Genomic DNA, 144,179 nt, shown 5'->3' on the forward strand with positions numbered 1-144,179 from the left:
TATGTGTTAACCAACAATAATATTCTTTCCAAATCCACCCACATATATAAATATATTAAAATACAAATATAAAGTATATCATTGTGCAATGTAATTCCCAAGTTTATATCTGCATGTATTAAAGTGCATAGTGCAGAATAAAAAGACGACTGATAACCTTAAAATCAGCTCCATTTACTAAATGGGAATTTACTAATTCCATAGTGATGTAAGTAACGGTTGTAACTCAAAGTGACTATTCATTCCCTCAGGTATTACAGTCAATTTAAATATCCATTATGAATCCAATCTTAATTTAGTTGTTAAGTTGCCTCCACTTTTCTCATCCACTACATCAATCCCAAACATTTTTAAAACCTGTGTGGACCCTCCATGAACTGCTTCAAAATGTTTAATGATTGGACTGTCTTCTTTTTTGTTAATACTCATATGTTCTCCTAATCTGAACCGTAATTGCCAAATGGTACATCCCACACATTGATTTGAACAATATATCCTACAAATTTAGTAGCACATGTTAACACTTTCCTGCTATCAAAATCCTGACTCCTAAAAAGAGAGAGGCTGCTCTGATGTTCTTCTGCTTAGGAAAAATTAGAAACCTTTCCTAAGCAGAAGAACATCAGAGCAGCCTCTTTCTTTCTCCTGACAACTTCCTTGACTACTTGGTGGTCAGAAACTGACCAGCAGGTGCCGCTGTTGTAACAGAATTCATTCATGTTAACAGTACATGTATCCTTTAATATCTTGGAATTAAAGAAATATAAATGATGAATGTACATGGCAAAAGTGCTTAGAATAGCACCCTCGTCAATTTTACATTCACTTATTTTAAAGGTTTACTAATCCTTTAAAGTGCTGCTGCTATTAAGAGTTTTACATACCGTACACCATTTGCAGGAAAAGAAACCTTTCATACTCACCAGCCATGTCGTTTATTTGGCTTTGGGCAATTTTGCTTGCCAAAGATTTAGCTTTTCTGCTTACCACCATCGGGGTTAAATTAAGAAATTTTAAGATTCATCATGTTCTAATTTTTCAAAATACATTTCTTTACTGCTCCATATTGTACACCAACATCTAAAATACACCTTACTTCTTTATCTTTCTCCTTTTTCTTGTTTATTTCTTTTTTTTGATTTTCTATTGGTTTTCTTCTTGAATTCTTAAATTTTCATCATAGCTTCTCTTAAATCTCTTTTTTTATAACCTCTAGAGCTTAATCTTACATATTCTTCTTCAGCCTGTTCATAAAAAACATTGTTATCCGTGCAATTCCGATACATTCTGACTAACTGGGCATAAGGGGAGACTGTGTGTGTGTGGGAGGGATGGAAGGAATTGTTTCTCAAAACTGTTTTTTCAGCTATTTCTTTCCTATGTAATTTAGACATCGGCTTCATAGCCATCGCAACACTTCGCCAGGCGAAAATTCGCTCAGACAACGCTAATTAGCTAAAATCGATGTTGTGTCCAGAGCGCCAAACGCTGGTGAATTTTCGCTAGCGTTACTTTGGCAATGCTAGCAAATCAAAACGAAGATGCACTAGTGTTCAATTCTGCATGGAGCAACTTCGTTAGAGGTCTTCACTCAGGCTAATTTGCATATGGCGGGAAATTTAAAGTTGAATGGACATATACGTTACAGCAAATACATTACATTACTCAAGTCCAGGGAACCTTAATAAAGACAATAGAGTTGTTATAATGCCCTACACATGAGCCCACTGTATAGTTTATGTTCCATATGTTATAAAATGTATGGGGGAACCTGGTTACCCAAAAAAAAGTTTAAGGACTTTTGCAGGTATCACTCTGAATAAAGGAAAAGACGCCAGCGTATTTTGGACTCTCCCACTTTTCCACTAAAAAATATGATGCAAGTAACAAGAATGAGGAAGATCTATGCACTCCAATGCACTTCGTCTGGTCTGAGCTGGAGAAGGCAAGTCTGGCGAAAGAGGTAACGTTCAGTAAAATCCACATCTTAGTCAATTCACGAGAGAGAAAATTCCCCCGTACTAAAAAAAACCCTTAACTGCCTTGCATTGCCCCCCTCTCCCTCCCCGCACTGTACATTAGTAAACAAAACAACATAAAATCTGACCCTAAAATGCGGAAAATGAGAGCTGAAAAGCAGGAAGTAGTGTTCTGGCTATTATGTTAGACATCCAGTCACTCCAGCCTTTATACATTACATTTTTGGCTAACTAACTATATTAGATACATTTTTTATTTTTGCACATCCTATCTATTTACCCAGTTTTTATTTTTACTCTGAACTGTTCCTTTAAGACCAAGTAATCTCTCAGCCGTTTCTCTCAATGCCAGTCACTGTGATGCACAATCACCCACCATGTCACTTCAAGTCACTGTTCATCTTCCCACCAAGTCACTAGCTGTAGTCCCTTTCATTCATACCCAGTTACACACACACAGGCTGTCCATAAGATTTATATTTCAATAGGAGCTGGAGGATCTCAGACTGGACATCCCGCGGGTTTGGGCAACCTCCCACTCCCATTTGCGGGTGGCATGCAGGTCCGGGTTGAGCTTTTCTTCCTGCTCTCCTCGCCCGCCACCTTGCATTGCCGACTTCCAGCTTCCGTTTTTATAGATGGGCACCTGCTCGGCCCGTTACTTTTATGATGTCATCGGTAGGGCGCAGATCTATAAAAGCAACCTGGAAGTCAGGAGAGAGCTGAGGGAGGGCAGGTTAGGGTTGGTTGCAGGTCGAATTCTTCCCAACCCACACATCACTAATCCCTAAATCCCATTCATTTTTACTTTTGAACTGGCTTCCCAGGCTTTCTAAAAATGCTTGGGGCAATATGCACGAGGCCTCATCATTACATATAAAATGTAGCCAAATGGCATACTGCAGACCTTTAGTTTATCCTGGTACCTCCACATTGAATCACCAGCTAAATCCTAGCAAATTCATTGCTCGTGTCCCATTTCTCCTATTGGTTTTACCGTTGTCCCTCACCTATGATCTGGCCAACATTAAGAAACAACACCTGGACTTGTGATTCATTTTCTTTGTTTTGTTAGTAGCTGAAATCACAGGTTTGCTGACTTTCTTTAACTTATCAGTACAATTTATGGTTTTCTTTACTCATTTACCCAGCTTTAGCAATTTGCACCAAGTACTTGGGTGGTGAGTTTGTCATAACTAGTGATGGGTGAATTTATTCGCCAGGCATGGATTTGCGGCAAATTTCCAGATTTCACAGACGACAAATGTTTTCACGAAACTGCTGCGTAAATTCGATGCGGGAAAATTCGCTGTGACAAAAAAAATTGGCGCTTGTCAAAATTGACGCACGTTAAAATTATTCGGAAGCCCGTTGACTTTGATGCAGTTGGACAAAAGAGTCAAGTGAAATGGGACAGATTCGCCCATCACTTGTCATAATGGTTAGGCTGTTGAAACTGGAGGCAACCACAGTTCCATATGCTTTATGGCAGGGAATGTAAAAAGCACCCTGGCTGTAGCACAAGACGGGATCGGTTATTTGATAACTGCAATGCTGCTTGAAATGTCTTGGGAACATCTTGCGGCAATGATGGAGATACTTGGGTCTTATTTATAAAGCAAGTGAAATGCATAAGCATTCAAATGTGACCCACCATAGAGGCTTCTACATCTACTCGTGGCTGAGATCACCCTTTCCACCTCAACTTGGTGGACCTTTTTAGTCTCTGATGGCATTACTTATTTAGAGATGCCAACCCCAGGCTGGAAATGGTCTGGGTTCATCTTCTACCTGCCATGACCATGGTCAAACAGGGATTTTTATGTCCATATATTGCAATATATTCAAGCTGGCCAACTAGGTCAAAGTCATCCCATGGTCTGGCCAGTCCTACACTAAACCATTAGTCTGTGTGTCATCGCATCTTCCATGCATCATCCTCTTGTTTTTGCTTTTTTTCTTTCATTATTAAACTGACCCAAAAAAAATGTCTTGTGAGACGCATGACTATTAATACGGGATTAGTATCATGTATGTTATGTGCATCTATGATCTGTTTACAGGGAAGGGCAGCTATTTGCTATTATTACTATTTATTATTGCATAGGATGGTCTCCTATAGTACCTTATTTACATTAAAATATAGACTCATAAATATGTATTTCCAGGCATCAAGTATGGCTTTAACACTGGCTATGAATCATACTTAAAATTCTTCCATGTGTAAAGTTGTTCCGTTCTGAAGAAATTAGCCCTTCTAGAAATGCATGTCCTACCTGACTGTATGGATTAGTTAGTTTCACTAAAAAAACATGAATTATTCGAGATTTCTACCTGATTGAATGGATTCCTAGCCTGATTTCCTTCTTTCACAAGTATCTTCATGGGGGTCCAACCCTAATTCCCCAGAAAGCAAATATGAAAAGCTTGGGTCTTTTCAAAATGTATTTATACAAAGACAATAGATTCTCTGTACTCAACCCACCATTAATACTCTAAGGACATTAAAGGAGAACTAAACCCTAAAGTGAAATATGGGTAGAAATGCCCTAAATTATATACTGAACTTATTGAACCACCATAAAGGCTGAGCATCTCTACAGTAGTAATGATCCAGGACTTCAACGTGGTCACAGGAATTCCCCATCTTGATTTTGTTAGGAGTGACACTCACATACTCATGTGGTTAGTTTCACTAAAAAACATTTGTTTTTCAAGAGTTGATATGCCCCGAAGCTGCTAAAAGGTCATTATGGTAATAGTGACCATAAAGTTATATCATTTAATGTCTGGTGCAAAAAACAAATATACACTAGGGCAACAAAAAACATGAATTACAGAAAAGCTAATTTTAGTGCCTTCAGGGCTGCCCTTCAGAGCATTGATTGGGGAATTAAGTTTTCAGCTAAAAACACAGAACAGAAATGGTTGTCATTCAAAATGATATTAAATCATTACTGTTCTCAATTTATTCCCTTATGGAGTAAATGTAAAAGCTCTAAGAATCACCCTGTGTGGCTTAATATAGAAGTAAAGAAGTTAATAGGAAAAAAGAGGCATTTGAAAACTACAAGTCTGTTGGGACAGAAGCTGCATTTAATGAATATAAACACTATAATAAATGTTGTAAATCAGCAATCCTGAAGGTAAAGAAAGGAAATGAATAGTGCATTGCGGCAGAGGCTAAGACTAACCCCAAAAAGTTTTTTAAATACATTAGTAGTAAAAATATGCAGGTCGAGAGTGCTCCATTAAATAATGGTACCAGTAATCTGGGCGGCTAAGTGGCAAATGAGATTCAATGTTGATAAATGTAAAGTCATGCACCTGGGATGTAAAAATATCCACTTATACCCTTAATGGGACTGCACTAGGCAAATCCATTATGGAAAAGGACCTTGTAGATGATAAACTTGGCTGTAGCAAGCAATGCCAGTCAGCAGCATCAAGGGCAAATAAGGTCTTGAGCTGTATTAAATGGGGCATAGAGTCACGGGAGGAGGGGGTTATTCTTCCACTGTATAGAGCACAGGTAAGGCCCCATCTAGAATATGCCGTACAGTTTTGGTCTCCATCACTCAAACAGGACATTATTGTATTAGAGAGGGTACAGAGAAGGGCAACTAAGCTGGTAAAAGGTATTGAAAATCTTAGCTATGAGGAAAGACTGGCCAAATTGGGGATGAAGAGGCGCTTAAGGGGTGATATGATAACTATGTATAAATATATAAGGGGATCATACAATAATCTCTCTAATGCTTTATTTACCAGTAGGTCTTTCCAGCTGACACAAGGTCACCCATTCCGATTAGAAGAAAAGAGGTTCCGCCTAAATATTGGGAAGGGTTTTGTTACAGTGAGAGTTGTGAAGATGTGGAATTCTCTCCCTGAATCAGTGGTACAGGCTGATACATTAGATAGCTTTAAAGGAATTGTTCAGTGTAAAAATAAAAACTGGGTAAATAGACAGGCTGTGCAAAATAAAAAATGTTTCTAATATAGTTAGTTAGCCAAAAATGTAATGTATAAAGGCTGGAGTGATTTGATGTAAAACTTGTCAGTCAGAACCCAACTTCCTGCTTTTCAGCTCTCTTGGTTTACACTGACTGGTTACACTGGCTACCAGGCAGTAACCAATCAGAGACTTGAGGGGGGGGGGCACATGGGTCATATCTGTTGCATATCTCTGGATCAATTGGCAGTTACGTAATAATTAATCCAGCACACGAAGTTTGCTCAAGGGTTATTACCCGTGTTTAATGTCAAGCCAAACAGGTTACAACGTTTCGGGGGCGTACCCCTTCGTCAGGTGATCTGTGCCTCCCACTTCCACCATTAAATAGGTAAAACATTTTAAACAACACCCCCATATAGGGGGGTGTAATTTATTGTTTAAAATGCCCATGTGGTTTGGCATATATCGGCCAAACGAGTAGACAGGTTAAAATAAGGTTAAACGAACATAAGGCTGCTATAAGAAATTTTAAACCACAAAAGGATGACATTAAGGGAGTTGGTGATAAAAAGAAAAAGCAGGAAACTTTTTTTATACCAACATTTTTTTGAAGCAGGCCATAGGACATCACAACTACGATGGCAGGTGCTAGAAAAAATATATTCATCGAACCAAAATCTAAAGATAAGATTAGCACAACGTGAGGCTTATTGGATATGGCTGCTGCAAACTCAGACACCGAGGGGGTTAAATGAGGAATTCAGCCTGGGATCTTACTTGTAACAATGTACCATGTGGTTTGAGTTTATGTTGCTAATTTGTTTCTATCTTTCTACAGATTCTCCTAAGTTGATCATTTTTTTCGTTAGAAAAGGAAAGGTATGATTAATTCTTTCCTATATTGTTTAAAGAATTCTTTTGAGTATTTTTTTCTTTTTTGGATATGATCTTCTTATAACAAAATAATGTGTGAACAAATGTTTTCAAACTTTTCAGGGGTTTGGACTTTATTGTGGATAATGGATATCTTTAATATTGGATGGACTCTGGACTTTTACTATAAATCCAAGGATTCCTGTTGATTGTTCTTGATTGATATGTAAATTTTTTCTTAATATGGGGGTGTTGTTTAAAATTTTTTACCTATTTAATGGTGGAAGTGGGAGGCACAGATCACCTGACGAAGGGGTACGCCCCCGAAACGTTGTAACCTGTTTGGCTTGACATTAAACACGGGTAATAACCCTTGAGCAAACTTCGTGTGCTGGATTAATTATTACGTACCTTTCGTTGGGGGTGCCGTCCTCCTATGATCCATGCACCGTGAACGTTGAAAGAGGGACCAGGTGTGCATCTGCATTTCGTTTGGCTGAAGTTCAATTGGCAGTTAGGCAGGGTAAAAAAGTGAAAAGGTCGACATGTGTCTTTTTTCAACCTATCTTACTATGTTGCTCCAGCTAAGGAAAGTTAAAATAAAGGAGTAGCTAGAAATGTTGTGCATTGGGCATGTTGTTAGAGAAGTAAAACAATTGGAAACAATTTCGCAGGGGGGATACACATCTTGTTCCCAACAATATGTCCAAGGTTGAATTACAAACACTGAATCATTTGGTTTTTTTCAAAAAACTTTTTTTTTTCAAAAAAAAATTTCCAAAAACTTTTTGTTTTTTCAAAAAAGAAAACAAAACTTTTTTCAAAAAACTGTTTTTCAAAAAACTTTGTTTTTCAAAAAAACCTTTGTTTTTTCAAAAAACTTTCCAAAAAACTTTATTTAAAAAAACTTTTCTTTCCAAAAAACTTTGTTTTTCCAAAAAACTTTGTTTTTTCCAAAAAACTTTTCTTTCCAAAAAACTTTTTGGTTTTTTTTCAAAAAACTTTTTATTTTTCAAAAAACTTTTTGTTTTTTCAAAAAAGAAAAAACTTTTTTTTCAAAAAACTTTGTTTTTCAAAAAACTTTTTATTTTTCAAAAAACTTTTTGTTTTTTCAAAAAAGAAAAAACTTTTTTTCAAAAAACTTTGTTTTTCAAAAAAACCTTTGTTTTTCAAAAAAACCTTTGTTTTTTCAAAAAACTTTCCAAAAAACTTTTTTATTTCAAAAAACTTTTCTTTCCATAAAACTTTGTTTTTCCAAAAAACTTTTCTTTCCAAAAAACTTTTTGTTTTTCAAAAAACTTTGTTTTTCAAAAAACTTTGTTTTTCAAAAAAACCTTTGTTTTTTCAAAAAACTTTCCAAAAAACTTTTTTTCAAAAAACTTTTTTTTCAAAAAACTTTTTTTTCAAAACTTTTTTTTCAAAAAACTTTTTTTTCAAAAAACTTTTTTTTCAAAAAACTTTTTTTCAAAAAACTTTTTTTCAAAAAACTTTTTTTCAAAAAACTTTTTTTCAAAAAACCTTTTGTTTTTCAAAAAACTTTTTGTTTTTTCAAAAAACTTTTTGTTTTTTCAAAAAAGAAAACCTTTTTTTTCAAAAAAACTTTTTGTTTTTCAAAAAAACTGTTTTTTCAAAAAACTTTTTTATTTCAAAAAACTTTTCTTTCCAAAAAACTTTGTTTTTCCAAAAAACTTTTTGGTTTTTTTTTCCAAAAAACTTTTTGGTTTTTTTTTCAAAAAATACTTTGTTTTTCAAAAAACTTTGTTTTTTCAAAAAAACTTTTTTCCCCAAAAAACTTTTTTTCAAAAAACTTTTTTTCAAAAAACCTTTTGTTTTTCAAAAAACTTTTTGTTTTTTCAAAAAAGAAAACCTTTTTTTTCAAAAAAACTTTTTGTTTTTCAAAAAAACTTTTTTCAAAAAACTTTTTTATTTCAAAAAACTTTTCTTTCCAAAAAACTTTGTTTTTCCAAAAAACTTTTCTTTCCAAAAAACTTTGTTTTTCCAAAAAACTTTTTGTTTTTTTTTCAAAAAACTTTTTGTTTTTTTTTCCAAAAAACTTTTTGGTTTTTTTTTTTCAAAAAACTTTTTGGGTTTTTTTTTTTCAAAAAACTTTTTGTTTTTCAAAAAACTTTGTTTTTTCAAAAAACTTTTTTCCCCAAAAAACTTTTTTTTCCCAAAAAACTTTTTCCCCCAAAAAACTTTTTTCCCCAAAAAAGTTTTTTCCCCAAAAAACTTTGTTTTTCCAAAAAACTTTTTGGTTTTTTTTTCAAAAAACTTTTTGGTTTTTTTTTCAAAAAACTTTTTGGTTTTTTTTTCAAAAAACTTTTTGGTTTTCAAAAAACTTTGTTTTTTCAAAAAACTTTTTTTCCCAAAAAACTTTTTTTTCCCTAAAAACTTTTTTTTCCCCAAAAAACTTTTTTCCCCAAAAAACTTTTTTCCCCAAAAAACTTTTTTTCCCAAAAAACTTTTTTTCAAAAAACTTTTTTCCCCAAAAAACTTTTTTCCCAAAAAACTTTTTTCCCCAAAAAACTTTTTTTTTCTAAAAAACTTTTCTTTCCAAAAAACTTTTTGGTTTTTTTTCAAAAAACTTTTTGGTTTTCAAAAAACTTTGTTTTTTCAAAAAACTTTTTTCCCAAAAAACTTTTTTTTCCCTAAAAACTTTTTTTTCCCCAAAAAACTTTTTTCCCCAAAAAACTTTTTTCCCCAAAAACTTTTTTTTCCCAAAAAAAATTTTTTCAAAAAACTTTTTTCCCCAAAAAACTTTTTTTTCCCAAAAAACTTTTTTCCCCAAAAAACTTTTTTCCCCAAAAAACTTTGTTTTTCCAAAAAACTTTTTGGTTTTTTTTCCAAAAAACTTTTTGGTTTTTTTTTCAAAAAACTTTTTGGTTTTCAAAAAACTTTGTTTTTTCAAAAAACTTTTTTGTTTTTCCAAAAAACTTTTTGTTTTTCCAAAAAACTTTTTTTTCCCCCAAAAAACTTTTTTTCCCCCAAAAAACTTTTTTTTCCAAAAAACTTTTTTTTCCAAAAAACTTTTTTTCCCAAAAAACTTTTTTCCAAAAAAACTTTTTTCCAAAAAAACTTTTTTCCCAAAAAACTTTTTTCCCAAAAACTTTTTTTTTCCAAAAAACTTTTTTTTTCCCAAAAAACTTTTGAGCTTGGTCGTCAGTGTGGGCGGGGCCCAGGGGGCCCCAGAAATTTTGTTGTACGGGGCCCCGTGATTTCTAATGGCGGCCCTGAGGGTGTATAAAAAACAGGGCATTGCCTAAGTCCCAACTAATGAGAGTGAAACGCATAGTTTCCCCTGATGAGGTTGCAGAAGTAAGATTGACAGAAATGTGTGACAAATTTCAGGCAAGGGGATATCCAGAAGGTCTTTTGCACAGGCAGAGCAATGAATTGAGAACAAAAGAAAGAGCCATGTTATTGGAGAAAAAAGAGAAAAAAACTGGTGAACATGTCATCTTTGTTACCCAATATAATGTTTTAAGTAAACACTTTTCAAAAATATTGAAAGGACATTGGGCTCTGATAAAAGATAATTTACTGCATATAAAAGCATTTGAAAGACCCCCCATGATTGCCTACAAAAAGGGTTAAACTATTGGTTCAACTTTAGTGAAGACAGATATAGGGGAAAATAGTGTAGGATTGAAAGAAAAAGGTAAAAATTGTACTTTTCCTTGTTTTAACTACAACTGCTGCTCCAATATCCAACAGGGTGAATTTTTATATCATCCCCAGAAAAGGGACCCCTATACGGATCATCAAATGCCCTTGTGGCTTAGCATATGTGGGACAGACTTCGAGAACCATCCGAGAACGTATCCGTGAACACAAGTCAGCTATTAAAGCTGGTAAGAAGGAACAAGCAATTGCAGGTCATTTTATTGAAGCAGGACATAATGTCAATCAGTTGAGGTTTCAAGTTATTGAAGTGGTCTCCCCGAAACACCGAGGGGGAAACAGAATCAAAACACTTTTATACAGAGAGGCCTTCTGGATTAGGAGACTGGAGACATTGATTCCATTGGGTCTGAATAAAGAGTATGATCTCAAACCGATTTTTAGATAAAAGTATTTCCCTTTTTTTTTTTTTTTTTTTTAAAAAAAATGTTCTTATATACTGTTTTTATCTTGTATTTTTTGCAGGTTTTCTGCATTACTATTACAAATGAACTTTGTTTACCCACACGTTTTGCACCACTCACCACTCAGTTTTTTGAAAACTGTTACTTTTTCTATTTGATGTAATAATGTGTTTCACATGATTGTAATTTGTTACTAATTTTCCACTAGGTGGCACTAAAAGTTTAAATAATGGTGTAATGGTTGTCAGTTTAGCTTGAAAAAGGGCCAAATGAGGCCTGAAACGTTGCGGTAATGCCTGACACTTGAGCAATAAAGGCATTTTAACTTTTACAAGATTTGTGGTGCTGTTCATATCGTACTTTGTCTGTATTTGCTGGTGGGAAGTGGCCACTGCAGAACCTGCACCCACATAAAGAAAGTAAGAAGATTTAACAAGGTTGTGTTGACTATTTTGACTACACACAGGGTTTAGTTCTCCTTTAAGCCAATGCTGCTTTCAATATCAAATGTTTTTACAAATAACTTTAAAAGCACAGATATCGGAAAGTTGCTTAGAATTGTTTTCTTTTTTTTAGGCAATTTTTTATTTTGAGGTTGACTTGTCCTTTAAAAACAACTGTGCTGTTATAATGACTAATCTAACATGCCATTTATGGTAGGACCATTAGAATCTACTGACTCAGCAGCTTATTGGCCCAAGCATGGTGCCCATCCAAAGGCTGGTCCAACTGATATCTGGACAAACATTGGGCAGAAATCTATCGGACAGATTTGGAAATCCTGTTGGCCAAGGATTGCATAGTCGATTTGATATGGTCTTCTTCAAAGGGGTCTCCATAGGCCCACAGTATGCTCTCAGTGATGGTCTGAAGGCCAAATGATCAGCCCACTGTGGCCCAGTTTTGAAAAGATCCAACTGTCAGGAGCGCACGATGGTGCTCTGCTCCTCTTTGGCGCCACATCCAAGATGGCGGCGCCCATGACCCTATATAACGCCGGCACGATGACGTTACGCGCCCGGCGCGAAATTTGAATACTTAAGGACTTCCAGGTCAGGGGTTCGATGCCCGATTGTAGGATTTGTTTGGAACATTCCTGGGTGTTTGATAATTCTTCCTGTATTGATTTCTGGATTTTGACCCTGCCTGAACCTCGACTTTGATATTTTCTGCCTGCATTTTGGACGTTTGCCTGGACTTTGATCACAAATTTGCCTGTTCCCATTTGTACCACGAACTGGGACTTTAACCCCTAAAAGCTTCCTCCTTGGTCCTGACTACTCCCTCTGGGAGCCGATAGGCCCCCTGACACCAACCCCATCAAACAAGAAGCTCTTTAGGTGTATGGTCTTTAGATAAATGTGCCTTGCTTCCTGCATTGCCAAGGGTTTCCACAATATCTTGGACAATTATTTATGCAGATATGGTCAGTTTAAGGGGCAGATTTATAAAAGGTCTGATTTTTGATTTTTTTTATGGTCAAAACTGTCAAATTTGACTAGGGTGTTATCCAAATTCAATTCCAGTTTTTAAAAAAATTCTCCCACCATCCACTAGATCACAAACTGGGGGTCATCAAAACTCTACATCACAGAGCAGACAAGATCCCCACCAGCACAGAGGCTAAGCTGAAAGAGATAAAACATCTCAGAGGGGCCCTGAAGACGTCTGAGTATCCAGATTTGGCCTTTGTAAAAACCGGTGGAAAAAGAAGCAATAACACCAAGACTACCGGTGAAGGTGGAAAACAGGACAAGAGAAGGAACTTGGTCCTCCCATATGTAGCTGGGGTGTTGGAAAAACTTAATAAACACCACATCCCTATCTGCTTTAAACCCAGCAACACACTGAGTTCACAAACTAGTTCACCTTAAAGTCCCAACCCCAAAGCACAAGAAGAGTAACATTGTGTATTCAGTGCAGTGAGAAGTGCTCTGATTTGTATGTGGGAGAAACCAAACAACAGTTACACCAGCGTATGGCTGCAGCACAGAAGAGTCAGCTCCTCTGGTCAGAACTCAGCTAGGTACCTACATCTAAAAGAAAAAGGACGCACGTTTGAAGACTGTCAAGTCCAGATTCTAGACCGGGAGAGTGACTGGTTCAAAACAAGTGTTAAAGAAGCCATATATGTAAAAACTGAAAAACCAAGTTTGAATAGAGCCGGGAGGGTGCGACATCTATTGTCTGCCACATACAATGCTGTTTTGGCACCTCTCCCTGGAAGGTATAATAACACATTAAAGATCCAATCTTCCTAACACAATCAACCTAATTTAAAGGAGAAGGAAAGGATAAAATTAAGTAAGCTTTATCAGAAAGGTCTATATAAATACACCAGTAAACCCTCAAAGTAATGCTGCTCTGAGTCCTCTGTCAAAAGAAACACCACATTTCTTTCCTTCTATTGTGTACACATGGGCTTCTGTATCAGACTTCCTATTTTCAGCATAAACTCCAGGGCAGGGCTTGAGCATGCTCAGTTTGCTCCTCTCTCCCTCCCTCCTCCCATCCCTGCTGTAATCTGAGCTCAGAGCTGTAAGTCAGCAGGGAGAGACTCAGGCAGGAAGTGATGTCACACCAAGCTTATATGGCAACTTCTATTCTAAACAAACAGAGACAGTGTCTAGAGCAGTTTACTCAGGTATGGTAAAGAATTCTGCAGAATAAATATAGCTTGCACTATTGTGGCTAATCTGTTGGCAATAAACTGTTTTGGAGCTTTCCTTCTCCTTTAATGACGTCATTGTGGATTATGATAAACAGATCATGCTGATTGGAGTAACATTCCAGAGGATATATATTCTCGAAGGAAGATTTACAAGTTTTTATAAATTGAGAAAGCCAGTTGGATGACTGGTGAAACGTCTTCAAGGAAAAAACACAGCCAGTCCATTTGATTTGACTTATTTCTATAGATATACCATGACGTGGATGAATGAGAATCTTCACAAACACCAGTAGAGTGAATTATTTGCAGTGTAAACAGTGTAATTTAGAAATAAAAACAACATCATAAAAATCACGACAGAATTCCCTTAAGGGCTGTGGAACGTAGACTGGATCTGCAAAAACTTTCCTCTTTGCTGTGATAGGTAAGTAACACTATTCACTAGGGATGCACCGAATCCAGGATTCGGTTTAGGATTAGCCTTTTTTAGCAGGATTCAGATTTGGCATATGCAAATTAGGTGTGGTAAGGGAAATCATGTGACTCTTTGTCACAAAACAAGGAAGTAAAAAATGTTCTCCCCTTCCCATCACTAATTTGCATATGGATTTGGTTTGGTATTTAGCCGAATTATTCGCAAAGGATTCAGGGGTTTGGCCAAATCCAAAATAGTGGATTTGGCGCATCCCTTCTATTCACATAGTAGAGAATAGAGGACATTGCATTGCATGATTCCATGTGTTGATTTGTGTGAGAGTAGAATCTTCATGCTCATGCTTAGATACAGCAGCAAAACTTAAATTCCCTGCCTCTTCTGCGACTGGGGCCAGAGCTAGGGGTAAGGCAAAAAAAAGGCACCCGTGTATACCTCCTCTTACTCTGACCCTACTTATTGGGGTTTGGGGGAGAGATGATGTGTAGAGTGGGAAAAAACCACCACAATAGTCATAATTGAGATTTTCTGGTCCCCCTCTCGCCCATTGCTTGTTCCTCTGAATGTTACTCCACTGCAAGTATATTATGTTATTGTTCCTTCAATATTAAACAATACCTTCTGAATATATCTGACTGATAGTTAGTGATGGGCGAACTTCTCCCGTTTTCAATTCACCAAAAAAATTCACGAATTTCCCGCAAAACGGCGAAAAATTTGCAAAAAACAGTGAAATCAGAAAAATCGTGAAATTTGGCAGTTTTCGCGGAAAAAAACGTGATATTTGGAAATTTTCACTCAAAAATCCTGAAATTTGATGGTTTTCACAAAAAAATCGTAAAAATCAGACATTTTCACTAAAAATCGTGAAAATCAGACATTTTCCAAATTTATTCATTACTGATAGTATTAATACATCATATTGTAGGCAAACTAGTAGACTCCCATCAGGTGTATGTGTGAAAAGTAGAGCTTGTACATACCTTTAAATGTTAAAGGGGTGGTATGTTATAGAATGTCCTATTCCTAGTAACTTTGCAACTATTTTACAGTTTTTTTTTAATTATTTGCCTTCTTCTTCTACCGCAGCAGCCAAAAAACGACTGCTCTGTAAGCTTACAAGTTTATTTTTATTATTGTTACTTTTGATTCTTTATCATTCTAAACAGTCCCTCTCCTGTTCATCTTTCATTCAAATCCCTGCTTCGGTGCTAAGGTAAACCAGACCCTAGTAACCAGATAGTTGTTAAAATTCTGTTTAAATTTATTTAACTGCTGAACAAAAAGCTAAATAACCCAAAAACCACAAAAAATAAAAAATGAAAACCAATTGCAACTTGTCTTTGAATAGCACTGACTATATCATATTAAACATTAACTTAACGGTGAACAACCCCTTTACCCTGGATACAGCAGTAATGTTTGCTCCAGGTCTGGTAACCTCACAGCAACCAATCAGATATTTCCTTTCATATATTAAATGCTACCTGGATGCCAGGTTGGATTCGAATTCTGTGGCATTATTTGGAGCTTGGTTATGGTTATCCATAGCAACCAATAAGATCTTTGTTTTTAAACACGTGACCAGTAAAGCCGTACTGCTAATTGGTTGCTATGGGTTACTGCACCTGGGCAAGTTTAATGCCTTTCATTAGATAACCCCCACTGGTCTGCTTCCAACATCTGCATTAGCACTAATGCACTATAAAGGGCAAGTAAACACGTTTCCAACAGAAAAACAAAACAGATATCATTTTTTACAAACATATGTTTTTTATTAAATAAAGACATTTTGGTTTTTTTTATCAAATTGTCCTGTAAGTACTCAGTACCAGTATGGGGACCATGTGTTTTCCAAAAAACAAATCACATGAGCGGAAAACCTTTACATGGCTCTAATTGGCAGCAATGGGGACTGGTTTGGGTATTTTGATAGCATGGAAAAAACAACAGGCAAAATACCCCAAAAGTCACAACATGAGCCATAGACTTTAAGTTAGGGCCCCCCTCCCCTTTATTTTCCAGTGAGCCACATTGAAATGTAAAAAAAAGTTGAGGGGCAACAAAAGCATGAAAAAAAATTCCTAGGGTGGCAAATAAGTGCTGCGATTGGCTATTTGGTAGCCCCTATATGGACCGGCAGCCTACAGGAGACTCTATTTGGCAGTACAACTGGTTTTTATGTAACTAAAACTTGTCGCTAAGCCTGGAATTCAAAAATAATCACCTGCTTCAAGGCCACTTGTTGGTGAGCAACATGTTACTCAAGAACCACTGGTTGGGGGATCACTAACTTAAAGGAAAACTATAACCCTGAACAATGTAGGTCTCTATAAAAAGATATTGCATAAAACAGCTCACATGTAAAACTCTGCTTCATGTAAATAAACCATTTTCATAATAATATACTTTTTTAGTAATATGTGCCATTGGGTAATCATAAATAGAAAACTGCCATTTTAAAAAATAAGGGATCGTAGGATTCACGGTGCACACAAACAAACCATACATGTTAGGTCACATGAGCCAATAAACAGACAGAGTTCAGTCTTTTGCTTCCACACTGCTTCCTGTTACAGTTAGAGTTGTAGTATTTCTGGTCAGGTGATCTCTGAGGCAGCACACAGACCATCACAAAAGGGGGGTTCAAGGCAAAATATATAGACCAGTTTAGTAAGATTCTTTAAAATGCTACTTAATATGATATGAACTGTTCCTTAAATATTCATTTTGCGGGTAAAGTTTCCCTTTAAGGGGATTACAGAGAGTAAGGCTGGGGGTTCTTCTGCTTTATTTGCTGACCGACCTGGGTCAATTCCACTTGCAGAGCTGATCTATAGGAAATTAAAGCCCACACAAGTTCCAAGAATGCCAAATAGTTTTGGAAGTCAGGAACATCTGCCTCAGAGAGAACACAATCCAAGTGCAACTGTGCAGGGAGAAGAGAAATCTAAAGGAGCACCATCACCCTGAAGACACACCAGACTGGAAGAAACCAGAAGTTATGTGTGTGTGGGGGGGGGGCAGCATTGTAAGCTCTTGGCTCTAGGAAGTGATACAGCAGCTCTTTTCTAGATACAGATGGAACTTTGAGCAAACATGCGGGGTCTGATCACAACTAATGAGGTCTCTGCTGGTTGCATCCAATTCACTGAAGAGAAAACACAAATGACCCTCAAGCTGGGATTGTTGTACACATACACAATATAAACATAAAACACATGGAAAATATACTGTATTATTCCCAGAGGAGCCAAAGAACAAGAGTGTCAGATGTTTATGAAGGTCTTCATTCATCCAGGTCATGGTATATCTAGTAGAAGTAAATTGAGAGCAACTGGACTTGTTGAGTAACCATTGAAGGACTTGTTGAGTAATTATTGAAGGATTTGTTGAGTAATCATCGAAAATGTTTCACTACTCATCTGAGCAGCTTCTTCAGTTCAACATTTCAATAAGTAGTGAAACGTCTTTGATGATTACTCAACAAGTCCTTCAATAATTACTCAACAAGTTCAGTTGCTCTAGATTTACTTCTACTAGATACGAGTGTCAGCTATTGACTTAAGGAGGAACCCAATACAAGTCCATTCCCGTTGGCTGCCATATTGTTTATAAAGACCATTAGACGCACAGATTTAACTCTATGGCTCCTAAAAATTCACTCACGGCAAGGAATGCAGTGAATATAAACAATATGAGTAAGATAATTTGCCTCTGGCACTGTAACCCATAGCAACCAATCAGAATTTGGCTGTATTAGTGTTATTGCATTAGATCAATAAGACATACGTAGCTGCTGATTTTAGTCCCAGATTAAAGTTCATTCCCAGATTGGAGTTCATTCAAGTAAGGCAATGACCATTCTTATATCCAAAACAACCTACACAAAATAGCGGCTTTGTAATATAGTACTACAGGTAGGAGACCTGTTATCCAGAATGCTCGGGACCTGGGGTTTTCCAGATAATGGATCTTTCTGTAATGTGGATCTTCATACTTCATCTACTAAAAAATAATTGAATCATTAAATAGACCCAATAGGCTGGTTTTGCTTCCAATAAGGACTAATTATATCTTAGTTGGGATCAAGTACAAGGGGCTGTTTTATTATTACAGATAAAAAGGAAATCATTTTCAAAAATGTGAATTATTTTATTAAAATTAAAATGATTAATTCAGAGCTTTCTGGATAACAGGTCCTTTACACGTAACAGGAATTTCTCTACACACAAGTAATACTAAAGCAGTTAAATCTTTTACTGTACATACATAAAAACAATGCTATTTGCCCTCACACAAGAACAAGCTTTAGTAGCTTTGTAATATTTCCAGTGCATTTATGAGAATAACCTGGTTACCAATAGGAATGCTGAACCGCAGGTCCCAAAAGTCCTCAGGTTGACCAATCATACTTCAGTAAGTCCCTGATTGAATGAAATAGTGCAAGCAGTTCCCTGTTTACCAAATGTCCTGGCCTTAAAGGGATACTGTCATGGGAAAAAATTTTTTTTCAAAATGAATCAGTTAATAGTGCAGCTCCAGCAGAATTCTGCACTGAAATCCATTTCTCAAAAGAGCAAACAGATTTTTTTATATTCAATTTTGAAATCTGACATGCTAGACATATTGTCTAGACATATTGTCAATTTCCCAGTTGCCCCAAGTCATGTGACTTGTGCTCTGATAAACTTCAATCACTCTTTACTGCTGTACTGCAAGTTGGAGTGATATCACCCCTCCCTTTCCCCCCCAGCAGCCAAACAAAAGAACAATGGGAAGGTAACCAGATAACAGCTCCCTAACACACGATAACAGCTCCCTGGTAGATCTAAGAACAACACTCAATAGTAAAAACCCATGTCCCACTGAGACACATTCAGTTACATTGAGAAGGAAAAACAGCAGCCTGCCAGAAAGCATTTCTCTCCCACATTTCTCTCTCACATGACCTGGGGCAGCTGGGAAATTGACAAAATGTCTAGCCCCATGTCAGATTTCAAAAGTGAATATAAAAATATCTGTTTGCTCTTTTGAGAAATGGATTTCAGTGCAGAATTCTGCTGGAGTAGCACTATTAACTGATGCATTTTGAAAAAAACATGTTTTCTGATGACAGGATCCCTTTAATAACAGGTACAGGTATGGGATGGTTATTCAGAATGTTTTGGACCTGGGGCTTTCCGGATAACAGATCTTTCTGTTATTTGGTTCTTCATACCTTAAGTCTACTAGAAAATCATTTAAACATTAAATAAATCCAATAGGCTGGTTTTGCTTCCAATAAAGATTAATTATATCTTATTCAGGATTAAGTGCAAGATACTGATTTATTATTACAGAGAACAAAGAAATCAGTCTTAAAAATTTGGATTATTTGGATAAAATGGAGTCTATGGGAGATGGCCTTTCCGTAATTCAGAGCTTTTCGGATAACGGATGTCCGGATAACAGATCCCATACCTGTAGTATGAAATTCATATTTAATAAACCGGCCATTTCCTGCTCCATAACTTAAAGGGGTACTTTCAGTAAAAGTCGAAGCAATCCTTGCAATTGGTCTGTACTTTTGCATAGCATATCTACCCTTAATTGCTTTTTCGGCTTTAAAGATTTTCAAGTGTACCTCCTGATGCCTGACAAATATCTGGCTAAGAAGTGGCTATATATATATATATATATATATATTTAAAAGGTCCATCATGCAAGGACAACATTGATGCTTCCATAGGGTCTCCATAAACCTATATTAGGATATGATCATAGACTCAGCCTGGTTTAGCACATAGAGGGCCTCATTAAGATCGTTAGGGCTCGTTAGATGACCTTGACAAATGAGCAGATCTATTAGTATATGGTCAGCTCCAAGTTAGTGTCCTCAACAACCACAAAGTAGACTGATTGGGGCTCATTTATAAACACTGGGCAAATTTGCACCTGGGCAGTGAGCAGCCAATCAGTGAGTGTCTTTTTTCAGCCAGCTGCTGGTTGAACAATGAAAGCAGGCCTCTGATTGGGTTGCCATGGGTTACTTACTGCCCAGTGTTTATAAATGAGCCCCATTGGCTACGAGCCATTTCTGGATGCATTCAGGCCCTCTCCTATTCATCTACCAGTCTGTCATTCTAGCCGCAGTTTGTTGGCAATGCTACTGATTAGGTAGATGTCTAAATGCCAAAAGAAAGGGCTGCAGAACAGACAAGATCATCTAAAAAGAAAAAAAACTAAACAATAAATGATGAAAAACATTGGAAGAATATCTTTCAGTAGAATGACTTCCACCTCCACCACGGCCAACAATGCATTTTAGTGCTAGTATGTATTTTTTATCTAAACTCCCCCCTATACACTGTTACACAGTCAATGTCATATAAGGGAAGTCTTACTATGTTTACTATGTTTTAGGAATGGAGGGTTATTCTCAAACAACCCAGAAAAGGGCACTTAGTGCCAAGTCCTGCAAACATCAGTATTTTAATAATGGTATCCTTTTGGAATGGCATGCAGGGTTGTCTTTACAACAGACTTTGTTAAGATGTTGGACTCTGTGTCTTTTAGGGCCCACCATAGAACTTGACTCTGTGTCTCACAACAACAGTGTAGTGATGGGCGAATTTGCGTCGTTTCGCTGAAAAATTAGCGAATTTCGCCGGCGAAAAATTCGCGAAACGGCGCCGGCGTCTCGTTTTTGATGCCGGCGCCTGTTTATGACGCCGGCGCCCATTTTTTCGGCGCCGGTGCCCGTTTTTGACGCCGGCGCCCGTTTTTGACGCTGGCGCCCGTTTTTTCGGAAAATGTTTTTTTGCCGCTGGCGAATTTTTTCCGAGATTTTTCACGGGTGTTTCGCGAATTTATTCGCTGGCGGCGAATCGCGCAAATTCGCCGCTAATTCGCGTCTGGCGAATAAATTCGCCCATCACTACAACAGTGTTAAATAGTGTCATATAGACTCATGGAGGAAATAAGTAACAGCTGAAGGTGTCCACTAGGGCTTGACCTACCAGGAGATCCTCTTACTTGATAGAGCAGTCCAACCTGAGCTACATCTGCCAGTTCTCTCTATCAACCTTTATGTGTTACTTTTATTATAGGCACCATCCCTCCCTACTATACCTGCTATCCCACAGTCACACTCCCTTCCCAGAGACTATTATCCCACTGTTACTATAGGCACCATCTCTCCCTACTATACCTGCTATCCCACAGTCAAACGTCCTTCCCAGAGACTATTATCCCACTGTTACTATAGGCACCATCTCTCCCTACTATACCTGCTATCCCACAGTCACACTCCCTTCCCAGAGACTATTATCCCACTGTTACTATAGGCACCATCTCTCCCTACTATATCTGCTATCCCACAGTCACACTCCCTTCCCAGAGACTATTATCCACTGTTACTATAGGCACCATCTCTCCCTACTATACCTGCTATCCCACAGTCACACTCCCTTCCCAGAGACTATTATCCCACTGTTACTATAGGCACCATCTCTCCCTACTATACCTGCTATCCCACAGTCACACTCCCTTCCCAGAGACTATTATCCCACTGTTACTATAGCCACCATCTCTCCCTACTATACCTGCTATCCCACAGTCACACTCCCTTCCCAGAGACTATTATCCCACTGTTACTATAGGCACCATCTCTATATGTCCATACATTCAGCTGCTCCTAAACTCAGGTCAATAGACCCTTCTTCATCAGGTATCTATTTAATGATGGACCCTATGAGACTACTTTCTACTATTTGTGGGTTTAATATACTATCAGTTTCTTTTTGTTTTTTAACCAAAGGAAGAACAACCAGAGACACATACATTCTGTAAACGGAATTATATCTTCTCGTCAAGTAATTCAACAAAGTGCAGTTCTGCCTGCCACCCTTGGTGGTCTTACAATAAACATTGTTATCATCATTTAGCAGAAAACTTGTAAATAAATAAGTCACAATTCTTCACAGTTGGACACAAATCAACATCAGTTCAAATGGTTTTCCCTCCAGGGTAAACATGTACAGTTTAACATTTACAGGCACCGCTCCACGGCACGGCAAATTTGGCATTGCCTATTATAAATTACTGAGAGGCGAAAGATCTGCAGGAATCCCTTTCCACTCAGGCAGGAAAGCCGCATCATAGTGAAACAGTTTGAGGAATTCCGATTCCGGCAAGGTGAAATTGGTGAGGTATATGGTTTCTCCCCCAACTAAGTAACTTACCCAGAAGCCAAAAGTGCCAATAGTCATTATTGTGTGGTTACAGCTGGCCAAGAGAGCAAAGTCTTTGCCTGGAGTTGACTCATTTCCATCCCCTGAGAAATACACATCCCCCTTGGAATTGTCTATATTTTCTTTGCACCAATCCATCCCATTGCTGGCCACCACAAAGACAGACTCTGGGTACTTCTTACGGAAATAATCCATGGCCTTGTCCAAGTAAGCCTTGTCTCCAATCACACCTTTCCAAACTTTGGGCATGACATTGACATAATCTCCTCTCCGCACATGGATCGCTATGAAGGTTGTTTTTTTCCGTTGACCTTTAATGCTGTGTAATATTTGGTTGGCCTCATTTTTCAGGTGGTTGTGAATAGTGAACTCTCTGAGGATCTCATCATGCAGGTGGTGATAAAATGTCCATGAGCAGGGGTACCCAGTAAATTTCAAAAACTTCTCATCAATATGATTGTACTCTTCGGACATCCAGTCATGGATCCAGTACTCTTTAAAAGGCACATAACTGGCCACATGACTGTGTAAAACAGGGAGTGTGATTTTAAATATAGATGCCAAGTTATCATGCATTTCAGTGAGGATGTAGGGCTGGTAGCCATTGGCTTTGGCCAGAGCATACAAGGTGGCATACTCTCCCATCTGATTGCCCAGTCTCCCATCAGGTTTAATAGTCCATATCCCTTCCTCAACACATTTACTATCCTGTTCTGTATCGCTCGATGCACTCAGACCCTCTTTCTTGGCTCGATTAGACTTATCAAGGCACATGAAGGGTAAAGGAAACTCAGGTGAGAACGACAAAAACTGGATTTGAAACTGCAGTTTATAGAGTGCCAAGAAGACAACAAGGGATAAGATGGTTACAGTCAGAAAAAGCATCATCCTTTTTTTGTTGGCCATTTCCATGCTTCATCAAGATCTTGATTATGAGTCTTAGGGTTGATTAGATGAAGCAATGCCACCTGCCATGAAACAGAAACGTGAGGTTAATTTGCACATACTGAATAGACATAGCATTCCATATTCAAACAACATGAGGAGGAATGAGGAAAATGAGACTTATGTGCTGCAGTGTACCACAGCCAGTAAAAGGTTTCTCCTTATCATTCTTGAATACGGGTCTGGGCATGGGAACAGAAGCAAAAGGGAGCTGCATGGGCATGGGAACAGAAGCAAGAGGGAGATGCATGGGCATGGAAAGAGAAGCAAGAGGGAGATGCATGGGCATGGAAACAGAAGCAAGAGGGAGATGCATGGGCATGGAAAGAGAAGCAAGAGGGAGATGCATGGGCATGGAAACAGAAGCAAGAGGGAGATGCATGGGCATGGAAACAGAAGCAAGAGGGAGATGCATGGGCATGGAAAGAGAAGCAAGAGGAAGATGCATGGGCATGGAAACAGAAGCAAGAGGGAGATGCATGGGCATGGAAACAGAAGCAAGAGGGAGATGCATGGGAAAAGAAAACAGTTCTGCCATTCAGTTCCTAATACAGAACATAGGATCACATACTAAGTAAAAATGAAGCAAAACCGGGAAGATTTGATGATTTGGTATGGTTTTAGTAAACACAAAATATTGAGTTTTCACCCAGAGCAAAAACAAGCGATTGTCATGCACTGATTGCACTTCTAGAAGTTTCCCTAAGTTCATATCTGCAACTCAACTTGGCTCCATCTGGAAGCCTTAAAGAAACAGTAAAACCCAAAAAAGTGTCTTAAAGTAATGAAAATATAATGTACTGTTTAATGCACTGGTACAACTGGTGGGTTTGCTTTATAAACACTACTATAGTTTATATAAACAAGCTGCTGTGTAGCCATTCAAAGCACAGGTTACGTAGTAGATACCAGATGCACACCGTAGAATCCCATTGTATTCTATTACAGCGCATATCTGTTATCTGCTAAGTATCCTGTGCCTGTTCTCCTTTTTAGCTTAAATGGCTATTTACATCAACTGTAGTTGTTTTTCTAAAGCATCCACATACCTTTTACCAATGCATAGTAATAGTACATTATATTTGAATTACTTTAAAATGTTTTTATTTTTTTGATGTTGCTATTCCTTTGAAGAAACATAACCCATACAGATCAGTATATTACAATGCAAGCTGTATGTGCTATTAGAAACCTACACTAAGGGGCAGATTTATCAAAGGTCAAGATGAATTTTCAAATGAAAAAAAATTCAAATTTCAAGCTATTTTTTGTGTACTTCGACTAGGGAATAGTCCAAATTTGATTCAAATTTGAAATTTAAAAAAAAAATTTGAATATCGAAATGTATCATGTACTGTCCCTTTAAACATTCAACTTCAACCATTCGCCATCTAAAACCTGCCGAATTTGGAGTCAATGGGTGGATTTTGAAAAATTGAAGGTTTTTTTGGAAAAACTTTGAATCTAATTTGATCGAATGCGCTATTCCTTCGATTAGTACGATTCAAATTCGGCCGAATACTGACAGAGTTGATCGGAAACTGACCTATTCGACCAAAAAAAACTTTGACTTAATTTCGGTTGGTCTTTTTGAATTTGAATTTCGTAGTTTTTTAAATTCGAAATTCAACCCTTGATAAATATGCCCCCTAATCATCCTTACTGTAAATGCCAGATTTGGAAGCCACCTTCAACAATATTATGGCCCCCAATACCAGAGGTTTTCCAGATAAGGGGTCTGTTCATAATTTGGATCTCCGTACCTTAAGTCTACTAAAAAATTATTTAAACATTAATTAAACCCAGTAAGATTGTTTTGCCTCTAATAATTATTACACAGAAAAAGGAAATAAGAATAAAAATTTTGATTATTTGATTATAATGGAGTCTATGGTGGTGATGGGCAAATAAATTTGCCTGACGCGAATTCCAGCGTTTCGCCGCCGGTGAATAAATTCGTTAATCTCCCGCAAAAATTCACTGGTGTCAAAGAATTTCGATTGCGTCAAAATCGCCACACGTCAACACTATTCGGACGCCCATTGACTTTAACGCCATCGTCAAAATTGACGCGAGCGACTTTTCAGAATTGCGTCGTAAATGTTTTGATTTTATGATTTTTCCATACATTTTTCGCCGTTTTGCAGGAAATTCACACATTTTTTTTGCAAAACAGGAGAAATTCGCCAATCGCTAGTCTATGGGAGACAACTTTGCCATAATTTGGAGCTTTCTGGACAATGGGTTTTTAAAACAACAGATTCCAGACTGGTCCTAGGGAAGGAAATCATTAAATACATTTTTTTTTAATTATTTGATTAAAATATAGTCTATGGGATGTGGTCTTCCTGTAATTTGGAGCTTTCTAGATAAGGGTTTTCTGGATAACTAATCCCATACCTGTATTGGTATAAGTATATATCCAGTGTTTAAATCTGGGCTGATAGGTGGCCAATGTTACCAGAACACACAGTTAGTGATGGGCAAATTTATTCGCCAGGCACGAATTCGCTGCGAATTTGCCCGTTTCATCGCCAGCTAATAAATTCACGTTGGAAAAATTTTGAAGCTGGTGATGGTTTCAACACCAGCATCAACGTTTTTTCAACGCCATCAACGGCGCCCATTTTGACGCCGGCGAATTGATGCCGGTGTCAAAATCACAGTTTCGTGTAACGGGACAAATTCGCTCATCACTACACACAGAATATCTGGATTTTTTTTTTATTAGGAGTTGTACGAAAAACTCCAAATTTTTATAGTTTTTAGATAAATTCATATTTTTTTTTTGATTGTTCAGCACTTTTTTCCCTCATACTTTTTATATTTATATAACGTTCATGGCATTTGTGGTTTTAAAGAAAATGAGTTCAAAAAGTTCCCATATCACTAAAATTCAACCTTTAAAAAAATGGGCCTTTTAGTTTAGAAATCCCACTGGGAGTTTTTCTCTGCAACTTCAACCGCTTTTGTGTTTTTCTGTTATTTTGTAAATGTGATTCTATTTTGTCAACACCATTTCTGTAGCGGCAAAACACCCCCCCTCCCTGAGTTCAAAGGAAGTGATGTTGGGCATTGGTTGTTCTGCAGATCAAGTAGATATTCATGTAAATACTCGCCAATACTTTCTTTATAATTCACTCACTGGGGCAGTTTCAGTGGGGAAAATAAGTCATTATTCCCTGTAATAAACAGAGTTGTAGAGTGTAGATAAATAAGGCTTTGTAAGCAAAACAATCCATGCCTAGAATTAACTAGAACATTACATTTAACATAACAGAAAGCAACTAAACATTTTTGAAATGAGTTTATTTTAGAAAGCTGCTTTTCTTTCATTACAGTTTTGGGTGGTGATCCCCTTTAAACCACAAAATATTTGGGAATACTTTTAAAAAAAAACTCTCTTTCTTCAGTGTAGCTTTCAAACCTCCATCTGTGTTTTACATGTGCAACTTATTTATATTACAGTCCCAATATGGGCCAAATTGTACAGCTTTATGTTACCATCAACATGTGTTTTATTTTCAATAAATGACTAACCAATGAGATGTGATGTTACAGACAGGAAGAATGAACAGGAAGTTCATGTCCTTAAAAATAAAAAAAAACAAGGTTTCTGTAAATTGCATGGAGAGTAGTTAGTCAATAATTGGACAGCAGATGGGGATTAGTTGGGCAGTAATCGGGGGTTAATCAATAATTGGGCAGTAGTTGGGGATTCGTTAGTCAATAATTGAGCAGTAGTTGGTGATTAGTTAGTCAATAATTGGGCAGTAGTTGGTGATTAGTTAGTCAATAATTGGGCAGTAGTTGGTGATTAGTTAGTCAATAATTGGGCAGTAGTTCAGGATTAGTTGGGCAGTAGTTGGGGATTAGTTAGTCAGTAGTTGGGCAGCAGTTGGGGATTAGTTGGGCAGTAGCTGGGTTAGTCAATAATTGGGCAGTAGTTGGGGATTGATTAGTCAATAGTTGGGTAGCAGTTGTGGGATTAGTTGGGCAGTAGTTGGGGGATTAGTTTGTCAGTAGTTGTGGATTAGTTAGTCCAAAATTGCCCAGTGGGACATTAGCCGGAGATTAGTTAGTCAGTAGTTAGTCAGTAGTGGGACAGTAGTTAGGCAGGTTCTGCTGGTGCAGAACTAATGAACAAGAATGTTGCTTATATGATGCAGACATTTAGGGGCACATTTACCTAGGGTTGAATATCGAGGGTTAATTAACCCTCGATATTCGACTGCCGAATTAAAATCCTTCAACGTCGAATATCTAAGTCGAAGGATTTTGCGCAATTCGTTCGATCGAACGATTAAATCCTTCGAATCGAATGATTCGAAGGATTTCAATCCATTGATCGAAGGATTATACTGCGATCAGAAAAGTGTTAGCAAGCCTATGGGGACCTTCCCCATAGGCTAACATTGGCCTCGGTAGGTTTTAGGTGGCGAACTAGGGGGTTGAAGAAATTTTTAAAGAGACAGTACTTCGATTATCGAATAGTCAAATATTCGAACGATTTTTAGTTCGAATCGTTCGATTCGAAGTCGAACGTCGTAGTCGAAGGTTGAAGTAGCCAATTCGATGGTCAAAGTAGCCAAAAAAAACATTCGAAATCGAACTATTTCATTTGCGGACCCAGGATCTCATTTGCGGACACCCATTATCCAGAAATCTCCAAATTAGAGGAAGGCCATCTCCTATAGACTCCATCATAAGCTAATACACAGAGAGCCAAATTACAAAAGAATCCCTTATCCAGAAAACCACATGTCCCGAGCATTCTGCATAATAGATCCTAGAACTGAATTTATTTTTAGAATGCTATAGATAGACCCATTTTAAGCAACTTTTAATTTGGTCTTCATTTCTAATTTCTTTCTCTTCTGCCTGTACCTTGCCTGCAACTGAAATTTCCAGGGGTCACCGACCCCAGCAACCACAGAATATAAATCGATTTTAACCGTTACTACTATTTTTTTAATGTTGCTTATTACTATTGTTCAGCCCTGCTACGGCTCATCTCCCATTGTAACTGTAATTAAAGCCAAGCAACCAGGTGGCAGTTTCAAGACTGACCGCTGGGCAACTTTTTTTTTATGAATAATTAAAAAGACACAGGAACGAAGACCAACTGCATATTGTTTTATGATCTCACACAATTTAATGGCAAACTATCCCCATTATATTGCAGTTACCAGAGTATATAAGGCAGCAACAATCCACAGCACGTTAGTTTTATGTTTTATTGCTCTTTAAGAATGTTTGAATAAAACAAATCTACATCTATTAGATTTACTTGGGGCTCCAGGCTATCTCTGCATGGGTAATAAATAGTGGCAATTACACTAGGGTGTATATTGTGCCAGGGAATACCTTGAGAGAGACTCGTGAGTCATGACTTGTACTGGATTATTCTCATAGCTCTCATGTAATGCTGAGGTGTGACTGAACATTACCTCCCACTGATTCTGGGTACAGGGAAAACTACGGTTTGTCTACTTTTTTTTTTTATCAGTGCAGAAACTTTTTGTTTTAAATAAAACAGGTTTGGGATACAGGTGCCTTGTACTTGATCCCAACTAAGATATAATTAATTCTTATTGGAAGAAAACCAGCCTAATTTGCTTTATTTAATATTTAGATGATTTTCTAGTAGACTTAAAGGCTAAAAGGTTCAACTTTAGGCTAAATTCTAATATGCAGTGACGGAACTAGGTGGGGGCGGGCCCTGGTGCAGGCCGTGCAACCGGGCCCCGCCCCCCACCCTCGTCCGTGCGGCGCTGCAGCCGACTCCAGCCAGCGTAACTGCCGGGGGGCCCTGCGGGGGTGCGGGCCCTGGCCCAATTGCACCCCCTGCTCCCCCGGTAGTTTTTTAATTATTTTGTTTTTTTTCTTCTGACACTTTCCAGCTTTCAAAAAGGGGGTCATTGACTAGATATTAGGATATTAGGATTCAATTTTCTTTACCGACAATAGCATAGCTAACTCTAACACACAGGATCCCTTATCTACAAACCAGAATTAAATGGCACCTGATGACAACCAGATGTATATATACATACATACACATACATACAGGTATGGGATCAGTTATCTGTAAGCCCATTATCCAGAAGGCTCCGAAATCCAGACTATTTTATCCAAATTATCCATAAAATGATTTCTCTGTAATAATAAAACAGTAGCTTGTACTTGATCCCAACGAAGATATAATTAATCCTTATTGGAGGCAAAACTATCCTTTTGGGCTTATTTATTTTTTAATAGCAGATTTAAGGTGTGGAGACTCAAATTATGGAAAGATCCTTATCCAGAAAATCCCAGGTCCCAAACATTCCGGAAAATAGACCCCATACCTGTGCTTAAAAATGAAAAACTGGCACAGAAGGCCACGTTGATGATCATTACAGGATCATACTCCACTCCAGACACACCCTAATATACCCCAAACCTTCAATACTTTCATGTAAATTCCGCCCATTTTTGGGTGCAGACTTTGGGATTGAGCAGGCTGGAAGTGTACTGAGGAGGTTATTTACTAAAATCCAAATGTATCATATTTTATTAAAAGAAACAACGATCAAACTCCCATGCTCGATTTGACCTTATTTATTAATAAAATAACCCAAAATTAATCGGATCTCAGAAAAACTCAATAAAATCAAGGGAAAACCTGAATAGCTCAGGCTTTTTCCCCCCAACCAGTAGATTTCGAGTTTTTGCCCAAAAACACAGATGAAGTTGGATTTTCGGGCTAAACCCAGCACAGACCACAATAACTTCAAATTGAAGTTATACAGAACCTCAACAGGTGAGAGATGGTGGATTTTCAGATTTAGGCTTTTTTGCAGTATAATAAATCTCTAAATGTTTCTGTCCCAATAAAAAAAAACAGATAAATTTGAGTTTTAGTAAATAACCCCCTGAGAGTCATAGTTTTAGCACAGTCGAAATGCACAAGGTTTATAAATACCAGCACTAGGATCAAGTTAAGTGGTCTTGGACTGCTAATTTTTGTGGAGCCAAAGATGATGATCCTTAAGATTCCTGATTAGATATTATATTCCCTGTCCCTAAACCACCCTATCCATGCACCACTTCACCTACATTTGGCTAAACCTCGCCCCCATTTCAGGTCCATGAATTGGAGAATATAACAACATTTCATTCTGGCACTAGTGATGTGCTGTTTGGGATTTCCCAAAACCCTAACCCGCCCTCCGTAAACCCGTGCCTGCCCGCATCCGCGATTCCGGTTTGCTTTTATAGACCCGCGCCGACCCATCCCGTGACGATGTCACAAAAGGGGCAGGGCATTTGACGGTGGTGGGCGGGGAGAGCAGGAGAAGCGCTCAACCTGCACCCACCACCCGTGAAGAAGCATGCAAGGTTGGCTCGGCCCGTACATCACTATCTGGCATCCACTTCCAACCTGTTTAAGCTCATCCAAGAACCCCAAACTCACACCACATTAAAGGGGTTGCTCACCTTCCAAACACTTTTTTTTTCAGTTCAGTTGGTTTCAGATTATTCACCAGAAATAAAGACTTTTTTTCATTTTCTTTCCATCTTTTAGTTTTTACTGTTTTTTTTTACAAAAGTGAAAAAGTTTAATGTTCGTGTCTCTAGTTTTTTCAGTCTGGCAGCTCAGTGATCCAGGAGCATCTGAACTGTTACAATTGGAGACATTCGTTGATACAATTAGTTGATCCATTTCTCAGCAGTAGCTTTGGACTATTAGCAACTATTGTATCAATTCTAACAGCTGCTCAGCAGGGACAAAGTTTACAAATGGATCAACTAAATGTATCAATTTAGAACAGGTAAAGGGTCGGCGACCCCTCTCCGGAGCTGCTTTAGAAGGTGAAAAATTGAATTTTACACTTCGGTATTAGAAAAACGATCACAATTAGAAAGTAGAAAGTCATTGCAAAAAGTCTTTATTTCTGGTGAACAATCTGAAAACAACTGAACTGGAAAAAGTGTTGGAAGGTGAACGACCCCTTTAAGTTAAACTGCAGCAACTCTCTATAATAAGGAGGTATTCAACGCATACAGCTCATGGTTTCTACACAAAGCGTGAGATGAGCATTACCAGCAGTTCCCATGGGCAACAAAGGCTGTATTTTATATGTTATACTTAGAAAAAGGGAGGGGAATGCACTGCAACAGAACTCTGATTTGTTGTCCTTCACTTATTATCCTTTATTTACATTGCACAGATGGAAACTGTGTGTGTGTATCTATCTATCTATCTATATATATATACAGTATATCTATCTATCTATCTATCTATCTATCTATATATATATATATATATATATATATATATATATATATATATATATATATAGGCATGGGATCAGTTATCTGTAAGCCCATTATCCAGAAGGCTCCGAAATACAGACTATTTTATCCAAATAATCCATGAAATGATTTCCTTTTTCTCTGTAATAATAAAACAGTAGCTTGTACTTGATCCCAACTAAGATATAATTAATCCTTATTGGAAGCAAAATCTGCCTATTGGGTTTATTTAATGTTTACATGATTTTCTATTAGACTTAAGGTATGAAGAGCCAAATTATGGAAAGATCTGTTCTCTGGAAAAACCCAGGTCCCGATCATTCTGGATAACAGGTCCCATAGCTGTGCATATGTACGTATATAGAAACAGTTTCTCTGAGTCAGGAAAGCTTTCAACGAACCTTTTCAAGGTATTTCCTGCTGAAAGGCGGTCAAAACTCTGTTCTTTGCTAAGGGGAAATATTTACAATGCAAGTTTCATTTTTACTATCAATCGGAACTGACATGTAAAAAATTATTGCAACATAAATCTGGCCCTTTTATATTTTGAAGCAACACAAAAAAAAGCTATTTTCAAGCTCTAACCCACTTCTAAAGCAAAATGAGTAACAGGCTTTATGATAAACAAGAGAAGCTCCAGTGCTCCGTCTGCTGATGAGCTGCAAATTACTCTCATTAGCAGTAAGACACACCGGAGAAATAAACAAGATCCTAATTGCAACGTCTTAGGGTTCCAAAACCATTTGTGTGCTCCTCGTGGTAAGCTGAAAATCATTTTGCAAACTAGCAATTACTTTCTGAAACTGGATAATGAAGACTCTATGAGGAAGTAGAATAGGGAACACTGTCGGGGTTCCTGGTGAGTTTTCAATGTAATTCACAAAAGTGGAATAAACCGAAATTGGAATAAGAAATATTATTGGAGTAAAGAACTATAGATTCACGACACCGTTCATCTGTTTCACTTGTGTCCACTTTGGAATTGAACTGAGTTTCCAGATTGCCACTGCAGTGCTTCTGATGTACAGGTATGGGACCTGCTATCCAGAATTCACGGCACCTGCTATCCAGAATGCACGGGACCTGCTATCCAGAATGCACAGGACCTGCTATCCAGAATGCACGGGGCCTGCTATGCAGAATGCACGGGACCTGCTATCCAGAATGCGCGGGACCTGCTATGCAGAATGAGCGGGACCTGCTATGCAGAATGTGCGGGACCTGCTATGCAGAATGTGCGGGACCTGCTATGCAGAATGCGCAGGACCTGCTATGCAGAAGGCGCGAGACCTGCTATGCAGAATGCGCGGAACCTTCTATCCAGAATGTGCGGGGCCTGCTATCCAGAATGCACGGGGCCTGCTATGCAGAATGCACCGGACCTGGAGTTTTCCTGATAACGGTAATTCAGATCTTCATACCTTCTAGAAAACCATGTAAACATTAAATAAACCCAATAGGCTGGTTTTGTTTCCAATAAAGATGAATTCTATCTTAGTTGGCATCAAGTACAATCTACTTTTTTTATTATTACAGCGAAAAAGGAAATTATTTTGAAAAATTTGGATTATTTGGATAAAATTGAGTCTATGGGAGACGGCCTTTCCATAATTTGGAGCTTTCTGCATAACGGATCACATACCTGTACCGACTGTCTCCATTTAAATTTAGAGTACAATGAACACCAATTTGGAACTTAATTTAAATTAAAACATCGCCACCAAATCTCTGGAAGTTTCAGGCCTTACTTGGCCCTTTATCAACCTATTCATCAAATTATTTATTGATCTATTCAGGAAAGACGGCGTTGGGTGAAATTGCTTTACGATAAACAGCTTAAAAAGAACTGGTGTTGTTCAGACAAGGTGCATCTGGAGGTGAATGGTTTTCTGGTGGAGGTGAACATTTTACTCCAATTAAAGTTACAATTTGTTGCTGACAGGGAATGCTGGTATTTGTAGTTTATTTGGTCGCAAAGCTGAGGACCTTTCCCTCTATCCCCCCTCCAGATCCAGCTCAGAATTGCAGTAACAATGCCACATGCAAATAAATAAACACAATTAGGCACTTGATCATTATCATTGTATAATTGCCTTTTAATTTCTTGCGTTTTTTTTGTTGTTAGAATTATATGATCTTCCAGTTGTAGCTACCCAACGGCTCTACCATTATTCACAAGAATATCTTAAAAACTCACTTGGAAGTGATGTTGGCGGCAGAGGTCTCTGAGTCTGGATGTAGTGGAGACAAGGCCGGGCCCATGAAGTTGAGCATTTGGCATTCAATTTAATTGGAGTCTTTACAATGGAGTCAGGATCACACTGGGGAGGGGAGGGTGAAAGTCAGTGTCTTTCTGGTTTCTCTAGTTTTTTTGTTTGTCATAGGTGGTTTCTTCTGTGAAAATTGTTTTTTTATTATGTATCAGAAAACATTGACTTTTTATTATGTATCAGAAAACATTGATTTTTTATTATGTACGACAACATCTTCTGTACAGTAACTGCAGCTTTGTGCCTCTCTTCTCGGCACATTTACATACTGAATTGGTTTTGGTTTGAACCAATTCCGTTCTCTTTTTTTTTTTTTTTCTTAACTGATGGATAAATATCTGCTGGCCACTTTCTCATCAAATAAATGTAAATATTATTATGTATGGTGACATGATTTTGGAATTTAAAGCTATGTGGGGGCAGGGGATAAAATGCAAAAAAAAAACCTTTGCTCTTTGAATATTTTATCTTAAATAGAATTAATTAGGAGGCTGATTGTGATAAGGTGAAACTCCAATCGCAAAGAAAATTCAATTGGTCTTCCTTTTTTAGGACTCACACGGCCGTTTTTGCCTGCACTACCCTACGTTTCGCTTTCTTCTGTTCAGCCACAGGGGAGCGCAGGAGTAGACGCACTCAATAATTCTTAAGGGGGCTGTATTCACACAGACGCATGTAATTGTCAAATGCAGGTTGAGACGCAGCATGTCGCATTTCCCCTGCGTTCGGTGCATACATGTGTCTGTGTGAGTACAGCCCCTTCACAATAATTGAGTGCGTCTACTCCTGTGCAGGCAAAAACGGCCGTGTGTAAGGGCCTTTGCTTTCTTTTATAGTTTTATTGTATTTGATTCCCTCTTTTCTGTGTTCAAATGGGGGTCGCTGACCCCATCAACCAAAAACAAAAAGATTTCTCTGTAAGGCTACAACTTTACTGTTATTGCTAATTGTTATAATGTTTGCTTTTATGATGTTCTCTCCTATTCATCTTCCCATCTCCCATTCACACCACTGCCTGGTTGCTTAGGAAAGTTGGACCCTAGTAACCAGATAGCTACCCCCAGTGGCGGAACTACCGGGGGAGCAGGGGTGCGAGCGGGCCAGGGCCCGCACCCCCCCAGGGCCCCCCCGCAGTCCGCGCAGCGATGCGCGGCGCACATTACCGGACAGTTTCCGGGTGTACGGAGGGGGGCGGGGGCCCGACTGCGCGTCCTGCGCCAGGGCCCGCCCCCCTCTAGTTACGCTTCTGGCAACCCCCCTCCAAAAAGGGTATACATAAATAACACAAAGGTATAACACCTATTAGTTAATTTTTTGTATGTTTTAGAATGTAACTTTTTTGTAAGTAACTTTTTATTTGGTCTTCATTATTTATTTTTTACGGTTTTTTAATTATTTGCTTTTTTTTCTAAATCTTTCCTTCTCCCAAATGTGGGTCACTGACCCCATCTAAAAAAACAATGCTCTGTAAAGGTGGCCATAGAAGTAGAGATCGCCAAACTAGTGGATCTCTCCCGGATATGCCCACATTGAAGTGGGCGATATTGGGTTGATCCGATCGTGGGCCCTGGCCGGTATTTTACCGGCCTGAGCGGTAAAAATGATGGTTGATCCCAATGTTAATAATAGGGAAAAAAAGATAAATATATTGGAAGGCGGGTATTTTGTTCCAGAAAAGGTGGCAACCCTAGGGCCCAACGATCGGATCATAATGCATCCGCATAAACACACAGATGCGTTTTTTAACCTGCCCGATCAAGATCTGGATGACTTTCGGTCTGTCGGCAGCTTTTATCAGCCGTGTATGGTGGCCTTAAGGCTACAAATGTATAGTTATTGTTACTTTTTATTAGCAACTTTTCAATTGGACTTTTTTTTTAATTTTGTATAGTTTTTTCAATTATTTGCCTTCTTATTATGAGTCTTTCTAACTTTCAAATGGGGTGTGACTGACCCCGGCAGTCAAAAAACATTTGTTATTGTTATTTTTTAATACTTTTCTTTGTATTCAGGTCAGGCCATCTCTTATTCATATTCCAGTCTCTCATTCAAACCACTGCCTGGTTGCTATGGTCATTAAGACCCTAGCAACCAGATAGCTGCTAAAATTCCTAACTGGAGAGTTGAACAAGAAGATAAATAATTCAAAAAACAAAATAAAAAATAAAGAACAATTGCAAATTGTCTCAGAATATAACCCTCTACGTTACATTAAGGGGGTTATTTATCAAACTATGAATCTAGCTCAATGTTTTCCGCTACATGCTCCGATCAAAATCTGCTCGGGTTTTTTTACGCTTATTTATTATTACATTTTCCCGAAAATTAGCTTTGCAGTAAAAAAAGATTTTCACGATTTTTCAGGATTTTTTCATCTGATTTCCACAAATTTCATGATTTTTTTGGAATTTTCACCCCTGAAAACTTTGGGGTATTGCACAAAACCCAGGCACATCAAAAAATCATTGGGACTTTTCCCATTGACTTATATGCAACCTCGACAGGTCTGAGATGCCGGATTTTCAGATTCAGACTTTTCCTTCCATGGGGTTTAATAAATTCCAAAAAATTTGTGATTTTTTAAAAGTCTGATTTTATAATAAAAAAAAAATCATTCATGATTTTTGCATTGGAAGTTTAGTTCCAGAGGTAGGTTAACTAGATTCCCATCACTGTCCTTACTCTTATAATTAATTCTTGGTTAATTATTGGTTACAAAGAAGTACAGTAAAGCAATGTCACTACAGGAATAAAGAAGTTCAGGAAAAAAAAACGACATTTTAGTATGATGTAGAGAGTGATATTCTGAGACAATTTGCAATTGGTTGTAATTTTTTTATTATTTTGTGTTTTTTGAGTTATTTAGCTTTTTATTCAGCAGCTCTCTGGTTTGAAATGTTAGCAATCTGGTTGCTAGGGTCCAAATTACCCTAGCAACCATGCATTGATTTAAATGAGAGACTGGAATATGAATAGGAGAGGCCTGAATAGAAAGATGAGTAATAAAAAATAGCGGTAACAATATATTTGTAGCCTTTCAGATCATTCGATGCTTAAATGGGGTCAGTGACCCCCATTGGAAAACTGGAAATAGTCAGAAGGCAATTAATTCAAAACTCGATACTCGAATTCGTTAAAAAAAAAAAACAATTAAAAAGTTGGTTAGAATTGTCCATTCTATAACATACTAAAAGTGAACTTGAAGGTGAACAACCCCTTTAATGCAGTGAAAATGTAATTCCGTGAAAAGGTGCTGGGAGTTGTAGTTCTACAAAGTTTCTCTGATCTAGCATTATAGCTAGTTTGTCTTCTGATTGAAGCCTATTACAATAGTATACCCAATGTGAGGCCTATAATTATATAAATAAAAGCAATGCAGAAGAGCGGCACTCACAGGACTTGCTGAATCAATCTTCCAAAAGTTTATTTTGCTCAACGTTTCGGTTCCCAACAGGGACCTTAGTCAGGAATCAAACAGGCACTTTTTTTACATTTATTTGCCTCCCTTTATTTAGCCCACTATTTCTCTTCCAACATCCTATATATACACCTTTAAAGGGTAAATCTGCCTTAAAAATAAGCTTTCAGTATTTTACAGCTTCCCAGTTGTGCCCCTTTTCCCCTTAAAAATTATTTTGTTCCCTTAAACTGCTCCTTTTGTTTTAATAGTTGCTCCATAAGAAGCTAATGACCTGTGTCCTCATTCAGTGTAATTTACTGTGAAATTAAGACATTTGAACCAATGTATAAATCATAAATTCATGCAGACAAGCCCTTGATCTCCACTCATATTTTCCACAACAAAACACATTTGCTTTAGCTCCAGGACATCAAAACATGCCTTATTCTCAAGCTGCTATCCCTGCAAGGTGAGGCTGGATGAAAGATTAATAACTGGAGAACCAGAAGGAAAAAGCAGTAGTAGGAACTCATTCAATATTTGGTTGATGCCCCTTTGTTCTACACAGGATATTTACACAACTAATACATTTAGAAATCAAAGTCTAAGCCCCTATTCCAAAGACATATGTCACGTAAGAGAAGTGCAAATATTGGTTCAACAAGGACAGAATGGGCAAAGCTTGAGTAAGGAGGGAAATCCCAAGGTTACAGGTCCATTGAATATTCTAGCAAGATATCACCATGCTACAGGGCATTCATACTTTAAGGGGGTTCTTTACTAAACTACAAATGCAAAAATCTAGAAAAAAATTGTTTTTTGTTTTTTTTTGTTTTTTTTTATAAAATCGCACTTTTAAAAAAATCAAGAATTTTTTCGGAATTTATTAAACCCCAAGGATGGAAAATTCAGAATTCAGACAATCCGACAACTCAGACCTGTCAAGTCAATGGAAAAAATCTGAATGATTTTTTGATGTACGAAGGGTTTCGTGCAATACCCCAAAGTTTTATGAGTTTTTGGGCAAAAAAGCATAAGAAATCAGAGTTTTCAGGTGAAAAATCCGAAAAAATCGTGAAAATCTGATTTTTTTCCCCCCCGCAAAGCAATGTTCCGGAAAATGTAATAATAAATAAGCGTAAAGAAACCCGAGCGGATTTGATCGGAGTTAGTAGCACGTAAATGTTGAGATAAAATAGGATTTTGATAGCTCCCTAAAGGAGAACTAAAACCTAACTAAGAAGTAGCTAGAAATGTTGTACATTATGTTTTGGGCTTCTGTACCAGCCCAAAGCAACCACAGCCCTTTAGCAGTAAAGATCTGTGTCTCCAAAGATGCCCCAGTAGCTCCCCATCTTCTTTTCTGCTGATTCACTGCACACGCTCTGTGCTGCTGTCACTTACTGAGCTTAGGGACCCACTCACAATATACAGTACACATAGAATAGAAATGTCACAATATAAGGCTGATTAGTAATTAATACAGATAATTACTACATGGCAGCACAGAAACCAGTGCAATTAGCATCAGAATTTAATAATCAGCCCTGTAGCATCAGCTTATATTACAGGGGAAGCTCATTTTCTGCTTGATAATTAGTGACGACCCCTAAGCTTAGCTTCTCAACAGCCAATCAGAGCCCACTGAGCATGTGAGTGTCACAGACACTTTCCAAGATGGTGACCCCCTGTGACAAGTTTGAAGTCCTGGATCATTGCTGCTATTGACAAGCTGAAACTTTAGGCTGGTGCGGCAAGTTCAGTATATAAAATATGGCATTTTTACCCATATTCCTTTTCACGGTTTAGTGCTCCTTTAAATCTAATATGTAGCAGCCATTCTGAAGGGCAATATGTCTTCTTATGGCTGTGGTTGGATACAAAGGGGTGCACCGTAGTAGCAAGAGGCAAAAAATGTAGTAGTCACCTCTCCTACTGAGAGATCTGTAGACGTCTCCTGTACCTGTGGTTTCCCATTAGGTCAGTCGGCCTTGCCATGGCTGTTCCCAAAAAGAGCTTCTCTCAGCCAGTTCCGCTGTTGTCTACCTCGCTGTGCCAAGCTTGAACTGTCTTATTAAGATGCAGCCTGCACTTCTTAAAAAATCGAGCCCTGTCTTGTTCCTGGATGGAATCCAGTCTGGCTTGTTTCACAATCATTGTTCATGTTCCACCCCAGGCTATCCCACTATCCTGCTGTCCCAATCAAGTTTACAAAAAAACAAGGGTTTAGGCATACCTGTTATTTCCTTGTAGTAATGGGCGAATTTATTCGCCAGGCACGAATTTGCAGCGAATTTGCGTGATTCGCTGCCAGCGAATAAATTCGCGAAACGACCGCAAAAAAGACGTCGGCGCCATTTCGCGAATTTTACGCCATTTTGCGAATTTCGCTTGAAATTGGCAAATTTTTCGGTGAAGCGAAACGTCGCAAATTCGCCCATCACTATTTCCCTGCATTAATGTGACACCCTAAGAACAGGAACATCTAATTATACAGTAGCTGCTGTTTACAACACAGGTGAAATGCAAATAGACAACGACTCAAAACAAAGATAACTTTTTTTTTTTTTTGTTTGGTTTTTAGGACGCTGGTCATAAAGCAAGGATACTAATGACCTGACGTGACCAGTCCCCCTAATGAACAATATCTGTGCCACCCCAAGTGAGAGGTAAAAAAAATTCACATTAGTGCAAATAGAAATAAATGAACCTGAAATAGATATATTTGGCAAATTTACATTGACGGGTCTGAAGGTTTCTGTTTGGGGAATTAAAGGGGAACTATCGCAAAAATGAAAATTTAATATAAGCGTCCTTCTACTGAAAAAAAGAAACTTTCTAAATACAAACATTTAAAAATCCTGCATTGTTTATGAAATAATCATTTTATCTTCACTATCCCTCTCTCAGCATCTGTTTTCTTTCATTCTATCTTCATGCAGCAGTTGGGTGTCAAATAGTCATTGACAGATTTATAGGGGGGCTTCCTTTTGCCTAGAAGATGCATTAGAGCTCACTCTATTAACTGATTCCAGTACAAACAAAATAACTGCCTTTTGTACAAATTCTGCATGTAGAGAGACATGATGTCTGGTCATTTTAATAGAGTGAGCTCTAATACATCTTCTAGGCAAAAGGAGCCCCCCTATAAGATACTGTATATTGGATCTAACTGCCAATCAATATCTGACACCCAACTCTGCATGAACGGGGCAAATTCACTAACCTCCAGAAATTCGCCAGGGACGGCTTCGATCACATTGTACACTTCGCCAGGCGAAAATTCACCAGGACAACGAAAATTCACTAAAATGCTAAATTGCATCCAGGGCGCCGAGCGATGGGGACGTTTCGCTAGCGTTAATTCAGCAAGCAAATCCAAGTTGCGCTAGCGTTGCCTAATTTGTATACGGTGGGAAGTTAAAGTTGAAGGGACGTATCTGTTGCAGCCAATACATTACACTACACAAGCCCAGAGAAACTTAATAAAAGAAAATAAGAGTTGTTATATTGCAGGAAATGAAATGAGGGGCTGTGAACACAGTGTTACTAAGGCAATCACACTGCAAGTTTGTGTAGATTAAACTACTAATCACAAGAGAAGAAAAAGAAGAAGTGAAATCAATACACCGTTAGTCCATAAACACTCACTTCCAAGAAAACTAGTTCAGTGTGGCGCCTATATAGTATAACTGGCAAAACTGCCTTATATAAAACGTAACCTTTAATAAAATTAGGCTAAAAAGAGGAGCGCCCACAAATGACAACCCACTGCTAAAAGCCCATGAGGCCGCAGTGCAGGAACAATGTCCTTAAAAAACATTCATTTGCTCACCTTATGAGCCTTCATATCTCTACTGTTATCATGTAAGATTTTAAGGTCACGTGTACAACCCTCAATGAAAGTCTCTACTTTGGTACAGATAGAGTTGGGGGGAGTGAAGGTACTTTTTGGTCTAAGATTAGTGAATGGCCCTTTCATTTCGCTCCTAACCGTTATATTGTCCTCCAAAAGTTCACACGTGTCGCGTAAAGCCCGTTTCTCTTCAGCCGACCACTGTTCTTGTGTGTCCGCTTTGTAGAAATGCTTTTGTAATAGATGCTTTCTACCAAAGAGATGCAAATCCTTAATCCAATTCAATATATTAAATGAGCACGTAGGTGCAAAGGACAGGCCCGTTTCAAGGGCAGATGTTTGATGTTTAGTGAGTAGCAGTTTGGATAGATTAAAGATTTGCAGTGCACCAACTTGTTTTACCGGTTGTACCGGCGACTGTACCCCCACCTCTTCCTGTCCCTCAATCTGTTTTTCGCAGGGCCCTCCATGTGGCGCTGCTCTTAAAAAGAGGAAGAAGTGGAGGAGGTGGGGCTAATCAGAGAAGTGGAAGGAAGCGGCTGTGTAGCCAAATTATTGTTCTTATTCTGATAGAAAGGTGCCCTGTTGCTCTTGAAGGAATCCCTATCGGATTGACCTACACCGTCATTAAGATCACTGTCAGAAGTGGGATCTATAGAGAAAGAGTGGCCCCCAAAATGACGCTGAATAGATCGTGGTTTGCGTTCAGTGGAATACACATGCCCCGTGGCAAAGTCAGTTCTATCCCGATTACATTTTTTCCATTTACGTGCTTTCAACTCAGACGCAAGTTTATCTATATTCCCTTGTAATTCTGACTCAAATCGGGTAAATGCCTCGTTTTCCCTGTGTTCTTGGACGAGTTTCAAATGGTTGTCAACCTCAATATTAATTAAACCCAATTCCCCCTCCTCTGTTTCGTTAATTAGACGCATCAAATTTAACGAACAATTGGTAAGTATGTTATGCCATTTTTCCAAGAACCCTTCCTTAATAAGGTGCTCCTGCCGGGCTGAGTTTGATCCTAAGACCTCTAGGTACAATTGAGTGTCCTAGATATTTATCTAGGGTGGTGACTTCCCACCAGAGCTTTGTTTGTTTAAGTTGAGTCCATTGCTAGACTGGTATCAGACACCTTAGCTGGTTCAATAGTTGTTCAGCTTCTGCCTGCCATTTGCTGAAATAACCGGGATTGGAAAGAAAACTCGCCATACTTTATATAAAATATGTGCTTAACTAAGCAAATGCTCCAGAAAGAGAATAAACTCAGAATAAAGCTGTGAACACAGTGTTACTAAGGCAATCACACTGCAAGTTTGTGTTTGCACGCCAGCGAAAGGGCGCACTAACGTCTCTACCACCTTTTTTGATGATGTCATGCGCAATACCCGGAAATCGCGCCCAGCGTAATCTCGCACGACTAGCATGAACAAGCGGCGCGAATGCCTATTTAAACTTCGAAAAGATGAGCGCCCACCACTTATGCCCCTGAGGAAGCTGAAGAAGTCAGCGAAACGCGTTGGGCGGCATAGGTGGACGTGGCAGCTTAGCTCCCACTTTGTCCCTACGTAGACAGGCAGTTTTTGCTGGCAAACTTGGGGCACATATGGAAGTGTGGGAGCGGGTAGTGTTTGCACTGTAACCAATGGTTAATACTACTACCGGCGAAGTGGGTTTGTTGGCTGATTAAGATACCACCTTGCTGGTTTTTAAATGAATGTTTTTTAAGGACATTGTTCCTGCACTGCGTCTAATGGGCTTTTAGCAGTGGGTTGTCATTTGTGGGCGTTCCTCTTTTTAGCCTAATTTTATTAAAGGTTACGTTTTATATAAGGCAGTTTTGGCAATTATACTATATAGGCGTTAGTAAATCGGAAAAGTCCCGAAATGACGTCACGATGGCGAGAACGCTCTTTAGTAAAGGGAGAGAACGAAGAGAGACAGATGCAGAGAGAAATATAGTGAAGATGAATTTGATTATTTCAGAAACGCACATAATTTGTAATTGATTGTATTTAGAAAGTTTCTTATTTCAGTAGGCTGAAGCCTACTGAAATCATTTTCTATCATTTTCACGATAGTTCCCCTTTAAGTATGGGCGAGGCAGTTAGCCCCGTGGGGGAAAGGATTAAGGACTAAGAAAACACAAAAGACGTTTGATACCAAAGAAGGGAGGCCTCGAGTGCATTGACTTGCGGTGAGACACTGAATACCTATGGCGTAGGTTGTAAATTAGAAGCTTTGGGGAATACAATGTCATATCTTGTTCATTCCGGAGTTTCTTATCTACCCAGGAAGTTGGGTTACGAAAACAAAAGAAACAACGTGGAGAATAATATTCATTTCATAAAAGAAATAGGTGGCTGAATAATGAATGCCTTAGGGGGACAAGGGGTTCCGAGGAGGTGAGCACTGTATCTAAGCATTCAGAGTTAGGTGACACCATCAGTTAACACACAGCAATTGTGGTATAGATACACAGGGGTATATTTATCAAAGAGTGAAGTTAAAGGAAAACTATACCCCCCAAACAATGTAGGTCTCTATTAAAAGATACTGAGTAAAACAGCTCATGTGTAAAAACCCTGCTTCATGTAAATGAACCATTATCATAATAATATACTTTTCTAGTAGTATGTGCCATTGGGTAATCATAAATAGAAAATTGCCATTTTAAAAAATAAGGGCCGCCCCCTGGGATCGTAAGATTCACTGTGTACACATACAAACCACATGTAAGGTCACATGAGCCAATTAACAGACAGAGGTGTGCCTTTTGCTTCCTCACTTCTTCCTGTTACAGTTAGTGTTGTAGTATTTCTGGTCAGGTGATCTCTGAGGCAGCACAGATAGAGTCACGAAATGGTGGTTCAAGGCAAGAGATGTAAAAGGGCAATATTTATGTAAATATATATTCCAGTTTGGTAAGATTCTTTAATATGTCATTCAATTTGAGATAAACTATCTGTTGCTTAAGTATTCATTTTGGGGGTATAGTTTTCCTTTAATAGTGAAGTTCCGCCAGTAGAGTGAAATTCCGCCACTTCCCATTAATTTCTATGGGGTTTTTAAAGGCGTATTTATCAAAGGGTGAAATTTCACTTTCACCCATTGACAAATACGCCTTTCAAAATCCCATAGAAATGAATTGAGAGCTGCGGAATTTCACTCTAGTGGCGGAACTTCACTCTTTCATAAATTTACCCCGGAGGGTCAATATTTATGGAGGAGTGTGAACACTTCTATCCGGAGGGGGTTAACTATAAGAGTTTCTTTAGAGGACCTTGTATGGGGTCCATTATCCGGAAACCCCTTATGCATAAAAATCAGAATTCCGGAAAGGTTGTCTCCATTTTATCCAAATAATTCAGATTTTTAAAAATGATTTCCTTTTTCTCTGTAATAAACAGCACCTTGTACTTGATACCAACTAAGATATAATTAATCCTTATTGGAAGCAAAACCAGCCTATTGGGTTTATTCAATGTTTACACGATCTTCTAGTAGACTTTTAGACTTTTTAACTTTTAGTATGTTATAGAATTATTATTATTATTATTATTATTATTATTAAAATGTATTTATATAGCGCCAACATATTGCGTAGCACTGTAAAGTAAATGTGATTATACAACTAAATCACATGAATTACATACATAGAAAATATGGAGTAACAAACATCACAATCAATACAGGTACAAAAAGGTGAGGGAGGCCCTATGCATAGGCATACAGTCTAAAGGGAAGGGAGTAATACACAAGGTGTGGGAGTGGGCAAGATCGAATTAAGTGGGTGAGAAATGTGGTACTGTATGTGGTGTTGCGTTTGGTAGTTTAGCAGAGTGAGGGGCTTCTCGAAAGAAGTGCGTTTTCAGAGATTTTTTGAAAGCAGAAAGGTTGGGAGAAAGTTGGACAGACCGTGGGATAGAGTTCCAGAGGAGGGGTGCAACCCTTGCAAAGTCTTGAATGCGAGCATGTGAGGAGGTAATGAGAGAAGAGTTGAGTAGCAGGTCAGTAGAGGAGCGTAGCAAGCGAGTGGGTGAGTATATAGAGATGAGTTCAGAGATGTAGAGTGGGGCAGAGTTATGAAGTGCTTTGAAAGTCAGTGTCATTAATTTGAATTTGATTCTGAAAGGTAATGGAAGCCAGTGCAGGGATCGACAGAATGGCGAGGCAGAGGAGGAGCGGTTGCTGAGGTGTATGAGCCTCGCAACAGTGTTCATTATGGACTGGAGAGGTGACAGTCTCTGGAGGGGGAGGCCAATTAAAAGAGAGTTACAGTAGTCTAGACGCGATATGATGAGAGAGTGAATAAGAATTTTGGCAGCGTCTTGGGTGATAAATGATCGTATTTTGGATATATTCCTTAGGTGGAAGTGACATGATTTAATAAGTGACTGGATATGAGGAGTGAATGACAGGGCAGAATCTAGGATAACCCCAAGGCACCGGGCCTGGGGAGAGGGGGTGATAGTGGAATTGTTAACTATGATGGATACTTCGGGGATGCTACTGGTGTTAGTTGGCGGAAAGAGAACCATTTCAGTTTTAGAGAGGTTTAATTTAAGGTAGCGTTGCGACATCCAGGTAGAGATAGCGGACAGGCAGGAGTAGACGTAAATTAGGAGTTCTGGGTTGAGATCAGGAGATGAGAGATAGATCTGAGTATCGTCAGCATAGAGGTGGTAGTGGAAACCATACGAATTTATTAATTTGCCAAGGGAGGAAGTATAGAGGGAGAATAGTAATGGTCCCAGGACAGAGCCTTGAGGAACTCCAACAGAAAGAGGTAGGGGAGAAGATGATACTCCATTGTAGGAGACACTGAAGGAACGATTGGTGATGTAAGAAGAGAACCAGGACAGGGCTGTGTCACGAAGGCCAATTGTAAGCAATGTTTCAATTGCCCTTCATTTTTTTCTTTTTTAAAGTTTTTGAATTATTTGCCTTCTTTTTCTAACTCTTTTCAGCTTTCAAATGGGGGGGGTCACTGACCCCTTCTAAAAAAAACGAATGCTCTGTAAGCCTACACATTTATTATTATTAATACATTCTGTTGCTGATCTTTTTATTCAGGACCTCTCCTATTCATATTCCAGTCTCTTATTCAAATCAGTGAATGGTTGCTAGGGTCATTTGGACACTAGCAACCAGACTGCTGAAATTGCAAACTGGAGAGCTGCTGAATAAAAAGCTAAATAACTCAAAACATTTTAACCAAATGCAAATTTTCTCTACATCATACTAAAATGACATCCAAACGTAAACAACCCCTTTGAGGCATAAAAGATCCAAATTACAGAAAGATCAGTTATCCGGAAAACCCCAGGTCCCGAGCATTGTGGATAATAGATCTCATACCTGTATTTATATACCGGACATTGCATTTTTTATATGACTATACTGATTTACTATTTGGCCACTAATAGCTCACCCATGGGGTTTACACAGAGACTCATTCTGAAGATCCAACATGGAGTAAAAATGCAAAATAAAGGCTATGAAACACACATTAACCTGCAGTTATTCCCAGAGAACTATCTGCTGTCACCTACGACGCGTTTAAACATTTTTTCGTGATATGTTGGTGCCCTATAAATAATAAAAGGGCGATAAAAACTGAGACTATATTTACATATTTTTACATTTTACATATTTTTACATTATAGATAGACAAACAGTATGAATCCTAAGCAGGGTCAGATCAGGTAACACTCAATTACTGACAGCACGCCTTCACACTGGAAAAACCCTCACTGACCATAGGGTTGCGGACACTCTGAAAGAGAGCTGCTGAGCTTGAACGCCTGGTACTAGCAGTCTAAAACTGCTATTATCTCATAAAGCTCTAAAAACTGAAATTATATATAAATTACCTAACGGAGCACTCTAAGTTTACATCAGTTTCTATTTGGGTTTAGACCCCATTCCAGACATACAGTATGGCACACCGACACTATTAGAATCTGCCATAGGGAGAACATTTCCCATTTATTTGAATTGAAAGCAAGTACAATTGGGGAAGGGGGGTTTTGCCTGCAACTAGCGATGTGCCAGTTAAAATAGTTTGTATGCTATAGGCGGTGGCATAAGTAGATGTTACTGGACCTCACAGCAAATTCATTTTAGGGCCCTCAACATATGCAGAAGTTGTCCCGTTTTACCAATATACGTTGAAATTACTCATTAATTAGGGCCTCATGGGCCCCTATACTTCCTGGGCCCCCCTGCAGCCGCAGGGTCTGCTTCATCTGTAGTTATGCCCCTCGCTATAGGCCCAAGGCTTTCTTATATGGTTCAGTAGATGAAATATAAATACAAAATGCAGTAAATTGGAGCAGTTTCATATGGGAATATTTATTGTGAGTGCTATTTACTGTGCACTGAATGCAAGAACAAATAAGAACAAATCTGTACCCATAAGGAGGTAGTGATATCTCGATGTAGACAGAACCCAGAGACACATGACTATAAAATAGAGCAGAATATAGCAAAATGGAACCAATGGTTGTGGTTGAATCATCTATGTACAACAGTTAGTTCCCCAAATGGTTTGGGTAATATTGCTGAGAAGATGATTTATAGGAGAACATCACCGTAAAAACAAATACAAATGCTGTATTTTATAGGGATGCACCAAATCCAGGATTCGGTTCGGGATTCGGCCAGGATCCGGCCTTTTTTTAGTAGGATTCGGCTGAATCCTTCTGCCTGGCCGAACTGAATCCTAATTAGCATATGCAAATTGGGACGGGGAGGGAAATCGTGTGACTTTAATTAGGATTCGGATCGGTATTCGGCCGAATCTTTCGCGAAGGATTCGGGGGTTTGGCCGAATACAAAATAGTGGATTTTGTGCATCCCTAATATTTTATATACTGAACTTATTGCACCAGCCTGTCAGCTTGTCAATAGCAGTAATGATCCAGGACTTCAAACTTGTCACAGGGGGTCACCATCTTGGAAAGTGTCTGTGACACTCACATGCTCAGTGGGCTCTGAGCAGCTGTTGAGAAGTTAAGCTTAGGGGTTGTCAAAAATTATCCAGCAGTAAATGAGGTTTGTCTGTAATATAAACTGATGCTACAGGGCTGATTATTAAATTCTGATGCTAATTGCACTGGTTTCTGTGCTGCCATGTAGTAATTATCTGTATTAATTACTAATCAGCCTTATATTGTGACATTTCTATTCTATTTGTACTGTATATTGTGAGTGGGTCCCTAGGCTCAGTAAGTGACAGCAGCACAGAGCATGTGCAGTGAATCACCAGAAAAGAAGATGGGGAGCTACTGGGGCATCTTTGGAGACACAGATCTTCATTCCTAAATGTCTGTAGTTGCCTTGGGCTGGTACAGAATCTCAGAACATAATTTGCAATATTTCTTCCCTACTTCCTAAACTTTAGTTCTACTTTAAACAAGTCTATGACACAGGGTTGCTTCTATTCTGTAATAAAGACATTTGTACCCACAACAGCACCTAATAATATCTGGCACTACACATAGCTGCAAAACACAGCGTTGCAAAAGATTTCCTCTCTCAAATCCATCTTTTAACAACAGAAATGATGGTTTAACACTTCTAAAGCAACACACTTCCTTCCAGTCAGAGGAACATCTAGGGTGCCATTCACTACTTCCTTTAAGGGCTCAGTTAAAGGGAAAGGTCCCAGGCACTTAAAAAGTACAGATGTATGAAAACATAACCAGTCATCTTGCTGTGGTTACAGGTCCACATAGGTCTGGCTGTTGAGCTGAAGACTGACACTACACCTAAATTAATTCATTCCATTTGTCATAACAGACAATGAATCAAGATCCATCAACCAGTGAATTAGCGAATTGCTAATGTGGTGCCTCTATTCAAAAAAGGATCCCGTTCTCAGCCTCAAAACTATAGGCCAGTTAGTCTGACGTCAGTATTAGGAAAGCTTTTCGAAGGGTTAATAAAGGATAAGATACTGGACTTCATAGCAAATCATAATACTATGAGTTTGTGCCAGCATGGTTTTATGCGTAATAGATCTTGCCAGACTAACTTAATTTCTTTTTACGAGAATGTAAGTAGAGACCTCGATTCTGGGATGGCAGTGGATGTGATTTACTTAGACTTTGCTAAAGCATTTGATACAGTGCCACACAAAAGGTTACTGGTTAAATTAAGGAATGTTGGCCTGGAACATAGTATTTGTACCTGGATAGAGAACTGGCTAAAAGATAGACTACAAAGAGTGGTGGTAAATGGAACATTTTCTAATTGGACCAGTGTTGTTAGTGGAGTACCACAGGGCTCTGTACTAGGTCCCTTGCTTTTCAACTTGTTTATTAATGACCTGGAGGTGGGCATTGAAAGTACTGTTTCTATTTTTGCAGATGATACTAAATTGTGCAGAACTATAGGTTCCATGCAGGATGCTGCCACTTTGCAGAGTGATTTGTCTAAACTGGAAAACTGGGCAGCAAACTGGAAAATGAGGTTCAATGTTGATAAATGCAGGTTATGCACTTTGGCAAAAATAATATAAATGCAAGTTATACACTAAATGGCAATGTGTTGGGAGTTTCCTTAAATGAAAAGGATCTAGGGGTCTTTGTAGATAACACGTTGTCTAATTCTGGGCAGTGTCATTCTGTGGCTACTAAAGCAAATAAAGTTCTGTCTTGCATAAAAAAGGGCATTAACTCAAGGGATGAAAACATAATTATGCCTCTTTATAGGTCCCTGGTAAGGCCTCATCTGGAGTATGCAGTTCAGTTTTAAACTCCAGTCCTTAAGAGGGATATAAATGAGCTGGAGAGAGTGCAGAGACTAAGTGCAACTAAACTGGTTAGAGGGACGGAAGACTTAAATTATGAGGGGAGACTGTCAAGGTTGGGGTTGTTTTCTCTGGAAAAAAGGCGCTTGCGAGGGGACATGATTACACTTTACAAGTACATTAGAGGACATTATAGACAAATAGCAGGGGACCTTTTTACCCATAAAGTGGATCACCGTACCAGAGGCCACCCCTTTAGACTAGAAGAAAAGAACTTTCATTTGAAGCAACGTAGAGGGTTCTTCACAGTCAGGACAGTGAGGTTGTGGAATGCACTGCCGGGTGATGTTGTGATGGCTGATTCAGTTAATGCCTTTAAGAATGGCTTGGATGATTTTTTGGACAGACATAATATTAAAGGCTATTGTGATACTAAACTCTATAGTTAGTATAGGTATGGGTATATAGAATTTTAATTAAAAGTAGGGAGGGGTGTGTGTATGGATGCTGGGTTTTCATTTGGAGGGGTTGAACTTGATGGACTTTGTCTTTTTTCAACCCAATTTAACTATGTAACTATGTAACTATGTAAGATCCATCAACCAGTGATAGAAATATGTAAAACAGAGTTGTGGGCAGTGGGTCAACATTACACATTGGTCTTGGGCAGCATTAATGGGCTGCCGAAGGGGGGCCCTGAAGTTGGGAGGGAGTTGGGGGTCTGGAGTGGGTGCGTGTGGGCCCCTGATAAGGCAGCCATGGTGGGCCCTGACCCCCCAGTCCAACATTATTCAGTATACATAATTTCAGTATAGACAGAAAATAGGCAAATGTCATTCTAACTGCCCTTCAGGATGCCCCCCACACCTCTCCAGCAGCTAAAGATCTACAGGTTGAAAAAGCATCTCCAGACAAAGAGGGAAATTAAAGCTACTCCATGTTTGGTCCTTGTGAAATCCCCCTGAACGACTGCTAGCAAAACAGTCACAGCAAAGGGTGAAGGTCACTTATACCGATATACTGCTTATCTACCTTGCCAGGACCAAACATGGAGAGGATCAATTTCTATCTTTGCAATGTTTAGCTCAACGATAGATTTTAAATTAAAACAATAGGCAAAAAGCATGTTCAGTCCAAGCCTTATGCTCTTATTTGACTAACAATTAAAGTCCTTAACATGGAGGTGTTTATTTCTATACAGAGATAAATGTATTCATTCATTCCATTATATCTGGGATTTCCATTGTGTGGCCCTCCAGCTGTTGCCAAACTGCAATTTCCATTTGAAATATGTTCATTAATATGACCGAAGGCATTATTTTTATCTAAGTCCCAATACTGAATTCTGAACAAAAATCTGACAAATCAAAAACCTGCATCTTTAAATTTGAAAAAAATAAAATATATTGTAAACAAGAATTGTTGTGTTCAGTTACCCAGCCATTTAAAGTCATTTGAATTTAAGGGGCATAGTTATTACCTGTCGATGTCCAAAAACACAAGGGAGTTTTTTTTTTTATTCTGCTTGAGCTTTGTGGCACTGATTGCTTTTTTTCTTCATGGAGGATTTTTTTTACGCTTATGATTGAGATTTTTTTAAAAAATTTTTACAAAGCCAGATTTTAGGTGCCTAGCTTTTTAGCCCTTTTTAGGAATAACATGTTTGTAGACTTTAAGCACCTAAATTTGGTTAATTTTTCTGCCCTTTTACATTAATACATACAGGGGTGCAGGGACATATTATATAATATAGATAACCCAGAGGTTAATGGGGAAGTAGGAGTGCAGTGTGCCTGGCGGGAATTCTGGCTAATTTATATAAGAACAACTATCTTTTCAAAAGATTATGGTAGATTTAGATGTATACTGCCAATAAATTATGGGATCCTTTATCTGGAGACCAGTGTTCCAGAAAGCTCCAAATTACAGACAGGTCATCCCCATAGACTCCTTTTTATCCAAATTATTAAAATAATTTCCTTTTTCTCTGTAATAATATAATAGTTCCTTGTACTTGATCCCAACTAAGATATAATTAATCCTTATTGGAAGCAAAACCAGCCTATTGGGTTTATTTAATAATTACATGCTTTAAATGATTTTAAATGATCTGGAAATCCCCAGATCCCCGAGCATTCTGGAAAACAGGTCCCACTTGTTCCTAACTAAGATATAATTCATCCTTATTGGAAGCAAAACTAGTCTATTAAGTTTATTTAATGTTAAAAGATTTTCTAGTTGACTTGAGGTATGGAGATCCAAATTACAGAAAGACCCGTTATCCAGAAAACCCAGGTCCCGATGATTCTGGATAATAAGTCCAATACCTGTTATCCAGAAAACTACAAATTACAGAGGCAAACGATTCCTTTGCTAATTTGGGGTGGGAAGGGGAAACCATTTTTTACTTCTTGTTTTCTGACAAAAAGTCACACGTTTTCCCTACCGCCCCTAATTTGCATATGCAAATTAGGATTTGGATTTGGTTCGGCTGGGCAGAAGGATTCGGCCGAATCCGAATCCTGCTGAAAAAGGCCGAATCCTGGCCGAATCCCGAACAGAATCCTGGATTCGGTGCATCCCTACTTTACATTACAAGGCCATCTCCCATAAACTGGAAAACAGCTCCCACTTGTTCCTAACTAAGATATAATTCATCCTTATTGGAAGCAAAACTAGTCTATTAAGTTTATTTAATGTTAAAAGATTTTCTAGTAGACTTGAGGTATGGAGATCCAAATTACAGAAAGATGTGTTATCCAGATAACCTCATGTTCCAAGCATTCTTGATAATAGTTCCTAGAGTCCTGCGCGGGTCCATTTTTTGGGACCCGAACCCGACCCGTACCCGCAACCTGCAATCCGCAACCCGCACCCGCAACCCGCATTCTTACCCGCTTGGACCCGCAACCCGACCCGCAAGTACCTTCTCTGCAACCCGGACCCGCGACCCGCTGACCATCAAGAATCAGGAAGTCATTATAAACCGGAAGTGACATCATCGGAAGTAGATATGATCAGAAAAAAGGGAGTAAAACCGGAAGTGCTGTCATTGTGTACCGGAAATGACATCATCGGAAGTGGGCGTGACCAGAAAAAAGGAGCAAATATTTATATTGAGAAGATCCGCAGCCCGACCCGCAACCCGCAAACCCGCAGAACCGCCGACCCGCGGGTATACCCGCACCTTGAACTTCAACGAAAAACCCGCATGGTACTGCAGGTTTTTGCGGGTAACCCGCGGGTACCCGACCCGCTGCAGGACTCTAATAGTTCCTTTACTTGTATTAATTTCCCTAAAGGGCATAACACATTTGGTTTTGAAAAAGAGAATAAAATATTTCATAAAGAATTGAGTTCTAAAAAAGTCTCCACTTGTGCCAAGAGGCTGCATATAATATATCTATTTTGAGCTATACCACTGTAAGCAAGGGATAAGAACAGCACAGGTTATGTGATTGGAAACTGATTCTGGTGACGTTCAATGACAGGGCTGTTAGCTCTGTGGACAAATGAATATACGTCCTGAAATCACAGCACAAATAGCTGCCTTGAAAGCACTCTTGGGAGATTCCAATTAGAGTGCAATGTGTCCCTCTGCAATAAAGCTCCTTATAAAAAGGCGGATTTGGATTGAAGCCACTGAATATATCCGTATAGATGGGGGAAAAAAAAAAAAAAAGAGGGGCTGAGCAGTTAAATACCTTTTTAGGAGTGGCTCACTAGATTGAATCACAGAGTTTTAAAACTGTAAATAAGAGCTTTCACTCCTTACACCCCTAGCAGTGTTATTTAGATTACAACAAGGCTGAAAAATGTGCTGTTCTCTGAACAATTAAAGATATTTCCAAGGAATTAGAACGATTCTTATCATATCCGTGGAGATATAAACGTGTTCCCCTCACTTGAGACACCCACAGGAGGATCAGTGCCACCTCTAATTAAAGTCTTGGGAATTGATTTGCCCCTGGAGGAATCAGCGGTGCAACTGCACTTGGTTACCCAGTCCCAAATACAAAGTACGGCACAAAACAAGAGCTGACAGCAAGCTCAACTCTGTCCTGCACGCCTTAGCAATGCAATGGTGTCACGTGTATTCAAATAAAGTGCAGGAAGAGAGACTTACCTTTCCCAGGCTTCCCCCTGACCATCTGCACCTCTCTCAGAAGAGGCCAAACCTGCTGTGACAGGTGAACTCGTTGTGCCAAAGGTAATTGTGTGTCTAACATGGGAAAAAAGGTGTGTTTGTGTGTCTGTGTATGTACAGCTGAGTGTGTGTGTGGCTCCCTCCTGTGTCTGGTGTTAAACGCTTCTCATTGTACACAAAGAATACAACTTCATCATCATCATCATCATCATTTCTTTCCTGTACTTTACAGTATAGTTTCATTAGTGTCAGCTTCCGGCTAACATCAGTTCTTATATGCTGTATATGGTTCCCCAGTGCTAACGTTTAATGACATGCAGTCTATACCATACAGTCCTGTGGTCATCAGAAGAGGAAGGAAAACGTCAAACATTTTACTATTCATGTAATACACACTTTTAGGTTTTATGACTATTAGGCAATGTTTTCATAGTAAAATATAAAATACAGTATAATTTTTAACTTTAAGCTACTGTAAACTACAAAGAATGGGGGTCATTTATCAACACTGGGCAAATTTGCCCATGGGCCGTAACTCATGGCAACCAATCGGATTGTAGCATTCAATGTTCTACTTGCAGCTGGCTTTAAAAAGCTAATCCCTGATTGGTTGCTATGTGTAACTACCCATGGGCAAAATTGCCCAGTGGTGACAAATAAGGATGATTGTTCCTTCTCTTGTTTGCTTCATTTAAATATATAAGTATTTGATTTTATTACATTTCAGAGGCAGGAATGCAAAGGTATGGGCTTACCTATTGTGACAGGTAACAAGTGAATAAATATACAGACCCTGCAGCTCCTGGAGGACCCACCAGTGTAGACAGACTGATGTTTAATTTTAATATGTTGCGCCTAATGTGGTTCAGGGTGCAAAGTGTATCAGTATGGGTGCAATGAATCCCTGTACTGAACACTTTCCATGGGTGCTACAGGGGTAGCAGGAGGGCAAACACAAATGGAATATATGCTCTATTAATAATCAATTTCTTTTTAAATGTGCAGAAAGGCCTATTTACTAATTGTGGAGGTCGAGGTTTCTCAAAAAAAGAAAAAGAACCACGACAGAATATTCCCCTCATGGTTTTTCTCAGAATAAAGGTCACACATACCAGCGAGACCTTTTTTAGCGAGGCTATTTAATTAAGTTAACTTTTTATCTTTTGCAGGAATTCAAAGAGAAAGTCTGGACATTTCAGTGACGATCCGGGACTGTGGGCTGAGCTGTCAAAATCGGGACTGTCCCATGAAAAACAGTTGGTCAGTATGATATAGTTATGCCACCGGTTATGAAGCATCTACATTCACACTTCTCGAAAAAAGAATAAGAACCACGACAGAATATTCGCCTCGTGGTTTTTCTCAGAATGAAGGTCACACATACCAGCGAGAATTTTTTTTAGCGAGGCTAAAAAACTTGAATTTTTTTATGAACCAGGAAAATAAAAATATACTTAAAGCTTTTGGAAGTGTTTTTCTGGTGACTTTTTGTTGTTTTAGTCTTTAATAAATCCCGAGGTTCCAGAGAATATTCTTGAGTATATTCAATTTTGCGTTTTCCTGCCACATTTTTTTCTGGAATTGTGAAAAAAAGCTAGCGCTCGCCTTTTGATAAATCGGCCCCTTAGAGATGGGTTATTTTGCACCGAGCACCCACATGTTCTACAAAATTGTGTTTATTAGTATGAGTGGGAGATGTCATAGCTTTGGTTCTGATTTTTACCCTTCAAGGGATTCTGTCATGATTTTTATGGTGTAGTTTTATTTATGAATGACACTGTTTACACTGCAAATAATTCACTCTACAATATAAAATTCCTGAACCAACAAGTGTATTTTTTTAAATCTATAATATAGGTATTGGTATAATATTGGTGACTTGTGTAGGCAGCCATCTTAGGTCATTTTGCCTGATCATGTGCTTTCAGAAAGAGCCAGCTCTTTAGGAGAGAAATGCTTTCTGGCAGGCTGTTGTTTCTTCTACTCAATGTAACTGAATGTGTCTCAGTGGGACTTGGATTTTACTATTGAGTGCTGTTCTTAGATCTACCAGGCAGCTGTTATCTTGTGTTAGGGAACTGCTACCTGGTTACCTTTCCATTGTTCTGTTGTTAGGCTGCTGGGGGGGGGGGGAGGGAGGGGGTGATACTCCACTCCAACTTGCAGTACAGCAGTAAAGAGTGACTGAATTTATCAAAGCCACATGACTGGGGGCAGCTGGGAAACTGACTAGCTCCATGTCAGATTTCAAAATGAAATATAAAAAAAATCTGTTCGCTCTTTGGAGAAACGGATTTCAGTGCAGAATCCTGCTGGAGCAGCACTATTAACTGGTGTGTTTTGAAAAAGACATTTTTTTCCCATGACAGTGTCCCTTTAAGCTCAATGAAATAGTCACCCTAAATGGCCACACTGGATTATAAAGAGTAAAGTGATTACTATGGATATATATATATAGGCAGTGTCAGAATGGGCTGGCAGCACACAGGGAAAAAACCCGGTGGGCCCTGGTCATCACGGGACCCGCTGACTCCTTTCTGCTCCTCACACTGGCCCCAAACAGTCGCAAGTATAGAAGAATGCAACATCAGCACATGCATGCAAAAGTGGGGTGTGTTGCGTGTTAGGAGCGGTGCAAGTTTGGAGCTGGTAGAAGGGCCATGCAGTTCCTATAAATAGGAAGGGCCCTGAACCTATAAATAGGTAATCTCCTAGCCTAGGGGTATTGTGATGTGAAACAGAACTTTTTTTCAGATGCCAGTACTAGGTCTTCATTTTTGTTCTTTCTTGAGCAGATATAAGCCCAACATACTGTTATAGTTGCGTAACAACGCTGCACCAGGCCCCCCTTGAGAGGGAATTTTGTCTATTGATAAAATACTATAACAAAGTAAAAATTCTTAAAACAAGGAAGGAAGGCAGTCTTTTTAATTTAAAAATGCTGTTACCTCGTGGAGGGGAAAGTAAAAATTCTTATTACATAACACAAAACAAAGCAATATACAATCTTCTTTATAAAAAAAACTCAATCTAATAAATATACAAACCAAACAGTTAATAAATTGTTTCTCCCCGAAAAACTTTCCCTAACGGCTTTATCATTAACTGAAAGCTTCCTCTCCTTTCCCCGGGACTCCTTATATTACATTAAACTGTATTTTATTAGTTGCCCCTTTAGGTTTCTTTGGTGACTTTGGGGACTTTGAGGATTTAACAAAGTCTTCCTCCAATCCTTCCCCAAATCTCTTTACCTAAATTCCCTTCACTCCTTGGGAATCACCTTCCCTGCTCTCCCATTCCAGGGGCCCTTCCGTTAGTTTTCTTCCCCTGATTCTCTATGATGGGTTCCTTCCCCACATGCTGCTCTTGCAGAAAAACAGGGGATTCACCTGCATGAACCTGAAACCTCCCTTTCTCCCGGCCTTCCTCCTGACTGTCACCCTCTGCCTTTTCTTTTTCTTCTCCTCTGTAACTTTCCTTTTTTCCTATTCCCTCTCTATCCTTCTCAACTCCTCCTCCTCTATAGTATACCTCCCAATATTTGGAAAATAGAAAGAGGGACAAAAAAAATTTGCTTAGCGGAGTGCATCAAAATAGTTTGACCACGCCCAAGTAATGGCCACACCCCCTAAATACCACACCCATTTTACAAAATTTGGCATTTCACGAAATTTAAACACATTTCTGGCGGTTTTAGGGTCAGGTTTAATGTGTTATCACAGTTTTGCTAATGAATGTGTATTGCCCTTAGGGTAGAACTACACAGATGTTTTTCAGTGCGTCCATCCGTTCCATCGCAAAGCGAGAGAAAGCGCAGGCATCACTTCGGATGTGCCGAATCTAATGTAAGTAATACAGATGTCGCACGTACAAGCTGATTCATTCCGACACGACTGTCAGATGCGAGCGCCTCATGTTGCGTCTTTATCCGACAGTTGTGTCGTGTTGGATGCAATCAGCTGGTACATGTGACATTTATATTACTTACATTAGATTCGGTGCATCTGACGTGATGCCTGCGCTTCCTTGTGTCGCATCGGAACGGATGGATGCCCACCAAAAATCGGCCGTGTAGTTCTACCCTTAAGGGTAGATCTACACAAGCGCTTTTCATCAGATTTTGTTGTTCAGATTTTATTTGATCCTCCATGCAGCACCACGCAATGCCGCACAACACCACGCAACAGCTCAAGCTTTTGTAAGATGCTACAAAATCTGATGCCCCTAGGCTCCAATGTAAAGTCACATGCAGTTGAGTCGCTTCGGACGAATGCTGGGACACCTTGTTTTCCAGTCGTATCCGACGCCTGCATTTTGGCACAGCGCGGCACAATCTTGGGGAAATCGTCCGTGTAGTTGTACCGATTAGTTCATGCGTTTACATCCGACAGTCAATATATTTCAATGAGGAAAAAAAGTCAGTTTTCATCTTGTCGGATGAAGACGCACACACACGACAGCCGTGTCAGATGGAAATTTTTACATGTAGTTTACACATCCGATTTTTGCATCAGTCCCATTATATTTTAACCCACACGACAACATCCGACTAGGATGCGTTTTGTCGATCCGACACCATCCTACAAAAGCGCTAGTGGAGTTCAGCCTTTAAGCTGCAAGTCACAGTTTCCCCAAGAGACTTGCTTATCTTAAGTTGTTACAATTGTATCTTTGCTTATCTTAAATTGTTACACATGTATCTAAGTGCAACTGCAGGGTATTCTAGGCTCTCTGCCAAAATGCCTCTTATTTAATTAAGTTAACTTTTTATCTTTTGCAGGAGATCAAAGAGAATGTCGGGACATTTCAGTAACAATCCGGGAGTGTCCCATGAAAAACAGGACAGTTGGGAGGTATGATATAGTTATGCCACCGGTTATGAAGCATCTACGTTCACACTATCAGATGTATGAAAAATGAAATTTCATACAATACTTAGCAGCAACGATTGGAATTATTTTCTTTGTAAACGGGACACGTGTCTAGGGAAAGAGGATTATGGGAACAAAAATAAGAAAACACAAATACAAGATGCACAGCTATAAAACTCATAAACAAAGCTCTCTAAATAAATAAAAATAAGCAATGGAAACGATGTTTAAAGGGATACTGTCATGGGAAAAAACATTTTTTTCAAAATGAATCAGTTAATAGTGCTGCTCCAGCAGAATTTTGAAATCTGACATTGGTCTAGACATATTGTAAATTTCCCAGCTGCCCCTGGTCATGTGACTTGTGCTCTGATAAACTGTCAATGCGGTGTTAAGGGAAATCCTCGTTATTAAGGCACAAGAGGTTAAAATCTATAAGGGAAATTTTAGATTATGGGAAAATGTTAATATCTCTTTTTGATGTTTTCATTCTGATGATATAATGTTCTGATTATCTTTGTGTTTGTTTATTTGTATTATATTGAATTTAATAAAGAAAATTCCCTAACACAAGATAACAGCTGTCTGGTAGATCTAAGAACAACACTCAATAGTAAAAACCCATGTCCCACTGAGACACATTCAGTTACATTTGAATAGGAAAAACAGCAGCCTGCCAGAAAGCATTTCTCTCCTAAAGTGCAGGCACAAGTCACATGACATGGGGCAGCTGGGAAATTGACAAAATGTCTAGCCCCATGTCAGATTTTAAAATTGAATATGAAAAAATCTGTTTGCTCTTTTGAGAAATGGATTTCAGTGCAGAATTCTGCTGGAGAAGCACTATTAACTGATGCGTTTTGAAAAAAACATGTTTTCCGATGACAGGATCCCTTTAATATCACATGCTGTAAAAAATGTGGTTTACTTTACTACTAAACGGACATTTTCTGAACTGCTTTCTGGAGAGGTCTGCAGCTGATTTACTGGGAGATATAAAAGGACCTGAACTAAAACAGAACAAACAAATAAATGGACCTTTAGGATGCACAAATATATATATATATATACAGATATAAGACCTATTATACATGGGAATTTCCAAACAAGGGATCTTTCTGTTTTTTTAATTAAAATTATTTACTTAAGATGGACTCTATGGGATACACCTTCCGATATTTGTAATCTAATGGGTTTCTGGATAAGGGCTCCCATACTTGTACTAGTGTAGGATCATTAAATATTGAAATAATTAGTAGTACTGCAATACTGTTAGCCAGAAAAGCTTCAAATTACTGGAAGGCCGTCTCCCGTAGACTCCATTTTAAAGGTAGACTCCATTTAATATTTATTCAAATTTAGCAAATATTCAAATTTTTAAAAATGTAATAAAAATAATAAAGCAGTACCTTGTACTTGATCCAAACTAAGATATACGGTAATTAATTCTTATTGGAGGCAAAACAATCCTATTGGGTTTATTTAAATTCTAAATGGTTTTTAGCAGACTAGGGGGCAGATTTATCAAGGGTCGAATTTAGAGGGTGAAAAAAACCTCGAATTCGACCCTCAAATTAAAATCCTTCGAATTCAAATATCGAATTAGACGGATTTTAGCGCAAAAGCTTCGATCGAGCGATCTAATGAAAAGATTTTATGCGATCGATCGAAGGATTTTTATTCGACCAAAAAAAAGTGCTGGGGAAGGTCCCCATAGGCTAACATTGGACTTCAGTAGCTTTAATTTGGCGAAGTATGAAGTCGAAGTTTTTTTTAAAGAGACAGTACTTAGATTATCGAATAGTCGAACGATTTTTACTTCGAATCGTTCGAATCATTCGATTCGATCTAATTCGATCGAATTTGACAAATTCGATGGTCGAAGTACCCAAAAAATTACTTCGAAAATCGAATATTTTTTTATTTGAACTATTCACTCGAGCTTAGTAAATCTGCCCCTTATAGTATGATGATCTAAATTCTGGAAAGGTCCCTCGTCCAGAAAACCCCAGCTTCTGGCCATTCTGGATAACAGATCCTATACCTGTAGTAAATTATGCATTTTACTCTTTCCAATACCTGGACAAGTTTGAAGCCACTAGTGTTTTAAATGGCTTGTTTCCGTGTGTGTGGCTGGCAAGCTCACATTGGCATTCGTAATATGCCCAGTTTCTTGCCAAGTTGAAGATCATGGAAAATACAGGAATTACTGTATACTATAAACATATTTGATGCTTATTGTGAAAGGTGATCTCATTAATAACTTAGGATTTCAAAAGGAAGCAGAGAGTTTTTCAATGGCTTTTTATAAACAGCTTGTGATACATAAGCTATTAACAGTCAGAAATTTGGATTTTGAAATTTATCATGAACTGTCTCTGAATAGCGGTTTTAGCCTATGGGGGACCTCCTAGAACCTTTTTGGAGTCAATTGGTGGACTTTGAAAAATCAAAGTTTTTTTTGGAAAAACTTTGAATCGAAATCGATTGAATGCGCCTTTTACTTCGAATCGTATGATCGTATGAAAACAGACCTATTCGGGCCAAAAAAAAACTTCGATTTAATTCTGGTTGGTCTTTTTGAATTCAAATTTGGAAGTTTTTCAAATTCGAAGCGTTACATACTGGGGCAGATTTATCATGGGTCGAGGTGAATTTTCAAATTCAAAAAATTAGAATTTCGAGCAATTTTTTGTGTACTTCGACTAGTGAATAGTCCAAATTCGATTCGAGTTTGAAAAAAATTAGAAAATTAGAATATCGAAATGTATCATGTACTGTCTCTTTTTGGAAAAACTTTGATTCAAATTCGTTCGAATGCGCTAAACTTCGATTTGCACGATCAAAAACTTACCTTTTCGGCCAAAAAAAACAAAAAAAACCTTTGGCTACATTTCGGTTGGTCTCTTTGAATTAGAATTTCTACGTTTTTCAAATTCGAAATTCGACCCTTGATAATTATGTCCCTAAGGGGCAGATTTATCAAAGGTCGAAGTGAAATTTCGAATTCAAAAAATTCTAATTTTTATGTACTTCAACTAGGGATTAGTCCACATTCAATGAAGGATGGGATAGAGTATAACAGTGCTTTATTAGCAGGCTCATGCAGCCAATACACAACAGTAAGCAGCTCTAACATCACACATACCAGTCAGCCCACTGCCCAGCCAAAGTTGGGAACCCGGGAAGATTGCACTGTACACTCTGCCTGATCTGTGCCGTGCTTGCATCAAAACTGAGGTTGCACCCTGCCCTTAATGTTGTAAATAAACCCAATAAACTCTCAAGCTTGAGAGCAGCTCTGTGTCTGAATGCAGGGCGATTATGAGGCATTGTACAGTCTGAAAATAGGCTGAACAGGTATATTTACATATTTACACTCTGGAGAGGGTTTCAGTAATGACATTGGAGAATTTCTAGCTGCAAGGTTTTTTTTTACATTTATCCAGAACGGCAAACATTGTACCTCTGGAAAACACCCGGTTTTTAAGCTGAAGTCAATATTTGCCCTGGATTTGCATCAGACTCATTCACTAGTAATGTTTCCAGATAAACTTGCTTGATACCCAGCTGGTGATAAAGACATACGTTGCCAGTAGTGATGAGCCAATCTGTCGCCAAATTTCGGGAAATGCATTAAGGTCAATGGGTGTTTTACACGCGACAAATTTTTATGTGTGCGACAATTTTTACTTGCTCTAAATTTATTAAAGTCAATGGGCGTTTTTTCTTAAGGCGACTTTTTTTTCAAAATGCATTAAAGTCAATGGGTGTTTTTTCTTAAGGCGACTTTTTTTGTCCAAATGCATTAGGGTCAGGGCACACACTATGATTCGGGGAGATTAGTCGCTCCTCTTCTAGAATGTAAATCGTTGACGGCATGGCACTCGGAGCGCTTTGTTTTCCAAAGTCGCCCGAAGTTGCTCGGTGACTAATCTCCCCGAACTGCCTCCCGCTGGCTAGAATGTAAATAGCCGGTGGTAGGCAGTTTGGGGAGATTAGTCGCCTTGAAGAAGAGGAGATTATTATTTGTCGCGGGCGACTAATCTCCCTGAATCTGAGCGTGTGCCCTGACCCTTAATGTCAATGGGCTTTTTTCCTTATTGCAACTTTTCCTCCAAATGCATTAAAGTCAATTGGCATTTTTTCTTATTGCGACTTTTTTCTCCAAATGCATTCAATGGGCGTTTTTTCTTATGGGCGTTTTTTCTTATGGGCGTTTTTTCGTGGTGAAATTTCCACTGCGAATTTTCACCACAGTTTTGCGAAAAAATTTGCACATAGTGAAATTTGGAATCTCACCACGAATCCATGGCTGGTGAATAAATTTGGACTGAAATTTGGACTGGGGGGGTCCAGGCCCAGTGGGACTGACACATCAGGGGCCCGCAACACCCACCCCGGGGCCCCTGACCCCCCACCAACTCCAGTACCCCCCTTGCTAGCCACAACCCTCCTCCATCTACCATGCCACCAACCAGCGAGTACCTGCTTTTCTATGTGTCAAGACCCAGAGAGGTCATGGAGTCCAGAGTTTCAATTAGGGGAGGAGCAAATATAGACCGGCGGGGCCCACCATGTTTTTTCCAGAGTCCGGCCGACCCAGTCTGACCCTGTAGGTTGCCTTGTAAAATCCACTCACATCTGATGGGAAAAAAGAGAAATTTAGAGGCACATTTATCAAGGGTTGAATTTCAAATTCATGTGAGTTCTTTTAAACTCCCTTAAATTAGAATAGTTAATAAAATTGAATTATTAAAACTCGGACAAATTTAAACGACCCGAAAACTCGAATCAAATACGATTCAAACTCGATCAGAAAAAAATTTGAATGTCAGGAAGGCTGCAAACATCTCCAAATTAATCCCTGGACCTCTCCCATTGACTTAAGTGAGTAATTGGCAGGTTTTAGATGGCGAATAGGCAAATTCGAATTCTTAGGGCCAGAGTATGATAAATCTTGAAAATCAAATTCGAATTTTGTTAAAAACTCGAATTGAATTTGTATAATTCCCTAGTCCAATTTGACAATTTTGACCATAAAAAAATGAAAATTCGAATTTTAAATGCGACCCTTAATAAATCTGCCTCTGTTTCAGAGATATTTAAAGTAAAAGAGATATAGGGGTGCCCAAATGGAGTTCACTAGTGGCTGAACAACGTTTAACAATGTATAGTTTATTGTGGTTTAAGAATCAGGTGTCAAAATGTGGAAATTCGCAGAGAATCCACGCCTGGCGAATAAATTCACCACTAGCTGATGCTACTACACTACAGGCTCTACTAGAATCATTATGTATATGTTTTCATAATTAAAAGAGATGTTCAACCTTCAAATTAACTTTTAGTATGATGTACAGAGTGATATTCTGAAACATTTGCAATTGGTTTTCATTTTGTATTATTTGTGGTTTTTGAGTTATTTAGCCTTTTATTCAGCAGCTCTCCAGTTTGCAGTTTCAGCCATCTGGTTGCTAGGGTCCAAATTACCCTAACAACCATGCATTGATTTGAATAAGAGACTGGAATATGAATAGGAGAGGTCTGAATAGAAAGATGAGTAATAAAAAGTATCAATAATAATAAATGTGTAGCCTTACAGAGCATTCGTTTTAAGATTGGGTCAGTGGTCCTTGTTTGAAAGCTGGAAAGAGTCAGAAGAAGAAGACAAATAATTGAAAACTGTAAAAAATAAATAATGAAGACCAGTTGAAAAGTTGCTTAGAATTCACCATACAACATATTAAAAGTTACCTTAAAGGTGTTTATGGGAGATGGCCTTGTAATGTTTCTGGATAACAGGTTTCCGGATAATGGATCACATACCTATATACCTTATACATATGTATAAAATATTATATTATATATATATTATATACCCCACATCAACGCGTTTCGGTTCTCTCTGAACCGTCGTCAGGATGAGAACCGAAACGCGTTGATGTGGGGTAGACTGTAATACTCCAATAAAACCCTTTTTTGTCACGACACCCGTGAGTGCTCCTAACTATATCTATTTGCTCTCTTTCGAAGAGCACCCGGGATTTGACTAATTGATGGTGAGTGCCGCTTCAACAATATGACTATATATATATATATATATATATATATATATATATATATATATATATATATATATACAGTGTCGGACTGGCCCACCAGGATACCAGGAAAACTCCCGGTGGGCCCAGGGGTTAGTGGGCCCTCATGCTGCTAAACATTTGGCATTTTCATGGCAATTTCTTATTTTCTTAATAAAGAGGCTAAATAGATGAAATATAGATTATAGTATGTAAAGAAAGGAGACTAGGAGAATAGAAGTTGAGTGAGGAGAGGACAAAAATAGTACTGAGAGTGGGACCCTGGTCTAAGGTTTTTGGGTGGGCCCCTAGTGTCCCAGTCCAACACTGTATATATATATATATATATATATATATATATATATATATATATATATATATATATATATATATAATACATAAAAGCCATGAATATCTTGTAAATTATATCCTTATAAACGGTGAGTTCTGATGTCATCTGTTATAAACGGTGAGTTCTGATGTCATTTCTGTCACATGACTCACTAAAACGTGTGTATTATAATAAATAAAGTACCCCCAGTTGCAAAATATGAGGATATTAGAAGTTACCTCGGAGTTCCATGACCTGTATAAAAACACTCGGCCTTCGGCCTCGTGTTTTTATATGGTCATGAAACTCCTCGGTAACTTATAATATCCTTATATTTTACAAGAGGGGGTACTTTATTCACTATATATATATATATATATATATATATATATATATATAGATAGATAGATAGATAGATATAGATATATATAGACAAATACAAGAGGTCATCTGCACTCAACCCATTATCAATATATTAAGGACATTGAAACATTTTGTGCCTTAAGCTGCTAAAAATGCCTTCCCCTTTAAACAAAACACGGATTGTGTATCCATATATTAAATATATTGCAATATATGGACAAACAATCCATGTTTTGTTTAAAGGGGAAGGCATTTCGCCCTAATCGCCTCTTCTGCGGGGCGACAGTCTCCCCGAACTGCCTTCCGTCTGCTTTAATGAAGAAGCCGCTAATGCACTCACGTCGCTTCGATTTCCGAAGTCGTCCGAAGTTTCCTCCTGAGGCATCTTCGGGCGACTTCGGAAATCGAAGCGCCACGACTAAATCTCCACAAATCTGCCCGTCTGCCCCAACCCTAAAGGTATGAAGAATCAAGTTACGGAAAGATTCATTATCTGGAAAACCCCAGGACCTGAACATTCTGGACAACAGGTCCCATAACTGTATATATGTTTTTATACAGGATGAGGTTTATTGTAATGTGACTAAAGGAGACAGGAAATATATAGTGAATAAAGTACCCCCTCTTGTAAAATATAAGGATATTATAAGTTACCGAGGAGTTTCATGACCATATAAAAACACGAGGCCGAAGGCCGAGTGTTTTTATACAGGTCATGGAACTCCGAGGTAACTTCTAATATCCTCATATTTTACAACTGTGGGTACTTTATTTATTATAATACACAAATTTTAGTGAGTCATGTGACAGAAATTACATCACTACTCACCGTTTATAACTGATGACATCACTACTCACCGTTTATAAGGATATAATTTACAGGATATTCATGGCTTTTGTGTATTATATATATATATCCTGTCTTCTTTAGTCACATTACAATAAACCTCATCCTGTCTGGCCAGCTCACAATAAGAGTGTGTATTAGCTTTGTATTTCATAACTGATTACCTGTGAGAATAAATTAGACTATCAGGTCACTTTATTTAACATTCCAAGATGTAGCACAGGGGATATGCCTGGTGGTGCTGCACAGGAATTCACACAATTATATTGTTAGCTCATTCCTCTGCCTTATCAACCACAATTTTTCCTTTTTTTTATTGTACAGGTATGGGATCTGTTATCCAGAAACCCGTTATCCAGAAAGTTCAGAATAATGGAATGAACATCTCCCTCCATTATAATGGAGAGAGTGCAGAGACATACAACTAAACTGTTTAGGGGGATGGAATACTTTAATTATGAGGGTAGACTGTCAAGGTTGGGGTTGTTTTCTCTGGGAAAAAGGCGCTTGCGAGGGGACATGATTACACTTTACAAGTACATTAGAGGACATTATAGACCAGGGGTCCCCAATCTTTTTTACCTGTGAGACACATTCAAATATAAAAAGAGTTGGGGAGAGGGAGCGTGGCTGAATGGTGACCTGATAGGACGTGTCTTTTCAGAGCTCCTGCATCTAAGCTGTAATAATTAGCCCATTTCACAAGCTGAACCAAAATTAACGACTGCGATGGGCAAAGATAACAAAAAGAAACATCAGACCCCGAGCCAAACAGATATTTCACAGGCGAAAACTCCATCAGTGTCCAGATATTTTGAAAAAGCTGACGATGGCGAAGGATCGCAACAGCAGAACAAGATGGCGGAGGCTCAAGCCCGGAACCCCAGTCCATCATTATCACTGAACTCTGCACCGAGATCTATCTCTCTAGAACCCTTTCTACGCAAAGTGAGATTGAATCCAGATATCAGTGGGGTTAACATTGCAGACTTTCAACACAAAACAGGGGCATATGCCGACGATATGCTATTCTTCGTAACGGAACCAAACATATCTTCACCTAACCTGATGAAAGAACTGGACCAACACGGTGCAATTAGTAACTTAAAAATTAACTATCAAAAATCCAGTCTGTTAAACATTTCATTATCACCGGATCAAGTTGACCAAATAAAACATTAGTTTGCATTTACAGTAGAAGGAAAATCATTTACATATCTGGGGCTGAAGATATGAGCAAAAATGGAGAACTGTGTACCAGAAAAACATACTCCCACTACTGAAACGCACTCAGAAGGACCCGACCCAATGGGATAGGCCTGGATTTTCGTGGTTTGGCCGCATTAACATTGTTAAAATGGACATATTGCCACGCTTCCTCTACCTCTTTCAAACCATCCCATTTCAAATACCAAAACAAATTTTTAAGTTATGACAAACGATGATTTTCATTTGGCAAAAGAAAAAAGCTTGACAAAAATATGTCTTCCTAACGCAGTCAAAAGATAAGGGCGGCACAGGACCACCATAGAGCTGCAATATTACAAAGACTGTTGGATATAAGATACGCTAATATCACTTAGTTATGGGGAGCAATAATACAGCAGGAATCTACAATACCATTAGAGATACTTCCCTGGTTATCCAAACCTTACCGACCACCTCCAATTTCAACCAATCCTACTGCCTCCACAATATTAAATATTTGGGACAAACTAAAATTCAAATTAAAACTAACGAACAGCCACTCAAGAATGATCCCAATATCCTATATATGTTGGAGAGCAACATATTGCTCATAATCTACTGGTTGGAGATCACTGTTATAGACAAATAGCAGGGGACCTTTTTACCCATAAAGTGGATCACCGTACCAGAGGCCACCCATTCAGACTAGAAGAAAAGAACTTTCATTTGAAGCAACGTAGGGGGTTCTTCACAGTCAGGACAGTGAGGTTGTGGAATGCACTGCCGGGTGATGTTGTGATGCTGATTCAGTTAATGACTATAAGAATGGCTTGAAAGATTTTTTGGACAGACATAATATCAAAGGCTATTGTGATACTAAACTCTATAGTTAATATAGGTATGGGTACATAGAATTTAATTAAAAGTAGAGAGGGGTCTGTGTATGGATGCTGGGTTTTCATTTGGAGGGGTTGAACTTGATGGACTTTGTCTTTTCTCAACCCAATTTAACTATGTAACTATAATCAAAAAATCGACATTTTTAAACATTATTTCCTTTTTACCTGTAATAATAAAACAGTGGCTTGTACTTGATCCCAACTAAGATATAATTAATCCTTATTGGAGGTAAAACCAGCCTATTGGGTTTATTTAATGTTAATTTAAATATATGACCTTTTGAAAATAACTCCCTGAGTATTTTGAGTAAATGTCTCGCTCCGTGGAAAAGGCTGGATTATAGGTCTCCATAGAAATGACAGATGTCAGATCAAACAAGCCTCCTTTAATTTCGTCTTTTCAGACCAAGTTTATAATCACCTACCCCATTTGTGCCACCCTGGAGGCACTAATATCCTCTCTATGGAATTCTACCATTGTGTGGATATCTGTACTGGACAACACCTGTATTAGACAGCTGTGAACTACAATGCAGAGCCATAGTCTTCTGTTAATTATTGGTAATAAGAACTGGCTTTCCAAAGGTCACTACACAGAATTACCCCGTTTCACGGCGCAGAACGAAGGAATCACAAGAGACGGTACTGTTCATTTTTCTTGCGGCTTTATTGGCACATCAGTGAGTTTCTAGCAGTGGGTTGGTGAGGAAAACCTACGCGTTTTGTGCCCTCTTTCCAGGCACTTCGTTTCCAAAGGTCATCCACAGCCGCACAAGCAGAAAATATACATCTGTTTTATTATTACTACTGCAAACATGCCTAAAATTTGCTTTTCATTATGTACTGCAAGTTAATGATTTTCCAACCCCAACCATATTCTCTATACATTGTCAGTTTTGAGTAAAATGATGCAGAGCCGTGAACCTTCACAATAACTGAAATTAAAAAACTGCCTGGGTAACTTATGGAGCAGACTTTTACACGTTGAAACATAGTGAAAGCTGAAAATATATAAATCTAAATATGGCTTGAATGGATTGGAATGTGTATGCCTTTGTATAAAAGAACAGTGTTGTCCCTTCACTGCTTGTACATGCTCCTTCTTCTTTTCCTCTGATATAGAAATGTGATTCACAGCTTTGTTGCATCATATCTGGGAAATGTGTCCTTCCTATATTTTTATCATTTCAACCTATTAATAACATTGGCATCAGGCAATCCCTACAGTGGAAAGTGTAACCTTGTCAGAGTGGATGTATTCCTACTGGCCAGGGATGTTCTGTGTATTTCTATGTCTATAAAAGGGAATCTCAGAATTAAAGTGGTCATTAGCAGGCAGATAAAAGTTGCAAAATCAGGTCTGCAGCTACTGACCCATGTATGGTGCCCACCAATGTGCCTACCCGACCAATATCTGGCCAAAAATCGGGCAGCAATTAATCAGGGAGTGACCACATCCATTCATTAAAGGGGTTGTTCACCTTTATTTTAACTTTTAGTATGATGTAGAGAGTGAAATTCTGAGATAAACTGCATTTGGTTTTGATTTTTTATTATTTGAGTTTTTATTAGTTTAGCTTTTTATCCAGCAGCTCCACATGTCAGTAATCTGGTTGCAAGGATCCAAATTCCCCTAGCAACCATGCATTGATCTGAATGAGAGACTGGAATATGAATAGGGGAGGGCCTGAATAGAAAGATGAGTAATAAAAAGTAGCAGTAACAATACGTGTAGCCTTACAGAGTATTTGTTTTTAGATGAGGTCAGTGACCCCCATTTGAAAACTGGAAAAGATCAGATGAAGAAGGCAAATAATTAAAAAACGATAAAAAATAAATAATGAAGACCAATTGAAAGGTTGCTTAAAATCTGCCATTTTATAACATACTAAAAGTTAACATAAAGGCAAACTACCCCTTTAATCTGGTCCTCCCCTGATGGCCAGCATTTACCTTCATTATAATCTGATAGCTAGCCCAAGGGCCAAATGATCCAATTTGCCCAATATCGCCCCAAGTGTGAGAATAAGGACAATCTTGCCAAATAAGCAGATCTTCAGGTATATGTTCAGCTTACATTTTTGGACCTGCCTTAAAGGGATACTTTCATGGGAAAAAAACATGTTTTCAAAATGAATCAGTTAATAGTGCTGCTCCAGCAAAATTCTGCACTGAAATCCATTTCTCAAAAGAGCAAACTGATTTTTTTATATTCAATTTTGAAATCTGACACGGGGCTAGACATTTTGTCAATTTCCCAGCTGCCCCAAGTCATGTGACTTGTGCTCTGATAAACTTCAATCACTCTTTACTGCTGTACTGCAAGTTGGAGTGATATCACCCCCCTCCCTTTCCCCCCCCAGCAGCCAAACAAAAGAACAATGGGAAGGTAAACAGATAGCAGCTCCCTAACACAAGATAACAGCTGCCTGGTAGATCTAAGAACAACACTCAATAGTAAAAACCCATGTCTCACTGAGACACATTCAGTTACATTGAGAAGGAAAAACAGCAGCCTGCCAGAAAGCATTTCTCTCCTAAAGTGCAGGCACAAGTCACATGACCAGGGGCAGCTGGGAAATTGACAAAATGTCTGGCCCCATGTCAGATTTCAAAATTGAATATAAAAAAATCTGTTTGCTCTTTTGAGAAATGGATTTCAGTGCAGAATTCTGCTGGAGCAGCACTATTAACTGATTCATTTTGGAAAAAAAATTTTTTCCCATGACAGTATTCCTTTAAGCAGTGGGGGTGGGTGTAGTGTTGGGCCTGAGGCAGGATTCTTCAGTAGAGAAGAGACCTGCGACGGTAAACGAAGGTCATTATAGGACGTTGGTAACAGGGTTCCTATGAATGGGGGCTTATGTTACAGAATGCTCTAGGAGTGTAAGATAGTCAGGGCTAGCTATAAAGAGCAGGTATTTGCTCCAACAAAGATAGTGTGGAGGTTAGTAATCACTTAGGCAGTACCTGTAGGGAAGCTTGAAGGTTAGCTGTACAAGTCCCTGGGACACAATAACTGTAGCATTGTTCTACTGGCAGGAGTTTAGAGCTTATTCTTTGGACTCCCCTCCAGGGTTCTACAGTCATATGTAAAGAAAAAAGTGCTGGTATATTCTGCGGCACTGAACAACAGAAAGGTGTATACATCAAGCCTGCAAATTACAATCAAACACTGACTGATGAAGGCCCTGCTCATTAAATTCAGATATCTGAAAAACAACTAGTTACATTGTTCTTCAGCTGCATGATGGGCACCATACAGAACTAGACCAAGGGAAATGGGTGTCCAACCCCCTGCCTGCTCATTAGCCCCCCAACGGCTACTGGAGCAGAATCATGCCTGCCACACCAATTGTGCCCAAGGCCCAGAGCCGTAACTAGAGGGGGGCGGGCCCTGGCGCGGGACGTGCAGCCAGGCCCCGCCCACCTCCGTATGACCAGAAACGGCTGCATTAGAACAGCGTGGCGCGAGCTGCCGGGGGGCCCTGCGGGGGTGCGGGCCCTGGTCCAATCGCACCCCCTGCTCCCCCGGTAGTTACGCCACTGCCAAGGCCCCTTTCCTACCCTTAATTCCAGCCCTGGTACCACATCCTAATGATCAGCTGCATAGTTAGAGTAGTAAGGTTATTTTACTTTTTTAGGATTTTACTGCATTTAGAACCAAAATAACACATTCTGCTCTTGCCTTCCCTGCAAAAGAAAAATGTTGGTGTTTTTTTAAGCACATAGCTGGCATTATTTTGAGATAAAATAACCAGATGAATGTTGTGTTATTTGAGACTTTCTGTAATCGGATACAGCACACCACAATTTCAATTTCAATTAATATTATTTGCATTGTACAGCACACAATGGCTGGCCTTTTTTTCTTTTAAGGTCATGGGAAAACCAGATCATGAATCGTCACTAATCCCTAGATAAATGAGTCCAACAACTCTCCTGACTATAAGGGTTAGTTCACACGAGGAGATTTTTGTTTTCTGTAGTCGCCCAAAGTTGCCTCACGAGGAAACACATAAGCAGTGTGCAATATGACCACTCAGAGACCCCTCTTACATGTGTGAGGCACTGGTTCTAGCAGCACCACGCCAAAATAAACAGGAGATTAACTTGGCTGCAGAAGATAAGGCATCTGGATAGACAGAACTCACTCACAGCTCAGTATTCCACAAGCTCTGGGCACCCAGGCTGAGTATGGGCTGTGCATTATTATACTGTCTTCTGAGCAGCTTGCAGAAAGTGTATAGGTGTGAATGAGGGATACTCCGAAGCCTGGATTCTGACATTTTTAGCAGGATTCAGACATAACATAAAGACTGGTCAAACCAAATCCATATCCTTTATAATAGATAAAATGCATCATTTTGTGCATAGCCAATTTCCTTCTGCCAAGAGGGTTTGGATTGTGTTCGGAATTTGGAGAGGGTACAGAAAAAAAGGGATCAGTGCAGGGGCGGGCCAGGAGGTATAGGGGCCCAATGAGGCCCTAATTCATATACAATTTAAATAAATATTGGTAAAACAGATCAACCTCTAGACATTTTGGTTGACTGAAAAATAACTCGCTGTGGGCCCAGTGATATCTAGTTACGCCACTGTATCAGTGCATCCTTAGGGCAGAGACACACGTGGAGATTTGGGGAGATTTAGTCGCCCAGAGACAAATTGCTTCTTCTTCGGGCGACTAATCTCCCCAAACTGCCTTCCCGCTGGCTAGAATCTAAATAGCCAGAGGGATGGCACTCGGAGCCTCATGAGGAAACTTCGGAAAACGAAGCGCTCCGAGTGCCATCCCGCAGGCGATTTCGATTCTAGCTGGAGGGAAGATCCAGTTTGGGGAGATTAGTCACCTGAAGAAGAGGCGATTTGACACCGGGCGACTAATCTCCCTGAATCTCCATGTGTGTCTCTGCCCTTAGTGTGAATGAAAATAGTGAATGATATAATTTCAACCCCCTTTGTAGTTTACAAGCAAAATCCCTAACATATTCCCATAAACCACAGACACACTAGGGTTAATTTCACCAGGGCCCAATTAACCTGCCCACATGGTTTTTTTTTTTAAAGAAAACACATCATTACATACACTGACAAGTACAAAGTCACACACACCTGACTAATAATAACAATTACATTGTGCATACCACAAGCAGCTTATTGCCCGGGGGAGAGGTAGGGTTGCCATCTGTTTTGAATGTCCCCAATCTGACTACTACAAATTATGATTCATAAAATTTAAAAAAGAAACAAAACAACAGATCTAAACCGTTCAAAAAGCTGGTGTTAAACTGGATCAAAATAAGAGCTTATCTAATCACAAGTGTAGTTAAAGGGATTAAGTCATGATTTTTATGATGTAGTTTTTATTTTTAAATTACACTGTATACACTGCAAATACAATATAATACAATATAAAATGTCATTCCTAAACCAGCAAGTGTATTTTTTTTTTCAATTTAAAACATAAAAATATTGGTGTGTAGGTGCATCTCAGGTCATTTGCCTGGTCATGTGCTTTCAGAAAGAGCCAGCACTTTAGGATGGAACTGCTTTCTGGCAGGCTGTTGTTTCTCCTACTCAATGTAACTGAGTGTGTCTCAGTGGGACTTGGCTTTTTACTATTGAGTGTTGTTATTAAATCTACCAGGCAGCTGTTATCTTGTGTTAGGGAGCTGCTATCTGGTTATCTTCCCATTGTTCTGTTGTTAGTCTGCTGGGGGGGAAAGGGAGGGGGTGATATCACTCCAATTTGCAGTACAGCAGTAAAGAGTGATTGAAGTTTATCAGAGCACAAGTCACATGACTTGGGGCAGCTGGGAAATTGACAAAATGTCTAGCCCCATGTTAGATTTCAAAATTGAATAGAAAAAAAATCTGTTTGCTCTTTTGAGAAATGGATTTCAGTGCAGAATTCTGCTGGAGCAGCACTATTAACTGATTCATTTTGAAATGTTTTTTTTCCCATGACAGTATCCCTTTAAGTCTCTTTATTTCCCTGCATTTCCCATAGGGATCAGCTTTAGTCCTGCCTTCGAGGGTTCATCATGGAATACCCAGCTAACTTACTCACCATAGGGTTGCATGAGGACCATTTGGTATATCAAAATGGCGTACTGTAAATGAGAGATGGTATAACATGGGGTTAATGTTTTTAAGGACTTGGGGTCAACCAGTACAAAATTCCCAGGTATGCTTATTAGATAACATGATTTATATCGCTTATAATTTACAGCAAGAAAAAAAAGGGGACATAAACCTTCCATGGCAATGTTGCTCAATCCAATAATTGCTGGACATCCACTTTCAGCATATTGAAACTTATTATCAAGAGTTCAAGAGTGTTGCTGGGTGTTGTAGTCATGTAACATCAGATTGCTTCTTAAAGCAACACTGTTTGATAGAACTATCCCTGCTCTAGGTTCCGGCAAATAGAGTTAAGGGCCAAATAACACCATGTGACTCTATGGGGGTTATTTATTAAAGTCCGAATGCCAAAAACTCAAAAAATTTAGGTTTTCTTACTATAAAACCAGAATTTTTAGTGAAAAAAAACTCAATTCTTTCTCGATTTATTATACTCCAAGGATGTAAATAGTCCGAATATGAAAATCCTCAGACCTGCTGAGGTTGCATTTAAGTCAAAGGAAGAGGTCCCAAAGATATCCTGATCTGCATTGGGTTTCGTGCAATAATCCGAAGATGTCGTGGTTTTCAGGCGGAAAATCCGAAAAATTTGCATGATTCCAATTTTTAAGGAAAATGTATTGATAAATCAGGGGAACAAACTTGTGTGGATTTGGTCGGAGTAGATTTCAGTAAATAATGAGATATTGTTGGATTTTGATAAATAACCCCCTATGACACCCATATGATATTATGACACCCTCCTGATGACTGGTTAAAGTGCACTGATGTTAGTGTACCTGAAGTTCGGACCCTGAACTGTATATCAACCTGTCTATATAAAATCCCAGCAACAAGATAGATAGATAGATATACAGTTGGTAGAAGATAAATTGGGCAGTCAGTCTATTTTAGACAACAAAGGGGCTCACTGGCCAATGATGTAATCACAGGTATGGGATCCGTTATTTGGAACCCTATTATCCGTCTTCTATTTCCTTTTTTTCTGTAATAATAAAACAGTAGCTTGTGCTTGATCCCAACTAAGATATAATTAATCCTTATTGGAGGAATTGGGTTTATTTACGGTTTCAATTATTTCTTTTAGCAGAGTTAAGGTATGGAGATCTAAATTTCAGAAAGATCCCCTGTCTGGAAATCCCCAGGTCCCAAGCATTCTGGATAACAGGTTCTGAGCATCCTGAATAACAGGTCCTATACTTTTAGTTGTTACTGGCCCCAAAACATTGGTAAGTTGACCTACTCTATCAAGATATATTCATATATATTGACCCCCTCATTCCTGGGCCCTTGCAGGGTCTTCTTCCTCTGTACTTACTTATGTGCCCTAATTCCTGCAGGAACAAAATAAAACCTATAAAAACAACATACAGTGCTGAGCTGAAGGGCATATCATCCCTATGGCATACTTGACTAATGTTACCCCCCAAACTGGGGTAGGAAATATTTGGCATCAAAATCATTTAAAAAGTTCTTTCCAACACGGGTGTTAAAAATCCCTTTGCACACTGATGTTTTCCTACCTCTGAATCTTGTGTTCAGCACTTCCTGTTTCTATGGTAGCAATAGGTCCTCCAACTCTATGATCTGCAGTGTGGCTCCTTGGCTGCACGAATACATGTTACTGCAGGAATCTGACTGTCGCACTGGCATCATATGGCAGCACACAACAATTACTAGCTGAAATGTTACAAGTACATGGGGTTGCCACCTCACAAATGGAGGAAGAGTTTCCACACTTATTACACACACACTTCCCAGATAACAATGGGCACAGCCAACAGCAGTATTCACTAACAGATGTCCAGTCACAGAGTACAAGGGCCTCACGTTGGTGCCTCTTGGATCCTTCTGTCCCTTATAACGTCCCTATGCTGATGATGAGTTACACCCAGGCCCAGACTGGCAATCTGTGGATTCTGGCAAATACCAGAGGGGCTGCTGTACAACACCATAGACAGTCACTATTTAGTGGGTTGGTGGAGGGCTGTCTAGGCCTCTGTGTACTTGAAATGCCAGGGCCTATTTCAACTCCCAGTCCAGGCCTGGTCACTCCTAGGGTAACAACACATCTGCTCTCCTCAGTAAAGCTGGCTGGTCTGCTAACTACCCTCAGTCTGACTATAACTCCTAGCACTCCTGGAGCTCTGCTAACTACTAACTACCCTCAGACTATCACTCCGAGAACTCTGCTAACTATCCTCAGACTATCACTCCGACAACTCTGCTAACTACCCTCAGCCTATCACTCCTAGAGCTCTGCTAACTACCCTCACTCCTAGAGCTCTGCTAGCTCCCCTCAGTCTGACTATCACTTCTAGAGCTCTGCTAACTACCCTCACTCCTAGAGCTCTGCTAACTACCCTTAGCCTGACTATCACTTCTTCCTAACTACCCTCAGTCTGGCTATCACTTCTAGAGCTCTGCTAACTACCCTCAGTCTGACTTTTTCTGCTAGAGCTCTGCTAACTACCCTCAGCCTGTCTATCACTCCTAGAGCTCTGCTAACTACCCTCAGTCTGGCTATCACTCCTAGAGCTCTGCTAACTACCCTCAGCCTGACTATTTCTGCTAGAGCTCTGTTAACTACCCTCAGCCTGTCTATCACTCATAGAGCTCTGCTAACTACCCTCAGCCTTTCTATCACTCCTAGAGCTCTGCTAACTACCTTCAGCCTGTCTATTTCTGCTACAGCTCTGCTAACTACCCTCAGCCTGACTATCTCTCCTAGAGCTCTGCTAACTACCCGCAGCCTGACTATCTCTCCTAGAGCTGGCCCTCACAATAGTAAGTCCTACTTTATAGATAACCTTCTCCTACGGAGGCCTCCGATCTTAGGATCTTAAACACCATCCACCCCAGCAAGTGGGGTCCACATAGACAGAACCTTGTGATCAGGGGTGCTTCGCCAATGAGGCGAGATGAGGCTGTCGCCTCAGGCGGCAGCGCCCCACTAGGTTCCAGGGGCAGCAAAAATGCTGCTCCTGGTACTTTAAGAGCGAATTTCTGGGGGAGGGGGGGCAGCAGCAACTGCTGCTGCCTCAGGCGGTGGAGGGGCCAGGATCGCCCCTGCTTGTGATCCCTCCCCTTTTCTAAAGACTAGGGAACACCTGTCATCAAAAAACAAATTATACTATGGGCGCTGTCCCTGCTTTTTAATGTCTTTACAGACAAAATAAAATAATAATTTAGCAGAAGAAGGTATTACAGTGCTTTCTTCAAAAGGTGGAATTAATTAAAGCAAGGTGCAATTGTGTTTTCTTTAAACAAAACTCACTTCTCCACTCTCTGGTGGGATTGGCAATTTACAAGATTCCTGATTTCAAAACAGCATGTAAATATCAACTCTAGGGTATTTATTTTTCTGTAAAGACATTGAAAAGTAGGGACAGCACCCATAGTGTCATTTATTTTTTGGAGTTAAAATATCTATAGCACTTTATAACACATAAGAAAAATCTGTACCTATACTTTCTATGGTTTCAGAAACATACAGATTTGTGTTACAACACCCTGGTGACTGAACTGAATATTAAGAATATTGCGCTAGGTTCTGTTGTTTGTTTATTTATTTCATAGCCTGTGGCACTGATCTATAATTTTATCTTGATTTGGTGATCCAGTGGAGGAACTGCTAAAAAGACTGGCAAAGGAAAAAATTCAGATGTTTTACTCCCTTTAATATTGCAAATTCTGTTTCTTTTGCAATTCTAACTTTGTTATAGCCTGTGCAATAGCATACCTCTCAACATTTTGGAAGTAAAAAGAGGGACAACATTTTTTTTTCCGTATGTAGCGCAGCAATTTTTTGACCACACCCCTTTCTGTGGCCACACCCCCTAATTACCATGTTTGTTTTACAAAATTTGGCAGGTTATGAAAGTTTGAAAATATTTCTCCTTATCTAAACTGTGTTTTTGTGTCTCAAAATTGTTACAAAGTATCTTATTTGCACCTGTTAGCTGTTCTGGGCTCTCTGCTAAAAGCCAATTAAGTGAGAAACTTTGTTTCTTTTTCTGGCTGTTCAGTGCAGAGAAAAGAGGGACTTTCCAGTACAAATGAGGGACTGCGGGTTGAGCTGTCAAAAGAGGGACTGTCCCTCCGAAAAAGGGACAGTTGGGAGGTATGCGATAGTGGGTTTCTCATGGATTAATATGGCACCCTGCGGTTAATGATTTTACAACTCCAGGCATCCCAGGCTGAAGCTGAACTATCCCTGTAATTCATTTTTATTTTTTCCATTAGTGGTCTTTTAAAGAGATAGTGAAACATGAAATTAATCTGTTTTTACGTATATACTAACATTGTATTTGCATGCTGTTTATAATTGTGCGTTAAAAGTATTTGCACTTTTCTTTTACATTATATCTGATCCCCCCATGTTCCTCTATAAGGGGGCTGCCATTTTTGTGCAACAGTAATCTATTGGCATTAGAAACTCTAACTGACAGGTTGAGAAGGGACAGTTAGATTGGCAAAACATTCAGATTTAATTACAATTCCTTATAAAAAAAAATCATCAACGTGACCTATAGGTAACTTTTGTGTATATTAATATTTTGAAAAGTATTTAATTTCAGTATTACTATAAGATCTTGCTCCACTGACTCTTTCAAGGTACATTCAATGCAAATTAAATTTGCAACTCTATGAAACTGAAGTGCTACTTGGGTGTTTAAAATGAACTAAATCATAAGTAAATAGTTATTATGGATGCATTTTTACCCCTCCCAAGGTCACTAAGCATGCCTTTCCCCTCGTTAACACCCGCTTAGCCTTTTAAAGAGATTAAGCTGTTTATAAGCAGAGAGCTGCTCTCATACACCTCCCACGCTGGAGGCAAGAAAACAAAGGCACTGAATACTAAACTTGTTCAATAAGCATCACTCGGGGATCATTTGCTACAATACCACCATTTATCAGCCTCCATGTCTCATCCGGAAAAACTTTTCAAATATGCAGCTCTTCTGAGACAGAGCAAATAAGAAAAGAACAAGGAGAAAAAAAGCCACATACCTTTTCAGGATCATCCGTGGAGGTACAGCCAGCCCAGACAGGTCTTTTTGCCCATGATAAATGTCTCACTATCCAAGTGACAGTTTAACTTGGTATGAATGCCGACTCTGGGTAACGACTTGCTTTCTTCCATACGTTTAAAAGCACTCTTTATTACTTATATCCTTTATTTAATCATGTTTAAACAATAATAAATATAATCAAGGTACCAGGTGATTTGTACTGATCTTTGGCACAGATAGCAAGGTGTTCCACCTCCCTATAGTGGCCAGTGTTGCAGGGACCCCCCCCACAAAAAAAAATTCATCCACCCTGTTTCCCTAGTCGGATCCACCATTGTGCTGCAATGCACATAAAACAGGCTCGGTGTGTTTTATTTGCAAGGGTCAAAACTTGCCCTGTTTATATTTAGGGGTCTCTACTTGTCACATAATTTAGGCAATAATATGCATATGTGGTATCATAGTACTTAAAGGAGAACTAAACCCTTAAAATAAATATGGCTAGAAATGTCATATTTTATATACTGAACTTATTAAACCAGACTAAAGGTTCAGCATCTCTATAGTAATAATCATCCAGGACTTAGAACTTGTCACAGGAGTTTTCCATCTTGGATTTTGTTAAGAGTGTTAGTGACACTCACATGCTCAGTGGGCTCTGAGAAGCTGTTGAGAAGCTAAGCTTAGGGGTCGTAGCAAATTATCAAGCAGGAATTGAGGCTGGTCTGTCATATAAGCTGATGCTACAGGGCTGATATTACATTCTGAAGCTAGTTGTGCTGGGTTTTTTTTCTGTGGACCTGCCTTACTAAACCCTTTATGAAAGAATATTTGTCCATATCAACACAGTAAATATTAATAGTGTTCATATGTTTCATGGTGTTTTATCTTTTCTAACCAAGTTTTTAGTGAATATTCAGAAATTTTCTGCCGCTAACCCCACCCAAAAATAATACATTTTTTAGAACAGCGAAAGAAAATGTTATTCCATGCAACTATTCATTTACAATGTTCTCCTGGCTCTGACTCCTGAAACAATGTTGAAAGTCAGCTCTCCTTAATGCCGGAGCTGATGTTTTAAAATTTACTCATTTAAAATTCCTCTTTAAAAAGCACTATTAATATTTACGGATCTTTGGGTCTCTAGAACTCAGATTGTTGGTGCTCTGTTAATATGATAGCAGTTTACTCTGGTGAATTTCTTGGTTTACTTTGTGATGTGTTGATTTTTGTATTACAGAATTGTTTGTAATTTATTAGGTTTTGATATTGACAAGGTTGCAAAGCCATCAGGACCAGGAGAAGCAGAGACTCTAGTTTGGTTGTACAGTATTATGAGCCAGGCATGGGGTCTGTTATCTGGAAACCCGTTATCCAGAAAGCTCTGTTTCCCATAGACTCCATGTTATTCATATAATTCAAATTTTAAAAAATGATAATATTTTATTATATGTAATAATAAAACAGTACCTTGTACTTGTTCCTCATATAATTAATCCTTATTGGAAGCAAAACCAGTTCACTGGGTTTATTTATTGTTTACATGATTTTCTAATACACTTAAGGTATATAGATCCAAATTATGGAAAGATCTGTTATCTAGAAAACCCCAGCTCCTGAGCATTCTGGATCACAGGTTCCATACCTGTACATCTTAAGGTGGCCATAGACACACAGATCCTATCGTACGAAACGAGGATCCCACCGGAGCCCACGGCACATCCTAATCGGGGGTAATCGGCCATACGGCCGAACAATCAGATTACCCCCGATATAGCCATGTTTGTTAATGCCATATCGGGGAAAGATCCGCTCATTTGGCGATGTTGCCAAACGAGCGGATCTTTGCATCTATGGCCACCTTTAGCCATGTCCCCATCCCTTGAAACCATGTCCATGTCATGTGATTTCGGCATCTGACATGCTGATTTAAATGTGATGCATCTCCAGTGTTCTCCATGTTTTGCACTTTGACACATTGCTGTTTTTCTAGATTGTAAATGCAAAAGAAGGGTATTATCCAGCTATCGATCATTTGCTTACAAATTGGATGTGGTCAAGCAGTAAGTGTTGCTACTAAGAGTCCCTTACATTCTGTCTCTGAGTTCTTTCCTCTCCTGCAAGGAAGCAGTTTTATTTTGTGTGGGTTGATGGGGGCTGCTAGGGTAACGGACCCTAGCAACCGGATTGCTGAAACTGCCGACTGGAGAGCTGCTGAATAAAAAGCTAAATAACTAAAAACCCACATATAATAACAAATGAAAACCAATTACAAATTGTCTCAGAATATGACGATCTACATCATACTAAAAGTAAGGTGAACAACCCCTTTCAGAAGAAGATTAAGTTGTGAATGGTACCCCATGAATAAGGTATAGGTAGTATTAGGCCTAGATCCCAAGTAGCTGAGCAGAATAAACTTGATCAAGGAGATACCCTTCTAGTAACTCCCAGCCTCTGGACCAAAGTCTTTGGACCTAAAATAAAGATTGACCTAGAATTTTTCTCCCAGTGCCATTGGTCACATTGATGTTACTAAAGTGAAAGTGGCTGCTTTGCCTATACTAGGGAGTGGGAACCAATTAGAAATGATTACACACAGTGCCTAGATTGACATCAGGCTAAGATGGCATGTATACTCACTTTGATTGGCTCCTGCTGCACAAAGAACAGATCTGAATTTAAGCCACCGCTCAGTTGCATTTTGGCAGAGCTGGGGCAGTCCGGGCTACTGAAGCACATATGTCTTCATAGGTATAAAAAAAAAATGATTTCAGTGTATTGCTTAAAGTTTTGGTTCTGCCTCTTTCCACTTTGGAACTCTTGTTTTTTTGGGTGCCAGTTTTAAATCACAGCCTGCAAAAGCCACAATGAGAAAGTATTTACAATATTAGGTTAGAGTGCTACAACATTTTGGTTTAATATGGAAATGGAAAAGAGTTGCAGCCATCAAGAATTGGCAGACGTAAATAATATTGAATTTCCAGTCTTTCTCTACACTTGTTGCTGAATTTGCACAAATGCAAAATGTAAGTGGGTGCAACTGCTGGTTATTCATACCTGGATCTTACATTATAAACTTCAGGCAGGTAGAGGGCCTGAAACAGGGGATGCATTATTTGATGTGGAGACTGAAGTCACACTTTAAATTAACAAAGAGAAATCTGAGAAGTGGTTTCTTAAATTAAGCAAACACAATACTGGATTCTTTGCAGGGATCTCACAAATAGGTGCGCCAGTTTCAGAGAAGTGTCAGAAACTTCTTAATTGTAAAACAGGTCTGAACGTGAATTATACAGGATGGGCATAAAAATCCCCAGTTATGTGAGCTGCTGCTTTTGAGTTAGGAGGGGATACTCAAAATATCTGATCTTATAAAAGCTGAGTTATAGGAGAGGTCAGTGGGGAGAGATGACTTCAGGCAAGACCCCACACATGCCAGAGCAATCATGAACAACTTGAAGTCCTCCAGATATTGCCAAACTCAAATGCTGATGCTAATTGCACTGGTTTCTGTGCTGTCATGTAGTAATTATCTGTATTAGTGATGGGCGAATTTGCGCCGTTTTGCTTCGCTGAAAAATTTGCGAATTTCGCGCGAAATGGCGAAAAATTTGCGAAATCGCGCTGGCGTCTCGTTTTTGACGCCGGCGCCCGTTTTTTTGACGCTGGCGCCCGTTTTTGACGCCGGCGCCCATTTTTGCAGCAAATTTTCACGGGCGTTTTGCGAATTTATTCGCTGGTGGCGAATCGCGCAAATTCGCCGCAAATTCGCGCCTGGCGAATAAATTCGCCCATCACTAATCTGTATTATATACTAATCAGCCTTATATTGTGACATTTCTATTCTATGTGTACTGTATATTGTGAGTGGGTCCCTAAGCTCAGTAAGTGACAGCAGCACAGAGCATGTGCAGTGAATCAGCAGAAAAGAAGATGGGGAGCTACTGGGGCATCTTTGGAGACACAGATCTTTACTGCTAAAGGGCTGTGGTTGCCTTGGGCTGGTACAGAAGCACAAAACATAATGTACAACATTTCTAGCTACTTCTTTAGTTAGGCTTTAGTTCTCCTTTTAGTACATTCTCTCTAGTGTGTCTTTTTGCATAACTGAGAGTTTCGATTCCCTTTACCATCTAAGCTGCCCTTCTTTGTGCTCTCTCTAATTCAATAATATGCAATTTGAGCAGTGAAGACCAAACCTGCACAGCATATTCTATATGGGACCATAGTTTAGAAAGCAGCGATTTATGCGGCACAGTGTGACGTGTGTGTTAACGTGTAAGTCTTTATTAATTTTTTTATTTGACTGTAATGTTTCATTTACATGCCACCACCCATAATTACTTAGCTGAAGGATTTAATTTCTAATTTCTGGAAAGGTGTTATCTTGGGGTGTGTGGATAACTTCTGTCTTAAAGGAACAGTAACACCAAAAAATTGTTAAAGTAATGAAAATATAATGTACTCTTACCCTGCACTGGTAAACTATAGTTTATGTAAACAAGCTGATGTGTAGCAATGCTGGAAATTTAAAAAAGGCTATATGGTATAGGTTAAATAGTACATACCAGATAACACCATTATGTTTTACAGAGCTTATCTGCTGTGTCTCCTTTGAATAACTGCCCCCATTGCTACACATCAGCTTATTTATATAAACAATAGTAGTGTTTCTGAAGCAAACACATCAGTTTACCAGTGCAGGGCAACACTGCTTTTACTGTATTAATGGACAAGGAAAGGCAAAAAAAAATAAAATCCCATTTTTACTTTCTTTAATGAAAAAGAATCCTATCTCCAATTTACTTTAATTAAAAAATGTGTACTGTTTTTATAAGAAACCTGACTGTATGCAGTGAAATTCTCCCTTCATTTACTGCTGTGGATAGGAATTGTCAGACGGTCCACAACTGCTCTGCAGGGAAACAATCATAATTATGAACAGCAGGGGGAGTCCCCGCCTTACTTCCCAGCCATGCAGAACTCAAGCAGCTTTGTTTGTTTCCCTGTAGAGCAGTCGGCGACTGTGTAGAGATTTGTATTGGATTTTATTTTTGCCTTTACATCCCTTTACTGTTTCCAACTCCAGCTGCAGGGACAAAGATCATGGACCCAGATTTAAACAGATAAACTGGGATTCAATTTGGAGGATACTTTGCTGCAGCCACTGGTTATGGAGAGTTGGAGAAAGTTTGTATTAAAGGACATGTAAATCCTATAAACCCTTACCATGTTTTTAGGTTGGGCACATATTCCCCACACAAAATGCAACATTGTCTCTGTATTGGGTCAGGTAGTATCTGTATCCCCTCCGTTAGCCGCACTGTAGTGTTTTCCTGAATGCAATATGTGCTTTAACCAGATGGTCATTTTCTATCGGCTACATCATCATTTAGATTTGCATATCCAGCCACTCCTGATGACCTTGCTCAGAAGTTTTTTTTGGTAATGTAATTTTATTAGCAATTTGTATAATCCTACTCACTCCTACATGTAATCCCACTCACTCATATGCATAATCCTAATCACTCAAATGCATAATCCATACTTGAGATCCCACTCATGTGTACATGTAAACCCACTCACTCATATGCATAATCCCACTCATACTGATAAATATGCATAATCCCACTCACTCATATGCATAATCCCACTCATACTCATAATCGCACTCGCTAATATGCATAATCCCACTCATACTCACAATCCCACTCACTCATATGCATAATCCCACTCATACCTGTAATCCCACTCACTCATACATGTATGAGTGGGTTTATGCATGTGAGTGAGCGGGATTATACACAAGTGAGCGGGATTATACACAAGTGATCGGGATTAGGCATGAGTGAGTGGGGTTATGCATGAGTGAGAGGGATTATGCATGAGTGAGTGGGATCATACATCCTTACTGTTTAACAAACAAAGTGGCCGTTATCTAAAGATTTCAAAGAGGCCGTGCACTTATTACATTTTTATGGGGGGTTTACATGTCCTTTAAACAATACAAAAACTATAAAATCCACAACACAGGACCCAGTGCAGTCTGCATATTCTGATTATTAATCAGTCTTGCTGTATCGGCTTCTGGCAGATATTATTTGACTTGTGTTGTTTTGATAATTTATGACGATCCCTAAGCAGCCCAGATCACACTGAGCATGTGCACAGTCTTGGTCTTGCAAAGATGTATAACAAAGTTACAAGATGGTGACCCCCTGTGGCCAATTTTGAAAGCATAAATCATTTGTTTGCTTAGGCTTGTGGTGCAGTTGGTTTATGTTTATATTTAGTATACAAAATACAGTATTTCTAGCCTTATGCTATTTTAGACTTTCCTTATCCTTTAAAGGGGTTGTTGACCTTTAAATATTTTTTTAGTATGATGTAGAGAGTGATAATCTGATGCAATTTGCAATATCTAGCCTTAAAGGGCATTTGTTTTTTAGATGGGGTCAGTGACCCCTATTTGAAAGCTAGAAAGAGTCACAAGAAGGCGACAAATACTACAAAAAAAGAAAAATAAAGGCCAATTGAAAAGTTTCTTAGAAATAGCCATTCTATAACGTAATACAAGTTCAGATGGGGTCAGTGACCCCCATTTGAAAGCTGGAAAGAGTTAGAAGAAGAAGGCAAATTATGAAAAAAACTATAACAAATGAAGACCAATTGAAAAGTTGCTAAAAATGGGCCATTCCATATCATACTACAAGTTAACATAAAGGTGTACCACCTCCCTTTAACTTATAACCAAATACGGCATAAAGATTCCTGCGAAGAGTGCTGCAGTGAGATGTAGGCACAGCAAATAAAACTGGACATTGGTGTTTCTGATTATGAAGCTAAGATTTTAGACATCTCCCCCTAACATCAAATAATATTTCTTCAACCTTCATCTTGACCTACAGTGGTGTTATTAACTCTGTAATTATCAATACAGGGCAACAATCAATATGCTGTTACTCATCCCTTCTTCATCCTGTCGTATTTCCCAATAAAGTTGCAGGATTACTGGGTCCATAAGGTGCCCCGACAAAATAAGGACAGGGTGGTGATAGGATACACAGAATCCATGTGGTGTGTGCTAGTAAAGCCTAGCTGAGATCAAGAATAGTCTGGTGTCTGTTGTTGAGGGTTTAGATGACTGGCAGCACTGCAGAACAATAGGACGTTCTAAATAAAGGTTCGCTATTGTTGTGGTTGTGCCTAAATGAGGAACAACAGAGGAGTTAAGAATGGAAAAAGATCACTATGCATACCTGTTCATATGAACTGTAAACAGAAGAACTATTATCTGCAGGTTTAGCAAAACTATGGCTACTACAGAGAATCTCTTTCCCACAGCCACTTCATCCACTTCTGAAAAGAGTGTGGCATGCCAATGGCCTGGCGCACTCCCACCCCTTAAAGGGATCCTGTCATCAGAAAACATGTTTTTTTCAAAACACATCAGTTAATAGTGCTACTCCAGCAGAATTCTGCACTGAAATCCATTTCTCAAAAGAGCAAACTGATTTTTTTATATTCAATTTTGAAATCTGACATGGGGCTAGACATTTTGTCAATTTCCCAGCTGCCCCTGGTCATGTGACTTGTGCCTGCACTTTAGGAGAGAAATGCTTTCCGGCAGGCTGCTGTTTTTCCTTCTCAATGTAACTGAATGTGTCTCAGTGGGACATGGGTTTTTACTATTCAGTGTTGTTCTTAGATCTACAAGGCAGCTGTTATCTTGTGTAAGGGAGCTGTTATCTGGTTACCTTCTTATTGTTCTTTTGTTTGGCTGCTGGGGGGGGGTAAGGGAGGGGGTGCTATCACTCCAACTTGCAGTACAGCAGTAAAGAGTGATTGAAGTTTATCAGAGCACAAGTCACATGACTTGGGGCAGCTGGAAAATTGACAATATGTCTAGCCCCATGTCAGATTTCAAAATTGAATATAAAAAAATCGGTTTGCTCTTTTGAGAAATGGATTTCAGTGCAGAATTCTGCTGGAGCAGCACTATTGAAACTGATTCAATTTTTTTTTTCCCATGATAGTATCCCTTTAAATTAGCCGTACAGAAACAACATGCTCTTTAATTGGTGGTTTAGAGTTGAACAATAATGAGACCCAGAGAGTAAACACAAGGAATGAAAGCAGGGTCAGACTGGGGGGGCCTGGGGCCCACCAGGGCTGCTGTCTCAGGGCCACGCTCTGGGTCCCCGCCCCTTCCCCCACCGCATTTGTTTTTTTTCCAGCAAGAAGGGAGGTCAGAGACAGGATTGGGCAGGGAGCAGGTCTGGGCCGGCGGGCCCCACAAGATCAAGGGCCCACTGGGTGTTTTCCCAGTCAGGGCCAGATTTACATAGCGGGCACCCCTAGGCCCACTGCCGTTCATCACCCGTGCCCCCCCCCCCTTTGTTCATGCAAACTTTCATAATCAGGACCTGAGCAATGTGGATTGGGCACGGAAAATTTACAAAATTATTGTATCTTCTGTGCATCCCCAGTGTTTTTGGAACCAATGTGGGTGTGGTTGGGCAGCATGTCGCCCCCTAAAATCCTGCCGCCCTAGGCCCGGCCTTGGTGGCCTCTCCACAAATCTGGGCCTGTTCCCAGTGTCCCGCTGGCTCACTCCGACCCTGGATGAAAGCCAACATGCTGTCAATGAAGGAAACCAAAGCCGCACTATGATTGGAAAGTGGAAACTGAAGCTGCAGGGGAGATCCATTTAATATTAGTAATGGGTTATAGGCATATTTATCATGCTGTATAAAACATTGGAGACAAACATCACTGCGAATGTTGCCCATAGCAGCCAGATCTCTGCTTTTGTTTTCTAACTTGCAGGTTGAAATCTAACATTGTTACCCCATCCCTAAGAAGGTTTATCTGCAGAAACTCGCTGTACTCATGGGAAAGCGGCAACTGTCATTAATCTAATCATACATTATAACTGACGGAAAAACCTTGCACACAAACCCTACGAATCAAGGTTTGAAAACAAAGGCATTATCTTTATATGTGACTTAACCGTCGCTGAAACTAATACACAGAACTTCCGGTGACCTAAACGCTAATAGGAAATTTCACACTGACGCCCAATAGTAACTGTCCAGCTGCTCTCTTACAACTTGTATTCTATTGACTGTGCCAGTGAGTTTACAGAATGTTCCTGTATTTTACACCTGCGTGTATTAATCGCCTGTAACTGTAATTCTACAGCTGCTATATTCAGCTAGGGTGGTTCATCTTAAAGTTAAATTTTAGTTTGTTTTAGAAGGGCCAATTCTAAGCAGCTTTTCAATTGGTCTTCGTTGTTTATTTAGTATCGTTTTTTTTTAATTATTTGCCGTTTTCTTCTGACTCTTTCCAGCTTTCAAATGGGGGTCACTAAAGACAAATGCTCTGTAAGGCTACACATTTATTGTTATTACTACTTTTTATTACTCATCTTTCTATTCAGGCCTCTCCTATTCATATTCCAGTCTGTTATTTAAATAAGTGCATGGTTGCTGGGGTGATTTGAACCCTAGCAACCAGATTGCAAAGATTACAAACTGGAGAGCTGCTGAATAAAAAGCTAAATAACTCAAAAACCACACAAAGAAGCACAGAGCACAACTATACAGAAGTGCAAGGAGTGCAGTTTGATGAAAGTAGTTGTACATGCAATTGACTGCAGGGAAACTTGTAGGACCGCAACTGCTCTTGCAATCAGAAATGACCCTAGGGTAGGGTTACCAACTTTCCTATACTTTCTTACCAGCATGCAGGGGGAAAACGATGATCTGTGTGATGTCATGGGTTTGGGTCATGATGTCACAGGGCAGGTAATGGAAGGTCTGTGATGTCAGGGGGCAGGTAAATGGGAGGAGTTGGGGAGCATCAGTGAATGAAAGCTGTGGGAGAGGGGTTTTAACTGAACTTTTATTATGTTATAGTATGGCTATTTCTAAGCAATTTCAATCGGCCTTTAGTATTTGTCGCCTTCTTGTGACTTTTTCTAGCTTTCCATTAGGGGTTACTGTTAGGTATGCACCGAATCCACTATTTTGGATTCGGCCGAACCCCCGAATCCTTTGTGAAAGATTCGGCCAAATACCGAACCGAATCCAAACCCTAATTTGCATATGCAAATTAGGGATGGGAAGGGGAATTTTTTTTTACTTCCTTGTTTTGGGACAAAAAGTCACGCGATTTCCCGCCCACCCCTAATTTGCATATGCAAATTAGTATTCGGTTCGGCCAGGCAGAAGGATTCGGCCGAATCCGAATCCTGCTGAAAAAGGCCGAATCCTGGCCGAATCCCGAACCGAATCCTGGATTCGCTGCATACCTAGTCACTGACCCCATCTAAAAACAAATGCCCTGAAAGGCTAGACATTTATTGTTATTACTACTTTGTATTACTCGTCTTTATATTCAGGCTTCTCCTATTCATATCTCACAAGAAATAAAAAGAAAACACTTTGAATTTATGCAGAAGCATTGAAGTGAGTGTGCCGTTGTTTCTATTTTTGTGAATACTTTATGAAAGCTCTTATTTGCAGCAGAGCTAACATTGAGCATCTCCTATCGATATATACAAAAAACATTTTGTAAAATTATAGCGGAAAAAAGTTTTGACTTTTTTTCTCCTATTCATATTCTCTTGTTCAAATCAATGCATGGTTGCTAGGGTAATCTGGACCCTAGCAACCATATTGCTGAAATTGCAAACCGGACAGCTGCCAAATAAAAAACGAAATAGCTCAAAAACCCATAAATAATGAAAAACAAAAACCAATTTCAGATTGTCTCAGAATATCACCCTCTACATCAAACTAATAAGTTAATTTAAACCCTTTAACAGCGCTATGCATTAGGGAGCAGAGGAAAAGCAGCAGCAATCACTTTTTACCGAAAACTATAGTACATTGCCAGTAACTTTGTAATTCTGTTCCGGCTTCAGTTAGTCAAATAATTGCCGGGTGGCAATGCTACCCTAGGGGGACTGGAGCACATTCTTGTAAATTGGAATTTGACTTATTTAGGGTGACATATTTTCCTGGCAAATGCATTAGCTCAAAAAAAATGTCAGTCTATAGTAAAAATAGAAGTGATATAAATAGGTCCCTTGTGTTGAATTTAAAACAGGTAATGTCATGTTCACTAAATCTGAAACGTTTGTACAGTAGCAGGTAACAAATGGCAGGAATAATATGTGTACACAGTGACCTTTTACAGCAGACTTTGGGACATACGGCTCATTGCATTTGTTATTCACTAGAAATAATAATTGGCTAAAATTACATTTCGAATTCTAATATTCCTTTTAGGTACACGCCAAGGCAGGGCTCTTATTTAAACCAAAGAGGTAATAATGGATCCGTCTCCATGATGCCTCCAGGAATACACAAAACTACCACAACTGAATGAGTATTAATAGGGCTCTGGGCAAAACAATATCCCCTGTTAAATTTGAGAACATTTTTGTTAATCTTCAAGTCACAGCAGTTGCTGACACCTTTAGCTGTCTGTGTTAGTGGTGGGGATCTTAAATTTGTATTTTAAGTTTTATCTTAAATGGGTGGTTCACTTTTACTATGTTATAGAATTGCTCATTTTAAGCAACTTTTCAATTGGCCTTCATTTTTGATTTCTTTTTTTTTAATTATTTGCCTTCTTCTTCTGATGGTTTCCAGCTTTCAAATGGGGACTGACCCCATCTAAAAACAAATATTCTGTAAGGCTACAAATTTATTGTTATTGCTACTTTTTATTACTCATTTTTTTATTCAGGCCTCTCCTATTCATTCTCTTATTCAAATCAATGCATGGTTAATAGGGTAATTTGGACCCTAGCAACCAGATTGCTGAAATTGCCAACTGGAGAGCTGCTCAATAAAAATCGAAATAACTAGGGATTCACCGAATCCAGGATTCAGTTCGGGATTCGGACCTAATTCGGCCTTTTTCCGCAGGATTCGGATTCGGCCGAATGCTTCTGCCTGGCCGAATCAAATCTAAATCCTAATTTGCATATGCAAATTGTGGTGGGGAGGGAAGTCTCGTAACTTTTTGTCACAAAACAACGAAGTAAAAAATGTTTTCCCACTCCTAATTTGCATATGCAAATTAGGACTTGGATTCAGTTCGGTATTCGGCCTAATCTTTTGCGAAGGATTCGTGGGTTCGGCCGAATACAAAATAGTGGATTCGGTGCATCCCTAGAAGTAACTCAAAAAAACACAAATAATAAAAAAATTAAAACGAAATGCAAATTGTCTCAGAATATCTCTCTCAACATCATACTAACAATTAATTTGAAGGTGATCAACCCCATTTAAAGGGGAACTATTGCGAATTGAAAATTTAATGTAAGCTTCAGCATGCTAAAATAAGACTTGCTGATACAATCTATTAAATATTCTGTACCATTTCGGAAATAATCAAGTTTATATTCACTATCCCTCTCTCAGCATCTGTTTCTCTTCATTCTGTCTTCATGTAGCAATTGGGGCCCAGTAACTTTTTGCATTGCCACTAATTGATCCAGGCCTAAACTCCATGTATTATTATAATATTTAGCACTGGGGCTCTTCAACCTGTTTGGAGCTCCATTAATTAAAGGGGAACTATCGCTTTAGCATACTGAAAAATGAAACTTTCTAAATACAGTAGATTAAGAACTATGTACCGTTTCTGAAATAATCAAATTTATATTCACTATTCCTCTCTCATCATCTGTTTCTCCTCATTCTGTCTTCATGCAGCAGTTGGGTGTCAGATATTCATTGACAGTTAGATCCAATAAATCTTATAAGGGGGCTTCTTTTCCTAGCAGACGAATTAGAGTTTATTCAAATAACTGATTCCAGTACAAACAAAATCTAACAAAATAACTGCCTTTTGCACAAATTCTGCATGTAGAGAGACATGATGTCTGGTGATTTTAATAGAGCAAGTTCTAATACATCTTCTAGCCAAAAGAAGCCCCCCCTATAAGATATATTGGATCTAACTGTCAAGCAAAAAATTACTGGGCCCCTCAGCAAAATCATTGTAGGCCCTCCTAACATATAATTAAACAGATTATCAGTCTGTTTCCCACTGTATACCTAAACAGGTGGCATTGTAAATTGGTGAAACAGCGAAACCGTTGCCTCCTTGCAGCCATGTAGCTATTGTTTTGGTAACTTTCCATGGACGTGAATATTAGCAATTAAGTAATTATGCCTTGTGCTAAAAATGTGAGTTGCCTGTGGAAAAAACATACAAATACCTATCCTGGGCCACAGCTGCTGCCTCTGGTGAATAGTATACAATTATTGTCTTGAATTACTTTGCCAGTATGAATCTACTAGCTTTGGTACAGAAAGTATCTGTCCTTGCCCCTTCAGAGTTTCTAAATTGCAATGTATATTTTGGTACTTTCCAGAGCAATCTCTGACATTGAATTAGAGATTTAAACACTCCAAGAACTGAACTATAAACTTGCCAGAACAAGTCACTTGCAGCCCCATGAGCTCTCTGCCATTGTAGTCAGTATTAGTCAGAGGAGTTGATGCACAGCCTATTATGCACATGCTGCACAACTATGTCTTTGCTATGTCTAACCTCCTGCTTTTTAGGGCAGAGACACGCTCAGATTCGGGGGGAGATTTAGTCGCCTGGCGACTAATCTCCCCGAACTGCCTCCCGCCGGCTAGAATGTAAATCGGCGGTGGGATCGCACTCGGATCGCTTCGTTTTCCGAAGTTGCCCGAAGTTTCAAAGGCAGGGGAGACAGTTCAGGGGGAGATTAGTCGCCCCGAAGAAGAGGAGATTTGTCGCTGGGTGACTAATCTCCCCAAATCTGAGCGTGTGTCTCTGCCCTTAGCTGGTACCAGTATAAACTTGTAAATGGTCCCACATTTTAATGTATGCATGGGATAGGAGACCCAATGTCACGTTCGGCACCGTAAATCCAGAACCAATGCTAGGCTCCCTGGTCTCTGCTCTTGCTTCTGACTTTAACAGCCGCCTTTTCACTAATCGGATGCCACCAAGTCTTAATAAGAGAGGAGCCAAGCAAAGGGTTCTGGACTAGCAAAGGGGCACGATCGTTTTACCAAGGATATTGGCCGGAAAGCGATGACAGCATTACGCCGACGCGTAAAACCCAGAAGTGAGCGCCGCGTGCGCCATAGAAGACCTGCACTCAGAGGACAAGGAAGCATGTGGCAGGCATCCCCGCCGGAGGCGCAGTAACCACCAGGGTGAGTGGTCCTTGCGGACCTTACACCCACTTAATAGACACCTTAGTAAAACTTGGCAAGAAGGACCCATAAATGATGGCTTCTAGGTGGTGGTAACATAGTGTCTGTGAGACATGTCCAGACTGGAAATCCCTTTCTCCATTTATCTGTGAGGGCCCAGCTCAGGGGAAGAGTCGCATGTAGCAGACCTTAGACGGCAGCAGTAACCCTGTGTCATTAGTGCTACATATGTCAGGAGAAAATGCAATCTTCTGAAGATTTTGGAGAGCACTTTTTTTATTAACCCTCTAACACCTAATAAATATAATGCCATTGTTCATTGAGCTGACCAATTCTCTTGCACTCACTGCCTAAAGGTAAAATGCCAGTTGTGACCATGACTAGTGGGAGGTAATGCACCTTGATAAATAATGCATGTAGTAGATCCACCGCACTCCTGTTTTTACCATACACTGCACTGGTGGCGCAGGCTTTCCGATGACCTTCCTTGGTCCAGTTAATACAATACAATATATACGGAGCCGCACACACACTCATGTTATGCAGTTGGGGAGCTTACTCCATTTATTGAATCACCAAAATCTCAAAGTTTCAGGGGGTGCACCCTCCCTTCATCCGGATACTGACGAAGGGAGGGTGCAACACTCCGAAATGTTGATACTTTGGTGATTCAATAAATGGAGTAAGCTCCCCAACTTCATAACATGAGTGTTTGCGGCTCTGTATATATTGTACAGGTAAAATACCTTCCCATATACTGATAGCATACAACATGTAGAAAGGGAAATATAGAACAAAAATAAACAACATTCAAATTTATTAAAAATTAATTCAAAACTTCCACCGGTGACATTGGCCCATTGCCATCTGAGATAACGTCAGTGGAGTGCAGTAACACAATGCAGGCGGCTTCTATTCTCTAAAGCCAAATCAGTTGGTAAAGGTATGGGACCTGTTATCCGGATTGCTCGGGACCTGGGGTTTTCCGGATAATTGATCTTTCTGTAATTTGAATCTTTATGAGAATTTATGCTATATGTCCCCTTTAAAGTGGCAGACCAGTGAAAAATGTACCCTGTAATTAATCGATAGGTGGAACAAAAGGGTCACATACAAAACATATCCTGTATACTAAAGTCAAATTTCCAAGGAAAGTCTTTGTGCGGTGGGGTAACATACCCCAATTTGAGTCCAATAAAAGTCCAAATTCAAAATCCCCTTCTGTGGCCCCCCACATGCTGTGTCTGTTTACCATATGTAAACTTTAAAAGGTATCACTACAGAGATTAATTGTTCCCTGCATTGTTTAAACCTCAAATTCAGACTAATCCCCTGTATTGTTCACACCTGTGATCCCCCTGTATTGTTCACACTTGTGACACCTCTATTGTTTATATCCTAAAGCCTGTACTGTTCACACCTGAGACCCAGACTGAAACTGCCCACATTGTTCACCTGTTCACACCTTATTTAAAATGATAATGGGGCACCAGCACTGTGTCACTGATAGGTTCTGTCTCCTGCTCTGTTCTGCCTTCCCCTGCCTTTCTTCTCTGCTTGCCCAGTGCTGCCTGTGTGTGCCATTCTCTGCTTGCCCAGTGCTGCTTGTGTGTGCCATTCTCTGCTTGCCCAGTGCTGCCTGTGTGTGCCATTCTCTGCTTGCCCAGTGCTGCCTGTGTGTGCCATTCTCTGCTTGCCCAGTGCTGCTTGTGTGTGCCATTCTCTGCTTGCCCAGTGCTGCTTGTGTGTGCCATTCTCTGCTTGCCCAGTGCTGCCTGTGTGTGCCATTCTCTGCTTGCCCAGTGCTGCCTGTGTGTGCCATTCTCTGCTTGCCCAGTGCTGCTTGTGTGTGCCATTCTCTGCTTGCCCAGTGCTGCCTGTGTGTGCCATTCTCTGCTTGCCCAGTGCTGCTTGTGTGTGCCATTCTCTGCTTGCCCAGTGCTGCCTGTGTGTGCCATTCTCTGCTTGCCCAGTGCTGCTTGTGTGTGTCATTCTCTGCTTGCCCAGTGCTGCTTGTGTGTGCCATTCTCTGCTTGCCCAGTGCTGCCTGTGTGTGCCATTCTCTGCTTGCCCAGTGCTGCTTGTGTGTGCCATTCTCTGCTTGCCCAGTGCTGCTTGTGTGTACCATTCTCAGCTTGCCCTATGCTACCTGTGGGATGTAAGCCTGTTAGCGGTTTGTTAGCATTTGGAAATTGTTGTTAAGGGCCCCTAAGGTGTTTAATCATGTGTTGGGGGGTTATTGTATTATCCACAGGGGAGGATGAGGCATATGGATTTAGCATGACTTAAATTTTTCACATATGAGTGATGAGGGATTTCCCTGCAGTGAGCACCAACCATTTGGTTTTTTGGTGTGTTACCACCATTAATGTGGATATGATCTTAAAAGTTCTTGTGGTAACATGGGTGTGTTTACAATGGGTGTGGTTTAAAAAGGGGAGTGGCCAATTCTGACTTCCATTATTGGCCCTCCACCACATAGGCCAGTAAAATTTTGGCCCTCCGTACCACAGAAGCTGGACAGCATTGAAGTAAATGTATCAATTTAGAACACTTTACAGAGTCAGTGACCCCCCTTCCAGAGCTGCTTTGGAAAGACACGAGAAAGTGAAAATTATATATAAATATATATTAACTAATTTAACTTATTCTTTCCCAGGGCTACCCTGCCATGTCCATGATTGGCCAACTCAACTCTGCAACACCAAATTAACCAGCAATTTTATATATTTTGCCCAGAGCCGGAACTAGGGGTAGGCAGAAGAGGCACCTGCCTAGGGTGCAACGAAAGGGGCCTTCTGCCTACCACATGGACGCTGCTCTCTCCTGCCTCCCTCCAGTGCTCTCTCCTGCCTCCTTCCCCTCCAAACACTCTCCCCTGCCTCCCTCCCCTGAGGTCTCTCTCCCCCTTAGCCCCCTCCGGTGATCTCCCCTGCCTCCCTCCGGCGATGTCTCCCGCCTCCCTCCCCTTCAGAGATCTCTCCATCCTCCCTCCCCTCTGATGCTCTCCCCTGCCTCCCTCTCCTCCAGCACTCTCTCCCGCCTCCCTCCCCTCTGGCGATCTCCCCTGCCTCCCTCCCCTCCAGCGATGTCTCCTGCCTCCCTCCCCTCAAGTGCTCTCTCCATCCTCCTTCCCCTCTGGTGCTCTCCCCTGCCTCCCTCTCCTCCAGCACTCTCTCCTGCCTCCGGCGATCTCCCCTGCCTCCCTCCCCTCCAGCGATGTCTCCCACCTCCCCTCCAGAGCTCTCTCCCACCTCCCTCCCCTCAGGCGCTCTCCCTTGCCTCCCTCCCCTTCAGCACTCTCTCCTGCCTCCCTCCCTGCACCCCCAGCTCTCTCTCCCTCCCCTCCGGCACTCTCTCCTGCCTCCCTTCCCTCCAGCTCTCTCTCCTGGTTACCCCCCTCCAGCAATCTCCCCCGCCTCCCTCCCCTCTGGTGCTCTCTCCTGCCTCCCTCCCCTCCAGCGCTCTCTCTGGCGCTCTCCCCTGCCTTCCTCCTCTCCAGCACTCTCTACTGCATGTGTGGGGGCATGTGCCCACAGTGCACTCCTGTACAGGGGGAGCTCAGTGGCAGGCCAGGTCGCTTAGGGTGCCCGGTCCGATTGGCCCAGCACTGATTTTGCTTAATTTTTACATTTTGCATTCATGCAGGCGCAAGTATAAAAATCTGGTGCTCCATGCAAAGAGCAGCCTCAGGAGGAGCACTCCTGTCCTTACCGCCTGCCTTCAGGGCACTGCTTTAAGGCAGGTGGTAAGGACAGTGCTGTTGTCTATTCTTTTTCTAATAACAAATATTCAGCTGAGGGCTTTACTGCCCTCTTCAGGAACAATTTAGATATTTTTTTAGCAGAGCTGGTAGGCAGTTTTGGAATATACTACAGGTATGGGACCTGTTATCCGGAATGCTCGAGACCTGGGGTTTTTCTGGATAATGGATCTTTCCATAACTTGGATCTTCATATGTTAAGTCTTCAAAAAATCATCTAAACATTAAATGAGCCCAATAGTTTTGACCTTATTAAGGATTAATTATATCTATTTTAGTTTGGATCAAGTACAAGGTACTCTTTAATTATTACAGAGATAAAGGAAATCATTTTTTTTTAAAAAAAAAATAGAATTATTTGCTTATAATGGAGTCTATGGGAGACACCTTCCCGTAATTTGGAGCTTCCATATGGCTTCCATACCTGTATCGCATTACAAGTGTAGGGTGCGGAAGAAAATGGAGTCTTTCATAAATTTGTAACTGTATTTCAGAGAGGTTGTGGTGGGGGGATATGAGTATAGTCTTGTTTAGTGGAGGCATGCCAACCTATTGTTATACCTGCTCTCTTATAGAGCAAATATGGCTAATATAGGAGGCAGTGCCGGACTTCCCATTATAGGAGAATAGGTCTATGTATTGTACGTTTACTTTGTTGTACAAATAAATCAGAGAACACTAAAATGTTAATCATTTATTGAGTTTATAGAGAGCAGTGGCCCTGGTAGGAACAGGGACAGAACATGATTTCAGTCCTATGGTGATCACTGTTCAGGGACTGAATATAATAATACAGCAATGCTTTGTGCTGCCTCTTTATACCCCAACCCACCTACCATCCCTCTATACCTCCACGTTTATTTGTATTTTTTAGAAATAATATCAGCTTGTGTTACAAGCAGGGGGTATAAAGAGGGAGCACTGTGTAGGTATTCCATTCATCTTGGTATATATTCCATGTTTTCATCCTTTTTTTGTGTGGCAGTTCTCTTTCCATCCTTAAATCATATTCTGTCTTCTCTGGAGTCAAAGATCCCTGCAAAGACAATTATAGGCATTTTAACGTGTCTATAGAATAACTAATAATGACAACATGCAGCATTCCAGATACTCTTTAAAGGAGAACTAAACCCTAAAAATGAATATGGCTAAAAATGCCATGTTTTATATAGTGAACTTATTGCACCAGCCTAAAGTTTCAGCTTGTCAATAGCAGCAATGATCCAGGACTTCAAACTTGTCACAGGGGGTCACCATCTTGGAAAGTGTCTGTGACACTCACATGCTCAGTGGGCTCTGAGCAGCTGTTGAGAAGCTAAGCTTAGGGCTCGTCACTAATTATCCAGCAGAAAATGAGGTTGGTCTGTAATATAAGCTGATGCTACAGGGCTGATTATTAAATTCTGATGCTAATTGCACTGGTTTCTGTGCTGCCATGTAGTAATTATCTGTATTAATGACTAATCAGCCTTATATTGTGACATTTCTATTCTATTTGTATTGTATATTGTGAGTGGGTCCCTAAGCTCAGTAAGTGACAGCAGCACAGAGCATGTGCAGTGAATCAGCAGAAAAGAAGATGGGGAGCTACTGGGGCATCTTTGGAGACACAGATCTTTACTGCTAAAGGGCTGTGGTTGCCTTGGGCTGGTACAGAAGCCCAAAACATTTCAAGCCTACATTTTAAGTTAAGCTCTAGTTCTGCTTTAAGGCACTGTATTTACTTGCCAGTAGTAACCACTCAGCAAATCCTCCCAAGATGTTGGTGTCCAAGGGCATGTAAATTCAAAAAAATAAAACCCCATTTTTACTTTCTTTAATGAAAAATAAACCTATCTTCAATATACTTTAATTAAAAAATATAGTCAACTACAAGAGGTCCTCTGCACTCAACCCATTATCAATATGTTTAAGACAGAGACATTTTGTGCTACTGCTACTAAAAAATGCCTTACCCTTTAAACAACACAGGGATTGTTTGTCCATATATTGCAATATATTTAAGCTGGCCAACTACGTCAAAGTCATCCCATATCTGGCCAGTCAAATCTTGTATTTGACTATATGTGTTTTGTGGTCACAGCCTAATTGCACCCCCGCCTAATGGTTTTAGAAAATAGTGGTGAGCACAACTTTCCCTTGTTTGTTATACTTTAATTAAAAAATGTGTACTGTTTTATAAGAAACCTGACTGTATGCCCTTCATTTACTGCTGTAGATAGGAATTGTCAGACGGTCCCTAACTGCTCTGCAGGGAAACAATCATACTTATGAACAGCAGGGGGAGCCCCCGCCTTACTTCCCAGCCATGCAGAACTCAAGCAGCTTTGTTTATCACGATCCCTAAGCAGCCCAGACCACACTGAGCATGTGCACAGTCTTGGTCTTGCAAAGATGTTTCATGTTTTCAAGTTACAAGATGGTGACCTCCTGTAGCCCACTTTGAAAGCATAAATTATTTGTTTGATTAGGCTTGTGGTGCAGTAAGTTCATGTTTATATTTAGTATACAACATACAGCATTTCTAGCCTTATTCTATTTTAGACTTTACATGCCCTTTAAAGCGGTACTGACATTGAAACACTACTCTTCATCATATTAATGTACATGTATGGGACCAGAATGCTCGGGACCTGGGGTTTTCTAGATAAGGGATCTTGAATCCCCATACATTGTCTACTTAAATATAATATAAATATTAAATAAACCAAATAGGATTGTTTTGCCTCCAATAAGGATTAATTATATCTTAGTTGGGATCAAGTACAAGCTATTGTTCTATCATTACAGAGAAAAAGGAAATCAATTTTTAAATTCTGAATTGTTTCCTGCCGTAAAATGTTGTCCTCCCGTAATTTGGAACTTTCTGGATAACGGGTTTCCAGATAACAGATCCCATACCTGTTCATTAAAAGTTACCTATAGGTCATATAATCGTTATAATCGTTTTTAGTCGATCGGGTTGCTTTTGTAAGCAATTTTACTTGAAGTTCTCCAACCTGACTATTGTTTGGCCAGGAAATATTTATAATTAATAATAATAAAAATAATAAGCAAATGAAACTGTGATGCTGGGTTAGGCCTTTACTTACAGTTTTCATTGATGTCCCACTATCTGTCATTACGGTGGCTCAAATGCTGGTTCAGTATTTCCTTTGGTCCATCTCAGCAGCTTTTCCAATCGCTGTTTATGCTGTTCCAGATGAAATGGCAACTCTTGTTCCGTTCTGTGTCTCAACAAGTAACTAAAAGAGACAAAAACGTGTTAAAAAAATATACATTGTAAAACATACTGTATGGGGGGAATGTAATTACAGTCGCAAAGAGAAAAACAATTCCAACCAATAAGAATAAAGATCCACATCTCGCAATGTAATATTGTTCCTTAAACTGTCATTGCATTGCGAATTTTATTCGCGCACTCTTAAGAAGTGCTTGAAGGTGTTGTAATTAGTGATGGGTGAATTTGTTCCGTTTCGCAGAAAAATTTGCGAATTTTGTGCGAAATTCGCAAAACAGCGCAAAATTCACGAAACAGGGGTTTTTTTTACGGCATCCATTTTTTTAAAAGTGGGCCAGCGAATTTTAGCGTCCGTTTCGGGGATTTATTCGCCGTGGTAAATCACGCAAATTCGCCGCAAATTCTCGCTTGGCGAATAAATTCGCCCATCACTAGTCATAATCTTTTGGAGCAAACATAACGACTTTTTCAGTAAGAAGTTTTATTACATTTACTGCGCATTGCCCAAACTATAAAATTCGCAAATGGTCTTCCACTGTCGGAAGTGCTCGCTAAACAGTTTGCGGCTTTGCAAAAGCTATATTAAATTCGCACTAAGCAAAATATGTTTGCGCAACGGCATAACTTTTCGTTTTGCGAATATTTTTTCCGTTATCGACTTTTATTACATTCCCCCATATGTGTTCCATCTACACTTATAAATATCATATAGTACTTAGAATAATACACTTAAGAGCTGTTGGATTTGTTTTGAATATAGAGGTATGGCACCTGTTATCCATAATACTCAGGACCTGGGGTTTTCCAGGTAACAGATCTTTCCGTAATTTGGATCTGCATACCTTAAAGGGATACTGTCATGGGAAAACATGTTTTTTTCAAAACGAATCAGTTAATAGTGCTGCTCCAGCAGAATTCTGCACTGAAATCCATTTTTCAAAAGAGCAAACAGATTTTTTTTATATTAAATTGTGAAATCTGACATGGGGCTAGACATATTGTCAGTTTCCCAGCTGCCCCTAGTCATGTGCTCTGATAAACTTTAGTCACCCCTTACTGCAAGTTGGAGTGATATCACCCCCTCCCTTTCCCCCCCAGCAGCCTAACAACAAACAATGGGAAGGTAACCAGATAGCAGTTCCCTAACACAAGAGAACAGCTCCCTGGTAGATCTAAAAACAACATTCAATAGTAAAAGCCAAGTCCCACTGAGACTGATTCAGTTACATTAAGTAGAATAACAGCCTGTCAGAAAATAGTTCCATCCTAAAGTGCAGGCACAAGTCACATGACTAGGGGCAGCTGGGAAACTGACAATATGTCTAGCCCCATGTCAGATTTCAAAATTGAATATAAACAAATCTGTTTGCTCTTTTTGAGAATTGGATTTCAGTGCAGAATTCTGCTGGAGCAGCACTATTAACTGATGTGTTTTGGAAAAAACATATTTTCCCGCGACAGTATCCCTTTAAGTCTACTAGAAAATAATGTAAACATTACATAGGCTGGTTTTGCTTCCAATAAAGATAAATTATGTATTAGTACTGTTTTATTATTACAGAGAAAAGGGAAATCATTTTTAAAAATCTGGATTATTTGGATACCATGGAGTCTATAGGAGACAGCCTTCCAGTAATTTGGAGCTTTCTGGATAACGGTGTTTCCAGATAACAGATTCCATACCTGTATTAGCTGCTCTTATAACTTGGTTTGAAAAATGATGCTCATGGTTTTGCAGATTCCTCATATGGAAATAGAATTCAAATGCACTTACCCAATGCCAGCGGCCACAAGCGTAACCAGGATGATCATCACAATGAGAATAACGACTGCTATTATAATTGTAAAGTCTTCGGGGCTGGTCTGATTGGTGGGCACGGTTGTTAGCGACGGAGGAGTAATTGGGGCTGGAGTCACTGCAAGAGATAGATAAAGAACAATATATGTTATTGTATAGATAACACACAGCCCAATGGCTTGGGGGCAAATTCACTAAGATTCATAGCTGCGCCAGGCGTAACTTCGCCGCACTTCGCCACACTTCGCCAGGCGTAGTTTCGCCAGCGCTCCGCAAATTCACTAAAATCCGAAGTTGCGCTCAGGGGTAGCGTAAGGTTGCGAAGTTGCGCTAGCGTTGATTCGATAAGCGAAGCGAAGTTACGCTAGCGATGGTTAATTTGCATACGGCGCCAAATTCAAATTTCAATGGAGGAATATGTAGCAGCACTACAAATGCCTAGAAAACCTTCAAAACATCAAATAAAATTTTTATTTTGCCCTACACATGTGCCCACTGTATAGTTAAGTTGCCATGAGTCAGGAAATGTAGGGGGGAAGGAGGGGAAGAGAAAATTTTTCGATCTTTTTCAGCCTATCACCCATAATATAGAAAAAACGCCAGCGTTTTTTGGGAAGCAATCCCAATCTACTCTATTGCGCTTCGCCTGGTCTGAGGTGGCGAAGGAAGTCTGGCGTAAAAGGTAACGTTCAGTACAATGCGCGTGTTAGTGAATTTGTGTAGTTACGTCCATTGCGCAAATTCAGCAGGCGTAAGGGTGTGAAGTAACACTAGCGAAGTTACGCCAGCGTTCGTTAGTGAATTTGCGAAGTAACGAAAATGCCCAACGCTAGCGAATTGACGTTAGCGTTAGGCGCTTTGGCGCTTGGTTAATTTGCTCCTTGGAATGACTGACAGGTTATACGATCATGAATATAGAATATTTACCTATTACTATAATATCCACACTTCCGTAGGCAAACTTTGAAACTTTCGACCTCACGGTACAAGTGTATTCCCCTGCATCCTCCATGCTAGCCATGTATTTCACCAGTTTCGCAGTGTCAACAGTCTTGACATGTATGGTTTGTCTGTCATGCTTCTGTAAAGGAATGAGAAATAAACAATTAAGTGCCATTCAGATTAAAAACAACCTTTTATAATCATGGTTCACCTTTAAGTTAACCTTTAGTATGTTATAAAATGATTCATTCTAAGCAACTTTTCAATTGGCCTTCATTTTTTCTATATTTCAATTTCTATAGTTTTTTTTCTAATTATTTGCCTTCTTCTTCTGACTCTTCCCAGCTTTCAAATTGGGGTCACTGACCCCATCTATAAACAACCCCATTAAAGCGGTTGTTCACCTTTGAGTAAGTATGATGTAGAGAGTGATATTCGGAGACAATTTGCAATTTGTTTTCATTTTTTTATAATTTGTAGTGATGGGTGAATTTCTCCCGTTTCACTTTGCCGAAAAATTTGCGAATTTCCCGCGAAATTCGACAAATGGTAAAAATTCGAGAAATATCGTGTAATTGGAAAGTTCATGAACAAAATCATAAAATGCAAAGGTTTTCAAGGAAAAAATGTGCAATTCGAACGTTTTCACGAAAAACCGTACACTTCGAACGTTTTCACGAAAAAAAATTGTGCAATTCGAAAGTTTTCACAGAAAATCGATCAATTCAAACTTTTTCACTAAAATCAAGCAATTTAAACGTTTTCACTAAAATCGAGCAATTTGAAAGTTTTCATGAAAAAATAGTGAAAATCGGAAATTGACGCGGGCTAATTTTCACCAGCGAATTTTCGCTGGAAATTTTGGCAAAATGCGGAAATTCACCTCAAATTTGTTCCAGACTAATTTATTCGCCCATCACTAATTATTTGTGGTTTTCTGAGTTATTTAATGTTTTTATTCAACAACTCTCCAGGCAGCTATTGCAGCAATCTGAAAATTGACCCCGTTTTGCAAATTACGCAGGTAATTCTCTAATTTTTCAGCGAAACGAGACAAATTCGCCAATCACTGTAGGAGAGGCCTGAATAGAAAGATGAGTAATAAAAAGTAGCAATAACATTACATGTGTGGCCTTACAGAGCATTTGTTTTTAGATGGGGTCAGTGACCCTCATTTGAAAGTTGAAAAAAATCCGAAAAAGAAGGCAAATAATTCAAAAAATATAAAAAAAGAAAATATAAAGACAGACTGAAACGTTGCTTAGCCATTCTATAACATAATAAAAGTTAACTTAAAGTTGAAGCACCACTTTAAACAGAAACAAATTTACCTTTTCAAGAACGTATTCCACCTGTTCCACAATTCTGGTGTGAAACATCACGAAGCAGTCAAAATAAAAGTCTCTATCCTCTTCCACTGTCACCTCACGAGCTACAAAACAATATTATTCAGTTTAACAAAGATGAAGTCGCCACAAAAGCTGCCTTTATATAGCAGAGAACAAATCCGAGAAATACACTTACTGGCACAAGGAAGGATCTGCGGAAGGCATTCGTTGTACTCAGGACATGGCTTGCATTTCTTTTTGATGTTATTTTTCTCTGCAATGAGATAAGATTATTATACACAGTTAATATTTTACATCCTGTTAGAGAAAGGGTATTAGAGTTCTGGATAACAGGTCCCATACCTGTACTGCTATGTGACCTGCTATCCAGAATGTTTGGGACCTAGGGTTTTCTGTATAAGGGGCCATTCTGTAGTTCGGATCACCCTACCTTAAGTCTACTAAAAAGCCATTTAAACATTAAATGAACCCAATAGGATTGTTTTGTCACCAATAATGATTATTTATATCTTTGTTAAAGGGCATGTAAAGGCAAAAAATAAAATCCCATTTTTACTTTCTTTAATGAAAAAGAAACCTATCTCCAATATACTTTAATTAAAAAATGTGTACCGTTTTTATAAGAAACCTGACTTTATGCAGTGAAATTCTCACTTCATTTACTGCTGTGGATAGGAATTGTCAGACAGTCCCTAACTGCTCTGCAGGGAAACAATCATACTTATGAACAGCAGGGGGAGCCCCCGCCTTGCAGAACTCAAGCAGCTTTGTTTGTTTCCCTGTAGAGCAGTCAGCGACTGTGTAGAGATTTGTATTGGATTTTATTTTTGCCTTTACATCCCCTTTACTATTTCCAACTCCAGCTGCAGGGACAAAGATCATGGAGTCAGATTTAAACAGATAAACTGGGATTCTATTTGGAGGATTATTTTGCTGCAGCCACTGGTTCTGCAGAGTTGGAGAAAGTTTGTATTAAACAATACAAAAACTATAAAGTCCACATTAGATTTCATGACAACACAGGACCCAGTGCAGTCTGCATATTCTGATTATTAATCAGTCTTGCTGTATCGGCTTCTGGCAGATATTATTTGACTTGTGCTGTTTTGATAATTTATGACGATCCCTAAGCAGCCCAGATCACACTGAGCATGTGCACAGTCTTGGTCTTGCAAAGATGTATAACAAAGTTACAAGATGGTGACCCCCTGTAGCCAACTTTGAAAGCATAAATTATTTGTTTGATTAGGCTTGTGGTGCAGTAAGTTCATGTTTATGTTTAGTATACAAAATACAGCATTTCTAGCCTTATTCTAGTTTAGATTTTAGTTCCCCTTTAAAAGCACTGGTACAAAATAACTTACTGTAACATTTTTCATCTTGGCATACGCACAAAGGGCAATTTTGCATCAGGTCTAAGGAGAGAAGAAACAATTTATTTATCAGCAAAAGAAGAAGAACAAATAGACAGATGCACAGTGATGATGCTCCTATGTTGTTGTGTATAGAGAAATTAAACAAAGCACAACCAATATACACATTCCATAGGTGAGCACAGCCCTTATTCATTACATCGAGAGATAATTACTTACCACTGCACGTTTTGCTTTTGCCCCCAACACACAACATGGTCTCTTCTTCGCAAGTGCTGCATTTTATGACTTTCTCTTCCAGAAATCCTACATGCAGATAGAAAAATCATTAATAAATATATGTACCTGCAGTGGCATTCACTGAAAACACTGTCATTATTGAAGGGGTTGTTCGCCTTTAAATTAACTTTTAGTATGATGCAGAGAGTGATAGTCTGAGACAATTTGCATTTGGTATTATTTGTAGTTTTTGAGTTGTTTAGATTTTTAATCAGCAGCTCTCCAGTTTGCAGTTTCAGCAATCTGGTTGCTAGGGTCCACACTATCCCAGCAACCGTGCATTGATTCAAATAATAGACAGGCATATGAATAGGAGAGTGACTGAGTAAAAAGATGAATAATAAAAAGTAGCAATAACAGTATAGTTGTAGCCTTACAGAACATTTTTTTTTAAGATGGGGGTCAGTGACCCCCAACTTGAAAGCTGGAAAGAGAAGAAGAAGGCAAATAAATAATTTAAAAAACTATAAATAATAAATAATGAACACCAATTGAAAAGTTGCTTAGAATGAGCAATTCTATCGCATACTTAGGGGCATATTTATCAAGGGTCGAATTTCGAATTGAAAAAAACGTCGAAATTCGAATTTAAAAAGACCAACCGAAATTAAGTCGAAGTTTTTTTGGTTCAATAGGTCAGTTTTTGATAGAATAGGTCCACATTTGTCCAAATTTGAATTGTACGAAAAATAGCGCATTCGATCAAATTCGATTAGAAGTTTTTCCCCAAAAAAACTTAGATTTTTCAGATCAATTGACTCCAAATAGGTTCTAGGAGGTCCCCCATAGGCTAAAACAGCACTTTGGCAGCTTTTAGGTGGTGAATGGTCGAAGTCGAATTTTTAAACAATACATGATAAAATTTACGAATTTTTGAATTTTTTTCAAAATTGAAGCAAACGTAAACTATTCCGTAGTCAATGTACACAAAAATAGCTTGAAATTCGAATTTTTTTCATTAGAAAATTAACCTTGACCTTTAAAAAAATCGGCCCCCAAAAGTTAACTTAAAAGACCAGTAACATCAATTAAAAAAAATTGTTAGTATAGAACGAAAAAAACCCCACAAAGACAAATTAAACTTTTAAATCACTAAGTCTTTATTAAGAAATAACTTACCGAAACTCTGCTTGTGCTCCTCTTCAGAAAAGGCAGCACGGCGACAATCCATCATGCGGCGCTCGTTTTTCCTCCCTGGCTATCTCGAGCGCCGCACGACATATCGCCTTTTCTGAATAGGAGCACAAACGGAGTTTCGGCAAGTCATTTCTTAATATATAATTAGCTATTTAAAAGTTTCATTTGTATTTGTGTTTTTTTTTAAACGAAAAACAAAAATTGATGTTGCTGGTCCTTTAAAGGTGAACCACTCCTTTAAAGGTGTAGTTCACCTTTTAAACATTTTTTTCTGTTGTTTTCAGATTTTTCACCAGAAATAAAGACTTTTTTACATTACTTTCCATTATTTATTTTTTACTGTTTTTCCAAAATCTAAGTTTAAAGTTGAATATTTGTGTCTCTGGTGTCTGACAGCTCAGTAATTCAGGCGCAGACTCTAAACTGTTACAATTTTGCAACACTTAGGGGCAGATTTAGCAAAGGTCAAGGTGAATTTTTGAAGTTAAAAACTTTTTTGTGTGCTTCGACTAGGGAATAGTCCAAATTCGATTCAAATTTGAAAAAAGCTTCTAAATTCGAATATCGAAACTTATCATGTACTGTCTCTTTAAAACTTCACATTTAAAACCTGCCGAAATGCTGTTTTAGCCTATAGAGGACCTCCTAGTACCTATTTGGAGTCAATTGGTGGACTTTGAGAAAGTTTTTTGGATTCGAATTCGATTGAATTCGCTATTCCTTAGATCGTACGATTAGAATTCGGCCGAATATGGACCTCTTCGACCCCAAAAAAACTTCGACTTCACTACGGTTGGTCTTTTTGAAATCGAAATTTGAAGTTTTTTTCTATTTGAAATTCGACCCTTGATAAATATGCCCCTTAGTTGATACATTTCTCAGCAGCATCTCTGGAGTATTAGCAACTATTGTATCAATTCTAACAGCTGCCTGTAATGAAACCCAGAGATTCTGCTCAGCAGGGACAAAGATAAGAAATGTATCCACTAAATTTATCAATTTAGAACAGTTTACCGGGTCGGCGACCCCCCTCCCAGAGATGCTTTAGAAGGTGAAAAATTATACTTGATACATTATTAGAAAAATGGTGAAACATAGAAAATAAAAAGTCATTGGAAAAAGTCATTATTTCTGGTGATCTATCTGAAAACAAATAGTTGTTTGAAGGTGAACTAGCCCTTTAAGCATTTGTCACTATTGGTAAAGTGTAAGCAAACATCAGCCATAGGACTGGTACTATATAATAGGTTATTGAACTGATTGAAGCGATACAGCTGTTACCATGGTCAGACCCGGGCCCTCTGCTTCCCTCGACCCCAGCACCAAAGACGAGTTGGCTAGGCCCTCCCCCACTCCGCAGTTGTAACCCCCCGCATACCTTTTAACCAGGGCTGGGAGGAAGGTTGGAGGGGCAGCGCCAATAGTGAGATTGGGCTGGCGGGGTCCACCTGGTTTTTTCCTGGTGTCCCGCCAGCCCAATCCCACCCGGGCCGTTACTATACCACAGGAAGACTCAATATAAATATGGGACATATTATCCAGAATGCTCTGGACCTGGGGTTGTCTGGATAAGGGATCTCTAGTGATTATCTGATCATATTAGGATTTAAATTTACTTACCACAATTCACGTCATCTAGAAAAGAGAAAGAAAAGGAATATGTTAATATCTGCAGGGAATATAACATATTAATAGAATTAGCAAGTCACCTTAATAATAAAGATTTCTATGCTAGATAGTAAGATATTTAGTAATTGTCATTAGTGTGAAAGGGATATTAGGAAAATCCTATTCAATATGGGGGGAGGGCTTCCAATTTGTTAGACACCCACCACCATGGCAATTTTATTGCTAGCCTTTAGTGATGGGCGAATTTGGGGCGTTTCCCTTTGCCGAAAAATTTGCAGGTGCAAATTCGCTGGCGTCCATTTTTTTTTGTGCGCTCTCCCCCCTCCAAGAATTCAAAACTCGGGGGCGCATGCACAGTACCGGACGCGCACTCGAGACTGTGCAGCCAATGGGGTTGAAGTGGCCGCCCAGATTGCCTTGGATGCCCGGCTGGCTTGGCCCGAGCCTGCACCAGAGACTTACATATATAGGCTTCATACCCCTCCGTTTAGCTGGGAAAAACATTTTTATTTGTTAGGGCCAAACAATCGGATCACTAAGCCGTGAATGCAGGAGGTCGGTGTTAGAACTGCATCAACAAACCAATGCAGCCCTCGAACCAAAGAATCAAAGGTAATGGAGGGCACTAGATAGAAAACTTGCCCAGATATATATATATAGATATATATTGTTTTACAAATTTGTATTGAAGGTGCTAAAGTCAAATAATCCCCATAATAAATACAGGATTCAAGTCACAGAAATACACCTTGCACACTTATCAATCACAAAGAAGCAGGTGATAGTCCAAAAAAATGTTTATACTGTCAAATATTTATTGTATCAAATCAATGTCCCCACATGGAGCCTAACGCATTTCATGCTTACCCAGCACTTTATCATAGGCAATTCCACCATGTGGGGATATTGATTTGAAATGTAATGTGATACAATAAATAGTTTTTAACAGCATGAATATATAGAGAAAACAAATTTGGACTATAAAGTGTTACCTCTTGTGGGTCAGTGGAGGTCTCTATCATGCTTAGGGGCAGATTTATCAAGGGTCGAAGTAGAATTCGAATTTAAGAAATTCTAATTTCGAACTATATTTTGTGTACTTCAACTAGGGAATAGTCCAAATTCGAATATAGAAATTTATGTACTGTCTTTTTAAAACTTTGACTTCGAACATTCGCCATCTAAAACCTGCCGAATTGCTGTTTTAGCCATGGGGGACCTCCTAGAATCTACTTGGTCAATTGGTGGACTTTCCCAAAAAAATCTAAGGTTTTTTTGGGAAAAACTTTAAATCAAATTTGATCTAATGCGCTGATACTTCGATTCATACGTTTTGAATTCAAACGAAAGCAGCCTATTCACCCGGAAAAAAAAACTTTTTTTTTTTTTTAAATAAATTTCGGTTGGTCTTTTTTTATTCGAATTTCGAAATTTTTTTCATTTCGAAATTCGACCCTTGATAAATCTGCCCTCCAATATTTGCTTAATAACGTTTCTGTAGCCAATATACATTCTATGACTAACAAACAAGCAGGTGGTACTGCAATTAAACATTCCTTATAAAAGGTGTACTGTATATATATATATATATATATATATATATATATATATATATATATATAAATATATATATGTATATATATATATATATATATATATATATATATGTATATATATATATATATATACACATATATATATATATATATATATATATATATATATATATATATATATATAAATAAATAACATTACAATATATACAAGTCAGCGCACATTGACAATGATCATCAATAGTGATAGGCGAATTTGCGCTGCTTCACTGTTTCGAAAAAATTTGCGCGAAATTCGCAAAACGGCAAAAATATAGTGAAACTGCGCCGGCGTCTCGTTTTTGACGCCGGCATCCATTTTTGATGCCGGCGATTTTTTTCCGGCGAATTTTCGCGGGCGTTTCGCGAATTTATTCGCTGACGGCGAATCGCCCAAATTCGCCGCGAATTCGCGCCTGGTGAATAAATTCGCCCATCACTAATCATCAAGGCCATAAAGATACATACCAGCCAGCAATAAACTGCATACAAGAATGAAAGCGGATACTCTGAATGAGAGAATTACCCCAACATTTCAGCAAAAAGCTTTTGTCAAGGGAACTCTAAGATTTTTACACCAATTTTTGGCCAGATATTGGTTGTGTAAGCCCGTCGGAGGGCCCCATACACCGGGCAATAATTTGCTAACTTGGTCTGTCAGCAGCTTTTACCATCCCATGTATCGCTACCTTTAGGGTGGGGGTTTTCAGCAATAATTGTTTGCTTCCATTTCCCTGAATCCCAAAGTCTATTGCAATATGTCTATAAAAGTAATAAATTTTGAAGCAACTTACTTCTTATGTTTCCACACTTATCTAGAAGAAAATAAAGGAAAGCTGTGTTAGTCACATGTCTCATCAATGAACTGTCTGCTATACAGAAGTGGGGTTTACTATGCACAAATAGGAAATATTAACTATAGAGCCACGGTGTAGGGTCCATTCATACTCAAGCGTCAGGCTGGTACTATGAGCCAAAGGGATCACAGGATTCTTAAGAAGGGATCAGAAAATGCAGAAAAGTGGGTAGCAACCCAAAGCTGTTGTTATCTCTAAAACCCAATTCACCATAACTAATACTAACTAACAGCTGTAGGACCTGTCTCATTGGCACTGCAGACTTTCTTACTCTCTTTCCAACTACAATTGCCTACAGCTGCCGATAGTAAGAGATGGTTCAGTACTACAGCTTTAGGCAGGGTCGGGCTGGGACACTAGGAAAAAACTAGGGATACACCGAATACAGAATTCGGTTTGGGATTCGGCAGGATTTAGCCTTTTACGCAGGATTTGGCTGAATCCTTGTGCCTGGCCGAACCCGAATCTGAATCATAATTTGCATATGTAAATTAGGATCAGGAAGGGAAATCATATGACTTTTCGTTGCAAAACAAGGAAGTAAAGCACTTATTTTCCACTTTTTCCTTTCCCGCCCCTAATTTGCATATGCAAATTATGATTTGGTTCAGTATCAGTTCGGTATCTTTTACGAAGGATTCGGGCGAATCCCAAATGGTGGATTTGGTGCATCCCTAGAAAAAACCCGGGGGGGCCACTGGCCAGACCCGCTCCTTGCAGGCAACTATTGCTGCTGCCCTGACCTCCCTCCTTGGTTCTGGCTGCAGCCCTGGGAGAAAAAAAGATACGGGCAAGGGGGGCCAGAGGAGGGTCGGGATGGGACACTGGGGAAAAAACTAGGGATGCACCGAATTCAGGATTAGGTTCAGGGTTTCGGCCAGGATTCAGCCTTTTTCAGCAGAATTCGGCCGAATCCTTGTGCCTGGTCTTGTGCCTGGCTGAACCAAATCTGAATCCTAATTTGCATATGTAAATTAGGGTTGGGAAGGGAAATCATGTGACTTTTCAGCACAAAACAAGGAAGTTTTTTTGTGCTTTTTTTCCCGCCCCTAATTTGCAAATTTGTATTTGGTTTGGTATCGGTTCGGTATCTTTCACTAAGGATTCGGGGATGCGGCAGGGGACCAGAGGGAACTTTGCTGCTGGGTGAGGTGGGGCTAGAGGCTGCTATGCGGCCAAAGTGGGGGGCCTGGGGGTCTGGGGGACCCGTATGAAGTAGCCGAGGTGGGCCCCCAGTCTGACTCTGGCTCTAGGTAACTGTACTGCATTAATACTGGATGGTTGTGGGTCTGATACAGTCGGGGGCACCCAGAGCTTTGAACCACTTTCATCCATTCCAGTTAAATGTACTTACAGAGCTCGTAGTTGTTGAAAGCGGATTCAACTCTGAATTTGACTGTCTTCATCTCTACCATAATGACAGCGATAAGATCGATTCCTATAAGAACAAAGAAAGGAGTTTACCAATGCAATAAATATATATCATAGAATTAAGACATGTAAACCCTCAGAACAAATGTATGTACAACTACTCAGTCTGCTCTTCTAAGAACGTTTGCAATTTAAGTACATTTTTATTTGCTTCCAAAATATTAGACATGTTTAGACTGTTAATAAAAGGTTTTCATAACGACATTGCCCCGTGCTGGTCATTTTGGCCATCTATTTAAAGTCGGGGGAAAATTTTGAGGGGCTAAAAAAAACATGGTGATTGTGCTGAAATTGCTCTCATTAATCGCCCCTTAGGTCTGAGATAAGAAACCTGTTATGAAGTTGATTTTCTAAGCAAAGCAATATTCTGCAACAGGTTTGATTTTTTTTTAGGTAAAATTCCCCTTTAACGTATTCTCTGTTAATCAAAAACAGTTTTGATGATCTATCCTTTGTGCAATGTGTTCAGTCGGTCCTGGTAAAGTTTACCTGTAGCCTCTGAATTTTCTATGGCCATCGGTCTTGATTTAAACATATCTCCTAGTTCCTTAATTTCAGCAGAGTCTATGAATGAAAAATAAACAGCAGTAAATTTCTATGTTATAACGTACTCCATGCAAATATATCAGCTCCAGAAAATATGCCTATCTATAGTGGAACAGGTATGGGACCTGTTATCCAGAATGATCGTAACCTGGGGGTTTTCCAGATAACAGATCTTTCCGTAGTTTGTATCTTCATACCTTAAGTCTACTAAAAAATCATGTAAACATGAAATAATCCCAATAGGCTGGTTTTGCCTCCAATAAGGATTAATTATATCTTAGTTGGGATCAATACAAGCTTCTGTTTTATTATTACAGAGAAAAAGGAAATATTTTTTTATAAATTTGGATTATTTGGATAAAGGGAGTCTATGGAAGATGGCCTTTCCATAATTCGGAGCTTTCAGGATAACAGTTTCTGGATAACAGATCCCGTATCTGTACTGTTTTATAATTACAAAGAAAAATAGTTTTTTTTTTAATAAATTTGAATTATTTCGATAAAATGGAGTCCATGGAAGATGGCCTTTCTGTAATTCGGAGCTTTCTGGATAATGCGTTTCCAGTTAATGGATCCCGTTTCTGTACTGTTTTATTATTACAGAGAAAAAAAAAGAATTTTTATAAATTTGAATTATTTGGATAAAATGGAGTCTATGAGCGGTGGCCTTTCCGTAATCCGGAGCTGTCTGGATAACGGGTTTCCGCAATAACAGATCCCATACTGTATATCAAACATAATAAACTTAGGCACTACATGTAACTCAAAAGGATGCTAGACTTTAACAAGTTCAAAGGGAAACCTTAACATTTAGGGGCAGATTTATCAAAGGTCAAAGTGAATTTTCAAAGTAAAAAACTTCGAATTTCAAGCTATTTTTTGTGTACTTCGACTAGGGAATAGTCCAACTTCGATCCAAAGTTGAAAAAAACTTCGAAATTCGAATATTGAAATTTACTATGTACTGTCTCTTTAAAACTTCGACTTCAACCATTCGCCACCTAAAAGCTGCCAAAGTGCTGTTTTAGCCTATGGGGGACTTCCTAGATGGAGGCAATTGGTGGAGTTTGAGAGATCGAGGTTTTTTGGGGCAAAAACTTTGAATTGAAGTTGATCGAAGGCGCTATTCCTTTGATCGAACGATTCAAAGTAGGCCAAATACGGACCACTTTGACCCCCAAAAACCTTCGTCCTCTATTCGGTTGGTCTTTTTGAATTCGAAGTTCGAAGTTTTTTTAACTTTGACCCTTGATAAATATGCACTTTAGGGGCATGTTTATCAAGGGTCGAATCGAAAATCAAATTGAAAACAACCAACCGAAATTAAGTTGAAGTTTTTTGGGGCGAATTGGTCCGTTTTCGAACGAATTCAAAACGAACGAATCGAAAGAATATCGGATTCGATTGAATTCTAATCAAAGTTTTTCCCCAAAAAACTTCGATTTTTCAAAGTCCACCAATTGACTCCAAATTCTAGGAGGTCCCCCATAGGCTAAAACAGCAATTCGTCAGGTTTTAGATGTCAAATGGTCGAAGTCGAATTTTTAAAGAGACAGTACATGATACATTTCGATACTCTAATTTTTTTTAAAATTCAAATCGAATTTGGACTATTCCCTAGTCGAGGTACACAAAAATAGCTCAAATTTTTAATTTTTTAATTCGAAATTTCACCTCGACCTTTGGTAAATCTGCCCGTGTATGGCCACTGTGGTTTTATTTTTGGGAGGAGAAAGACCCTACTTGCTTATCTCTTTATTTATTTCGAAATAAATAATTCCCTGATTAGGAATTAGGAATAAGAACATAGGATCCCTACCCTGCATGGCCTCGGCTAAGTCACATCAAAAACTTAAAAGACAGGGAAAACCCAAAAGTTAAACGATGTCAACAATTTGGGATGATAATTACCTAGGTACTTATCCTCATAGGGCTTCATTATCTCTGCATACATATTTCTGTATGTGTCGCGAGCCTTGGCGTACATGTCGTACATTTCGAAAAACTCTCTAGCGAAGAAATCGAACAACTCCCGCTCGGCTCTAACGGCATATTTATTGCATTTCAGGCAGTCTTTTGCTGCTAGTATTGGATTTATATTAAAAATATTGAGTGATAAGGTGAAAAATAAAATAAGATTCATTTTCACTGTAAAAAAAAGTTATTTCCTTGTTGCTCTGATGAAAAAGCAATCAAAAGTAAGCTCTGCAGCAAGCAGAAGCAGGCAAACTCTGACTGATGATGTCACAGTGAGTGACTGTTATCTTTGAAGGCTCACATCAAGAGGAACAATGCAGTTAAACTCTGTTGATGATGTCATAATGGGTGACTGTTAGTTACCTTTGAAGCCCCAGGGGAAGAGGAATAATGCAGGTAATATCTGTTGATCATGTCATAATGAGTGACAACTTTTCCCTCAGCTGGCTTTGATGATGCGTTAGTGAGTGAAAGATATATAAGGTATAAGATATATCAATTTATAATTAAATATATTAAAGGGCAAGTCAACCCATACATAAAAATCTGCCCAATAAAAGAAAGCTTTTCAGTATACGTTTATTAATAATATTCCGTGCTTTTAAAGTTATTGGCGAAAACAATTGCATATTGAAAGCAGCATTTGCTTAACTCCTGGTTGTACAATGTTGCAAAAGTCTTAATTCCCCAGCAAGAGACAGGTCAGTTAATCAGCTGCCTTGTCTTACACTGTATCAACAGTCTGAGCCGCCAGTGCAGAGAAGGGACATACACTGCTTTCAATAGCAATACAGATACAAATAACTTAAAACCCATAGAAAAATTGCAATGAATTTATACTGCAAAGTTGTTTAGAGTTATGTTTTCTTTTATGTTTTCCTTTATTATGCAATAACATATTTTGGGTTGACATTCCCTTTAAATATAAAAATGAAAGAAACATGAGAATAAAAATAAAAACTAAATATAAACACTATAATCCCCCCTGGATATAAAGTAGAAGCCTATTAACCCAATAGACCTCCCTACATTTTAACCATTTCACGCAATCCCCTCCTCGCTGTGATGCAAAAACCTGTTTCTATACAGCAAATTGTGTATTATTATGGCTATGCGTAAACAAATGGGGTCCCAAATCTTTTGTTTGGTCTCTCCTGTATAGAGGAGCCACTAGGGCACAGGCAAATATAAACATAGCAGCCCATAATATAATTGGCAATTTATCTACATCATTGTCATCTTCCTTTGAATAATTTGGAGCACCGGTATGGGATCCGTTATCCAGAAACCCATTATCCAAAAAGTTCTGAATTCTGGGAAGTAGACTTCAGTTTATGAAAATAATCCACATTTTTAAAAACTATTTCCTTTTTCTCTGTAATAATACAACAGTAGCAAACGCATATATAATTAATCCTTATTGGAAGCAAAATCATCCGATTGGGTTATTTAATGTTTACATGATTTTTAGTAAGATCCAAATGACAATAAGATCCGTTATCTGGAAAATCCCAGGTTCTGAGCATTCTGGAGAGCAGGTCCCATACCTGTACTCACCAGATTATTTGGGTATATTTGCTTGTTTGTATTTTCGTCCCATAATGAGGAGGGGAGAAATTACATTTAACCCTTTTACCGCTGGAATAATTTATCACTTGTAAAGGCAAAAACTATAAATAGCTGAAACTATAAGTGAGTGACTGTTTGCATTGCAGACCATGTTTTCCTATCCCTGTCATTTTAATAGCCAAGGGGGCCCTAGCAAATTTTAGATGACAAAAGGGGGGCTGAGCCAAGAAATCATAATAACTTTGCTTTACGGTAAGAGAAATACGTGATTCTCTATTGATCCCACAAGAAAATCACTGATGGTTTCACTGACTTCACTGATGTTCCTTATTTAAGGAAGACCTGAATAAAAATACAAGTTAAAAAAGTAACATTTATGTAGATTGCCATTGCACAGACATCCTCCTGAATAACGCATTCCCATTAACAAAACAGTCACAACAAAGGGTGAAGGGATGGGGTTGCATACTGGTAATTTAATTTTTTAGCTCGCAAGAAGCAAACATGCAGTACACTACCTACACTAAACCCATGTTTGTCAAGTAGAAAAAATTTAAACGGGGTTACGTACCAATGAATTACCTCTTGTATTCCAGTATAAAATCACCAAATAAAAACATCACTAATGTAAGTTAGGGTTTATAATAGGGATGCACCGATTCCAGGATTTGGGGTTCGGCCAGGATTCTACCGTTTTCAACAGGATTCGGCCGAATCCTTCTGCCAGGCGGAACCAGATCTGAATCCTAATTTGTATATGCAAATTAGGGGTCGGGAGGGATTGCGTGACTTTTTGCCACAAAACAAGGAAGTAAAAAATGTTTTCCCCTTCCCACCTCTAATTTGCATATGCAAATTAGGATTCGGATTCAGTTCGGTATTCGCCCGAATCTTTTGCTAAGGATTCGGGGGTTCAGCCGAATCCAAAATAGTGGACTTGGTACATCCCTAGTTTAGAAATGTCCAAGCTTGATCGAAGGACTGAATGAATGAAGATGCAGCTGATATAGAACAAGAAACAGGCGAGAAACCAGTGAGAAACAGGGTAAAACCTCGTAGGCCCCATCGACCCAGACCCTGTCCCCACCTGCAATATTCTCACTCCCCTACTGGCCTCCCTCCCCTTATCGCTGCAAAGTAAGTCAAAGGCGCATGTGTGGTGGAGAAGGGAAGGGACTCGCGGTGGGTGGTGATAGAGCAAATGGCGAATGTCGGGGGCCCCCAAGGAGGTGCAGGGGGCCCTGTGGTAGTATTGGGGCTCGCACACCCCAGTCCAACGATACATGCAGATTTCCCTGGGCAGCCCCTTGACTTGAATGGATTCATGTTCCATCAAGTTAGGCTTGGTCACTATTACACTGGCCTTGAAGGCAGAACAACCTGTTTGGCTATAAGAGCAGTTCTTTGTTTTTCTGTGCTGTAATGAGATATTTCTATACTCTCCCACTCCTATTTATGCCTTACTGTTGTCTCCATTCAACGGCTGTACTCCTTTGTATAACATTCCCGTGGAAAAGTCTGTATCAACCCTGTGAAATCTTTGTTCAGGGTTCTGAATATTGGTGAGTTTAGAATCCACGGAGCTTGTGTCAAATAAACCTTGTCTTTCACCTCAAGTGGCCTCCAGTAACTGAATTTCCTCAACACCGTCATTTAATAGCAGAAAGTGGACATGAAATAATTATGGTAAGTGCCTAGAAATAGCTCATTATATCCAGGCCCTTGTTTGAATACACAGTAGCTTCTCTAAACACTTCTCAATGGTGAAGGATGAATCTGTCTGATATGTGGCTGGATGCAATGGGATTCTGAAGTGCTCTCTTACGTAAGTTTAAATATTTATTTCAGCAGAAGGATAAAAGTTTGTTGAAAGATGTTTGTTGCCACAAACAGTGGCAGTTTTCAATACAGCTTGTCTGCCTCAGGAAAAAAACAAATCAGCAGTGATGTGGAACCAGACTCATATTAAAAGAGAAGTCAAGGGGAAGCAAAAGGGGAATGTTTTTTATGCACTGTGTCTGGTGACGAATAAAAAAAAAAAACACATTAACTGTGTAATTGAATATTAATAGAATTGGATTCTCCAGTCCTGAACTGTATCTATTGAAAGTAAGTAAAGTTCTCATTGTTTCTATCAACAGATAAGGTTTAAATTCTAAATATACATTGTGGGGCACATTTACTAAGCTCGAGTGAAGGATTCGAATGAAAAAAACTTTGAATTTCAAAGGTTTTTTTTGGCTACTTCGACCGTCGAATTGGCTACTTCGACCTTCGACTTCGAATCGAACGATTCAAACTAAAAATAGTTTGACTATTCGACTATTTGATAGTCGAAGTACTGTCTCTTTAAAAAAAACTTTGACTACATACTTCGCCAACTAAAAGCTAAAAGCATCAATGTTAGCCTATGGGGACCTTCCCCATAAGCTTTCTAAGCATTTTTTCGATCAAAGAAAAATTGTTCGATCGATGGATTAAAATCCTTCGAATCGTTCGAGTATATCGCCTGTTTTTTTGTAAAATGGTGAATTAATGCCTTTCTTTCTTTAACAGATAGTGCTGCTATTGAATATGAATTGAAATCTTCGGTATGGTAAGATACCTTTTAGTGATATACATTGTTACAAATAAAGAAGGCAGCAACAATATAACTTTGTAACAAGCTTAGGCTTGCAATATATATGTACTTTATATCGACTGACATTCTCTTCAGTAGACCTAATTGAAGGTAGTGCTGAAGTGGTTAATGATTTTATTGATCTTTTGAATTGTATTAGTGTAATAAGTTTGGAGCAATGGATCTACAGGGAAATGGATGAATAACACTACTACACAAGGAAAGCATATAATGGATTGTGGCTATATTGCTGGACTGACTTGCACTTTCATAGGCTTAATGTGGACTTGAACTTTATTTGATCAGCTAGGCTGGTAAATCCTCCCAGCAATTGCTGATTAACCAATTAAAAGTAAGGTGGAGGTTTTCTTGTATTTAAATTGTGTACCATGGTGGAGTTGTATCACACTTGATAAAGAGCCGTTAATCTCGAAACATGTCGTTTTGCTAATAAAGGAACCTTGCAGCAGAATCACTGCACCTAGTGGTATCATTACCCATCTACTGAATTATTGACTACATTGCCCTGGATGGAGGTAAGGGTTCCTTATACTTGAACAATATAAGAAAGGGTAAATATACCAGTGCACATTGACTTAACATTTATTCTTTACCCAGTTACAGTAAAGACACAGTGGCCTAACTAGATATTACCAGGCCCCACAGCAAATTATTTTTCAGGCCCCAAAATATCTAGAGGTTGATCTGTTATCAATTTTTATTGAAATTGTATATGAATTGGAGCCTTATGGGGCCCCTATTCCTCCTGGGCCCCCCTACAGCCGCAGGGTCTGATTCCTCTGTAGTTACACCCCTGCACACACACGCATTGTATTTCAGTTGGGACACATGATTTGTAGAGACCATGCATTTGGTGTCTTCTAAATAACTCCATTTAAACTTTAATTGGGGTAGAAGTGTTAGCTGATTACACTGGAGCCATGAATATCCTATAAATTATATATATATATATATATATATATATATATATATATAATTACTTGGTAAGGACACCACCTTTGCAGCATCCCTCGGGTGCACAGTAATGTATAGTATAAGCAAAAAGAAGACCAGCAACACCGAGATCTCTTGTGATGTAATCAAATCTGTATTGTGAAATCACATGCATGTGATTTCACAATACAGATTTGATTACATCACAAGAGATCTCGGTGTTGCTGGTCTTCTTTTTGCATATATATATATATATATATATATATATATATATATATATATATATATATATATATATATATATATATACACATACATACATACATACATACATACATACATACATACATACACACACACACACACACACACACACACACACACATACATGACAGGGCTTAGTGATGTCATCTGTAATAATTGGTGCTAAGTGAGTCACATGACTCATCGAAACGTGTATTATTAAAGGGATACTGTCATGGGAAAAAACATTTTTTCAAAATTAAACAGTAAATAGTACTGCTCCAGCAGAATTCTGCACTGAAATCCATTTCTCAAAAGAGCAAACAGACTTTTTTATATTCAATTTTGAAATCTGACATGGGGCTAGACATATTGTCAGTTTCCCAGCTGCCCCAAGTCATGTGACTTGTGCTCTGATAAACTTCAATCACTCTTTACTGCTGTACTGCAAGCTGGAGTGATATCACCCCCTCCCTTTTCCCCCCCAGCAGCCAAACAAAAGAACAATGGCAAGGTAACCAGATAGCAGCTCCCTAACACAAGATAACAGCTGCCTGGTAGATCTAAGAACAACACTCAATAGTAAAAACCCATGTCCCACTGAGACACATTCAGTTACATTGGGAAGGAAAAATAGCAGCCTGCCAGAAAGCATTTCTCTCCTAAAGTGCAGGCACAAGTCACATGACCAGGGGCAGCTGGGAAATTGACAATATGTCTAGCCCCATGTCAGATTTCAAAATTGAATATAAAAAAATCTGTTTGCTCTTTTGAGAAATGGATTTCAGTGCAGAATTCTGCTAGAGTAGCACTATTAACTGATGCGTTTTGAAAAAAACATGTTTTCCATGACAGGATCCCTTTAAGAATAATGTACCCTTTTTGTAAAATATAAGGATATTAGAAGTCACATGACAATTATAAAGGCACAAGGCGAAAAATGCGTGAATTCATAAAAAAGTATCACTGCTCCAACTTTTTGGGCCTTGGACATTAAAAACAGAATAAAATCGCCAGCTCCCAGTCTAACCCACGCTGTGGCATTGACCAGCTGCTGGAAACACCCTTGTGCCAGCGATTGGTCTAACCCACAATCTGGAACTGACAGCTGCTAGACACGATAAAAAGCCAATATTTGTACACAAAAAGAAAGAGAAGAATTGCCAGCGCACGGTTTGTCTTACACATAGTGGGCAGTGGTGGAATTAAATTGTAGGAAGGAAAGTAGAAAGAATGCAGAGATAGTGGCAAATAAATTGCATCAATGAATATTTACTCTTACTGTAGTACCCCCCCCCAAATCTGTGTCCCTACAACTGGTGGTTTATTATAAGGTTTGTGTCTCTGTTGTATTATAGTTGGGATAGAGACAATGTATTTGCTGACTATGAAATAACGTTATTTTTATTTTAATTGAGGTAGGAATGCTTATTATTAAATTGTTATATATTTAAAAAGCACCAATATTTTCCATTGTCCAATAAATAGGCGTATACTGTAGCCATACCATCATTTATATTTTTGCTTGAAACGCGTTTACAGCTTCTGCCACCCCAACTCAACAGCAGGTTGACCTCTGATGCACTCAAACTGGGTGAGGGTAACAGTAACAGCTAAATGTATCATTCCAAGAGCTAAGCATGCCTGGCAATTTGATCGCTGAAGACGACAGTTTCACTGGAACTGAGCCTGCAGCTTTAATGATCCAGTCATTTGTCATTCTACAGGTTCAAGGACTAGTGATGAGCGAATCTGCCCCGTTTTGCTTTGCGAAACACATTAAAGTCTATGGGCGCCTTTTTTTTTTTTGTCGCTGCAACTTTTTTTTTGTAGCAAAATACAATATAGTCTATGGGGAAAATTTTTGGACCGTGACTTTTTTGTTGGGGCGACTTTTTTGCAAACTATACTATGGGCGACTTTATTTCTCACTCCAATTGCATTAAAGTCGGTGGGTGTTTTTTTCTTCTCAAGCTTTAGGGTGGTTTTTCTCTGGACATTTTTTTTTGCAGTTTTGACTGAAAATGACGAAATGTGGAATTTCGATGCGAATCCATGCATGAAAAAAATGCTCATCACTATCAAGGACTAGATTGAATTAAAATGATGATGACATGCAAAGATGACATCATAAAACCCACCGTGAAGAGCCCTGTACTGCAATATATGGTGGAGATTCAGCTGTTTGCCATGAAAAGCAACAGAATATTCCTTTTCTTGTGTACGATTTGTTCATTCGTATATATATATATATATATATATTCAGTAATGGGACCTGTTAGCCAGAACGCTCAGGACATGAGGTTTTCCAGATAATGGATCTCTCTGTAATTTGGATCTCCATACCTTGAGTCTACTAGAAAATCATGTAAACATTAGATAAACCCAATAGGCTGGTTTTGCTACCTATAAGGATCAATTATATCTTAGTAAAGGAAATCATCTTTAAAACTTTTAGGGGCCGATTCATCAAGGGTCGAATATCGAGGGTTAATTAACCCTCGATATTCGACTAGGAATTGAAATCCTTCGACTTCGAATATCGAAGTCGAAGGATTTAGCTCAAATTCTGCGATCGTACGATCGAAGGATTATTCCTTCGATCGAACGATTAAATCCTTCGAATCGAACGATTCGAAGGATTTAAATCCAACGATCGAATGAATATCCTTCGATCAAAAAAACTTAGGAAAGCCTATGGGGACCTTCCCCATAGGCTAACATTGACTTCGGTAGCTTTTAGCTGCCGAACTAGGGGGTCGAATTTTTTTTTAAAGAGACAGTACTTCGACTATCAAATGGTCGAATAGTCGAACAATTTTTACTTCGAATCCTTCGATAGTCGTAGTCGAAGGTCGAAGTAGCCCATTCGATGGTCGAAGTAGCCCAAAAAAACTTCGAAATGCGAAGCTTTTTACCTTCGAATCCTTCACTCGAAGTTAATGAATCGGCCCCGTAATTATTTGGATAAAGTGGAGTCTATGGTAGACGGCATTTCCGTAATTCGGAGCTTTCTGGATAACATGTTTACGAATAATTGATCGTTCTTATATTTCCATATAATTGCTCCCAATTTCCTAGCATAATATTGTTCCAACGTAGTCCCTGATCCTATTTAGGGGAAGGAAAGAGTTTTCCGGGATCCATGCACACTTTCGTTATTCATTCTTCCAACAGGATTTAGACAAATTCCTCTGAGAAATGTAAAGGGAAGGCTACTTTACTGAGTTGCCATTTCCTGTTATGACTATGGAATATATCCAATTAATATGACATTGTTTCATATCCAATAGTATTTTCTTACTGTAAATAACTAGATCAGAATATTCGTCAGCTGGGAAATCCCAACCGCTGATTCATGCGACAATCCGCTTGTTAGTTTAGGGCAGTGATTCCCAACCAGTAGCTTGTGAGCAACATGTTGTTCACTAACCCTTTGGATGTTGCTCCCAGAGGCCTCAAAGCCACATAATTTTTTAATTCCAGGCTTCGAGTCAAGTTTTAGTTGCATAAAAACCCGATGTACTGCCAAACAGAACCTCCTGTAGGCTGACAGTCCACATAGGGGCTACCAATAGCCAATCAGTGCCCTTATTTGGCACCCCCCAAACTTTTTTTTATGCTTGTGTTGCTCTCCAATTCTTTTGGCTCACAGGTTGGGGACCCCTGGTTTAGGGTAATCCCAGACTGACACATGCTTTCTCGCCCTAACAATTTCACCTGGACAAACAGGGAGGGACGACACTAGGAGGCCTATTTACTAACAATGGAATATCTATTTATTCCACAAATCTCCCAAAATTTGTGTTTTCTCTAAATTCGACTTTTAATAAGGGTGAAAACAACTAAAAACTCTAATACAAAAATTCGCCATGTAAAAGTTGTCAAGGTTCTATAGACGTCAGTGGGAGCTGGTTGATCCTATTGGACCGTTTTTAATCAGTTTCGACTTTTTTTTTTTTTTTTTTATTGCTAGGAATTATCTGAAAAACTAAAATTTTTAGAGGTTTTAGAGGTATTTTTATTCAAATCATTCTGCACTATTTTTCATTCATGTTTTTAAATCCGAATCTTTTAATAAGTTTCATGGCATTCGTGGTTTTAGAAAAATAGAATTTATTCGTGGTTTCAAAAACCTCTAAAACCACTAAAATGAGACTGTTGATAAATAGGCCTTAACTATAGTAATGAAATATTCTATATTTCAAAATGCTTAGGAAAATAAAGGAGCTGTAAAAACACTGAATAAAGTTGCACTAGGTTAAGGTGGGGCCCATTTATTTATTTATTTTTAAATGTAATTCAACATCTGAAGAACCAGTTATTAAATTTATTAGGCTTCTACAGGGCTGCACCACTGTGATGTTCAACAAAATAAAACAAAAAATGGGGGTAGTGGACTTCAGAGTTTAATAATTTGTTGCTTAGGAGCTGCTGGGGGGCCCATTTATCAACATTCTCATTTTAGTTCTTTTACAGTTTTTTAAAACTCCAATTAAACTCTATTTCTCTAAAATCATGAATGACTTGTAATTTATTAAAATATCTAAATATAAAATGCAAGAACAGATAAAATAACACTGAGAGGCCCATTTACTTAGCTCGAGTGAAAGAATAGAATAAAAAAAACTGTTTTTTTTGGCTACTTCGACCATCGAATGGGATACTTCGACCTTCAACTACGACTTCGACTTCGAAAAATCGTACGACTATTCGACCATTCGATAGTCGAAGTATTGTCTCTTTAAAAAAAAACTTCAACCCCCTAGTTCGCCACCTAAAACCTACCGAAGTCAATGTAAGCCTATGGGGAATTTCCCCATGGGCTTTGCAATCTTTTTTTGGTCGACGAAAAATCGTTCAATCGATGGATTAAAATCCTTCGAAACGATCGAACGAACGATTTTTCTTCGACCAAATAAAGATCCAACGAATTGCGGTAAATCCTTCGACTTCGATATTTGAAGTCGAAGGATTTAACTTCGACAGTCGAATATTGAGGGTTAATTAACCCTCGATATTCGACCATAAGTAAATTTGCTCCCCAATGATGCAGTAAAAAAAAAGACAAATCTCTAAAAAAATTTAATTTTTGTTTGCACAATTACTAATGAAGAACAATCCGGAAACATTTAAATAGAAAAAAAATAAAGGATCAGCACAACTCCATTGAATTCTATAGGACCTTAACTGCTTTTACTTGCCAGTTTTGTAACAGAGTTTACCGTGGTTTTTTTTATACTTCATAAATCTTGAATTTTTAGGGGTTTATGGAAATCAAAAATATGTGACATTGGAATGTTAGTAAATAGGCACATTAGTGGTATCTAATATTAGGGGATTTTACGCATTACCTGCACTTTAGATAGCAAACTTTTTTTAAAATCACTTGCCTGATACCCCCAGCCTGTGCTCCGGCTAGCAGGATAATTGAAACCCGTTATACAGAAAATTCTGAATTATAGGAAGGCCGAATAATCCAGATTTTTATTAACTATTTCCTTTTTCTCTGTAATGATAACACTGTACCTCCTACTTTATCCAAACTAAGATATAATTAATGCTTATTGGAAGCAAAACCAGCCTATTGAGTTTATTTCATGTTTAAGGGATTCTGTCAGAATTTTTATGATGTATTTTTTAAGTAATATTGGTGTGTAGGTGCATCTCAGGTCATTTTGCCTGGTCAGTTGCTTTCAGAAAGAGCCAGCACTTTAGAATGGAACTTTCTGGCAGGTTGTTGTTTCTCCTACTCAATGTAACTGAATGTGTGGCAGGGGGACCTGGATTTTACTATTGAGTGCTGTTCTTAGATCTACCAGGGAGCTCTTATCTTGTGTCAGGGAGCTTTTATCTGGTTACCTTCCTATTGTTCTGTTTTTATGCTGCTGGGGGGAAAGGGAGGGGTGATATCACTCCAACTTGCAGTACAGCAGTAAAGAGTGACTGAAGTTTATCAGAGCACAAGTCACATGACTGGGGGCAGCTGGGAAACTGACAATATTTCAAGCCCCACGTATTATTTCAAAATTAAATATAAAAAAATATGTTTGCTCTTTTGAGAAATGGATTTCAGTGCAGAATTCTGCTGGACCAGCACTATTAACTGATGTGTTTTGGAAAAAAACATTTTTTACCATGACAGTATCCCTTTAAAGAGCAACTAAAGTTTAAACTAGAATAAGGCTAGAAATGCTGTATTTTGTATACTAAACATAAACATGAACTTACTGCACCACAAGCCTAATCAAACAAATAATTTATGCTTTCAAAGTTGGCCACAGGGGGTCACCATCTTGTAACTTTGTTAAACATCTTTGCAAGACCAAGACTGTGCTCATGCTCAGTGTGGTCTGGGCTGCTTAGGGATCATCATAAATGATCAAAACAGCACAAGTCAAATACAAGCCAATACAGCAAGACTGATTAATAATCAGAATATACAGACTGCACTGGGTCCTGTGTTGTCATGTAATCTAATTTGGATTTTATAGTTTTTGTTTTGTTTAAAGGAATTGTTCAGTGTAAAAATAAAAACTTGGTAAATAGATAGGCTGTGCAAAATAAAAAATGTATCTAATATAGTTAGTTAGCCAAAAATGTAATGTATAAAGGCTGGAGTGACTGGATGTCTAATAAAACAGCCAGAATCCAACTTCCTGCTTTTCAGCTCTATAACTCTGAGTTAGTCAGCGACTTGAAGGGGGGGGCCACATGGTACATTTCTGTTCAGTGAGTTTGTAATTGATCCTCAGACCTCCTTAGGTCCTATAGAATTCAATGGAGTTGTGCTGATCCTTTTTTTTTTTTTTTTAGCTATTTAAATGTTTCCGGATTGTTCTTCATTAGTAATTGTGCAAACAAAAATTAAATTTTTTTAGAGATTTTTGTCTTTTTTTTACTGCATCATTGGGGAGCAAATTTACTCTATTTACCCAGTTTTTATTTTCACACTGAACTATTCCTACAATGCAACCTTTCTCCAACTCTGCAGAACCAGTGGCTGCAGCAAAATAATCTTCCAAATAGAATCCCAGTTTATCTGTTTAAATCTGGCTCCATGACCTTTGTCCCTGCAGCTGGAGTTGGAAACAGTAAAGGGGATGTAAAGGCAAAAATAAAATCCAATACAAATCTCTACACATTCGCTGACTGCTCTACAGGAAAACAAACAAAGCTGCTTGAGTTCTGCATGGCTGGGAAGTAAGGCGGGGGCTCCCCCTGCTGTTCATAAGTATGATTGTTTCCCTGCAGAGCAGTTAGGGACCGTCTGACAATTCCTATCCACAGCAGTAAATGAAGGGAGAATTTCACTGCATACAGTCAGGTTTCTTATAAAATCAATATATTTTTTTGATTCAAGTATATTGGAGATAGGTTTGTTTTTCTTTAAAGAAAGTAAAAATGGGATTTTATTTTTTTGCCTTTACATACCCTTTACGGTATGAAGAACCGAATTTTGCCGCCCCAGACCCGGGCCTTTATGGGGTTTCCACAAATCCGGCCCTGATCAAATTACAGAAAGAGCTGTAAAACCCCAGGTCCCAAGTATTCTGGGTAACATCTCATTCTTGCACATGCTTCTGTTGTATATTTTGAATTAAGGCTCAACCAGACTCTTTATTTGGGGATTTTGTGGGCCAAAGTGTAGATGGGTGCCCACCCATTAGGTGCCTGCCTATATGACAGATTTCTGAATCCAAACCATGGTAGAAAATATCATGCCAATTATTATGTAGGTGGCTGGCAAGAAGATCTTATTTTGGGAATTTCCTGGTCCCTGGGTAGAGGAGTTGCTTATGGGCACATACATTTCCTTATACCCTCTCTTCCCTTCTCACTATTTCTGAATTTCTACCCACACATTAAACAGCTAATTACAAATATCTTTTCCTGGGCAGGGGCAGATTCAAACAGTAACATCCTTTACTAATGGGAAAGTCAGGACAGTCAGAACAACATAATGTAAACACTTTAGTGAAAACAAATATGCAGCTAATTCTGTTTCTTTTAAAGAAGAAGCAAAATGTTTGTAGACAGTTAAATGAAGGGAAAAGGTTAGGTAAACAAAACAAAACTATTAAGTACCTCTTAATTTCCAAGGCAAAAATGTAACATTTGACTAGTGGTGTATCCTTCCTTACCTTATGGATTTAGAACATAATTGAAACTTAATTGCATGTCTGTGGATGAGTTCAGTTATAGACAAGTAGTATGTATTACCAGAGTAGCCAGTGTAACTACTCTTATTAATATTAACTTATTCACAGCAAACTGTAGTACAGGTTTGGGATCTGTTATCCAGAATGCTTGGGAACTAGGTATTCTGGATAAGATGTCTTTCTGTAATTTGGATCTCCATATATTTGCTGCTTAAAAGTAAATTAAACATTTAGGGACTTATTTATAGGGATGCACCGAGTCCAGAATTCCTTTGGGATTTGGCCTTTTTCAGCAGGATTCACCTGAATCCTTCCACCCGGCTGACCAAAATCGCGTGACTTTTTGTCACAAAACAAGGAAGTAAAAAATGTTTTTCCCTTCCCACCCTGAATTTGCATATGCAAATTATTAGGATTCGGTTCAGTATTAGGCCGAATCTTTCATGAAGGATTCAGGGGTTCAGCCGCATCCAAAACAGTGGATTCAGTTTATCCCTACTTATTTACTAAAACTCAAATTAATGTCATTTTTTATGAAAAAAAGTCAACCGTACTTCCCCGAATTTAACTAATTTTTCAATCATTTTTCTTGAAAAAATCTGAGCTACAAAACATGATGATAAAATCAAGCACTTGATACGAATTGTACGATTAATGTGCTCAAAACCCGATTTTATCAAATTGTTTTTTTTACACATTTTTGCGGTTAAAACTCGACTTTTCGACTCCCATCTTTTTCAGATTATCCAGCGCAGATCACGATGTCAAGAATCAACTTCAGGGACATCTGCCATTGACTTCATGACCTCGACAGGTTTCAGATGACGTATCACCATGAAAAATTTGAGTTTTCCCCCTAAAAACCTCAACCAGAAAAAATGGAGGTTTAATAAATGGGCCCCTAAATAAACCCAATAGATTAAACCCAATTTGCCTCTAAGGATTAATAATATCTTAGTTTGGAACAAGTACATGGTACTGTTTCTTTGTTACAGAGAAAAAGGAAAACTATTTTAAAAATCTGAATTATCTAATTAAAATGGGGTCCATGGGAGACAGCCTTCTTGTAAATCAAAGCTTTCTGGATATCAGGTTTCCAGACAACAGATCCCATACCTGTAGTACATAATACACATATCTTGTAACATTAAAATATGTATTGGAGATGCCTGCAGTAACAGGGCACATAGTGAAAAAGCAACTAGAGCTAATGAAGAGAGAAATGGTTGGATTTTGCTAGTTTCATCTTAGTGGTCACCTGTTGCTTTGGATATCTTCTGAAGGTGCCTGTTAGAGGTCACCAGTCCAATGGAAATTACTGGGGCCACAACTCCCTCCTATTCTTGCACTGGTCGATGGCTGTCTGCCTTGACTACATGAGTAATGGACCATAGGACCACTTGGACATGCCAACAACACCACCCTATCAGGTCTTTGCTTTTATTTGCCAACTTGTAGTAGAACAAATACTAATTGCTATTGGCCATTTCACTTGGGCATTCAAACACCTTTTCATGTAAATAAGGCCCCATACATTAGTTTTAGGTTGCAATGTAAAGTGAAATAAGCTCTTGGAGGTCTACCAGGTAGGAGTGCTGCGGGTCCAGGGGCTGAAATAGGCCTCATCTTCTGAATTAAGCTGGGATACGAGAACCACGTTGAAAAAGGCTTTGTTATTGATAGTCAGACCCTGTCATAGTATATCCCAGGAGTGTACGATTAGTAAGTAAGGGAAGCTCAGTGCTCCAATTTAGTAGAAGTAGTTGGTTAGTATCCCATAGGCAATAGTTGTCTAGTGCTGGGGCCACAGTGAAAATGGGCCCAGGGTATTTTCCCTACACTTTGATGGCATTAGCTGTGGGCACCTCACCATCTAGCAAGGTTTGACCTGTTAGTAAGGCCTCTTCCCTTTGATGAGTTCTACCTCATTTGAGAGTAAGAATGATATTTTGCATTTTGTTTCTCTTCTGCTGTTGCAATATTACACAATCAGCTGCTCAAAGAATTCAAAGGATAACTTTGTATTGACCTAAAACAGAATTTTTTTGTTCATTATTCTTGTGTGGGCTCATCTGAGTGTAAAAGTCACATGTAATGCCTGCTCTGCTCGGACTTGCCCCTCATCCATCTTGGTTGAGGGCAGACAAAGGTTAAAATGTTGACTGATTAAAGTAGCGCAGAATAGAGTTCTTATATTTACAAATAGAATTTCACCAGTAAAAACCACTAAGCATTTGGGGATTTGGCAATACAATACCACTTAATTTCCAAAGAACTAATGTCATCTACATAGTAACATAGTAACTATGAAGTCAAGTAAACAGATTAATCCTTTTAATGTCCTGCTAACAAAAACTTTCAGTGTGCGGGGAAGTCATTTTTCTAAAAGTACTAAAGGTGATCATTTATCTCAATATTTCAGCTCTGTACAATTGGGTGATAGAGTATAATGTCAAATACAGTCATATGAAAAAGTTTGGAAACCGCACTTAATTCTTCTATAGTCTTTGATGAGTGTCTGGATTCTGGATGGCAGTATTTATGACTATTCGTCCATTTAAAATCTCCAGTTCAGTTAAATTTGATGGCTGCTGAGCATGGACAGTCTGCTTCAAATCATCCCATAGATTTTCCGTGATATTCAAGTCGGGAGACTGTGACGGCCATTCCAGAATATTGTACTTGCCCCTCTGCATAAATGTCTTTGTAGATTTCCAAGTGTGTTTAGGGTCATTGTCATGTTGGAATATCCAACCCCTGCGTAACTTCACCTTTGTGACTGATGCTTAAACATTATCCTGAAGAATTTGTTGATATTGGGTTGAATTCATCCGACCCTTGACTTTAACAAGGGCCCCAGTCCCTGAACTAGCCACACAGCCCCACAGCATGATGGAACCTCCACCAAATTTGACAGTAGGTAGCAGGTTTGCCACGCAAAGCACTTTTTGTTATGATCAAATAACTACATTTTTGTCTCATCATTCCAAACCACATTGTTCCAAAATGACTGTGACTTGTCTAAATGAGCTTTTGCATACAACAAGCGACTCTGTTTGTGACGTGAGAGCAGAAAGGGCTTCTTTCTCATCACCCTGCCATACAGATGTTCTTTGTGCAAATTGGGCTGAATTGTAGAACAATGTACAGATACACCATCTGCAGAAACATTCTTGCAGGTCATTGGAGGTGATCTTTGGGTTGTCTGTAACCATTCTCGCAATCCTCCACATATGCCACTCCTGTATTTTTCTTGGCCTGCCAGACCTGGGTTTTACAGCAACTGTGCCTGTGGCCTTCTATTCCCTGATTACATTCCTTACAGTTGAAACTGACAGTTTAAACCTCTGAGATAGCTTTTATAGCCTTCCTCTAAACCATGATACTGAACAATCTTTGTTTTCAGATCTTTTGAGAGTTGCTTTGAGGATCCCATGCTGTCACTCTTCAGAGGAGAGTCAAACAGAATACAACTTGCAATTGGCCACCTTAAATACCTTTTCTCATGATTGGACACACCTGCCTATGAAGTTCACGGCTTAACGAGCTAATCCAACCAATTTGGTGTTGCCAGTAATCAGTATTGAGCAGTTACATGCATTCAAATTAGCAAAATTACAAGGGTACCCAAATTTTTGCACAGACAGTTTTTAACATTTTATTTCATTCCATACAACTGAATACTGCTTCACTAAAAATCTTTGTTCCTAAAAATCAGATGTTCCCGGGAAATGAAAGACATAACACTGTTATCTTTTTTGTTCAAATTGGGTTCCCAAACTTTTTCATATGACTGTATGTCATGTATTTGCTTAAAAATGCAGTTTTGTGAACATCATAAAAATACATCATAAAAATCATGACAGAAAAAATAAGAAAAATTAGGCACAAGATCGAGAACAATGGGACATTAAAGGAATTCTGTTGTGATTTTTAAATCTAAATTACACTGTTTACATTGCAAATAATTCACTCTACAATATATAATTTCATACCTGAATCAACAATTGTGTTTTTTTAATTTAAATATTGGTGTGTAGGTGCATCTCAGGTCATTTTGCCTGGTCATGTGCTTTCAGAAAGAGCCAGCATGGATGGATGGAACTGCTTTCTGGCAGGCTGTTGTTTCTCCTACTCAATGTAACTGAATGTGTCTCAGTGGGACCTGGATTTTACTATTGAGTGCTGTTCTTAGATCTACCAGGCAGCTGTTATCTTGTGTTAGGGAGCTGTTATCTGGTTACCTTCCAAGTGTTCCGCTGATGGACTGCTGGGGGGGGGAGTGATATCACTTCAACTTGCAGTACAGCAGTAAAGAGAGACTGAAGTTTATCAGAGCACAAGTCACATGACTGGGGGCAGCTGGGAAACTGACAATATGTCAGATTTCAAAATTAAATATAAAAAAATCTGTTTGCTCTTTTGAGAAATGGATTTCAATGCAGAATTGTGCTGGAGCAGCACTATTAACTGGTGTGTTTTGGAAAAAAGTTTTCCCAGGACAGTATCCTTTAAGGAGGCCACAGTTCTACATGGGCGGTAGTGCGATTGGCATTTGACATTTAAGTCAATTTAAGTAAATTCATGCAAACTAAGAATGTATTCTTTACATACTGTATTTATTACATATACAGAACATACATTTAACGGGTAAGTTTGTCTACAAAGTTTTTTCCCCTCTGCAGGGAATGCTGCCTGGCTGCCAAAAGCTTGACTGATGATATGTATACAAAATATTGCTTATCTTATTATTGGGACAACCTTCAATTCATCTTCCATTTTATTTTCCAAAACTCTGCTTGGTTGCTAGAGAAAATAAGCCCTAGGAACTACAAAAACGCTTAGATATAGGTTGCAGTTTGCATGCAGTAGAATTCAACGTGTGCCTTGTGTTTTCTGCTGGCAAAATTCCTTTATCTCAAGATCTTTAATAGTAATAGAATCTGTTTTTTTTACTTTCAGCATTTAATAACCATCGCCACTTCTTTTACACCATTCTTTACTGACGGAATTTACCAGAATCCTTCTCGAAAGATTTGGCCGAATTCCGAACCAAATCTGAATCCTAATTTGCATATGCAAATTATGGGTGAGAAGGGGAAAACATTTTTTACTTCCTTGTTTTTTGACAAAAAGACATGAGATTTCCCTCCCCACCCCTTATTTGCATATGGAATTTAGGATACGGATTCGGTTCAGCCCGGCAGAAAGATTTGTCTGAATCCGAATCTGGCTGAAAAAAGGCTGAATCCTGGCCGAATACCGAACCGAATCCTGGATTCAGTGCATTCCTAAAAAATATTGGCATAAAATAACAGCATTAAAAACGACTATTGAATGGTTTATGGATTGTTTATGTTTCACATTGCTTTGCTGGTACAGGTATGGGATCCATTATCCGGAAACCCCTTATCCAGAAAGCTCTGAATTATGGGAAGGCCGTCTCCCAAAGACTCAATTCTATCCAAATAATGCAAGTTTTTAAAAATGATTTCCTTTTTCTCTGTAATAATAAAACAGGTGCTTGTACTTGATCCCAACTAAGATATAATTAATCCTTTTTGGAGGCAAAACCAGCCTATTGGGTTTATTTAATGTTTATATGATTTTCTAGTAGACTTAAGGCATGAAAATCCAAATTACAGAGAGATCCATTATCTGGAAAACCTCAGGTTCACCTTTATTTTTTGCATATGTTTCAGAGGGTAATGAGCAATTAAATGATGATCTTGTATCCTGTGCTTATCTTTCTAATGATTACTTCTATGTGGGTGAAGACGGCTACATTGCTGTCATATTCTTTTCAAAGTCTGAAAACAGAGTTATGCAACCTGCCTCCTTCCAGATGTGGTTCCACACGTGATCACCTGGCCAGTCTAAAATTTGCTCATACAGATAAATCACCTATTACTTACCTATTACTTGTATATTGCTTATACAGATTTGCCCATGGTAGCCAATCAGATTATTGCATTCATTATTCCACTTGCAGCTGGCTTTACAAAGCTAATCACTGATTGGTTGCTATAGGTAACTGCCCATGGGCACATGAGCAACCGTAAAATCAAAGGTGGAACTTTGAGAAGGAGACACTGCTTTTTGGGCAAAAATATGGCAATTTCTACCCTATATTAATGGGCATATAGAAAAGATGTTCAGCGTCAAGTGCAATAAAGGATAGGGTTAACTTACCCAAAAAGAAGGGGGGTCCAGGTGCTCAAGCCCCAGACCTTCAGCTCGGGGAGGCAGAATATGCAAATAGTTTATAAAGGGCTGGCACATACCAGACCACACTCCGCAAGTAGATGTAGTAAAAAAGTATTTATTGATGCTAAAAACATCACAGCAAGCCTAACGCATTTCGTGCCTTAAGGGCTGAACTATATATATTGTGCACTATATTGTTTCATCCCGTACTTGCAAACAGAGAGACAAGCCATCTAGTGTTAATGGGTCTGCACATGACTTTAACACTTTCACTCCAATTAAAAAAATAACACCAGCATTATTAGCTTCATTCTTTTCTTACAGTAAGGGTAGGACTAGACGGGCGTTTTAGGCGCAATCCGACACGCTGTGACAAAACGCATGCATGCAGCGTCTGCGTCATGTCGCATCGGATCAACGATGCGACTTCATCCGACATTTCTCTCTTACCTTATTACCAGTGCCTGCGATTTGTCGCATGCGTTTTGTCGCATCGCGTCGGATCATGCCAAAAACGTCCGTGTAGTCCTACCCTTAAGGGCAGATTTACAACATCTCAACTTTTTGTTCTTTCACCCAAATATTAATGATTAACATTTAGAGGGTTATTTATTAAAACTTCAATTTATCCCAAATTTATTCTATTTATTTATTATAATATTAAAAAAACAAGCTCGACCAAACTCCCATCCGTGATTTTTATCTTATTTATCAATAACTCGAAAAAGTCTGCCAGCGCAGATCACGATATCTTTAAATTGTAATACGGACATCTGCCTTTGACTTCTACATGACCTTGACAGTAGGGATGTAGCGAACGTCGGAAAAAAAGTTCGCGAACATATTCGCGAACTTGCGCAAAAATGCGAGCGGTTCGCGAACGGTTCGCGAACCCCATAGACTTCAATGGGAAGGCGAACTTTAACATCTAGAAAAGACATTTCTGGCCAGAAAAATGATTTTAAAGTTGTTTAAAGGGTGCAACGACCTGGACAGTGGCATGCCAGAGGGGGATCAAGGGCAAAAATGTATCTGAAAAATCTGCCTGTGTGTGCTTGGAAGAGATAGTGTAGGGGGAGAGCTGTTAGTGATTTCAGGGACAGATGATAGTAAGTTTGCTGGCTAGTAATCTGCTTGATACTGCTCTGTATTGGAGGGACAGAAGTCTGCAGGGATTTGAGGGACATTTTAGCTTAGGTAGCTTTGCTGGCTAGTAATCTACTGTTCTCTTTAAACAACTGCCATACGTTGACCTTGTAGGCATTGTTTGCCCAGTTTTTTTGGACGCAGCCACTGAAGCACAGTTGCCAGAAAAAATATGCCATATAAATGCTGAAAATAGTCATTTTTCGCCATACGTTGACCTTGTAGACATTGTTTGCCCAGTTTTTTTGGACGCAGCCACTGAAGCACAGTTGCCAGAAAAAATATGCCATATAAATGCTGAAAATAGTAATTTTTCGCCATACGTTGACCTTGTAGACATTGTTTGCCCAGTTTTTTTGGTTGCAGCCACTGAAGCACAGTTGCCAGAAAAAATATGCCACATAAATGCTGAAAATAGTCATTTTTTGCCATATACGTTGAGTCAACGTATGGCAAAAAATGACTATTTTCAGCATTTATATGGCATATTTTTTCTGGCCTCTGTGCTTCAGTGGCTGTGGCCAAAAAAACTGGGCAAACAATGCCTACAAGGTCAACGTCGTTGACCTTGTAGGCATTGTTTGCCCAGTTTTTTTGGCCACAGCCACTGAAGCACAGAGGCCAGAAAAAATATGCCATATAAATGCTGAAAATAGTCATTTTTTTGGTCGCAGCAACTGAAGCACAGTTGCCAGAAAAATTATGCCATATAAATGCTGAAAATATAAATTTTTTTGGTTGCAGCCACTGAAGCACAGAGGCCAGAAAAATTATGCCATATAAATGCAGAAAATATGCATTTTTTTGGTCGCAGCCACTGAAGCACAGTTGACAGAAAAATTATGCCATATAAATGCTGAAAATATAAATTTTTTTGGTTGCAGCCACTGAAGCACAGAGGCCAGAAAAATTATGCCATATAAATGCAGAAAATATGCATTTTTTTGGTCGCAGCCACTGAAGCACAGTTGCCAGAAAAATTATGCCATATAAATGCTGAAAATAGTAATTTTTTTGGTTGCAGCCACTGAAGCACAGAGGCCAGAAAAATTATGCCATATAAATGCAGAAAATATGCATTTTTTTGGTCGCAGCCACTGAAGCACAGTTGACAGAAAAATTATGCCATATAAATGCTGAAAATATAAATTTTTTTGGTTGCAGCCACTGAAGCACAGAGGCCAGAAAAATTATGTCATATAAATGCAGAAAATAGGCATTTTTTTGGTCGCAGCCACTGAAGCACAGAGGCCAGAAAAAATTAAACCAGTAGGGTTTGCACCCTAGTTTGTAACGGTGGCGGAGGGAGGAGGAGGACGCTAAAGGACAGCTGTGTGTGGAGTCATGAGGCTTGAAGAGAAGGACAGCTGCATAGAAGTCAGAACAAGTCTTCCGGCGTGCAGTAACCCTCCGAGATCCACCCCTCATTCATTTTAATAAAGGTCAGGTAATCGACACTTTTGTGACCTAGGCGAGTTCTCTTCTCAGTTACAATCCCTCCTGCTGCACTGAAGGTCCTTTCTGAGAGCACACTTGAGGCTGGGCAAGACAAGAGGTTCATGGCAAATTGTGACAGCTCTGGCCACAGATCAAGCCTGCGCACCCAGTAGTCCAGGGGTTCATCGCTCCTCAGAGTGTCGATATCTGCAGTTAATGCCAGGTAGTCCGCTACCTGCCGGTCGAGGCGTTCTTTGAGGGTGGATCCAGAAGGGTTGTGGCGCTGCCTTGGACAGAAAAAACATTTGCATGTCTGACGTTACAGACTGGCCAAAGGGCTTTGTCCTTGCAGGTGTGCTCGTGGCAGGATTACTGGCACCTCTGCCCCTGGAATGTTGATGAGTTCCTGAAGTGACATCACCCTTAAAAGCATTGTACAACATGTTTTGCAGGCTGGTTTGTAAATGCCGCATCTTTTCGGACTTGTGGTATGTTGGTAACATTTCTGACACTTTATGCTTGTACCGAGGGTCTAGTAGCGTTGCGACCCAGTACAGGTCCTTCTCCTTAAGCCTCTTGATACGGGGGTCCTTCAACAGGCATGACAGCATGAAAGACCCCATTCTCACAAGGTTGGATGCAGAGCTATCCATCTCCGCTTCCTCATTATCAAGGACTGCATCATCCACGGTCTCCTCCCCCCAGCCACGTACAAGACCAGGGGTCCCCAAAAGGTCACCACTAGCCCCCTGGAAGCCTGCTCCTGTTGGTCCCCTCCTCCTCCTCCACAAAGCCACCTTCCTCCTCTGACTCCACTTCTGGCACCTCTCCCTGCGTTGCAGCAGGTGCCTGGGTTCGTTCTGGTGATTCCGACCAGAAATCGTGCGCTTCCAGCTCCTCGTCACGCTGGTCTACAGCCTCATCTGTCACTCATCGCACGGCACGCTCCAGGAATAAAGCGAAGGGTATTAGGTCGCTGATGGTGCCTTCGGTGCGACTGACCATATTTGTCACCTCTTCAAAAGGTCGCATGAGCCTGCAGGCATCGCGCATAAGCACCCAGTAACGGGGGAAAAAAAATCCCCAGCTGTGCAGATCCAGTCCTACCACCCAGTTCAAAAAGGTACTCGTTGACGGCCCTTTGTTGTTGCAGCAGACGTTCCAACATAAGGAGCGTTGAATTCCAGCGAGTCTGGCTGTCAGAAATCAAACGCCTGACTGGCATGTTGTAGCGCTGCTGAATGTCAGCAAGGCGTGCCATGGCTGTGTAGGAACGTCTGAAATGGGCCGACACCTTTCTGGACTGGGTGAGAACGTCCTGGAATCCTGGGTACTTGGAGACAAAACGTTGGACTATTAAATTTAACACATGTGCCATGCAGGGCACATGTGTTAAATTGCCTAGTCTCAACGCTGCCAACAGATTGCTTCCATTGTCACACACCACTTTTCCGATCTGCAGTTGGTGTGGGGTCAGCCACCGATCGGCCTGTGACTGCAGAGATGACAGGAGTACAGATCCGGTATGGTTTTTGCTTTCCAGGCACGTCATCCCCAAGACAGCGTGACAACGGCGTACCTGGCACGTCGAATAGCCTAGGGGGAGCTGGGGGTGCACAGGTGTGGAGGAGGAGAAGGAGGACCCAGCAGCAGAGTAAGAAGAAGAAGAAGACGAGGTAGAGAGCGATGGAGGAGTAGAGGTGGTGGCAGAACCGCGTGCAATCCGTGGCGGTGACACCAACTCCACTGTTGTTGTTGAGCTACCCATTCCCTGCTTCCCAGCCATTACCAAGTTCACCCAGTGGGCAGTGTAGGTGACATACCTGCCCTGACCATGCTTGGAGGACCATGCGTCAGTAGTCATATGGACCTTTGGCCCAACACTAAGTGACAGAGATGCGGTAACTTGGCTCTGCACATGTTGGTACAGGTGTGGTATTCCCTTTTTAGAAAAAAAATTGCGGCTGGGTACCTTCCACTGCGGTGTCCCAATTGCTACAAATTTGCGGAAGGCCTCAGAGTCCACCAGCTGGTATGGTAAAAGCTGGCGGGCTAAGAGTGCAGACAAGCCAGCTGTCAGACGCCGGGCAAGGGGGTGACAGTCAGACATTGGCTTCTTACGCTCAAACATGGCCTTCACAGAAACTTGGCTGGTGGCAGATGACTGGGAATGGGAACAGGTGGTCAAGGTGGAAGGCGGAGTGGAGGGTGGTTCAGACGGGTCAAGGAGAGCAGAGGTAGAGCAGTAAGATGCTGGACCAGAAGGAGTGTGGCTTTTAGTTTGCCTGTTGCCTTTGAGGTGTTGCTCCCAAAGTGCTTTGTGCTTGCCGCTCATGTGCCTTCGCATAGAAGTTGTACCTATGTGGCTGTTGGGCTTACCAAGGCTCAGTTTCTGACTGCACTCATTGCAAATTACAATGCTTTTGTCAGAGGCACACACATTAAAAAAATCCCACACTGCTGACTTTTTGGAAGTGTGCGATCTGGCGGTAACAGTAGAAGTTGGCGGAGTTGGCGGTATTGGCGGCAATGGCGGGTGCGTTGGCCGGCTGAACACAGGTGCCGATACATGTTGTTGCCCTACTGATCCCTGCGGGCTGTCCTCCCTGCTTCTTCTAAGTCTTATTCTCCTACTGCCTCTCTGACTCTCCGTCTCTCCATCTGAACTACCCTCCTCTTGCTCTCTTCTACTAGGCACCCACAAAACATCAATCTCCTCATCATCATTCTCCTCAGATGCATCAATTTCTTCTGACACATCACAGAAGGAAGCAGCAGCGGGGACCTCCTCCTCATCACTCATTATGTCCATCTCTATCGTGTTCTCTGCCAGAATTAAATCTGGTGTAAGGTCCTCATCTCCTTCATCTTCTTCTGGCAATAATGGTTGCGCATTACTCAGTTCAAGAAACTCATGGGAAAATAACTCCTCTGACCCCAGTGAAGAAGGGGCACCGGTGGTGGAGGAAGTGTTACGTGGGGTGGCCATAGCAGTGGAGGATGAGGAGGATGTTGTGGTAAAGTTAGAAACGGTAGAGGATGGGGTGTGCTGTGTAAGCCAGTCAACTACCTCTTCAGCATTTTGGGAGTTCAGGGTCATTGGCTTTTTAAAACTGGGCAATTTGCTAGGGCCACAGGATTGCATAGCAGCACGGCCCCTAGCACGGCCTCTGCGTGGCGGCCTGCCTTTGCCTGGCATTATTTTTAAAAAAACAACAACAACAACAAAAACTCAGTTGGTTTTTCTGGAAACGATAATACACACAGCTAGATGGCGGGTTGAAGAAAACACTGTGCAAATAATGCCTACAAAGTCAACGTATACACTACTACAGCGGTGGATACGGATTACGTAAAATATATGAATGCTGCTTGAAAAAAAGTAACTCAAGTGGTTTTTCTAGAGACGATAATATTATCAATATTTAGACAAAATGTGAACAAGGTCACACAGCTCGATGGCGGGTTGAAGAAAACAGTGTGCAAATAATGCCTACAAGGTCAACGTATACACTACTACAGCGGTGGATACGGATTACGTAAAATATATGAATGCTGCTTGAAAAAAAGTAACTCAAGTGGTTTTTCTAGAGACGATAATATTATCAATATTTAGACAAAATGTGAACAAGCTCACACAGCTCGATGGCGGGTTGAAGAAAACACTGTGCAAATAATGCCTACAAGGTCAACGTATACACTACAACAGCGGTGGATACGGATTACGTAAAATATATGAATGCTGCTTGAAAAAAAGTAACTCAAGTGGTTTTTCTAGAGACGATAATATTATCAATATTTAGACAAAATGTGAACAAGCTCACACAGCTCGATGGCGGGTTGAAGAAAACAGTGTGCAAATAATGCCTACAAGGTCAACGTATACACTACTACAGCGGTGGATACGGATTACGTAAAATATATTATGGCTGCTTGAAAAAAGTGACTCCGGTGTTTTTTCTGGAGACGGTAATATTATGGATATTTAGACAGAATGTGAACAAGGTCACACAGCTCGATGGCGGGTTGAAGAAAACAGTGTGCAAATAATGCCTACAAGGCCAACGTATACACTACTACAGCGGTGGATACGGATTACGTAAAATATATGAATGCTGCTTGAAAAAAGTGACTCCGGTGTTTTTTCTGGAGACGGTAATATTATGGATATTTAGACAGAATGTGAACAAGGTCACACAGCTCGATGGCGGGTTGAAGAAAACAGTGTGCAAATAATGCCTACAAGGCCAACGTATACACTACTACAGCGGTGGATACGGATTACGTAAAATATATGAATGCTGCTTGAAAAAAGTGACTCCGGTGTTTTTTCTGGAGACGGTAATATTATGGATATTTAGACAGAATGTGAACAAGGTCACACAGCTCGATGGCGGGTTGAAGAAAACAGTGTGCAAATAATGCCTACAAGGCCAACGTATACACTACTACAGCGGTGGATACGGATTACGTAAAATATATGAATGCTGCTTGAAAAAAGTGACTCCGGTGTTTTTTCTGGAGACGGTAATATTATGGATATTTAGACAGAATGGGAACAAGGTCACACAGCTCGATGGCGGGTTGAAGAAAACAGTGTGCAAATAATGCCTACAAGGCCAACGTATACACTACTACAGCGGTGGATACGGATTACGTAAAATATATTATGGCTGCTTGAAAAAAGTGACTCCGGTGTTTTTTCTGGAGACGGTAATATTATGGATATTTAGACAGAATGTGAACAAGGTCACACAGCTCGATGGCGGGTTGAAGAAAACAGTGTGCAAATAATGCCTACAAGGCCAACGTATACACTACTACAGCGGTGGATACGGATTACGTAAAATATATGAATGCTGCTTGAAAAAAGTGACTCCGGTGTTTTTTCTGGAGACGGTAATATTATGGATATTTAGACAGAATGGGAACAAGGTCACACAGCTCGATGGCGGGTTGAAGAAAACAGTGTGCAAATAATGCCTACAAGGCCAACGTATACACTACTACAGCGGTGGATACGGATTACGTAAAATATATTATGGCTGCTTGAAAAAAGTGACTCCGGTGTTTTTTCTGGAGACGGTAATATTATGGATATTTAGACAGAATGTGAACAAGGTCACACAGCTCGATGGCGGGTTGAAGAAAACAGTGTGCAAATAATGCCTACAAGGCCAACGTATACACTACTACAGCGGTGGATACGGATTACGTAAAATATATTATGGCTGCTTGAAAAAAGTGACTCCGGTGTTTTTTCTGGAGACGGTAATATTATGGATATTTAGACAGAATGTGAACAAGGTCACACAGCTCGATGGCGGGTTGAAGAAAACAGTGTGCAAATAATGCCTACAGGGCAAATAATGCCTAAAAGGTCAACTTATACACTACTACAGCGGTAGTAAAATAAAAAAAAGTAAAATAAAAAAAAAATGAATATTAAAAAAAAAAATTAAAGTTGGTGCTGCTGAACTACTAGGAGCAGCAGATTAGCACACCAGTCCCACTCCCCAACACTGCTAGACTAATAGCACTGGGCTCTTATAGTAGTAGTAGTAGTAGTAGTAGTAAAACAACAAAAAAATAAATAAAAGCAGTCCTTACAAGGACTACTGTTATTGCAGCAGTCAGCAGATGAGATCAGAAGCAGGACAGCTGCCCACTGCAGCTACATACAGAGCACTGCAGTAGAAGGTAGATTACTAGCCAGCAAAGCTACCTAAGCTTAAATGTCCCTCAAACCCCTGCAGACTTCTGTCCCTCCAATAACAGAGCAGTATCAAAACGATTACTAGCCAGCAAACTTTCAACTGTCCCTGAAATCACTAACAGGCAGCAGCTCTCTCCCTACACTATCTCTTCAGCACACACAGGCAGAGTGAAAAAACGCTGCAGGGCTTCGGTTTTTATAGGGAAGGGGAGTGGTCCAGGGGAGAGCTTCCTGATTGGCTGCCATGTACCTGCTGGTCTGGGGTGAGAGGGCAAAAAAAAGCGCCAACAATGGCGAACCCAAAATGGCGAACGTCGCGCGACGTTCGCGAACTT

General features: G+C 39.3%; 1 protein-coding gene across 5 annotated transcripts; it reads right to left on the bottom strand.

Annotated features, from left to right (window-relative positions):
- Window positions 1-21,821: 21,821 nt before the first annotated feature.
- On the bottom strand, window positions 21,822-53,962 carry fut1.L (fucosyltransferase 1 (H blood group) L homeolog). Of its 5 annotated transcripts, none has more exons than XM_041569636.1 (3): window positions 53,887-53,962; window positions 33,674-33,797; window positions 21,822-23,198 (listed from the first exon to the last, which is right to left on the bottom strand). In XM_041569636.1, exon 3 carries the CDS (start codon window positions 23,140-23,142, stop codon window positions 22,072-22,074), a length of 1,071 nt encoding a protein of 356 aa, XP_041425570.1. In that variant the 5' UTR covers window positions 23,143-23,198; window positions 33,674-33,797; window positions 53,887-53,962; the 3' UTR covers window positions 21,822-22,071. The 5 variants fall into 5 exon arrangements, with proteins under 5 accessions (XP_041425570.1, XP_018081881.1, XP_041425569.1 ...); XM_018226392.2 differs by lacking the exon at window positions 53,887-53,962 and adding an exon at window positions 39,110-39,291; XM_041569635.1 differs by lacking the exon at window positions 53,887-53,962 and adding an exon at window positions 39,110-39,291 and having other exon boundaries at window positions 33,674-33,870.
- Window positions 53,963-144,179: the final 90,217 nt, after the last annotated feature.

This window comes from Xenopus laevis, chromosome 7L (assembly GCF_017654675.1).
Source record: "Xenopus laevis strain J_2021 chromosome 7L, Xenopus_laevis_v10.1, whole genome shotgun sequence".
NCBI classification, from domain to species: Eukaryota; Metazoa; Chordata; class Amphibia; order Anura; family Pipidae; genus Xenopus; species Xenopus laevis.

Coding starts and splice junctions, on each gene's coding strand:
- fut1.L (XM_041569636.1), bottom strand. CDS start 23,142: ATGGAAATGGCCAACAAAAAAAGGATGATGCTTTTTCTGACTGTAACC.